This window comes from Lampetra fluviatilis, chromosome 4 (genome assembly GCF_964198595.1).
Source record: "Lampetra fluviatilis chromosome 4, kcLamFluv1.1, whole genome shotgun sequence".
Lineage (NCBI taxonomy): Eukaryota > Metazoa > Chordata > Hyperoartia > Petromyzontiformes > Petromyzontidae > Lampetra > Lampetra fluviatilis.
In genome coordinates this window covers 3,405,540-3,527,435 of record NC_136278.1, presented here as the reverse complement: position 1 = coordinate 3,527,435, position 121,896 = coordinate 3,405,540, and the positions used below count along the sequence as shown (strand labels likewise).

General features: G+C 48.4%; 1 protein-coding gene across 3 annotated transcripts; it reads right to left on the bottom strand.

Annotated features, from left to right (window-relative positions):
• Positions 1-2,075: 2,075 nt before the first annotated feature.
• On the bottom strand, positions 2,076-64,837 carry FGFR2 (fibroblast growth factor receptor 2). 3 transcript variants are annotated; one of them, XM_078855372.1, is made up of 17 exons: positions 64,455-64,837; positions 63,899-64,090; positions 53,715-53,901; positions 23,939-24,111; positions 21,025-21,148; positions 20,308-20,498; positions 16,712-16,856; positions 13,195-13,391; positions 12,769-12,914; positions 11,364-11,485; positions 9,443-9,553; positions 8,167-8,363; positions 6,483-6,605; positions 5,604-5,674; positions 3,889-4,026; positions 3,272-3,377; positions 2,076-2,440 (listed from the first exon to the last, which is right to left on the bottom strand). In XM_078855372.1, exons 3-17 carry the CDS (start codon positions 53,845-53,847, stop codon positions 2,210-2,212), a joined length of 2,208 nt encoding a protein of 735 aa, XP_078711498.1. In that variant the 5' UTR covers positions 53,848-53,901; positions 63,899-64,090; positions 64,455-64,837; the 3' UTR covers positions 2,076-2,209. The 3 variants fall into 3 exon arrangements, with proteins under 3 accessions (XP_078711498.1, XP_078711500.1, XP_078711501.1); XM_078855374.1 differs by having other exon boundaries at positions 63,899-63,997; XM_078855375.1 differs by having other exon boundaries at positions 23,939-24,108; positions 63,899-64,837.
• Positions 64,838-121,896: the final 57,059 nt, after the last annotated feature.

The following is a 121,896-nucleotide window of genomic DNA, read 5'->3' as shown; positions in this document are numbered from 1 at the left end:
TTCCTCTCATCCCCAATCCTCATTAATCTTAATCATAACCACCATCATCACGACTATCGTTATCAACAATAATTTTCCATCATCACTCATGATGTGCCAATCATCACTCATCATTAACCACCGTTGACCACTACTGTCGCTGTCATTACGTGTCTTTAGGGGAGACGGTGCAAACATGAGCTATGAGTGGGGCTGGAACGGTTATGGGTGGGGCTAGAACGGTTATGGGTGGGGCTAGAACGATTGTGGGTGGGGCTAGAACGATTGTGGGTGGGGCTACAGCGGTTATGGGTGGGGCTAGAACGGTTTTGGGCGAGGCCTCCACCCAAGGCTGCCAATCTATTGGCTGCCGTGCACCGGTTGTCGTGGGGCAAGGGGGGGGCACCAGTGCCTCCCAGGTTTGCTTACTTGGGACATCAATCGACACATCGAGTGAGATATTGGGAAGCCGCTGGGAGCTTTAAAATCTCGATTTAAAACTCACTTCGTTAGAACCGCTTTTTGTGTTTTCGTTTTGTTGTCCTTCCCTCGCACCTGGCCGACTGGCACGGTTGGCTACGTGCGGTGCGAAAGAAGTTCAACATACGTACATACTGATCATATATGACCCTCCCTGCGAAAAGATGATGAGTCGTGGGAGCAGAGGGCGCGACTGGAGATTTGTCTGAACACTGCAATCCCTATTGAGGAGCCGCCACTGTCTTAGGCACAATCTTATGACATTTAACTTGCTTTTGTTTTTACGACGCATGCGAAATGCTTGGAATGTACATACACAATAAGTATAAACATTAGTAAAAGAAAACAATACTGTTAGTGTCGATTCTTAATATTTTTTTTCAACGTTTATATAAAACCGTACAGCAAAGTGTAGCTTTCTCAGGTTTTGTCTATAAACAATGGCATATATTAAACTTTGTTTTCCTTCTTCAGAAAGTCCCCTGATGTTTTTCTTTTTTTTAATGAATAAAGGAGAGAATAAGTGTTACTGGCTAAACAACCGTTTTTCTATCGTTCATCTTTCTAAGCTGCCAGACCAGTCTGATGCATTACAGCACTGCGTACATTCTTATCTGTTGTTGTACTCCTGAAAACAAAAACAAAAAACAGAAATGGCTTTCAGGCCCTCTGTATTAAAATAATCTATATATATTTTTTATTAATATACATGCTAAAATGCACCTGTAATTACTGTTTAGTACAAAATTACTATTATTACAGTATTATCAATATTATTATTAATATTATAAAATATACATATAACTATTTATACATTTACATGAAAGGCGATTCCTATTTGTACCATGTAGACCGCATTAAAAAAAAAATCCGCTATCCCCAGCTTCAAAATGTGCTGTACCAACAGTTTTCAGTAGGTCACACACAAACATCTTTTTCGGACGGGAGAAAAATTTCCCGATGTGTGAGGAAAGACGGTCCCAAAGCAGGTGCCATTGTATACACGGTCCATCATCATTTCCTCCAAGGTCTCACGGGTATCGTTCTCTTGTCCTAGTGGGCACGGGCAGCCCACGCTCAAGTGTGAAGAGGTGACTTTTGACGCCCATCTGCAATGTCTTCATTCAAGTCCAAGACGCGACCGTTTCGAGCAGTAGGAGGCATCTTCAAATGGCGCCAATGTCTTCACAACATAACTTAAAAAGAAGTGGCACTCCCACAGTCCTCGTCCATGATTGCTTACCAAACAAACAATACACCAGCATATATCACCATCTGCAGTAGCAGCAAAATAATTCATAGGCTTAAAGAAAGGTACGTATTACGTATTAACGTTTAAGCTTCAAGGTAGCATTACTCAATTATACGAAAGTATGTTGGAAAGTTGTCAAACGCGCACAATTTAGAAGATCTAAATCCAAATTTACACGAGACGTAAGAAGCGTGGTTTAAGTCTATAAAATCCAGATGAAACGTTCAACCGAGGGTAAATCACCATCATCGGTTAGAAAGTACAGTTAAGCTTACAGCTGCTGGACACAATTCATCAGGACCGGATCAGAGTGGGTGAGACACAGGGCCTACACGGAGGCAACGTGGCACACGGTCCACAGGGCCCTCGTGAATCTACCAGCCCCAGTGGGGGCGTTTTGGGCCCATGTTGGTGCACGTGGGCACTCAGGGCAAACGAGGTCGCACGACCAAACCGGACCCAGGCAGCACCGCCAGCGCACCTCCCCGCCTGGCGGAGTTACGTCCGCTGGGGCGGCTGACGCGGCGGGTTTGGCTCGGCGAGCGGCAGCTCCTGAGTGAAGCCCTCCTCGGGCTGCGCCGGTTTCGGGGGCGGAAGCGAAGGGCCGATGAGCACGGGCGGAACGGACTCGTGGCCGAACACCGAGTCGTCCCCGGAGGAGCACGTGCTGTTGGAGTCCGCGAAGCTGGGGGAGTACTGCTCCAGTGGGGCGCACAGGTCCAGGTACTCCTGTCACGAGGTGGCAGCGGAGACAACGCGATGTTTTAGCGGCGTCCACCTGGGACACGTCTCTCGCGCCCATTGTTTGCCTGAACCCCAACTAACTCCTGGGATCCTCGTCCATGTATTTGTCACAATCGTGGCCTGACAATCACAACTCTCTGTTCTGCAGCCTCGCCAAATGCCTCATCTCCAAGCTGCGGATGATCGCGAAATGGCCGCTGCCTGACATCTCACCCGCCGCCCGTAAACGGGACCACGTCACTCCGATACTCCGATCGCTGCACCGGCACCTGATCCAACCAGTTTTAAGATCGCGGTGACCATCCACAAGGTTCTCCATGGAATCGCGCCTGTCAACCTGTCCACCTTACGTGTCAACGCTCCACTACCCAGCACGCACTTTCCAATCCAGCAAAACCAATACTTTTTATCAAAGCCCCCAGTCAACCATCGCGCATTGAGGTGCCCCTCGTTCTCCTCTGTTGCCCGTGGCCCCTGTTCAAGTGCAGACGCGACGCTTTCTTTCTTTTTTCTCTGCCTATGACTGACTGCCTCTAAAAAATAAAAGGGCCCACTGTTTCTGGACAGCACCTTGAGATGCGGTGAAATTTAGACACTGTCATCATCAGCCATGATCAATCCCCCGGTTGGAGTAAGGTAAGTGGATCGTGGTTGATAATGGTAGCTTCTACATTTCAATTGTGCTGTGGCTTACAAGGCACTGGAGCCTTGGCCTATCTCTTAATCCTTATTCAATGCTAACCACGGGCAGTGCTGTCACTGCAACAGCATTGTGTGACTGCATCCCACCGCACAGGATTGCATAATCCCAAGTACCTCCTGCGAGCTGAGTGTGAGGATCCTGTCCATGCTCGCCACCAGCTGCTTGAAGGTGGGCCTCTGCGATGGGGAGGCTGCCCAGCACATCTGCATGATCATATACCTGCAGCAGACACGCACGCACGCTGAAGCTTGTTTCATGGTGTACAATCGAGCTCCCTGTAGATGAACGGGCAAATATTCCCCCTGCACTGAGATTATAATCAGTTGTCACGGAGATTTCAACCAGACCCGAGGATTTGGTCACATGTTGCATGTTGTATTATTGCATTTTGTTGCATACAAAGACAAAGACCCCCCGTATAGCCTTAACAGACTGTAGGGGCAAGTGCTGTTAGCGAGCACCTATGGAGGCCGCAACTGTGGGGATGGGTGGCCAGCACCACGCCCGACCGCCTTTGTCTCCCCAGTGGCGATGTTTACACACCGCACCCGGTACTCATTTGAGGCTGAGTCGACCTAGGGGAGGCCCATGACCGGTTCAGATAACCGTCACTGGTGTTGGCCGTGAGCGGGAATCGAACTCGGGTTGCCGGGTTCATAGCGCAGCGCGCTAACTGCTACACTACCGCGCACTCCCACTCATTCGTCCGCCTGTGCAAGCGTCAACGTACAGCTCGTTGGGGCAGTTGCTGGGTTTGTCCATGCGGTGTCCTTCCTTGAGGAGCTTGAAGAGCTCTTCCACTGGGATGCCGGGGTACGGGGAGCCACCCAGAGTGAAGATCTCCCACAGAAGAACTCCAAACGACCATCTGCAAGCACCCACGTGAGAGCACCATCGATGTGCCACCCCCGCAACATGGCCAAACAGCCGCTCGTCCTGGGCCCTATCTCAACATCGACCTTGGCCAGGGTCAACGTCCATTCTAAACTCCACCATCAGTTGTGATCAGCTTGGTGTATATTTGAGGTGCCATCAAAATTTGCATGTTTATCACATTGCTGGTAAATTGTGTAGGTTCATTACTGTTCATTCTTATGCTCATGGTACGCACATCCAATTGTGTGTATAGGAATCTATTATTTTATATTGTCTTCCATATAATTGGTTCACTTGGCTTTACCTCTCTTGCCACTAGAGGCAGAAAACAACCCTTAGATTCTTGAATCAAATCATGACCTAAATTTGTGATAATTTATCAAATCGCAAAGGAGAGTTAATTGTTATAGACTTAGTACCATGCAGTCTAACATGAAGAATATCATATCAAGGTGCGTTGTTCACCCGTGGGCACCAGTTTTATATAAAACCATTCCAATCCTCGCATGATGAGCTAGAAAACATACAATTGAGTCCTGCAGTTTCAGCAGAGTGGGATTTGAGTGGCGATTAAATTACAATCTATCTTTATAAAAAAAAAAATCCAGAGCATTGTCATGCAATCCCTCTCCAAGGATACAGCTGCTGCTGTTGCAGGAGAATTCGAACCAGATCCTCCCTACACGCAGAGCTCACTCTCACATTTTCCCCCAAAGCCTACACTGCTCTGGCCCTCCGTTCCTGCACCACCGTCCTTTCCCCCAACAAACAGTCATCCACCCCCCGCATTCCATTGATTCTTTTTTTTTTCATGCGCTGGAAAGCATTTTGTTGCATTAAATTATTCGGTCAAATAATAAAATGAATAACGTTAGAGAAAGATCAGTTGCCGGCCGACTGGTTTTCTGCGGTGTTTTATACGATGGCCATGAATGAGATTAGTCGGCTAAGAAGTTGAGATCAGTCTACTCTTACTAAGTTAACCGGAGTGAATTTGATCCCTGAAGTAAAAATACATTATTTTATCTCTGACCTGTCCTTGACCCTGACAAAGTTCCCGCTATGGCTGCGGCTAATCATCACGTGCGACCTCCTGGTTCACCAGTGACCCGAAAATTATTCAGTGAAAACTTGGCCCTAACAAAAAGCTGTTTTATCATACAGACCAAAGAGTGGCACACTGAGTGTTGAACCCGGTCCAGAGTTTTTATTGTATACTTTTGAAAATGTGCACTCCCAAAAGGCCATGCGGCCTATGCGATGTGTAAAATTACACGTGGAAAGACAAATATGGGGGAGTAGGCATCGTGTCTGCTTCTTTATTTTGTTTCAAAATATTGTAAAAGTAATTGGTTAATTGCTTAATACAAAAAGGCTGGTTCTCGGTCTCCTTTAGCCGAGATGCATCGTCGGTGCAGGTGGCCTCCGTCAGGTCTGTAATTGTGGCTGTGAGTGCGCATCGACTGGCTCTGCGTTGGCGGGCCGCGTGAGCGTGCGTGTCAGGGGGGGCGGCCAGCCAGCCGGCCGGCTGGCGCTTGCGGTCGCGCGCACGCGCGTGCGGTAACTTACACGTCGCACTGGTGGGTGTACACCCTGTCAAACAGCGCTTCAGGCGCCATCCACTTGACGGGCAGTCGACCCTGCCAGCACCGGGAAACAGAAGGCATATTATTCCTCTGGAATCCGCACGTACGTTAATTCAAAAGACGTGGGAGGAGGGGTTGTCGAAAGAAAACCTACAAAAATACAACACCGGGGCGCTTTAAATTGAAATTCAACAGTTTTTGCTTGCAGTGTTGGGTATTCATTAATTCCGAAGGGGGGGTGGGGGGGTTTATTTGTTTAACTAAAAAAAGAAAGCTCCACATATTTGTAAGAAATGTCACACCGTTTGATCTCTCATTTGTAAGTGTATATAAAATGTGGTGATTTAATTAAATGTTTTGGTACTTTGAATTTTTAAATACACAGCACTCCAAAGACAAGATCCAGAGCCAACAGAGCGAGTGAGTGTAGCCAAAATTAATACCCTCAATTTGTTTGGTTTCATTAACCTTACACAATATTTGTCATGTACTTTGAAAAATCTTTTACTTTTTGCCCTCAGACCTCCATTCAATGGAGTGAATCTGCACATCATCTTTGATAAATTAGACATGTATTTTGGGAATACAAAAACAAAAACAAACTCACTATTTATCCAGTAAAGCCTCGCCGAATTTCAACACTCGTTTCCAGAAAGGTCCAGCATCAGGATTATTTGCCAATTCCATGAATACTCTGTCTTTGTCATACTGACGATAAGCAGAGTACCCAAAGAAAACCAATACGTAGCGTGGAATTAAAATATCGAAGCTCCCCCCACACACAGATGGATTCAATAACCCGTGGCTGTACAGCCATCGTCCGAATTCAAGTGACGTTTAACCGAGTGTTGGCTCCACTCACGTTGGTGGTCTTCTTGTAGTAGTCGATGTTGTGCACGTCGCGGGCCAGACCGAAGTCTGCGATCTTCATGACGTTGTCCTCGGTGACCAGGACGTTGCGTGCCGCCAAATCGCGGTGGATGCACTGGCGGACACGAGGAGACGGAGTTTTAGTCTCGGGGAGGCGCCCGGGCGCAAGAGAACCATGCGCTTGCGAGCAAGGCAACTGTGCACTTGCCAGCAAGGCAACGGTGTGCCCTCTCCTGCTCTCGCAAGTGTCATGCGACTGTACTCTGCAGGGCCGTATATGGAAGGGGGGTGGGTGGCGTAGGGCAGGTGGCACAATTTTTCCTGTGCTTTAGATCCAATGGTGCCTTAGAAAGAGCCAGGGGAAGAGGCCTCAGAGAGCAATTCATTTGACATTTTGGCCGGGCCCTTTCAAAAGGCAGAAAAGGAGTCGTTTTCTTTTTTCAGTTCCAAGGGAAGAATAATCCACAAACACTGAGCTACAAAACCATTTTTCCCTATTTAATGTGCATGCCCATGGGATGTAGAGAAATTCAGTGGCTTCTAAACACACATTCTGCTGTGGGACAACACAGGCAGACAGTGGAGTTCAGATAATTTCGGGAAGTGTGTCTCTAACCCCAGTCCACATGTTTTCTCGATTACCATCAGGTCTCCACAGTGTATAGCCGGTTAATTTGCATATGAATGGAAAAAGGTGCACCATATCAAATGTCTGAGTTTGAGGAAACACTGACTTCGGGCAATACCACGCGAAACATTGTTTTCCTTCTTGGCTATTTTTTTTTTACATTTCACAAAATTTTATCCAGATTGTGCTCGCGGCATTATGTCGCGAGACGAAGCATCAATTGAAATCTGCGGCAGAGCGGTTGCAATCCTTGGTGTAAGCGAAACGGCTCACAGAAGCGGAGATCACAGAGTTGTCTCTGCATCAAACAGTAGGGGCAGCGAATTTGCACCCCCGCTCTGCTGCCACTGAGTGAGTAATGTTCCTTGGCCATGCCAAATTTTACTAGGCAGTGTTTGTACGTGATGGGAGTCGTAATGTATTTTTTCCACGTGTTCGTTTGCTCTGTGCCTAGAGCAAAAGACACCCAGAATGCACCTAAACCTCCTTAGATTTCGGAAACTCGGCAGAGTTGAGCCTGGATAGTACTTGGATGGGCGACCGCCATGCACGTTACGTTGTCACGGGTATCTGCCGCGCTGTGCTACATTTGTGGGCATCGGAAGGGCGGCGCAAACAAAATACATTTGCTGTACTGTGCTTGAACACTCCAACGTCAACGTTCCTCACCGTCACCAACCCATACTGACCAGAGCTGAACTACAATAGACTCACCCCGATGCCCACATGGCACGGCCGAGGCCCTCATCCAGTGTTGATTATTATTATTTTTTACGAGGTATGGCCCACCGAGCTATGTAGCTCTTTATCAGAAGTGACCTGGCGCTCATGTGGAAAATTGAAAGCAGCCAAATACCCTAAACGCATGTTTCTAAATATAGAGCATCGTGCCACTGCGTCACACCCCCCCCCCCCTTAATCAAAAGGCACAGCAAGTCAACACGTGGGAAACGTGACTACAACGGACGATGTGGTGCACGGCGTCGAGAGGGGCAGAGCGAAGGCGGCGGCAGCGGGGGGAGGGGCAGTGCGGAGTGAGGGGGGGCACCTTCTTGGAGGCGAGGTACTCCATGCCGCGCGCCACCTGGTACGCGCACGACACGAGGTCCTTGAAGGTGAGCTGCTCGCTCGGATCGCTGGAGCCGATCGGGTCGAACGAGTAGCCGACGCCCGGGGGGCGCCGTGCCCGCAGGTACTCTCGCAGGTTGCCTTTGGAAGCGTACTCCACGATCACGTACAGGGGACCTAGCGGCACGCAGAAAACGAGCGGGGGTGGGGGGGAAAGTTCGTGTCACTCTCGGTCCCCTACTTGTTAAATGGTAAAAGGTGCAGCCCTGCAATTGCTCGCTCACATCACTACTGGCGGAAGGGCTCGCCACTTTCAAGCTGGCCGGACATCTTGAAAGAGGTGGCCACCCCATCACACGCGACCTGCCCATCGGCTGACTGTGGTGTATTTCGTTTATACCGCTGGAGTGCAGAGGGGCGGGAGGATTTTAGAAACCCGCACCGTTGCTTTAATTCTCTCGCCGCCAGGAGATCGAATAGATCAGCGGGGGGGGGGGGGGGGGGGCACTTTCGCCGATAAGACATCAGTGTGAGGGCCGCCACACATTTGAAGCCATTGGGTTTGACAGCATGATGGGGGCTGTTTTCACATTTGTGTATTTTCGGGGGCCGCATTAAAGGCTGCCAGTGGCCGCCAGTGGTTCACGCTGGCCTTGCAATGAAGAACACTGGAATAGATCAATCGATCTCGAGATTGCAAGTCCATTGCGTTAACCATTTCACCGCCGCAGCATCATTTACTAATTACTGGTATAAAAATAACCAGAAATAAACCGAGTTATTACAAGGTCAAGAGCCCGTGGGTATGAATTCCGCATGCTTATAGTGGGAGTGAGTCATAGCATAGAACAGCCACTGCTGACTCCCACAGGTACTCATTGTATTGATCCACAAATGGATGGTGGGGCTGACCCAATGTCCGAAGAGGATGTTACAATTGAGCTGTGTGCTCTTAACAAATGTGCTGCGTGGCCAGCTCTTAACTTTGAGCCCTTTATCCTTCATAAAAACTCGCTCTTTTATCGTTTACCATTTCCTGCTATCCATGTTCATTGATAGCAGACAACACGGGTCCTGGGATTAGTTTTCTTGCTATGCCAGCAGATAAGATATAATTAACAGAGGAGAGCTTTAGCCACATGTAACAAACCACTTCAACAAATGCATTGGCCTTGCTACGACCACAAAACTGACAGCAGCGCATTGCTGCTTTGAATTATTGTTGGCAAGTTGCCCGCGATGACGCCACCACGCACCATCCTGGGTGCAGGCTCCCAGAAGGTTGATGATGTTTTTGTGCTTTCCTATCATCTTCATCACCTCCATCTCGGACACCAGATCCGAGAGCTCCTTGTCCGTGGCATCGTCTGAAACGCAGCGCCCACATTCTCGTAAAAAACTTGCAGCCACACAGGGATCAACAACTTTTCTCATTTTAATGACGCCGTCACTACAGGCCGAAGCCTCACGGTAAATATGCCCAAGTGTGGCACAGAGAGAAATCTAGGCAAGGCCTCGTGGGTTCGGTATTCAACGATGCATAGCTTAATCGATTAAAGTCAACTGTTTTGCCAACAACACATGCACTATATAACGTGCATAAGAATACAGAGCTGTTGTTCAATTAAGATGAAATCACATCCAACAATTACTTACTATCATCTATAACTGTGCTTGACAACGAGCACAAAACTACCAACAATATATTAGGGATTGTTTTTAACTCCTTGTCGAAAAATATTTGTAATGACATTCTCTATGTATTACGTCTTTTTTGTTATTAAATTGCATAATTATACTGAGAATAATGCATTGCTCATTTTCGTGTTGAGGATTTCATTGCTAAACACAGACACGGAATGCTTAAGTATGCTTTTTCCTGTAAAATCAAATGTCCAATTCAGCTTGACTTACGGCCGCGCTTTCTTAAAAAGGCAAGCTGCACTGCGGTGCTAAATGTTTGGGGAAAATTTTACGTGCGGCAAAACAGCGGGCGAAGCCAACGAGATCGCTCCCCGTTCACCCTGACGGGATGGGAGTCGATTACTAAAAACAGAAACGTGACGGCAAATTGGACAACGAGTCCATAAACCGCCATCACCCGGCCTGAACCCCGCCGCTGCACCCAAAATAGTGGCACTCTCATCGCTCCAGAAGAAAACGTTTAATCAGAGGTCATTACACGATTGCTAATCGGGCTCTGTTGCCGAAGAGGCTTTAGGAAATTACAGCATTACACCGCCGCCCTATGGGTAGACAAAAGGGACAAATGCGATTTTCACTGGCGGGTCCACCGCCCCCGCAACCCCTCATTACCCATAATTACCCTCTCTCTCTGCCGGCCTCTCTTCTCCGCACACCCGGGGAAGGAAAAAAAACCCCCTAATTTTCAGCTCATTACCTCTTGCGCTGCTACCACCAACAATGCCGCTGCCCGGGGCTGTGTCCAGACGGAACAAACCCTAAATCCCCACCGTATGGTTTTTTTTTCCTGCCTTCTGTCCATCCCTCCGCGCCCTGCCGTTGCCCTGTGTTTTGCCAGCTCGAGGCTGTGCGCACAGTGTTTCTTCTTGCGAGTCTGCTTTCGTACCTCGATTGGGGCTGGGTTCACGCGGAACATTCTGCGAACCCGAGTCCGGATCCGAGGGTGCTGCTGCGACCCACGAGCAACTACCCCTTGCCACCCCCCCAAACGATACGTTCCGCGATCCCAAAAACCCCACGATATGTTTAAGAGTGACTCTCCTGCGATGCACTGGTCCACTCCGATACGCTACTTGTAAATTATACGCGATGCCGTCTAAAGGTTTACTTAATTTGTACCAAAAAAAAACCTACTGTGTGAACACACCACGCTTGCCAGCAGATCAGATCCGTTTCCAAAACGAGCTATGGATTAATGCTGGCTGGATTGTATGAACACAAGCGAGGTTTTGAATATCAACTACTTGCCAATAGCTACAATAAACACACCTGCACTTTAGAACATCCGTCCATCAGACTCGCCGCTGATCGATCGGGAAAGCCAACAGAGCATCTCGGCGCCAGCCCGATCGCACGCGAGGGCACAGCGACATTTACAGACTCGCTGCCCCGTACGCCCCAACCCACCCGCCCCAACCACACCGCATCACACACCCACTCCGCCACACCGCACTCACACCACAAGGCACCCACCCTTGAGCATCTTGACGGCCACAGTGGCCGTCTTGTTTGGCTTCTCCTTGTCAACTCCGAGCCCATCGGCCATCACCACCTGTCCGAAGCAACCTTCGCCCAGGGGCTTTCCCAGAGTCAGCCTGAGCACCGACGCAGCCGTGGTCAGGGCGTGGGATAGCAGGGAGAGCAGCAGAAGGTGGGCGGGTGGGTGGGCGGAATAGCAAGACGCGTATTAGTAACAACCTTCTGCACATTTAATACGTTCAGCAATTGATCTGTTTGCAATTCATGTGTGTGTGTGTAGTGGGGAGCGGTAGTTTAGTGGTTAGCGCGCTGCACTATGAACCTAGCGACCTGGGTTCGATTCGTGCTCACGGCCAATACCAGTGACGATTATCTGAACCGGTCATGGGCCTCCCCTAGGTCGACTCAGCCTCAAAATGAGCACCTGGTGCGGTGTGTAAAACATGCCACTGGGGAGACAAAGGAGGCCGGGCGTGGTGTTGGCCACCAACCCCCTCGTGTGCCGTGCTGGCCTTGAAAGGTGCTCGCTAACAGTACTTGCCCCAACAATCTATCCAGGCTATACGGGGGAGCATTGATTTTTTCATACAAAGGGGGCTTCAAATAAATGTTAACACTTATATGGGACTATCGTTTTTAATTGAAAAAGAACGGATATTAACACTGTATAACATGATAACAAAAGTATGTTAACAGCTTCAGAAAGTCAAAGAGTCTCCACTTGTTCGCCATCATTGTCAACGCGTGCCTGGAATCTTCTCCAGGTGGTCCCGAAAGCAGCACATTTTTGTGGAATTGTTGCAAATTCTCCAACGTGGTAACATTTTTTTGAAGCACCCTGTAAGTTAATTCTTCAATGCACTGCATTCTATACAAGTCGAATGACATAGGAGGGTTCAAGGACCACTTATACTGCCGCGCAGGTCTCCGCGTAGGTATTGTCTGTTGCTTGGCGTGACGTCCGACATTTTACTTCACGAGCTTCTCCAGGAACTGAATATTCAGGTCCTGAGCTCCAACAGTTTCTGAAGAAGCTCCCAGCATATGGCGCGAGTCGGAGCTGATGATTGCTACGTCTATATTCCAGCTGAGTATTTTGCTGAGAGTCTGTAAAAATTTGGACGTTGACGCCCGGCACACAATAGCCTACTCTTTCGAGCGACATCGACGGGATCATAAACATCCACTGCAAAGCAGACGGAGCGTATTTTTTATGCTTACGCAGTATTAACCGGGGCGGCCACTTCAATGCGAGCCGTGAACCTCTGCAACCGGCGGCGAATGCGCTACGGCTGAGCCGCGTCACCGACGTGCGCAGTAGCACGGCGCGCCGACCTCTGCTTCGCGGCTACACAACCTGCCCAGCGTTGTTGATGTTGCTGTGAAATGGCAAAAACACCTGTCGCGCGGAAACTCCCAGCGGGGGTCCTCGGGCAGCTCGTACTCGGAGACCCCGGGCAGCCCGCCGCCGTCGCTGGAGGAGCAGCGCGTGATGCGCACGAGCGGCGTGTGCGACGTGAGCGACGAGCTCGAGTCGATGGACACCTGCGGCGGAGCGCACACGACGGACACGCGGTCGCGCGAGGCCCGAGATGGCGTGCACGCGCGGAGCGGAACCTACGGGTCCCAGCCTGCCCCACCTCCCACTCCCCTCCCCCTGATTATAAAGCAGCATTGATATTTTTGGGGGAGAGGGCCGCCCTCTCCCTCCCAATCTCCGAGACCACCGGTCGCAGCCCCAGAAGTCTCCCTGCAACGACCCGGCCCTGTCGCCCGTGCACACCAGAAGGCCCCCGTGGTGACCCAAGTCTGGGCCTGTACACACCTGCTGCTTGAGTGGAACGCCCTTGGAGAGCTTGCAGAGTTTGGGCTCGGGGAGGCTCTTGGTGGCCGCGTGCCTCCAGCGGTAGAGCAGCATCACGGCGAGCATGAGGCACAGCAGCAGCGCGCCGGTGCAGTAGATGCCGATCTCCGTGTACATGGGGTCCAGCGAGCTGCTGTCCCTCAGCTCCTTCACCGTGGCTTGTGTAGGGAAGGGAGCGGATGGGAGATTCTTGTTTAATATATATATGATCGCATTTTAATGTGTAAGTATTCACAGCCGCTTGCAGCACAAATGTGTGTTTGGATGCCCAAGGTCACCACAACAAGGCCATCTGGTTATTCAGTTTCGTGCAGAGTTTCAGAGGCTTTCGTTGTATAGACAGCTTTGGAATCGGTGGCTGGGTCAGGAGAGACCGCGGGTCTATGTAGAGTTTGCAGTGGCAACATCACGATTCAATCGCAGACTCCAGCCATGCCATGGCTCAGGCAAGGTGGATGCTTGTGAGGCCACGGACACAGAAGGGTCAGTGCTGCTGTGTACGTCTGCACTCCACCAAGCCAAAGAGGCAGCTTTCCCAAAACACATCGGACAGTAGCTCTCCGATGTGTGTTTCTGGTTGTACCACGTGCCGTTCGGCATGATGGCCGACGCTTAGCTCCTCGTGCTAATAATAATTGGCATTTAAAAGGCTAACAAAATTGAGCGAAACGTCGGGCATCTTGCCGAAGAATAATCGGGGGGACAGCCCAGGAAGACGTCGCAGGGCGACGCGGAACGACCGCAAGTCGGCTTCCAAAGCGCTCGCGCGAGCCACAGCGCCGCCGCTCAGCACATGGACGAGACGCGGACGCGTTGACCATCGACGTCAATCGCATTTCGATTGACATGAAGCCAATGCTCTTTAACATCATTATTCTTATTATTTGTTTCATTACATAAACTCCAAGCGAGCTTATTACATTTTTAAGCAAGCAAGCGGTTGCACACCGCGAGTACGTTTAACTCGTGAAGCAATCGCAAGAGGATAAACGACACAGCGAGCACAGGAAGATGGCATCCGCTTACATGTGCGAGCAACAATTGTGCACCTTGTTGTCAATTGCAAATGTTTGTCCATGGCAGCAAAGAACAGATGAACTTCGCTGTTGTAAAAACCAAAGAAATGAGGTTGTGTGGGCTATGACGGTGCTTTATGTAGCATCAGCGGCAATCTAGGACTATTACTGACACGTGAGTTGTGGTTTGAGACTGCAATGTTGAGCTCCACTTTCAGCTTGTATTGTGTCATTTATATATTAAAAAAACATTTAACGATGCGTTGCTTCATTGACTAAAATGTATTTCGATGCTCCAGATAAATTCATCCAAGCACGTGCATCAGAACCGATTACTTTTGATCTCTCAGGTTGAATTTAATTGGTTCGTGCAAACCGTGCATTCACTCGCAACCTCTACTTAAATAAAGAGTTTGAATCGTGGCCCCGAATCAGAACCGCCAAGAATCGTGTCCATTCGGGAAGTCAGCAGTAGGGCTAAATCATTACCTGCCTACAAATTAAACAAACGTAAACAAAACGTATTCCTTTCAGCCAAACACAAATCTGTTAAACTCTTGCACCGTTAGTCACACTGCAGTCACGCTGTTTTTAAAAGCTTCTGAATCCAGGCGAGCACGACCCGGGGTCTCGTGTGCAACAATGCGCTAAATGTGCCCGGTAAACTGTGGCTTTAAAAGCTGCCTATTGGCCGTTTAAGCTCTTTGAAAATCAGTGGCCTAGGGGCGGCTTGCTGAGCGAGGAATTTGGAAACTGTTGAGGCTTCATTCCGGGCCAGTGCAGATGGAAATCCGTGCCGGCACGCTCCGTGCACACCCGACGCTATTTGTCCATTCATCGCTCCGGCTCCAGGCGCTAGCTTCCCGTCGTGCTGTCAATTTTAATCACAGAGCTCCTGCATAACTTCTGAAGTATCCCCGGCAGATCGCCTCTTATTTTGCGGCAGATTCCAGGTTTGGAGCAATGCGATTGGCCGATTGTGCTGTCGATTTGTCAAGGCTGGCACGAGAGAAACGGGTCAGAAACTGGAAGGCACAGAAGATGGAATAAGCAGTTGTTTCTTCCTCTCCCCCACTAAGTTAATTATTGCTGTGCTGGTAGAATCATGTGCACCACTAATATTTATCAAGTGTGGCGAATCAAATCTTGCCTTAAAGCTTTCGTAACTGCAGGAATTCATATTCTTTGGGTCTTTCGGTAAAGTCACGTAGATAGGTTGAAAGAAAATAAGAAAAAAGTAGTTTTTTAAAATAACAAAAAAGTATTTTTTTGTTATTTTCTTTGAAACTATCTACGTGACTCTACCGACAGACCCAAAGAATGTGGCAAATCACTTTCCCCGTGCTACCGAGCCGCTCGAGTGTTTGAATGTGGTTAAAATGCGTTAATTATTAATGAGCATCCTGCCAGCACGGCAGTTGGTTTAGTGAATCATTGCGGATCAAATGATGCCTTGTCAAAACAATTGTGATGGCTGAGATTGAAGCAGCAGGGCCTGAACAATCGCTTCTCACCGCATGTGTAGTGGCAAGAGATGTTCTCATAATCAAGTAGATAGCATTGCGGCGGTAATTTACCACTCGAAACAAACCAACAAAAATGTAAATGAACATAGTAGACGTTGAGCTTCGTGTCGTGTCATGTGTGTGAGTGCATGTGTTTTTTTTATGATACCCTTTATGTTATTATTTTGGAGTTTTCATTTGCCGTTTGAATTTGCAAACGCAAATATAAATCAGGGTCGTGACCGCCTATGCGTATTTTCGGAACCTTCACCGTTTGCGAACCTTTAACTGTTGATAACTTAACGAATGAAGTGAGCCGATCACAACAAAAGCAACATCACAACCGTGATGAACAGCAGCAGCAGCAGTGTTGGCAACGTTTCAAATTGGCAAACGACGTGGCAAAGTCGTGCGATTATAACGTAGTTGGGTGGCAGACTCAGACACCGAGGCAAGACACAGTCACGCAGAAGTAACACACGAGACGAAGCCAGGGTGGTTCTAAAGTCCATGCCTTGCTACGGACCAGTTCAACAAATTATCCCCTTTTAATGACAAATGTAATTGTTACGCGCCGCACGTATCTGATGATTTCCAAACGCGTCCCATGTGAATTAGCGAGGAGCTGATCAATTTCAACCGTTACACCACCACGTGAAACACACACGTACACACGGCACAAAGTTCTCCACTTCAATTTGAATCCGACGATTGCTAAATCGCGGGACGCAATTTAGCAATCGTCGGACGCGCGTGCGAGCGGACGTGCACATCCGCCGCAACGTTTTCGTTTAATAGAAGGCACATCGACAAAAGCTCGGAATGACGTAACCCATTGTGGTTCGCGAGGAAATGGACTTTGGGGAACCCTGGAGTCAACGCAAGGACCCCAAAAACACACACGCGGTGGGTGGGTGGGGGGGTCGAGGTGCACGAGGAGAATAGCTCGGAAAGTACCTGGCACGACATTTAGCCAAGCAGTATGATAGGCGAACCCGATAGAATTCCCAGCCAAGCAGGTGTACTCTCCAGAATCCTCGAAGGTGACATTCCACAAGTACAGCACCTCGATCTCTTTGTCTGTCGTGTTCACTCCGGCCGTCTACAATGTGGGGGGGGGGTGGGGTGACGGGGTGGGCAAGGGGGGGGGGGGCGGAGTCGGAGGCAAAAATTAAGAAACGAAATCAAGGAAGAACAGAGGGCGAGATTAATGACGGAGCTGCTGCCCGCCAGTCACGAGTGGACGACACCCACGGGCACGGCGCAGCAGGGCGGGCACGCCGAGACGCGGTTCCGCTTCGGGGAGGGGGACACTGCGCAGCGCCGTGGGGGGGGGGGGGGGCTTCGAGCGTCTAACGAAACCGCAGCGGCGATTGCATTCCGGAGATCCATCCGCGCGGTCCGTGCTCGTCGCGCTCATTACGCGTGTTTTTATTAGTTCAATTAATGTGCTCGTCGCTTGAGCGACAACATCAAATGAAACTGTAATGGAAGATTTGGCCACGATCGGCCGATGGACGCTTTGGCGCGGAATTTGACGCGTCGCGCTGCGCAGCCGGCGAGCTGGGTTCAATCCCTGGCCACGGTTACCCATGGTCAGTGGAGAGGGATATCTGAAGTGGTCCATTGCCAATGCACACTAATAAGTGCAGTGAAGTATGGTCAAACAACCCCCCATAACTGACACTTTTACAGTTATGGGGGTTGTTTGATTTCATCCAGCAGTGGCTTGACGTTTACGTTTATAATCTGCAAGTTTAGAATGTATCAATGAACGATGGGGCTGGCTCAGATATGCGCATTACAAAAATTTGGGGATGTTACTTTTGCAAAGGAACTATGGCGACTGGTCAATGTCCAACTCGTCTTAGCGCAGTGGGTCTCAGCGTCAACCCCGATTCGCTCAACCACTCCCAAGAGAGCAAAAAGGTCCGAAGCTTCAATCGGCTGCGGCGCTGTGCTCACAGCAGATTCACAGCCTGGCAACACACTCACCTGTGCGCCACGCGATCACGTGCGAGACGAGACCATGTGTGGAAATGTGCCGCTCGTGAACAAATGGCCGAGGGCGGAAAAGTGAATTAATTAAACAAGTAAAGGGACAGTGTAAATGCTCTGTCTGGGGATCATATTAACAGCCACTAACGTTGCCATATGGTCAAACCACGAGTGCCACACATTAACACACACACACACAAAAACAACGATTAACATTATAATTGGTCTTTTAAGTGACCATTAAGAGGCCCTGTTAGTGGCATGAAAGTGAGGATATATCCTGCAGATGGAAGATAATCCTTTGTTTGGTCTTGCCGGGCAAGAGGTCATGAGATCTCGTGGCAGTTGCTCAGAAGCACAAAGGGAACTGCAAACAGCCCCGCAGCCAGGATCCAGCGCCGCATACGAATACGAGCAGGGCAAGCGAGCGGTGGCCAAGAGCTCGCACACGCATCGGCTCCCTTTTGGCATTTTCTTTTGAAGGCTAATTATTAATTGATGAACGAACTGATTCTTCACTACAGACTGCTCATCACTCTTGCTCAATAGCTGTGAGATCGCCACAAAACCCCCCCCAAAAAAAACACTACCCGGTTGATTGCTTGGAAATGCACTAAACGATTTACACGAAGCTTAGCTTGCGCCGCCCCCCTCGGACATGTGTGTGCATATTTATGCACTCGTTGAAAAGAATCGATTAAATCAATGCCACTAATGCCGTTCCGGCTGATTCCGTGCATCTCATTCGAGCGGCCGCCTCGCACTCGCGGCATTGCATCCTGCGCAGCTGCTTGCTCATCGTCTCACTTCTCCATCTGCCTGCGTCCAAGCCTTCCTCCGCAAGTCACACAAGAGCCAAAGCATTTTTCCCACAAGCCACCTGCGCTTGCAGCAAGCCACCTGGCAACCTCCCGCAAGCCCCTGCGTGGCACAAGGCCCCTGCGTGGCACAAGGCCGAAAACAGGCCGGCTCATTTCGGCCTCGTTTCGAGCGGGCACAAAACAACAACGACGACAACAACGACGACGACGACAAAAAGCACAGAAGTCCCAGCGAGCATCCCTGCAGCAGCAAACACCAATTGAAGAAAGCCCTGCGGTCCCAAGGGATCAGCAGGGACAGCTGTTGGGCCAGCGGAGGGCAGAAGGGGCAGAAGGCCCAAGCCGTTACCTGGCGACAAGCCGAGGACCGTGAGCCTCGCCTACATAATTGGAGACCTTACGGGCGTACTGGCCACCGTCGCCCATCGACACATTGTGCAGGTGCAGCGCCTGCACGTTGGGGCTACTTAACCCCGAGCTCTGGTGGAAACGGGGAGAGACGAACGTGAGGGAGTCGGGGAGGGGGGGGCGGCGTCAGCGTGGGGCACGTGAGCGGGAACGCACGTCCACAGCCCTCGCCAAACCCTCTACTCCCCGTCGTCCGCGCTCAAGCCTCCCTCAAGATGTGTGTGTGTGTGTGTGTCGAACTTCGCTCACACCGCACGAAGCCAACCGCGCTAATCGGAGGTGCGGGGGAATGACAACAAGCTGAACACGAAAAGCAGTTCTAAAAAATAAATGGGTTATCAATCGAGATGATTTAAACGTGTATAGCTCCAGTGGCTTCCTAATATCGGAAGGAATAGCGTTACCCCAACACAAAGGGGCCTTGCACGGCAAAAACCGGACTACACTTATTGCTAAAAACACTCGGTATATTTATATTGATCCCTGACGTTTCAGGCAATGGGCCTTCTGCATAGCACATACGAAGAAGGGCCACAGGTCAAAATATTATTAATTTGATATATATTTTACTTTTAAGTCAGTGTTATTGATACATCTGTTTTTACATCTATTTTTCACCTGTTCGATGAATGTAATGTTTAATTAATAATTAACAATCTATTAATTAGTTTATTTTTAATTTATGATGGAACTGGCTGCTTATTTTAGGCTATGCCATTAATGGGGAAACGAGAGGTATTTTTACATTTCTGGATTTTTCTTTGTTTATCTGCGAAGATAGCTCAAAACTTTGGACGACTAAAAGGATATTTGTATTAACTCGGGACGACGAGGAATTTGCATCACTTCTGAACAAAATTACCGCCACTACTCCAAACAACGGCGCAGAAACGCCAACTCCGATTAAGCCATCTCACTGACGAGAAACCACGAACGTGTAAACATTGCGTCATGTTAGTTTTCCTAACGAGAAATGGAGAAAAAAAAACATACGAGTAGGCGCGCACACGCACGGCAGAGACACACGGGCAGATGTGCGGACAGACAACGAACCCTACATACTGCAACGAGGGTGTGGAAGCCCTCATCCAGCAGTGGATTGAAAAAGGGATGCGCGTGACACTTGAGACGTAGCACGTGAGCACATTGAGACAAATCTTGCTTTTGCGACAGAGACCTGTGATACGGAAATCTCATTCGGAGCAAACCAAAATCTCACACATCAACAAAGTAGCGAGGGATTAATCAAAATAAAGTCAGAGGATGTCACTTAACGCGACGACGTCACTCGACGATCGCACGACGACGAAGGAGGTGGCACTTCACCTTGAGGACCTGCACGTAGGGCGAGCCGTCGGGGCCGAACTTGCTGCCGTTCACCTCCACGTGCTTGAGCCACTGGATGTGGGGCTGCGCGTCGCTGTACACTTTGCAGTGGAACTCCACGTCGCTGCCCTTCACCGCCGTCTTGTTAGCCGGCAGTCCGGCCTGCAGGATGGGCCGGTGCGGCGAGCGCTCTGAGCGGGTAGTAAACAAACATTACAAATTAAAATAAAACACGGGCCTGGGCCAAGGGTCACGCAGACGCCGGAAACAAAACGACCGGAGGAAAAAACAAACTGACGGAAAGAGAATTCGTCTTGGCCTAAAACGAACAATTTTTATCCTACCAGGTAAGACCCACTGAGCCATGTAGCACTTTTTCAGAAACTAACCTGCCCACAAACGATAGCTCAACAACGTGGCTTATCAACTCGTGGAAATTTATAACAGCAAAATACTCGAAACGAATGCCGATTCTAAAAGCGGAGGGAAAAACATGGAGGATGCGGAGAATAATCCACACGACCGCGGGGAGAGAAAACACGCAAACTCCAAATATACAGCAGCAGCAGGTGTCAGGGTCGGGATCGAACCCACGACCTCCTGCATACCAGGCGAGGAGGGGTTTAACATCTATCCACCGTGGCACCCCACCTACCGCCGCCTTCAACGGCGGAAGGTGGGGTGCCGTGGTGGCCTGGCGTGGTGACGGGCTCTCACCCACGACGTCCAGCTGGTAGGTGTGGTTGATGGAGCCGTAGCGGTTCTCCACCATGCACGTGTAGTTGCCGCGATCCGAGGGCACGACGCTCTCCATGATGAGGCTCCAGTGCTGCTGCCTCAGCTGCGATGATGAAACACACGGCAACAGCAAGGGCGGCGCGTCAGTCGAGGTTTGTATACGCGGACGTGCGAACCTTCACTATTCTGGCAAATCGCCCGATGATGCTGGATGTAATTACCAGCGAAACGTCACGGTACTACTCAAATTATAAATATTGTGGATTTACTCTCCAACACACCGGTCGGCTGAAGTAGTAACTAACTGGCGCGTTGTTTACATGACAAATCCCTTTATAATTGGCTGTGTCGGGTGGTCGAGGGTTACGACACATTTATACGCGATCTAACCCAAACAACCTTTATTATGAATAATATTGGTCGCGAAAGCCTACGACGTGTTAAATTGTACGACCCACGTTTGTCAACCAAAGTTCACGACTTGTTACTATTTACCATCTCTACTGCTGGATGAAAGCCTCTCCACTCCACGTCGGTCATAGGGATTTGTTTCACCAAACTCCACCAAGATAATTCAGTGCGGCTTGGTGAATGGAGGCAATGGTGGTCAGGGCCAGTTCAGCTATCGCTCGCTACCCATGCATGTATGTCGAACTTCTTTTGCACTGTACGTAGAAACCGTGCTCATCGGAGGTGTAAGCCGTGGCTGTGAGGGTCGCTGGGTTCAGAGCGCGGCGCACCACCAACCCGCACCGTCGTCTCGCATAATACAAAAATATAATTTTTTTAAATCGCACGGCGAGGACCATCACTAGTATATTGAAACTATTCATTGACCGTCGAGTTCACAGCCGCCTTGTGTGATTGCGCACACGTGACCGAAAGTGCCTGGGGCAGTGGGAGATAAATTGGGTAAATTAAGCATGGGACAAAGGGAGCAATATAACAGACGGTTATTTAAAAAAAAACATTCGAGCCTTTCACTCAATTATATCTATCTTTTTTTTGTGTTTGGGCTTGAAACACAGGGGAAATCTTACACCTGAGCACCGCCGCACCCAAAGCAAGACTAACGATGGTGTAGCGTTACCTGCCCAACTTGCAGGTGCCTCCCCGCTTTCGCACAACAATGGGACGGCATTCGGGAGCCTCTTCACAACCTACTTAGCTATTCAAACGCATTTTTTATTTTACCAGGTGAGGCCCACTGAGCTTTGTAGCTCTTGTTCATAAGCGATCTGGCCACAAATGATAGCTCAACGAAGTGGCACATCACGTGGAAATGTATAGCAGCTAAATACTCTAAACGCATGATTCTAAAAATGGAGAGAAAAAGCCAGAGGACCCGGAAAAAATCCACGGGGGGAGAGAGAGACACGCAAACTCCAAATATACAGCAGGCGTCAGGGTCGGGATCGAACCCGCAATCTCCAGCATACCAGGCGAGGCAGTTAACATCTCGCCAACCGCAGAGGGTATCGAAGCGACGACGTTTCTCGCAGCGCCGCGGATCTCCGAGACGCCCGAGGCCGGCGGCGCGAGCAATGAGACGAACCGCGATTGATTTGGTCGCTCGCGACAGGCCATCCATCACAGGGCCTCGTGGTCACCTCGCGGGCGGGTCAATGTCGCCGCGGACGGCCGGCCCCATGTTTGTTTGCTCGTGTAATGGGACAGCCGCATTAATGCCGAGACGAGCAGATGTCGGCGGTTTGCCAGACGTTTGTCATCGCCGCCACACAGGGCGTGGTTCTGTCCTCGGCTGCCTCCCGTCATCGCCGGTTGTCTCGTGTCCTCCCGGTTACCTTGCTATGTCCGAAGCCAGACAGCCCGCGTGCGCGCGGAGACACAATGCCACTCGGTAACTGCTATCAGCCTGGCTCGCCTGACGGCAGCTGGCCCAGTAAAAAAAAAATAAAGCCGGCGTGCCACGTACTGAATGTTAATGTTTTGTTTAATTATGCGAGGGTGAAGGCGTATTTTGCTCACCATTGTGTGCCAACTAGTCATCGTTTTCAGCTCCGTTTTATTGGCCGAAAATAAGCGTGAGCACACTGAGACGAGACGGAGAATCCCCTATTCATCTTTAACGACTGCAGGGACAAGTTCGAGCCCCTATTAAAGAGAGCATGGGACAAGGGGGCAATTTGGCAGGTATCACTTCCATTTGCCACCCCGGTTCTGACAATGAACACACTATACAAAGCAAAAAAATGTAGGAATGAATGGATTGGATACTAATTTAGAATGAGCGTCATTGGCTAGGAATTGAACCAGAGAGCCTTTGGATTTGTAGCACCAACTACTACGCCACCACTCCCAAACACACAGAAAAGCAACATCGGATTTCATCAGCAAACAAGATGACATCACCCCACTCCTCCAGTCCCTCAGCTGGCTCCCGATTCAAAGCCAGATTCTTTTCAAGATCGCCCTTCAAGAAGCTCAGTGCACTTTCTGCTCGAGCACCCAACCCCCCAGGTCAACGTCTGCTTGGCGAGCGGTCAATCGTTCTTCTCTGCTGCTCACGTAAGCTGCAACTCCGGCCATCCATGCCATCGATGCCCTTCCCACGCTCAAGACCGTTCCCCGTTCAGAGGCTCAAGACTAAATTTCGATTTAAAGCTTTCGTGACTGCAGGGAATCATCTTCTTGGTTCTTTCGGTAAAGTCAAGACTCTTCCTCTTTTCTTCCTCCTTGTTCCGACGACAGACCGCCTCTCTCGATGTAAAACAAACACGCCCGGCGTTCCCGCAACGATGGTCTTGACGTGCGGCCGCATCCCTGATGCGGCGTAAATCCCCACCCTAAAAACCGAAAATTAGAATTTGGACCCCCCCCCCCCCAGCGAGCGCCGTGCCCCCACCTCGTTTCCCGTCGCGACGCCTCTCACCTTGATGCCGCCCATGCGGTGCTCGCTGCGGAATTCCCGGCCGTTCTTGAGCCAGCGGATGACAGGAGGGGGGTTCCCTGCGGCCGGGCAGCGGAACTTGACGGTGTTCGCGGCGGGCACGGCATGAAGACGCTTGTCCATTTTCTCAGGGTGGGTCCAGAAGGGAGGGCCTGCTAGTGGAGGAGAGGGTGAGGTGGGTGGGTGGGTGGGTGGCAGCCGTCAATGACAGAGTTCCACAGTCATCACGTGTCACACACATGCATGTTATACACGTACATCTACGGCCCATTGTTTTGTTAATCTACTGCTGGACTGCTGGATTGAGGGCCTCCCCATGCCATGTAGATGGTGGCAGGTATTGGATTATGCTGCTCAGGACGGGTTGGTGGTGTGGTGAAGGCGGGAAACATAGAAGTACAGCGCAACAATGGATTTTGCTACATTGCCCGAAGCTGCCCACCACATAACCCCGCATCATCCAATGACCCGTTATGCATGGTGGTCGGCCGTCAGAGCCATATCCAAGCTATGGGTGCGTTCCCGGTGATATTTGGTCGTGGGCACAACTCGTTATCATTTTGACGACTTAATTCTCCGAGCCAAACGAGGCTGGCAACGCGTGCCACTTAACCTCGCCCAGATGTACATTCTTATGATTTTTTTGAGGTTATGAATATCAGACCAGTTATAAGATATGCCTGGGAAATGTCTTATTTTATACATTTTTTTAAAGCCAAGCTGACTCAACGAGACATGATAACAGGATATACAGCTGGGTTTAGGTTGTACATTGTGCCCATTTATATCAGAGTCATAGCATGTGATTGTCCCATGCCATCAGTAAATGATGGCGCACATGCCTGTGTGCGTGTGTTTGTGTGCGTGTGTTTGTGTGTGTGTGTGCGTGCGTGCGTGTGTGTGGAGCGGGAGTGTAGTGGTTAGCGCACTGAGCTACGAACCCGGCGACCCGAGTTCGATTCCTGCTCATGGCCAACACCAGTGACGGTTATCTGAACCGGTCCTGAGCCTCCCCTAGGTCGACTCAGCCTCAATTGAGTATCTGGTGCGATGTGTAAATATCGCTACTGGGGAGACAAAGGCGGTCGGGCGTGGTGCTGGTCACCCACCCCCCTCGTGTGCCGTGCCAGCTTTCACAGGTGCTCGCTAACAGCACTTACCCCAACAGTCTATTTAAGGCTATACGGGAGGTCTTTGTGTGTGTGTGCGCGTGTACGCCCATAGCGGTGATAGGTGACTTTGTAACCCAGCCATGAATCATCCGCTGACAGAAAATCAAAGGAATGCAGACGCCTTCATTGTACCTCAACCAACGCGAGATATTCCACGGAGCAGGTCGTTCAGACTGCGATCCTCCAACACAGATAAAGTGCAGCACGAGTTCGTGCACGGCTCCAATCAATGCGACGTTCGAATTCTCCATGAGGACCTATGCTCATAAATTCCTAGGTTTAAATAATTTTCAAGAAATGAACATTATTTTCCCAGGAGAACCATCGCTGTGCTTCAAGATTCTATGTTTTTGGGGGGAAGTGGGGGGGGCCTGCGACAATGCGACGTTTGCTCCGTTGTGTTACGAAGGAGAAGTATGCGGCTTCACGTGCGAAGAAATTGGAGAAGCTGGAGAAAACCCACGGACATACGAGGAGGGTGACGCGCGCAACGTTCCACGCAGTTAAATTCAAGAATCCAAATGCTGTACTGCAATGTCCTGGCCCACATTGCAACCTGAGCCTACACACACACCACCTGGGAGCAGTATTGCCAGGCAGATCTCCCATCCAAGTGCTGAACAAGCTCAAGCCCGCTTAGCTTCTGAAAGTTATTGCTATGGGATGCATTAAATTTCGATTTAAAGCTTTCGTGATTGCAGGGATTCATCTTCTTGATTCTTTCGGTAAAGTCACCACGTAGAAGGGACGTAATAATATAAAAATAAAACATAATAAAATAATTCTCACTATTTTATTATTTTTTATTTTTATTATTTTATTACTTCCCTTCTACGTGGTGACTTTACCGAAAGAATCAAGAAGATCGGATGCATTGTACTAAATGACGCTTCGTCTACCCAGCAGTGTCACACCGAGTCTCGAGACCCTTCTACAGGAGGGTCCTGTCAGGTTTATGTTTTATTCTTTCAGTTTGGTGGGGGGGGGGGTTGACGTTGCCACGTTTAATCCCAACCGAGTCATTTGCAGGTCATTGTTTTCACCATTGGGATGTTTTTGGCCAACACCAGTTACGCGTCGGTGTGCTTTTTAAATCCTTTATATTAAGTTCGCGTACTTGCTTGCGTGCTTGCTTGCTTGCTTAGGACCGTGCAAATCTTTCGGTCGTTTTTTAACCCACTTCCCGTGATCCAATCGAGCTGACATTTTCCACACAGACTCGTTGTGCCAGACAATTATTGTTCGTGAAAAAAATTCCCAAAATTTTACACTTTTTAGGCAAAAAAAAATTATTTTACATATATTCAAATAGAACGCATTCATGGCTTTGGCTGAACGTCACAGTATAAGAGCCCAGAGCGTAACCCCTCCACAGGCCGTGGCGGAGTAGCGCAGTTGGTAGCGCCCTCGCTTCCCATGCCAAAGGTCGCGGGATCGATCCCCGCGTCCTCCACAGGCGAATATATATTTAAATCCTTTATATTAAGTTCGCTGCCACGCATATAAAGGATTTATAGTGAAAAACTTAGTTTTTACGGGTTATACTTATTTATTATCAACTACGGGAGGAAACTGGAGAACCCAGAGGAAATGCATGCAGAACGGAGGGAGAACATACAAACTCCACACAGAAAGTCGGGAATCGAACACAAGTTCGTCTTGCTTTGAGGAGCGGGTGTTAACAAACGTGCCACCCTGCCGCCTTTGCGGGCAGAACGATTTGATCGTAGGGGTTGAGTTCTTACAAGCAATTCTAGATTTGAAGCTTTCGTGACTGCAAGGAATCATCTTCTTAGGTTTTTTCGGTAAAGTCACGTAGAAAGTAAAATAAAATAAAAACAAAAATCACGACGTTTCAGAGGCAACACAAGTCTCCGTCATCAGCGCTTCCACGTCCATCGCAACACAAGTCTCCGTCATCAGCGCTTCCACGTCCATCGCCCACCCTTTTGGCCTCGCCCCCCCTCCCTCCCGATACGTTCCTTTCATTGGCTACCATAGTCTGATGAGCTCCCCCCTCCCTCTCCCTCCCCCCTCAACTCGCTTTTAAGGGATTACATCTTGAATCATTGCCTCACTTGATACAGCTAATCTGGCTGTGACGGTCCCACCTGATGACGGAGACTTGTGTTGCCTCCGAAACGTCGTGATTTTTGTTTTTATTTTATTTTACTTTCTACGTGACTTTACCGAAAAAAAACCTAAGAAGATTCTTACAAGCAATCGCTTTTCATTGCAAACAAAGATATCGCTCACTATTGCAGACGGCAGGATGCGTACAGATCCAGGAGAAAGAAAAAAAGCGAGAGTTTAATAAGGATACGTGTATGATTGCATAGTAGTGAAAATGCCTGGTACCATGATGATAAAATTTAATAAAAGATGATCGTTTTATGAGGTTCCATCATCTCTCGTTCTAAAGGAAAACGCATTATTTAAATTGGCTCGTTTTCCAAATACACGAATAGCTTCAAATGATCCGAATGCAATAGCGGGATGTCAAAATGTTGTTCCTTATTAGATGTCACGAGCCAAGTGGAAACTCACTCATTCCCTTTTGTATTTGAACACATTACGAAGAATGATCCTGGTCAACCCTTTAGATATGCGGAGGGAAATTAAGCAAACTCGGCAGACATTTATAATTATTACGATTTTTTAAAGTAATGCTAAACTATTCAAGTGCAAATCTTCTCCGTAAATTATTTCTTTTATAACCCTGACCACGAACAATTTCACGGGAGGGGGGGGGGGGAGAGGGGGGGGGGGCGATCGCACACTGCTATTTTCCTTCGCCAACGTTTGTCGGGACTTGCACTGCTCGGGGTCACGGAGGGTCTCTCCCGACCCGCCACTCTCTCCAGACGACACAGAATCTACAAAACGACAAGAGGCTGCCGGTGGGGGGGGGGGGGTTACTTATTCTCGGCGCGTGCACGGAGCCTCCTGCATCCCAACAAACACGGCACCACCATCACCAATGCCGCCGCCACCAAGCGAGAGGCCAGCACCGCTGCCGAGTGAGCAGCTTTGATCGACACCACCACACCAAGTGAGGGGCCACCACCATCATCACCACCGGACAATATTCCCCCATAATAAAGGTTTTTGGGTTAGATCGCGTTATTTATAAATGTGTCGTAACCCTCCACCACGCAACACGGCCAAACAGTAAAAAATTTGTCACGTTTACAAAGGACAAAAAATTATTTTTATTTTGTCCTTTCTAAACGTGACACATTTTGTACTGTTTGGCCGTTGTCGGGTGGTGGAGTGTTACGACACATTGAAAAATAACGCGATCTAACCCAAAAACCTTTATTATGAATAATATTGGTCGCGAAAGCCTACTACGTGTAACATCTTCCCCCATGTAGCCGAGACAGGGTGTGCTGTTAGCGAGCACCTATGAAGGTCGACACGGCACACGAGGGCGCAGTGAGGTCAGCACCAGTGCTTCTATTTACACGCCAAACCAGGTGCAGTACTCATTTGAGACTGCGTCAACACAGAGGAGGCTCAAGACCAGTTCAGATATCAATTACCACTGATCTTAGCTATGGCCAGAAATGCCACCCAGGTTGATGGCTTCATACTTCCTCTCCGACAAACCCACCGCCGTCACTGCCACTCTCACCACCAACACAACCACCAACCATGTGGCTAGACCACCAGCTCCTGAGGCATTGAGTCTCCACCACACCAGGCGACATGGGTAGCAGTCAGCAGAGCTGACGAGTGCCGTGGGCCCACGCAAATGCAGCTGCAAGCCACATCCACCAGAGGACGAGACCAGCAGAGTAATAACACCGGAGTCCCCACAAAGCCACAGAGTGATGCGTGGCCTGCGGTCCTGAATGTTCTCACAAAGTGTAGCGCACCCCTTGGCACAGCACACTGAACTCACATGCACGAGTTCACCGTTGTTCAATAGCCATGGTTTTTTTTTTATCTTCCTTTGCACAACTACTTGATGTTTCATAATAATTTAGAGCCTTTGACGAATCCACTGCTGGACGAAGGACCTCTCCATGCCATCCCAGTCGTGGAGATTGTGACCTTATTTCACCACGCTGGTCAGTGCAGGTTGGTGAAGGAGGAGAGGCCCAGGACTGGCTTACCGTTCATGTCAACCGTAACCGGGAATTGTAATCAGATCACCGGGTTGATAGCTCAGCGTCCCAACAACTGCCCATTCACACCCAAACCCCCACATTGCATTCAAACATTAGATCACATATTACGTTAGCTTAAATTCGTTGAGACGATTGAAGATCAGTTTTCAAATAATCTATACATATATAGAACGAATTGATAGCAGGAGCGCCCGTTTTAAAATGCGCGTGTATCGGAGCAACGGTAGCCGCTTTCGCGCTCTCTCAAGGCTCCTCTCGACACCTGCTGCGGCCGTCGGAGACGATGCCGACGGGATAGGCGGCGAGGCGCGCGCCGCTCGTTACGCAGGTGTACAACGCTTCCCCGTTTCTACTGAACCTGGGCGTGAACAACCCGGAGCAGCGGGGAGGGGGAGGAGGGGGCCCGGGGAGAGGGGGACGGAGTCCTGGACACCGAAACTCTGCAGTGAGCACCTGACGACCATCGCTCCGGGGGGAGCAAAACAAGAGGGGATATAAACCCCGACACGGCCCCCTGTGTTACTCTGTTTCCTGATTCGTTTGGTTACATTAGTCCCCTTCCTTCCACTCTCCCCCTCTTCTTCTTCTTTCGCTTCCCCGTTAATCTGCTGCTTTCCGATCGTTGCATCCTACCGTGGGTAGGGTAGTGAGAGCCCAAGTGCCTCCAGACACCAACCTCCCCCCCCCACCCCCCCCCTATTTGAGACCGCATGTTCATCATTTGTACGTCCCTCTGCGATGTCCGTGGGTTTCTTGAAAGAAACAAATGTTACTTTCTTTTAACGAAAAAAAACCAAGGGGGCAACGCGAAATCAATAGTCGGGCAGACTGTTGCCCTTCGCTACTCGGTGGCTATGGCTCTCGATGGAGCGAGGAGGCGGCGGTGTCAGAGGGCCATCGCAACAGAGCAGCACTGCCATATTCCATCAGGGTGAGGAGACGGGGGGGGCTGACTTCTGGAGGAAGTTTGCAGCCCAGCATGGAGCCGCAGCAGCAGCATCGTCGTCCAAATATCCACACAGTGCTTTTAAATAATTAATAAGAGGGACACGCACAAAAAAATCTAATAACACAAACGCAACGGAAGGAGTTTGAAAAATTCCTTTTTTAATTGTATTAATTAATGTGTGTCTGTTTGGGAGCCTGTGTTATGGTTTAAAATGCAGCTCCAAGCCACAGACATTACATCTCACAAGGCCCTCTTTATATAATATTTGCATACATATCAACCCCTTGTCACTGCCCACCTTATTACCGACCAATTCAGACCTTATTGGCCACCCCGTGCCCTTATAAATCTCAACGTTCATCCTACAAAGTCACATCACGAGGTAGAAACACAAACAAATCGAAAAAAGTCAATGTTTACCCGAATTGAAACGGCTTCATGCCGTATGGACCTCAAAACTCAATTTTCCTGTACAAGAATATGGGGTAAACCGTATGGAAAAATAAGAATAGGTTTTACCTTTTCTGGCAATAACGCAGTTGTGTTAAGATGCTAAAACACCAAACAGAAACCTTTTTCAAGGAATTTTTGACTCAAAGTACTGGCAAAAAGGTCCCAGTTTTTAAACCGTATGGGTTGACATGTATGTAATTGCTGTTTTGTATTTGCATGAAAAGGAATAGGAACCTGATGAATTGGCATGCGTTGTATTGTTATAAATCTGCAGCATAGTTAAACAGTTCTAACTTATATTCTGTACGACTAGTGCACAAGCATTCACATGAAGTCCACCTGCTTCATCCTCAATTTGTATCGTTCAAACGCACCCGTTGTTGACGTATATTCTGACGTGCCCCTTGCTTAACGGCATAACAACAAAATAGCTCGAACTGCCGGGGTTGGTGCATCGGAGCCAAAACAAGAGAGCAACATTTGCGCGCAAACAATCCATCGCGATCAAACACACAGCTCGCAAATTTGAACGGCGGCATTTTTTTCTTCCAAACCAACAAAAAACTACACCGGCGCGTGGCCGTTACTGTTCATTGGCGTGCGCTCTCACCGTCCGCCGCGTTTCGTTGAACACGAGTCGTCGATTTTCTGCGACGCGTCACTCACGTGAATATCGAGCACGGCGTGCGGCACGGGGTTCACACCGTACACATTTTAATCACGGTGACCATCACCACCGATAGTGGAATCACCCCCGGCGCAACGGCGACCCCAACTGGGTATCGAGCAGCAGAGGCAAAGATGTCCGACGTGTCTGGAATAAGGATTACTCGAGCAAACATTCCACGACAAGACTTAAGTCTGCGCCTACCATCCGACGAAGCATTCGCAGAGCACAGCTTTTAGAGTGAGGCCGCCTAAGCCGCGCATGCACTCCGGAGGCTCCCCGTGCATTACAAGCCACGGAACCCAGCCCGTGACGTTAGTAACCCGAGTCCACTCACGCGACGACGCATCAGGCAACACGTTCGTTCGCTCGCCCGCCCGTCCCACCGGTTCATCCGACACCCTGCGCCGGACATCGACGTGCTTCTTGAATTGGAATTCTGCCGGCACACCCCCCCCCCCCCCCGTTCATCCTCCCCGTCGCTTTGCGTTGCGTCGACGCTGTGATGCCCAGCGAGGCCTGAGACACACGAATGGGTACTGAAGCGAATGTGAGAATGGTCATGAGAACGTGCGGTGTGGCCTCTGACACGTTTTGAGAATACTGCGACAAAGGCGCAGCGTGAACGATAACACCGAGAGACGGGATATCATTCCGATTGTGCCTTAAATCCGCAATGACCAGCGTGGTGAAGTATGCTCAAACAACCAACGATGACCGAATCCGTGTGGGGGGGAAGACCTTCGTATCAGAAGTGAATTGACAAATAGGCTGAACAATTGTTCACGTTTTAGTATATAAACAATGCCCGTCTTCTTAGCCACCGCCGAAAGAAACACCTGAATCAAAAGCATGCGGACAATGCACAGAGTAATGTTTGAATCGCGGCTCTGTGTTATTTTCACCGGTACCCAACAAAGGCTGTTATTGTTGTGGCGAGACCGCGTGTGCATGTGCGAGCGCTCAGGGGCTGTGCATTCACCTAGGCAGGAAACGAGCAGCGAGCGCTCACGGCGATAGCCAAGTGGTGGAATCACGCTCAGAGGCTGCCAAGTCTCGCTCGCTCTCTCGCTCGCTCGCTCTCTCTGTGTGTGTGCGTGTGGTGTGCGAGCAACAGAAAGGTTATTTTGCGTCGCCGGGCTCGTAACAGCTTTGCCGAACGGCGGAATTTGCACCCGGGAATGGGGTGCTCTTGTACGGTGCAAACGCGGTGGAATGCAACCCGGCACACAAAAAAAAAGCGTTCGGAGACAGGAAGGAAAGGGGATAATTTAAACCAGAGACTCCTACGTTCGCTGTGCCCAGCGGATGCCGAAATTATAATAAAAAAGCAGAAAAGAAATATTATTTTGGAGGAGAGGGAAAGCTGGGGGGGAGGGGGGTGGGGAGTGAAAGGAAACCTGCTCAATTAAACCACAAAAGCTCCAGTTTGCTCTTGGATTTGAAAGTGAAACGTTATACGTCTATTAGTGCTGTGTGCTGTAAACAGACTGTTGTTTAATGTCCGTTCTCAGACGAACCATTGTCCCACGGGCGGCGAGAACCTCGTATCGCTGGGCACCGCTTAACTTGATAAACGCAGCGTTTTGCTTTTAGAATTCACCGATGTGGGATTGTTTCGTAGATTGCCCACCCTCCCTGCCCCGCAAGTCTTGATAAAGGAAAGAGGCTTATCGCGGGAAATGCAAGTGAATGGCCAATAAGATAACGACGGGCAAGTATGATGTCAGTGATTGCATCTCTTCATGGCCCGCCTACATAGCGCCGTAAACACAGCAGTCAAAACGGTTTACTTAGCAAAAATAATTACAGATGCGAAGGGTGAGCTGTACGTTAATTAAACGTAATTAGCTTTTTTATTTTTGTTGTTGTAAATTGAACTACTTTGGGAAAGGGGGGGGGGGGAACCCCCCATAAATGAAGCGAATGAAAAAGAGAACACTCGGTTCAATAAAGGAAGGATTTCCTCGGAAACATTCCTACCGAAAGGCCAGATCACCGCTCCTTTGCACGTTATGCCAGAAAAGAGGTAAAGCCCTGCCCAATGCTTGTTCGTGCCAATGCTGGTGAAGAAGCCTCCACTGGAGGTCCCCAACGCGGGGTATTGAACCCATGTCATGAAGGTGCAAAACATTGACGCTTCAGAAATGTCCCGGAGAATATGTTCCATGGTCACGTAGAAACGGTAATGGGAACCGTAACCTACCTATCACACCTTCAATGGCGACATTTGTTGCTGGCTGCTTGAGGTGTTTGGGACTTTTGGGGGTCTGTGCACAGCAACCGGTATTGAAATATATACCGTGTCTCTTACCGAACAGCGTTAAAGTGCATCTCACTCACACCAGGGTTTGAAAACGTTCGCTGTTTTTTTTGTTTCTGCCCGGAACAAGGGCAATGCCACGTAATTGATCGTTATAACATTTTTTTTATTGACAAAGCAGTGTTTATTAAGCGGGAAAGGCAGTTGAAGGGTTTATTTTCGATCAATGATTTCGTGGCAGCTCAACAACTGACATCACAATCTATATTTGAAGTTCTCTAACTAACACCACAATCTAGATTTGAAGTTCTCTAACTAACATCACACCGACCCAAGGCCGCTGCGGTGGTAGGTCCCCAAAAGAAGCACACATGTTCTGTGCTTCTACAGCTCACTACGGAAATGTGAGATGTGCCATTCGTTGGGAAATGCATCTTTCCTGAAAATATTCACACTGCACACCAAAAAACCCACACACGTGAACAACAAATGTCGATTCTTAAGTCAGCACTGCGTGTTGTGTTGCACTGACGCTCACGGTTTAGATGCAGGTCAATGCCCTAACTGAACTATTCAACCTCCACAGTTAAATTTTCTCTCCACCAAAAAAAAAAACAGTTTTTATAATTTTACCAGAAGCGACCAGGCCGCAAATGATAGCTCAACGAAATGTAATTACCGTGTGTTAATTCACAGCAACGCACGTTTTTAAATGTGGCGAGAAAACCCGGAGGACCCGGGTGAAAAATCCACACGGCCACGGAGAGAACACGCAAACTCCAAATAAAACAGGCGTCGGGGTCGGGATCAAACCCACGACTTCCTGCAAAGCAGGCAAGATAGTTAACACCTCTCAACCGTGGCACCCCAAATACACGCGACGGCGCTCATCGTCCATGCATGTATTTAGCACATTTCCATAACTGCTTTATATCAGCACAAAGGTTTCATGCATACCCATGATAGTTAATATGCAGAGGGATTTTGTTTTTTGCAAATGAGACTGAAATAATAATAATACGCTTTGCATGTTTTTGTTTGAAATGCAACGCATGCTCATAGCATTTAATGTATTAGTCAAATGCTACAGCCATAGTGTGTTTTACTCAAATGTGAAACTCACAACGGAATGGAACACAACTGGGATTCATATCACGTCTGAATTTGACCACATTTATGCGTGCTGATGCAAATAAGCAGTGAGCGTTTTTATCGTAAGAGTCAAACAGAGGGGAATAAATAAATAGCTTTAACAGGGACAGGGAGTCAACAGGATAGAAGGCCGGGGGAATAGGGAAGTTCCAAACAACGGTGGCCAGCGGAGGGAGAATATTTTGGACTTTTCTCAGTTTCTTCATTGCCTCCGCATGTCTCTTGTCGTACAACTCCGCACACATGCTGCACCCGTCCATCTAACCAGCTCTAACCGACACAAACACTACCTTTAATTATTCACGGGTGAACACAACTGAAACATTACATCCGTTACGTCCTCCCGCGATGCGGTAATGCCGCCAGCGTGCGCTCGCTCGCTCGCCATTCCGCACGCACATCGCGACGGTTACGTGAAGGAATTACGTAACGCGTCCTCCCCTAACATGTGGCGGGGAATATTTTTCGCAGAGCTCATGTTCCTGGAGGCCCTCGCCGCTACTGGGGGGGCGGGGGGGGCGGGGGGGGCGCTACGGGCGGACACGGACGCACGCGGCGAACCGGACACCGACAGCCACGCGAGGGCACAGAGCTTTTCCCCTGCAGAGGCATTGCAGCCACCTGCTGCTGTAGGGGGCATGCGCGAGGACTGTCGCTGACCTAGGTTCGGGTCCAGGGCTCAGGTCAGGGACTAAATACAATCACGCAGACCACAAATAATGCGTCGAACAGGGTGGTGGGGTGGGGGGGGAGGCATAGCTTATATGGAGTGCTCTTGCCAATAACATCTGGCAACCCAGCAACATTCGTATAACGAGCCTTACTCTTGCTGATGAGACCCACAATGTCGTACACCGGTCCAAAGTTTCCTTGCGTAAACAAATGCTGCTGGATAATATTGCTTGAGGATGCTCATAGGCTGATGGACCAAGAATGTATTTATTTGCGAATGCAATAAGCATGGACCATTCACCCATGGGGACATATTCCGCCCTGATCCATTCGATGCAGAGTTGTCCGAAAACATCAACCTCCTCCTTGACCGAGCGCCAAGGACCGCCTGTAAATATCTTACAGTTGTTTAGCTCAAAGAGCAGCTATGAAACTTCCTGCTCAAGTCACTGCTGGCAGAAGTGCCTCAAAATAGAGGGAGCTACAGAAAGTCCCTGTAGAGGGGATTACGACCCACACCCAGGGGCGGTTTCTTCATTAGGGCGATTGGGCGACACACCACCAATCTCAACCACAGAGCTATGCTAGCCGTTACTGTGCCTCTGGATATAGTCCAATCAGCGTCATGTCACGTTCTGTGGAGTACCGCCTCTTTTTGGGCGATTTCACTCTGGCTGAGAATCGCCCCGAGTGGCCCCATAGACTTACATTCAAAGATGTTTTTTTTCGAAGGGCGGGCGCTGCAATGCATTCTCTATGGCTTCCGGGATGGCTCGCACTAACGTGCTTACGTCATCATATGTAAGCATGTTTCATCCAACAATATAATTTGTCGCCACCTAGTGGAATCTTTAATAAAAGAAACTGAGTGGATTGTAATAATAGTGAGTATAGAAACAAACAAGATGTATTGTAAGAGTCACTTTATTTTTCATTAATATTAAAGAAGTGAAGTTGCCTTTACATGCTTAAGCTGTTAATTTATCCATTGCATGGGTGGACCTTATCCTTATCAATCATCCAGACATTTGCCCCCCCTGAGAGATTTTGCAGGAGCCGCCACTGCCCACACCGCTACACTGGCCAGATGTAATGTAAGAGCTGTGAGTGCCCACACTTTACTCCACCATACTTGACCTACCGATCGACAGAGAGAGGACGTGGGGATTTTAACAAACTCTGCCGCAAAGTTAAAACTGTGACGCGGAGACGTCAACCCAAACGGGCGGCCCTCTGGATTGAAATTCCGCTGTGGCTAACCCAGTGGCAGCTGAGTCGGGAAGGGCACGTCAGCGCTGGTACAGCAGCAACTTGTGTGTGTGTGTGTGTGCAGCACGAATCACGGACTCTACCATTCTGCACTTGGTGGTCTCAGAAAACCCATCGCGCGGAGGGTTCGTGTTTTAAAATCCTTTATATTAAGTTCACTTGCTTGCTTGCTTGCGCGCTTACGACCGTGCAAAACTTTCAGTCGTTTTTTAACCCACTTCCCGTGATCCAATCGAGCTGACATTTTGCACACAGACTCGTTGTGCGTGACAATTTATTTTGGTGAAAATTTTTTTCAAAAATGTTACACTTTTTAGGAGAAAATTAATTATATTTAATTACCAATTGCTTAATGGTGGCAGGCAATCATCTGACCCATAGGTGGCAGCCATCTCAAGCCAGAGGACGAGAGGACTCTAGCCGCCACGCATATAAAGGATTTATAGTGAAAAACTTTGTTTTTACGGGTAAATGTTTTTATTGCCTCCCTTTTACATCAACATTTAAACGTATGCACGCACACACGCAAACACACACAGAAAAAACCGTACGGGGGTGGTGGTGGTGGTGTCGGCGCTGGGGCGGGGGGTTGGGGGGAACAATTGTAACTCGCAGTAATTCGTAGGGAAGAAAAAGAAAAAGATGATGATGAGGCATCACATGGGACGCCGCCCACCCCATCGAAGCTGCTTGCCACTGAGGCCGCAGCTGCTGGAGCGAGGTCACTCGACGGTAACCGTCGGACACAGAATGTGGAGAGGCCAAGTAACGGAAGAGAGAGAGAGGGAGGGAGAGGAATATCTTTTTTTATAATTCCACGCTGTCAGATGTTTTTATTTAATTTTCAAATCACAATTGTTATTGCTTTCGAAACACCCCCCCACCCCCGCAACCATTTTCCAATAATACTGTAATAACGGTGAAGAAATGTAAATAGAAATGTAGTTACAATTCTATACTATATGTCCAGACGCCGCCGGTTCGATCTCCCGGCGAGGCACGCGAAACAAAATTGTTGCAGGTTTCCTTGAAGTCCCGGCAACCTCTGCAGGCATACACGGGTAAGAGCCCACCCAGCTCTGTTCGATCGGCAGGTCATGTGTGGCGGTGTGAGGTGTGCTTTACTTCCATCTCTTCCAAGGCCAGCGAGGAAGAGTAGGCCAAGTGACCGCTGTAAGGGGGGGGGGGGGGAGCGCTCTGTTGAGCGTTCTCGAGTCAGCGGTGGCAGAGGGGCCTCCACTCCAGGGGAAGCACTCCTCTGATAGCAGTGGTACGAGAGAGAAATTTCAGAGCTGCACCTTTACCTTGCACGAAGACAAAGATCCCCCGTGTAGCCTTAGCAGACTGTCGGGGCAAGTGCTGCTAGCGAGCACCTATGAAAGGCCGACACGGCAAACGAGGGGGTGGGTGGCCAACACCACGCCCGACCGCCTTTGTCTCCCTAGCGGCGATGTTTACACATCGCACCAGACACTCATTTGAGGCTGAGTCGTCCGGCACGCGCGCACAATTGTGCTGGGTTTTTTTCTCTCTCTCCAAACAAACAATTAGCACGTTGAAATACTGCCCATGTGTTCTAATGCTACCAAGGTCTCATTAAAGGCACTCGACTCACCAAATCCGCCGTCCCTCCCCCTCCGCCCCCCAGCAGTATTTTACGAGCGAACACAAAACTGCGACGCGGCGGCTTAGATGGCACGTCTCCATACACGACTAAAAATAGCTGCCAAAAGTGGCCTCTCTGCATGGGAGCATTTTTGCATGTTTTGCAAAAGGTGGTGGGGAGGGGGGCAGGCGGGGAATGGGGGACATTGGGTGGTGGTGGGAGGAGTTAGAAGTAAACGTTTGCGGTTTGTGAAGAGTTCACCAGAGATAAATTGTTTACGTGTTGTTTAACTGGACTTGCGGTGTCTCTCAAACTTTTTTTGGCCTGCGGACACCTCGGCCCGATGCAAACATTTCCGCGGACCACCCAGCCCCCCCCCCACCCCCCTGTAACAAACCGCATATCTCTAAATACCAGGAAATAAAAATTCTTTATAATCCCTGAATACAAATTACGCGGCTATAAAGTTGTTTTTTAGGCGAGGGGATGGGTGGGGGGGGCATTTAGATCTTAGGTTTGTGATAGTTTAATCAGGTTAGTTTACCAAACTTACATTTTTTTCATTATATATCAAAAGTAAAATGTTAATGAATACCCTAAACAAAAAGGTACAAACGTGGTCAGTATTGTCCGGATCAGCCTGCGTCTGCATGGCAGTCCCCCCGGACCACGAGGAAGGAGCCTCACCGACCACGCCGGAGGCACCGGGTGACCTCCACCCTGACAACCGCCGCCGTACACCGCAGTGACTCAACCACGATGCCACCTCGAAACCTTCGCGCCCTCAAGGTCACTTTTCCTGCTCGCAACGTTCCCACTCTTGCTTCGCTCGGTCAGCGCGGATGGACGCGGTAAACGAACGTTGATCCCGACGGAAAACCGATGGGACCGTGGCGAGCCCGAGCCCACGGTGTGTCAACGTTACGCGGTGGGGAACACGCGACCGTGACCTTACGTCTGGTGCCTCGCCAAACTGAGTGTACGTATGTCGACCTTCTTTCACACCGCATGGAGCCTACCTTGCGAACCGGAGGTGGCCAAGAAACTTTGTGAGCGACGGATGAGAGAGAGAGATTTAACACGTAGGCTTTCGTGACCAATATTATTCATAATCAACGTTAATGGGTTTAGATCGCGTTATTTATAAATGTGTCGTAACCCTCCACCACCCGACACGGCCAATCAGTAAAAAGTGTCACGTTGACAAAAGACAAATAGTTCACTGCTTTAGCCCACCGGTGTGTTGAAGCGTGAAACCACAACATTTACAATTTGAGTACGACGTTTCGCTGGTAATTGCATCCAGCATCATCGGGCAATTCACCAGAATGGTGAGGCTCTGCTGTGTCTCCCGTTCTTATATGATTGGCCGTGTCGGGTGGTGGAGGGTTACGACACATTTATAAATAACGCGATTTAAACCCAAAAACGTTGATTATGAGAGAGAGAGAGAGACGGAGAGAGAAAGAGACGAAAGACATGATGGACTGCGGAGTGGATGCGGAGAGAAAGGCTAAAGAAGCAGGGGAAGAAGAGAGCGGGAGAGATGGTAGCATTGAGACAACATCCAAGTGCTTGGGGGGCCACAGCTGGACAAGAAGCAGCTGGGGAGAGGAGGGAATGGAAGACACATTTGGGGATTCCGTTGCCCAGCGGTGGGAAATTACATGCTGAGAACATCAACAACAGCAACTTTATTGAAATCGCACTGCGCATTGCAAGCGATTATTGCGAAATTAATATAATAGCGTAACTCTATTGTGTTTTTCCACGTAGAAATAACGTTGACTTTAGTCCATCACCCGACTGGCACTCCATGACAATATTATCAAGCGGAATTTGTTTAACCAAGCATGACTGATGAAAACCTAGAAGGTCTAAACCGGTCCAGCGTTCACTGCTGCTTGATAACATTGGTCGGGAAAGTGAATTTGGGCTGATGGGCTAAACAATGTTTGTCTCTGCACGTGGAGACAATAGGAGGAGGTTCTGCCTGTAAGTGACGTCATCCTATTGTTTCCTCGGAGCCACCGACGCAGGAGTTCTGTCGTGAAATGGTCGTCAACAATTGTTGTGCGGCCCTGAAGGTTGCTATTGGGCTCAGCTGTAAGCAATTTGGTGACTGAGCAGCAGTAACAATTTATTCCTGCCCCCCCCCCCCCCCCGATAAAAAAAAATCGGCAGGAAAAGTTTGCCTTGTGGCGTCACTTTTCTAAAATTGGCCCCAAAAACGGACGCCTGAACAATGGCAGGTGTCCTGTGTTGAATCCAGCTTCTCGTTGTTTTTTTAAGAGCATTTAGCACGTTGCCATCCCCTTGTGATCCCAGGATGCCGCCAATCCATCTTTCTCCTGTGCATGAGCTCAACTCGTCGTTCCATCTCCACGGTGGACATATTCTTGGGCGTGTTCTCTCCTTTGGCTGCCACTGGGTTATCAGTCTCAACCTTCGAATGACATTTCCTGGCCGGGGGCCCACTTGGTTTTATTAACCGTCAATGCGATGTCTCCACGTGTTCCGGTTCCCATCTCTCAGTATCATTCCAAGCGTGCATCTCTCCGCGTTTCTTTGTGCACTTTTCACTGTCCACTACGCGTCCAATACTTGTCCATTCTGTTCTACACATAACCACACAACTGTGTATATACCTGGATGGTCTATAATTACGATTGTTTGATATGTAGGTTTTCCCGAACTTTGAATGGGAATCATTATTTTTGCTTGTTTTCTTTTCTATACAGCTAATCCAGTTTCAATTGTGCACGACAATTTTGGGGAATTGAACCACGAAAATCACTACCCCATTGCAATTGATCAAAAGCGTGCCCTTACATCGTGCACACTTACACCGCACAATTTGACCTCGCGAGCAAATTCACTACCCATAACTGTAACCGCCAGTCGCAAAACGGAATCAAACTTGAAATGCACATCACTGGCGTTCTCTTGAACGCGATCCTCAAAAGAAATGATCGCCCAACATCAAAGCACCGTTCTGTTTTGTAAAACAACAAAGCCACCTTTCAAAGCACGTGAGGTTTTTTGTGGGTTTTCTTTTTCCATGGCTTTTTTTTATTCTCCGTTTAAATTTTTTGTTGACGTCCCGCGACCCTAAATTCATCGCACGCAATACGACAATCACTGCATAACACAAGCCTGTTACTCATTACCGACCTACAATAGCTTTCTTTTTTTCACACACGCACATACACAAACGGGGACTTCTTTCGGAATGAAAGTCTGTGCAAAATAACGTCCCTCTGTGCTCAGCGAGGTCAAAGAACGGACGAACGAACCGACGAGCGGACAGGCAGACGGGAGATTGACAGCTTAAACGGTAGGCTTGTGCACCGTTCATTACGTAAAAACATATTTTTACACGCAAGCGCACGCCAGCGAGCAAGCTGAGCCAAGTGACCATAACACAAAAAAAACACTAAGTACGCTCTCACACAAAAAAAACCCACACATGTCCTGATAATCGGCTGAGCACGGGATGCTTTTCGGCAACTCATCGTGCCGCTTAGCGGGCTGAGCTCATTCATAATTTTGTTGGGTGCCTGCTGTACGCTCGCTGGCAAAAAGCACCGCATTCTGATGCCAGCATCATGGGAAATAGCGGCAGAGCGGGCAGGCAGGCAGGCAGGCGAACGAGTGGGGTGGGGTTGCAGGATGAGGACTGTTGGCTTGAGGTACAAGAGTTGAGGGAAGGAGGGAGGGAGGGGAGGAGGGGAAACGTAGACGGAATGGACAGAGTTTCTGGGTTTTCCGATCCACTTGCGCCCTCGTTCTAATAAGCGCCGCTTATTCTACAACACGACTGTTTGTGAAGTTGATCATACGGTTGGAAATGTACCGTATGTGTACAGTACTTGCGAAAAATGCAACCGACTTGCGAACGCAACTCAAATATACACTAAATTTCGATTTAAAGCTTTCGTGACTGCAGGGATTCATCTTCTTGGTTCTTTCGGTAAAGTCACGTAGAAGGGAAATAATAAAATAATAAAAATAAAACATAATAAAATAATTCTCACGACGTTTCGGCCACAACGCAAGCAGCCGTCCTCAGGTGAAGAACAGGTCTGTCGGGGAGACAGCGTCGTGAGAATTATTTTATTGTTTTATTTGTATTATTTTATTATTTCTCAAATATACACATCATGTATGCGGAATGTCCAAATAAATGTGCTGTTAGCGAGCACCTATCAAGGCCGCCACGGCACACGGTGGGGGTGCCCAACACCACGCCCGGCCGTCTTTGTCTCCCCAGTGCCGATGTTTACACACCACGGCACCAGGTACTCATTTGAGGCTGATTCGAGCTCGGGGAAGCCCAGGAACGGTCGAGATGATCGTCACTGATGTTGGTGGCCGTGAGCGGGAATTGAACTCGGGATGGCCAGATTCGGAGTGCAGCGTAGCGCTGACCGCTGCACCACCGCTCCCCGCTGGCACGGACAAGCACCACTCTCAACTCCTCCCTCCTTCTGTTGTTTTCCCCGGCCAAGTGGTGCTGCTATTGTTATCAGCCTCCGTCTAGCTGCGCAGATTACCATCTCATTTAGGGTATTATCAGAAGGCCTATTACTGTAGTTAGGGCTGTCTGCAACACAAAGGAAGTCAATTTCGCTTGCTTAAAAAAAAATGTTGTCCTTGATCCGAACGAAATGCTCCGGGCAATTACAGTACCAATTTCGGGTTTGCGTGTTTAATTGGCGCACCGGCTGGCGAATGTCTGGATTGTAAATATGAATTAGCGGGCGAGTCTCGCCAGCATAGATGAAGGATCGGCAGGCGACGAGCAGACGTCAGTCAGCGCGAGATCCGCACGCTCTCGAATTGGGCGAATTCTCGATGTTCTAGCGCACGGGTTTTAGTCGGTCCTATGCACGTCTCAACGACCTAAACCCGAGAAAGCAAAGCGTGGCCTCGTGTGCGTTCGTTGTGCTGCCGCCCATGGGACCGCGCGGCGAGTTTGGTGGCGTCGTGATGGGTGGATGGATGGATGGAAGGGCACGACATTACATTTCGTGTGCTCGTGGTTGAGGGTTGGGGGTTATCATCAGGACCGGGAGCTCAGCTGCCCACTCCCATGATGACGTTTGTAAAACGGGGGGGCTAAATATCGCGACTCCTTTTCACTGCCTTCAGGCTAAATTGTGTCGTGTCAAGACTGAGACCGGCGTTTATTATTATTATGATTATGCACACACACACAACTGTATATTTTAAGAGCTAAAAAGCCATAATGCGCAGCACATGGTTCAAGCAGGGGGCTCTCCATCATCCCAGACATTGCCTGCAAGCGGCGGCGATGCGTTTTGTAAAAAAAGCCGATCAATGCATTTGTGGGCAATTCTCGGTTAAGTGGACAGAGCTATTTGCTGCTCGCAGATCTATCCCCGGCCACTCTTGCATGCCTTGGGAACAACTTTGTATCAATATTCACTTATAGGTTGTATATGGACTCTTGAAATGCATGCGACGAGCAGCGTCTGTTTACGGGAAATGAATGACTGTTGCCACCATTAACAGAGTTAACGTGACAACCGTCGAAATGCTTTAAAAAAATTAACGATCTCAGTATTAATCGCATCTGAGTGTTTTGCGCAGGATATCGCGTGCGGGAAATGCAAGTTGGAGAATATTGTGTGCTGTTTACAAAGGAACATGCATATTAAGTGTCTACACCATGATCTCATTTACAATGAAAATGAGAATATGTCCTTGTCGATAGAATGTGTGCACAAAGCCAAAAAAGGAATAATAGTAAACTAAAAGATATCTGCATTTTAATGTCATTCATCTCAACAGGAATGCCCCACGTGAAGTACAAACACTCATTTTCCTGAGACGTGACCAATTCCTACATTGGCAAGTTTGACGAATTCCACCGTGTTTTGTGTGCGGAAGGACAAGTGGAATACCCAGATAAAACCCAAATACATCTGTGGAAAATAACATTCAAATGTCCACGCAAATGGTTCACTTGCCTATTTGCTGTACTGTTATTTCCTGGTCACCTCGCTGCCTCGGAAGTGAGGGCGTTGTGCAAATCTGTGTGTGATCCACGTTAATTATCTTTAAAATGGGCACGCAAAGCCAAAAATGTGCAGTAAGGAGCTGTCGATTAACAAAGGTATGTAATTTTCATTGTGTGAGCAGCAGCTTGATTTGCACGGAAAAAAAATATATATTTCAGCCATAGTTTTTATTTGAAGGCGTTCAAGTAAAATACGGTTTTAAGGAGCGCACATCAAAATAAATAAGTGCACATTACACACACACGATAAGTTAATTACGCATAAAAAAATATATTGCGCAGGAAATGTCTGTAGCTTGTGTACCATAAAAAACCCCTCATAAAGGCCTTCACGACTTCCTTTAGGATATAAATATAATGCGGAATAACGAACGAGTCCGATTAAAACACAAGCAATCAAAAGCACCGCGTGGGCAGGAGGCCTGTGGCATCAGGGTGGCGCGTCACTTCCGAGCGCGTCACGGTGTGGCTCAGCGAGATAAAAAATCTGGTCGGTCGCGTTACACAGATGGGACGTCCCATTAAATTAAACAAGACCAGACGCATTTGTCAGGTATTTACATCGGCCTGTCAGCACCCAACGTAGCTCAAGGTGGGGGTGGGGGGGCGGGGTAAAATATGGGAAGATATGCGCGGACCTGCACAGATGGTCGCCACATTTCCACACGAGGCCGGCACCGTTGCCTGTGATGCCACGCCACGGGGCCCCGCGCGTTGTGCGGTGGATGGCACCTGCCCTCGTGACATTTCCCCCCCCCCCCCACTCGCGTCTCCGGTGCTCCTTACAGAGGGCACACTTGTCTTGAGAAAATTCGCTCGAATGTTCAAGCGTTTGCCAGAAGGAGCTGCCGCTGGGTTTTTTTTCTAAGTCGCGTGCTTGTGCCGCATCTCGGCACACCGTAAAGATCCACGTTAATTCTAGATTTGAAGTGTTCGTGACTGCAAGGATTCACACTCTTTGGTTCTTTCGGTAAAGTCACGTAGGTAAAAAAATCTAATAAAATAAGTGAAAACAACTCAATTAAATCACGACGTTTCGGGCGCAACACAAGCGTCCGTCATCAGGTGGGGACAACCACAGCGAGAGAACTATGTATGCCGAAGGGATGGTTGTGACGAGGGATTATATACCTGGGGGGGGGCATACACCAGCGAGAGTTCGCTGGTGTATGCGGGCACTTGTGTTGCGCCCGAAACGTCGTGATTTAATTTAGTTGTTTTCCTTTATTTTATTAGATTTTTTACATACGTGAACCAAAATATGGATCCACGTTAAATTGCACGACCACGTTTAAACAAAAGAAAAAACAATCTATTTGGTCGACCATTACTTCATGCGGATTTGTGTTAGAATCGATCAGTTAGATCACGGCAGTGCGATTGTACTTGGTTTCATAATCTGCGGAAGATCTGAAGAGCCGCACTAAAAAAAGGACGGCTAATCATATGCAGTCCGACCACAGATGACATCATGCATGCAAAAAGCTCCTATTTAGAGTGGCTCAAAAGCAAAGTGTGCCCCCACTGCTTGCCGCATATTGTCGCGTTTAATCCGCCCATGTTAATTATGTTTGGCACTTACTAACGCAAAGAACATTGCGCTACATCTGTACAAACAATACTACAGCAACAAGCGCCGGTTATAACGGCACGCAAGTGTTATTTTAATTAATGGCAATTGTTAAATGGCTTTTTTTTTTCTTCAAACGAGTTAATGTTCCATCGGACCGTAGAAAACGTGCACTATCATGATTTAGCATGCCAACTAATGGGTGGACATGAAAAAAAAAGCAATCTGCACACCACGTATTGTTAGGCGCTGAATGGAAGCCGGCCCGACACTGAGCTTCCTCTGACGCTGTTGTTGACCGCACGCCAAAAAATGCAGCTATTCGTTTTATTCAAAAGCAGACTTCTGCAGCTGTTTAGAATGCCCATAAGAAGAAGAAAAATAATAACAACAAGTGTGTACACGGGGCCAGGCACAACACGACGATAATGTTTAGTGAAAACTAAAATGCTTGTGCTTTTGCCGACATCACGGGCCCTTATGTATGTTGTGCACGTGGGCCGTGTTTGTGGAATACATGCAAAAAAAAAGTGCCGTCATCATGATGTACAAGGCGTGCTGGCACTTGCTGCAGCGGTTTTCCTCCGTAACATTTGGTTTTATGAGCAATTTTATTCTGAATGTCAACAACCCGGGCAAAGTATTGACGGTTCCTCAACCGCACTTCTGGCACAAGCACGCAAGTTTACAAAATAAACCTGCACAATATAAACCGCAGTCTTTTGTCAATCCACTGCTGGATGATGGCCTCCCTACATCATCGCGGTCACGGTGTTGTTTGACGAATTCACTACGCTGGTTGGTACGAGTTGATGAATAGGGGTGTATTAGTCGCGGCTAGGAATCCTAATTGGCGGACTCATGGCGCTAACCGCTGCGCCACCACTCCATCTTAACTCCTTTGGGTGGGGGGTAAATTTTCCAATTGGAGTTGAGTCACCGATTTTTGTTTTAAATTAGAAAATTAAAAATTGAGACACGTCGACAGCTGTAGACAACAACGCTCCAAGCTCCGTGAGAGAGGAAGCCTGCATTTTGGCTTAGATTTGTTTCCACAAGGTTATCGCTTGTGTTGTTGCTGTTGTTGTTGCTGCTGCTCCCACGATGCCATACACCTTGAGATGGCGAGCACTCACTGTAAATCACCGAGGAGCTTTTTTTTCTTTCCGTAGCGTGAAAAACGAGATGCCGAGAGGGGAAAAAAAAACACGAAAGGAATTAAACATGTTGTTGCAAGGCGTTGACTAACGCTCTTCAATGTATGCCACATGCGCCGGCTGGAACCCAAATAAATGCGCCGTTAATTAAGGCAGAAAGAAAATTAACACCCCACCACCTCCCGCACACCAACCCCACGCCCACTGCGAAAAAGCATCAGCGTCGTCGTCATCGCTCGCGGTGGCTGCTGATCAGCTGCGGCTACGCACGGCAGCTGACAGCCAAGGGGGCCCTCGGTCGGCGGGGGGTTATTAAAAGGATTCGAGAACGAGGAGGAAGGAACCACGGGCAATCGGCCAATCAACTCCAGACATACACATCGCGGCTGTGCGGACTGGGAGTAAATGGTCGGTGGCCATGGTGGGGGCGAGGGGGTGAGAGTGGGGGGGGGTGAAAGTGGGGGGGGGGGGGTGAGAGTGGGGGGGTGAGAGTGGGGGTGAGAGTGGGGGGGTGAGAGTGGGGGTGAGAGTGGGGGTGGGTGAGTGGGGGGGGGGGGGTGAGAGTGGGGGTGAGAGTGGGGGGGGTAAGAGTGGGGGTGAGAGAGTGGGGGGGGGGTGAGAGTGGGGGGGGGTAAGAGTGGGGGTGAGAGAGTGGGGGGGGGTGAGAGTGGGGGGGGGTAAGAGTGGGGGTGAGAGAGTGGGGGGGGTGAGAGTGGGGGGTGAGAGTGGGGGGGTGGAGGAAAAGCAGAAGGAGCAGTGAAATCAGCACTCTCGTCTTATTCTTTAATTTGACTATGGGGATAGGCAACAGTACGAGGGGTGGAAGGAGAATGCGAGAAGGATTCCATTGCGGATTCGGAGAAGTAGTATTGACGTTATATTCATCAACGCTTCCTGCGCAAGAAGTTGTTGTTTTGTTTAACCCAAAGTGGATCAGTGTAGCAATGTGATCAGCGGAAATAGCGGAGGATAATACTACTCATCATTATTATTATTTCGTGTGCCAAATGCACTGTTGGACGAAGGACTCCTCGCACTGGGGTTGATCTTAGAAGTTGTGCTTGGTGATACTTCACACTCGCCAGGGCATACGAGTGAATGGAGAGCCCAGGACCGCTTCATGTATCACTTACTAATGATGTTACCCATGGCTGAGACTCCAACTTAGGTCGCCAAGTTCACAGCACAGTGCGTGAACCACTGCTCCTCCTTCCCAAGTATTTTATTAAACCTACTGCTCCGATTAGCAGGGTTGGCTCCCTTACGGTGCGGAAGGAGTTCAACATCAAAGATCCCCCGTATAGCCTGTAACAGACTGTAGGGGCAAGTGCTGTTAGCGAGCACCTATGAAGGCCAGAACGGCACACGAGGGGGTGGGTGGCCAGCACCACGCCCGACCGCCTTTGTCTCCCCAGTGGCGATGTTTACACACCGCGCACCAGGTACTCATTTGAGGCTGAGTCGACCTAGGGGAAGCCCAGGACCGGTTCAGATAATCGTCACTGGGTGTTGGCCGTGAGCGGGAATCGAACCCAGGTCGCCAGGTTCATAGCGCAGCGTAGCGCTAACCGCTACACTACCTCTCCCCACTAGTCCAACATACACACTGCTATACATGCATACATACGCGCGTGTGTGTGTGTGTGAGAGAGTGTACATTTTAACAACATATGCATCTGCCGGGGATGATTACGTATCCACCACACAGAGCTGCATTGTCATTAACTATTGTGGCAATATTGGGTGAAGTCACGGCGTCTTAGGAGCGCTCCATGAAGGATAGCAGCAGCAGCAGGGTTGCTGGTGCAGACCAAAGCTCGCCGAGGATTTCGACAGACAGCGTTCAAATATTCCATCATCCCCTGTCATGAATCCAGCGAGGCTTTCCGCGGTTTTCCTAAACAAGCCGGGGGTGGCGGGGGGGGGGGCTTAATGTAAATAGGTGTCCACAAGAGCCCATTCACAAAAACCTTGCCTCCGAGCGCACACAGTACCGGGCCTGGCTGCCATATGGGAGAAGCTAATGGGAGGCAAATGCGCGGAGGGGAATCACTGTTCACAACAGATTGGCCATAAATTCCATGAAGTGTTTTATACCCCCCCCCCGCCGCCCCACCCCGTTCATGACAGCAAGCACCGAACGTGTTAGGATAAAAAAAAATATGTATCATTATTATCCTGCCATTATCTATCCACTGCTGAATGAAGGCCTTCCCATGCAATTTATCGTCCGGCAACAGCTTCGTGATCCCACAAACCAACGTCGCTTCTGCATTTTAATTTATTCTCATCGTTCCATCTCCGTGGCGGACGTTCCCTTGGGCATCTTCTCTCCCCTTGGCTTCCATTCCATCACCAGTCTCACCCCACCGGCCATCATCCCACACTTGCGATTCATCCTGCGTAAGCTCACTTGTGTTTTTATAAAAAATAATTGGACATCTCCAACATGTGTTTACATTAGGTAACGTAATTTTTTTTGATGGCACAAAGATGACTTCGTAACAAAAAACATGCCTTTAATTGTTATTATTATACTTGTTTACCAAGGTAAGTGCCATTACTCGTTTTCAATTGGTTCATTTGCAGGTAATTTTTCTACATTGGGATGTTTGGCCAATAGCGGTTCGGCTTGACTTTTGTTGTAAAGCTTTGGGACGAAACCAGAAAACCCAGAGAGAACCTATGCAGAGCAGGGGGAAACGATCCAACTCCACCCAGAAAGACACCCACCGCAGGGTTCAAACCCTTCTTGTTGTGAGGCACGAGTGTTAGGGGTGCACGACCATGCCAACATAATTAAATACAAAGTAGAACACAATTTTAAACATATATCTCCATTACAAAAGGAATGCATTGGAAATACATGTGCCTACAATTGCCTCGATGTATATTATAACCGAGCTGTGACGGCGGTACTTTAAACGCACTGCACAATTGCAGCCTTGAACCTGAAGAGGTTCCAGGGTTTTAAAACCTAAAACGTGGCAGAGCAGCAAATATCTGCACTTCCAGTATCCGTGAGCAGCGAGCAGTGGCTGAGGTGTCCCATTGGATCATAGGTGTCACAGTTTAAGCAGGTCACATGCCAAAATTCCATCCCCTTTAGCGATCCTACCCTCTAACCCCTGACCTCTAATCGACAGCACCCCCCCCCCAACCACCTCCTCCTCCCTCCCCTCCCCCACTCACCCCTCGAGCCACTGCACCAAATCCACTCTCCAATGGAGCAACCCTGAGAAGAGACAGATGTCCGTACAGATACCGACCAAGCGGAAGTTTTGGACCAGCAGCCGTCCGCGAAAGTCGGCAGTTTGTGCTTATCCAACGCAACTTGCAATCCCGGGGTCGTTGCCGTTGTTGTTTGAAAATGGAAAAAAAAATTCGCACATATATTACACGCGCGCGTGTGAGCATAAACTACCGGTTCAAAGATGTGGGCATGAAATACGTATGTTGGCGATTCCATGGCAAATAAATTGCAAGCGAGCTGCAAGAGAATCAGATGCAGCGGTGAGATGGGTGGCATTGTGTATCGCGCTAACCAGCTACGTAAGAAAATTCACAAACTACAAAAGCCCAATTGATGCTCATGCTGCGAATATTGACATTATCAGCCTCCGTGTTACATTCTGTCACCCCGTGCATAAAGAACTGACCACGTATGTGCATGAACTTTCCACGTAAATACCTGTATGGGTACAAAACTGAACGAATTCACCGTATATACACATGTACAGTATGCCTCACGAACAAATAAATAAGCACGTATTTTTGCAGGGCATGATTAAAATAATCAGATTATTTTTTTCGAGTCTTATTAAATTAACTGCAGATATAAATCTGTCTGCTCTGCGGCAGATCGCTAATGCACATTACCAGCACGTCGGGTGCCAAGCTCTTTAATGCATGAAGGTTATTTGCCTCTCGCGGATTATTTTACAGCTGTGATTAATTAACATCCTGTGGGCCAGCAGGAAACGAGCATCGTCCCCGTATGCGCAGGCCCTCTACGCGGCCATTCACGCTCGCACGAGGTCCTCAGCGCTCGCTCGCTCGCACGCACTTTCGTAAGTCGCACCTGTGTTGAGATAGCAATAAAAAACATCCCACTTTCCTCGGCTAGACAGCCAACCCGGAGACGAAAAATAAAATCCTTAAACTCTTTGGGAAGCTCCAAAAATAGTTGTACGTATGTCAATTTAAGTTTTGTAAAGTCTGAAACGCGTAGGGTCGGAAAAATAAACAAGAGCGCAAGGAAGATTATTCTTTTTTTTTTGCCCCTAAAATCGAGACTTGTTGAGGTACAAAGCAGCAGCAGAAAGAGAGACCAACACACAAAATAAATAGTTCCCTGCCCGGTGCGATCAATCAGGACCTTGCCAGGAAGCCGTGTTTACTCTCGACCATTTCACACATGGGGCACAGACTTGGATGTGAATACCTGTATTAGTGCGCTTGCAGGCACGCACGCACGCTCGTGCACAAACGGCGAGCGGCTATGGCGCGCACGTCCGCACACACGTCCGCACACACGTCCACCCACGCACCATATTTCATGTGCGTAAGAGGCGGATGCGAAGGCCAGTTCAGGGGATCGCCAACAACACGGCCGCCTGCTGAACACCGTTTCATCGTGCTGGCCGTGTACGGTTATGCGACTGTGCTGCATAGCTCCGCGATGTGGTTTTTTAGGGTATGTACCGCGTGTCGTTCGGCATGTTCCAAATTCAGCGCCCGGAGAAGCTCCCGGCACGTGGAGCGAAACGTCGGACATCGTGCCGAACAACAGGCGGTACAAGCCAAGAAGAAAACGCATCGGAGAGAAACCATTTCATTCTGCCACCATTCACGCTGGACCGCCAATCATATTGTAAAGTTGCTTGCTGTTTTTGCCTCGCAGCCACTGTGCTTTTAAAACAAAAAAGGCTCACATCACTTGCCTGCACGAGATCTCAGCGGAAGCTGAAAATCGTTGCACTTGAAACTTCTGGGAACACCTCCAGCTTAACCCGTTCGCGTATCAAAATATCGGCCACCATGCCGCAAAATTCTAACTTCGTTTAAAAAAACGTACCGTCTCTCTCTCTCTCTCTATTTCTCTTTTCAAGTTGGTAAAGTTTCTTGCAAATGTGCTTCGCCGGTCTCCAAGGATACTCGAGCGATGTGCAGTCTATGGCTTAATCCGTCGGGTGATCTCCCCAACGGAAGCAGTGCTCACAATGCCACGCTCAGAGCTCCGAAGCCGATACGCTTTATACGGCGGCTTTACAGGCGGCTGCGGCCAAAGAGTAAGCGCAAGATGGGCCCATCCGCTTCTCAAGAGAGTGGCCACACACGCCAGAAAATTGAAGCGACAATGGGGGCAAAGAGGAGTGTGGAGGAGGGGGCGAAAAAAATGCAGCTTTTTGTTAAAACCCAACAGTGCCATGTGCAACTTTTTTGGAGGGAAATAAAACGTTCATTTGTCGACTGCGATTCAATGAATTGCAGTTTTACGAGAGTTTTGCATGTCCTGAGACACTTTAAAACTTGCGGGTGTTATTCTCACCCGGCACTTTTTAGCAAATATGACGATGTCAAAGTGGTACGTTATATATAAAAAAAAAAACTTCTTGGCGCCTTTTTAAAATCAAAGCTGCGGAGGTGACACGGCCCCCAGCGGGAGTGCGTTCGCTACTTCTCGCAGAGGTTTGCGGTTAGAATCCGGCAGGCTGCCCCTGGTTAATGCCGCGGGTGCGTTAGCCACGACACATATACACGTGCCGTTTCCTTCACAGCAGATGTTAAAATATCCTGCCACACAATTCGAAGTAGAGCATGCCACCGTCAGCCACGACTGCAAAAAAGTTGTCAAGATGCTCCAAAAGTAGAGGATTGAAACTCGGCGAGGCGTTCCTGGCTAAACAAGCGTAGTATTAACAATAACAAGAATAATATAAAAAGTAACCCAATAGATATTGTGCAGCAAGTCCCCGAGTCTGCAGTAAATTATCGCTATGTCGGAGTTGTCTTTGCGAAGTTTTACAACACAACAGGCGCTTTACATGTACAGTGCATAGGTAGGTACACGGAGTATTATTTGCTCGTCATAGCACCGAGCGTACGCAGTTGTGTTTTCACGCTTTCAGATGAACTGCACGGGCAACACGCTGTTCTGAACGGCTCTTTGCTCGGTGGCTTCTCAGCTGTACAAGAAGAGGGACAGAGTTTCTCACAGTATTCTGCCATGCAGTCTGTTAACTACCTCGCCTGGTATGCAGGAGGTCGTGGATTCGATCCCGACCCCGATGCCTACTGCGTATTTGGAGTTTACGTGCTCTCCCTGTGATCGCGTCGATTTTTTTCTCCGGGACCTCCGGTTTTTCCGTCCACATTTATAAAGATGCGTTTAGAGTATTCGGCTGCTTTAATTTTCCAGGTGATGAGCCACTTCGTTGAGATATCACTTGTGGGAAGGTCGCTTCTAAAGAAGACAAACATAGCTCAGTGGCACTTACATGGTAAAAATAAAAAACAAAAATGTTGGGCCTTTGAGCCTGTGCTTGGCATATGTGTTTTTAAAAAAAAGCACACGTCACGTGCTCCCCAATTCCACCCGTCCGTCCTTCTCACGCAACACTATCTCCGCGTCTCCCGCCCTTACCGTCCGGCCGGTCGGTGCTGGCGTCCGTGGGCCCCCTCTGCTCCACGGGGGACGGGCGCGCGGACACGACCAGGGCCAGCATCGCTCCCAGCAGCAGCGAACCCGGCCCCAACACAGACATCTTGGGCGGCATCGAGTCAGCGCATCCCACGGGAGCTCCCGGCACGGCCGCTGACGCCTCCACCGACTGCGCACAGGAGAGAGGGAAGCGATTAGAGCCACGGCTCACCACCGCCATCATCGGGACGCTGCCACAGCGGTGTAACGGTTATCGCACTGGACTTGCAAATCCAGAGGTTCGATCTCTCCTGCAGACAACCAATTAGCACGGCGGGTTACGTACGGTGCGAAAGAAGTTCAACCTACATACATACAAATCACCACCACCGCCCGCCATTGTTTACCCAGCATATGATGGGGTAAAGTGTGGGTACTTATTCCTCTTCACAAACGTCTGGTCGGCGAAGAAGGTCAATTTACCCCGTAGAACTCTCCCTCTCGTAGAGATGCTATACCCAGCAGTGGAGCGAGCACGTACTTGCAGGGCTGCACCTTTAACCTTCATCGCCGTGGTCTATGAGCCAAACCTCCCTTAACGCGAGCTTTGACCTCTGCAGATCTCGGAAGCTAAGCAGTTCTGAGCCTGTTTAAAGTTCTTGACTCATTGACTACTTGCGAATACCACAAAGTTGTAGGCGTGGGTTAGAAATGTAGTGTAGCCATAGAGTCTTGAACCTATCTTCATGGAGCTTTGAGTCTTATTCCCTTATATGGTCGTGGGTATCTTTTGCAATCCGGTTTCCTCACAAGAAGGGGACAAGAAGGGAACTCTTGAAATATAGTCTTGAGACTCAATGAGCCTTTCCCTGGAGATTAGATGAAGGGTATTATGATCATGATTGTGAGTTGCATCACCTTTGGACACCGCGGTTAATGTTTCTCGTTTGAGTTATGCGCTCAGGAACATCAGCCGTTTCCTGAAGGAAATGCCCAATTTGCGGAGGGATAGGCGTGAAAATTGTACTTTAGATGTTCTTGGGTCCTCTAAGCCCCCTTCATTACTTACAGACACGGCACAGTGCTTTGTTTTTACACATACCGGACTGCTCATAACAGTCAAATCCCAAGCGTCATTCTTATCCCATTCCCCCACCCACACACGAAAACCTACAGACTTTGCACAGACCCATACGGGCACTCACGCCCGGCCACCTTCGTCTCCCAAGTACTCGTGTTTACACACCGCACCGGGTACTCGTTTAAGGCCGAGTCGACCTAGGAGAGGCTCAGAACCGCTTCAGACGTCGCTCGCCACCGATGCCGCTACGGCCGTGTTCGTAGCCACGTGGCTGGACATTGATAGGTGCTCTCTAACAGCACTTGCCCCCACAGTCTGCTGAAGGCTACACGGGGGATCTCTATCTTGGTGACGGTAGGGACACGTTCAACAAGAGACACACACACACACAGATACCCTTATACAATTCAAATACTCTATTATTCATACTTTCATACCGCATATAGCCTTTAACAGACGTTTGGCGCAAGTGCTGTTAGCGAGCACCTATAAAGGCACACGAGGGGGTGGGCGGCCAGCAACCACGCCCGGTCGCCTTTGTCTCCCCAGTGGCGATGTTTACACACCGCACCAGCTACTCATTTGAGGCTGAGTGGACCGAGGGGCGACCCAACGCCGGTTCACTTTTGTTGGCCGTTAGTGGGAATCGAACTCGGGAGGACCGGGTTCGTCGCGCAGGGCGCTAATGGCGGCACTTACCGCTCCCCCACAGCACAGTAATCCAGACACCGTCTCACATCTACACACAGTACACACTACTCGTACAAACACTTCATGTCCACTCTCACACGTAAGACTGTTGGGGCAAGTGCTGTTAGCGAGTAGCACCTATGAAAGGCCGGCACGGCACACAAGGGGGTGGGTTGCCAGCATCACACCCGGCCGCCTTTGTCTCCCCAGTGGCGATGTTTACACATCGCACTCGGTACTTGTTTGAGGCTGAGTCGACCTAGGGGAGGCCCAGGGCCGGTTCTGATAATCCTCACTGGTGTTGGTAGCCGTGAGCGGGGATCGAACTCGGGACGCCAGGTTCGTAGCGCTAACCGCTACACCACCGCTCCCCTCTCACGCAGACACACTCGCGCGCACACACACAAACGCACCGACACAATCACACACACACAGAGCTCAGGTGAAAAGCGGAGGAGTGAAAAATGGACTGCGCGCATACAGTCTAGAAACACAGTACTCTCTATACACCACGCTGACATAGCGCGCAAGACGCCGTCAGTGTGCGCGTGGCAGCACTGGCTTGTCGGAGCTCACGCTCGGTGCGGCTAGAAGCATAACCCGTAAGACTCACCCTGCCCTACTTTACATCCTGCCTTCAAATCCCGTCCACAGAGTTATCTTACGGCCCCGTAGCACGTCAACAAGATGCCCTCTTCAGATACGAGTGCGTAAAATGACGACGCCGTATCGTCGATTTACCCATGGGTCATTTTCCGTCCCGTTTTTTTTGACAGCGTCCTTTGTGTTTGTGTTGTTTCTCGTTCTGTTCCCCATTGAGTTACATTATCAGCAAATGGAAATTTAGGCTGCCGCATCAATCGCAATAACAAAAGACTGGACGAACGAGACACAAACACCACCATGGGAAACAATGCAAATGCGACGGTTAAAATAAAACTACACGCTAGGACAAATTCTTTAATCAAATCGTGGATCGAGAATGAGTTTTACACCCCTAATGCCACCCGAACTCCGAGAGGCTCTGTGATTTGTTTTGATATCGGAGCCTTCTGAGACATCGACCGATTGCCGCATGAAGAACACGCTGGTCACACAGGGTTGGGTCGGGGAGAGGTTTGGTTATAGCCGTGGCTGTAGAAGTGATTCTTCTATTCAGGGAAAGAGGTGCAGCGTTGATTCGGTGGTTACGAAGAACACGCAAATTTGCTGTTTGTTTATTCAGATGAGCCTCGCGGAGTCTCTAGGCTATCTTTTCAGAAGGGTGTTGCTACAGTGGGGACGTTTGGCTCATTCCATTGATGAGTATTTTGGCTTCGTGTGGAACGAAAAGCAAATCATCCGGAGAAAATCCAATCACGCGTACCAGGGGATGATTCACTCCAAAGCTCCACACAAATAGATTCAATAATCCATTGCCGGGCAGCCGCCCTCCTGTCCCTTGTCAGGTAGGTGTGAGGGCTAAGGGGCTGGAGTAGCGACAGGGTGATTAATGGCTGTTTGATGGGGGTAGAGATGGGGACAGGGGTTTTGTTCAAGGGTAGGGTTAAACAATCATCGTCAGCCATCATTAATCCACCGCTGGTTGAAGGACTCCCCAAGCCGATGCCACATGTTCGAAATACACCTATTAACTTCTAAGGTGTGCCTTTAATACAATTCTCGTCACGAGTCAATTTTGCACGTGGGTGTTCTGATAGCATCAGATGATTTCAAATAATGAATCGTCGGTTAATGCACAAAGGTATGTTGTTAAGAACAAAAATCAATGACAACAAATGCCTCCAGAATAATTTTTGCAAACTTTACGCGTAATTCTCTACGTTCGAAAAACCAGGAAAGCAGTAGAGCAGCAGCAGCTGAGTGGCCGTGTCATCCCCAGACGCAGCTAACATCAGCGTCGAATAATAGCTAAACCGATTGCCGAGCACCCCTCAACATCAACCGACCCGCACTGACGGGAAAAGTGAAGCATAGTCAAACAATCCCCATGAGCAGCTGCGCGAGTGGTGTTCTCAATCGACCAGTGGAATGACAAAGTGATCGTCAATTAGATAAAGTATTGTTATAATTACTGACAACACATACAAATAAATCACACCCTACGTTTCAACATGTTTTTTTTGTTACACGTGCTCTTCCCTCATCTGTTTCCCATTGCTATTTTTGCCATGGGGCGGTGCGATTAAAATATTGTAGCTTATTTTTTTTCCATGCACGATGTACGTGGCCTTGACCGCAAGTCCCCAGACATTATCGTCATGCAGAGAGAGAGCGCGCGGAGAAGAGCGAAAATGTGGAAGAGCGCCAAGAGATAGGTGCTCTCTAAACAAGGGCACACGAGTTGACGCGCCAGGCTCTGCCCAACGAGGGCCTGCTCACTTCCAAATAGGACTCTGCTGCGCCTTGTTGACATTCGACATGTGGTGTCGATTCGACATCATGTAACTCACTGCAGTAGTGGGCCACGATGGCCAACTGTCGTGCTGATGTCTAATAAAGGCAAAGCTTGCTATGCCTGTTGTCTATAATGAAGCGGGGGTAGAGGGTGCTATTGTCTCGACTGCTGTCGAATTACAAAAAGAATGTCAGATTTTCCTCTCCTTTTGAGCTTGGTGACTATCACAGGCATTGTGCGTTTTCTCTTTGAAACACCTTGGGATCGATATGCCATTATTATTCCAATTGTTTCCAGTCTGCGCACATGTTTTTTTACAGGCTGGTGGGTTTTCTCATTAGCTGCAGATAGTGCGTGAATTTCATTATTTAACTCGTAAAAAACAACTAAGTTCATGTTTTTGATCTTACACAGGAAAGTATCAGACGAAATTGACTACAGAATGCATTATAATTAACATACAAACTATTAATGTCGCGTAAATCATGATGTATGTATATATGTATGTTGAGCTTCTTTTGCACCGTACGTGGCCAACCGTGCTAATCGGAGGATGGATAATTAATCATCGAATTTGACCAAGCACCTGGAGCCACAGCGGACTCATCTTGGTAAGCGTCAATGTCTGTGCCAGTCGTCGCCTCTTTGAAAGACAGCCAGTTCTGGGATCGTTCACAGAGCAGCGCACGCCCGTTTGGAAGGCGATCAGTGAGGGTCCTCACATTCGACTGCGTGGGGTCTCTCTGCGTGTGTGTGCACGCCTGGCTACGTACGGTGTGAAAGAAGTACAACACACGTACACGTACAGCTCTCTGGCATAGGTCTTTCTACGGTTTGTCCTGTACAGATGGGCTCTCGGTCGTACTGTGAGTTTCTATTTAAAGCTTTCGTGACTGCAGGGATTCGTCTTCTTGGTTCTTTCGGTAAAGTCACGTAGAAGGGAAGTAATACAATTATAAAATAATTAAACATAATAAAATAATTCTCAAGACGTTTCGGCCACAACGCAAGCAACCGTCCTCAGGTGAAGACCAGGTCTCCCCGACAGACCTGGTTGTGGCCGAAACGTCGTGAGAATTATTTTATAATGTTTTTTTTTATTTTATTACTTCCCTTCTACATGACTTTACCGAAATAACCAAGAAGACGTACTGTGAGTGTTGAGGCGTCACGACTGTGAATTCGTGTGCTCCAGGTCTCCTCGCTACCGTGGCCGACACAGATTGCCAGGTTGTTTTTTGGAGGGCGAGCGAGGGGGGTCGAGGTGGTAGTGAAATTGTATTCACCCCTCCACACTCGCCGCTTTGTGCTCGATCCAACACCCTCCGATCTCACTTGAGCAGGAAATAAAACTGCGACAAGCCACGCTCCAGAGGTCACATACTCCTGGCAAGCACCGACACCCCCCGCCCCCCGGCCCTCATTATAGCATGACGCTTGTATTCCCTAACACTACCGTCTAAAACGTATCACCGTTAAGCAATCGTGTATTTTTCGTTTAATGCTTTCGTGTCATTTAACAACAACAAAAAACACCGATGCCCTTGCGGCGAGACCTCAATACGCCGCGCAATCACGTCCGATTGCGGTGGAAGAACATTTTTCGTCAAAATCTTTGACCATCGCTAATCCTAATTGCTCGCCGCTAAGCTTAATTGGCTGAAAAACCCCACATTCGTTGGAAGTTGCGCGTGGTTTTTTTTCCAGCTTGCAATCGCCAAAGGGCCCCGTAGCGTTCTCACTCCGCCCATATCTGCACGAGCTGTCTCGGGCCAGCCGGTGTCAGTCAGCGCAAGCGCTCACATCGAGACCTCAAACGCGCACCAGAGACTTGACCCTTGTTGTCTTTGATGTCATCAGCCTGTTTTAACTTCCCACCGCTGGGCCTCCTCCATATCCCTCCATTCCTTCGCTGTCTCCAGCACCCTCGTCCAATCGTGCCCTCTAAAAATATTTTGATTTAATCTAACCGCCTTCTGCCGCTCTCTTCCCCTCTCTGCCACGTCTGCCTGATCTCGGGCTCCGCTCTGCAGTACATTTAGTCAATTTCTCGTCGGTTGCACGTATGTATGTTGAACTTCTTTCGCACCGTACGTAGCCATCCGTGATAATCGGAGGTGCGGGGGCAGGACAACAGACTAAACACAGAAAGCTGTTCTAAAACAAAATAGTTTTCAATCTAGATTTTAAAGTGCAAAGCTCCGGTGGCTTCCTAATGTCGGAAGGAAGATCGTTCCAGGCGGCAGCATAGGCGCATCTGAAAGCGCGCGATGCGGTGACGTCTTTGGTCGATGGTGAGCCAAAAAGCCACTGCGAGAATGACCGGAGTTTACGCTGAGGTTCACCAATGATGCTTTAACGGCATCATTGGTAAACCTAGGCACCGCCAGACCAAGTTTGCCCAGCCACCCCCTTTCTGGTGACCTCGCAGAAGTTGGTCTCACCAAACCTGCCGTGGCTGTGATCCCCTAAACCCATGCGCTGAGCAAGGCTCGGGAATCACATCTCTCGACACAGGAGACTGTCTATCAAATTTGGATCCACGTACTTTGGTGTCCGCTCAGATGAATTGCCGAATCCCGGTAGCTTGGTCTTTCGTTGCCACCGCTAAAGACACAAACAAAGTCTGCCCTTAAGTGCTTCGTTAATATTAGAATTGCCAAGGCATCGTTGCCTTGAAAAACGACAGGACTTTAAGTGACCCATCATTTAAATTCACTTTGAGCCAAACCCTAACCGGGCAGAACAGCTCAAATTTTCGTGGGCTTCAAACCCCCGAAAAGCCATCTTGTATTATGCCTCTGTACAATCTCCACCGCGTTCCTTTTCCCTTTAAGTCGCACTCACATGAAGAAGAAACGTGAAATCACGATTTTTTTTGTTTTACTTTCAACCCGTTTCGGAGGTTGAAAAAAAGTACGTAATCACTCCCCCACACCGCTCAGCATTTCAAAGTGCTGGCGCTGTACTGTCGGAGAGACAACCACCCATGAATACCACCGCAAAGCCGCGCTTTGTGATCGGCGCTGCCACAAAGGCGAAGCGCGGTCCTTCTCATGCGCCCCTCTTTGGGATGCAAAGCCGCCTTCTGGAAAGACAATGGCAACTCTGCCTTGGCCACGCTGGGCCACGACAATGAGATTCGAGGGAAGCGAAGGGTCACGGGTGGGAGTGGTGCAGACTCTCCGTCTCTGTCATGCTCCGTCTCTGTCTCCGCTCGCGTCTTGACTCGCTTTCCTCGTGCGTGCGAGCCTGCGTGTCTGTCTCCCCGTGTGTGTGTGTGTCTCTCTATACTTGTGTGTGTGTGTGTGTCGCTCTCTCCTCGTCTCCGCGTCTCTCTCTCTCGTGTGCATCTCTCTTTGTGTGCCTGTCTCTCCCCATGTCTTTGTAGACGTCTCTCTTTCCCCTCGCGTGTGTGTGTCTGTCTCCCCGAATGTCTGCACGCGCCTATCTCTCTCTCTCTATCTCTCTCCTTGCGTGTCTCTCTCTCTCTCTCTTCCATCGTGTCCGTGGCTCTATCTTGTGTGTGTGTCTCCTCCTTTGTCTGTCTCTCTGTCTCTCTATTCTTATGTGCATGTGCGTGCGTTCATGTGCGCGTCTCTCTCTCTCTCTCTCGTATGCCACTTTTTCTTTGTGTGTGTGTGTGTCCTTCTCGTTTTCCCATGTCCGTCTCTCTCGCTCTACCCGATCCACTGCTGCACCGGTGTCTCCTCGCCTGCTCACCATATTCCACATCCACAATCTCTCCCACCCCCCTGCCCCCACCACTGTCCTCCATATCTGGCTGTAACAATAAAGGTTAATAGGGGCACGGGGTATGCTGGAACCTGACCGACCATCTGTCCAGCGTGGGCAAGTGACAGCCTTTCACCCGGCTCGGCTGATAGATGGTCGTCTCCTGCCAGATCTCAGCTACCCACCCCACCCCACCCCCCATCCATTCATTTCACGTGCCGCCCATGTGCATGCGTGCACGAGAGGGGCCACAATTTCAGTCGGCGGCCAAGCCTCGTACGTGGGGACTCCCAGGTGACCGTGTCTCCGCGTAGGGCCAACGTGACCTACCTCGTGGATGCGTGCAAAGCTCGGCTCTTTGAAGGAAATTAACTCCCCCCTCCCCCTCCTCTAAATTAGCCTCATCCAAGCGAGCCCAAAAACAATTGTGCTCCTCCTATACACAAGCGCTGTTCCCAAAACAAATTGATCCAGTTACAATTCAAACGGAGGAGAGGCAAGACTGACGTCGATGTGTTTTTGGCTGAATTGCTGCCACACGCCAAACACACGTGCAAGTATAGTACCCTGATATTTTGAAGTTTTTATTCTCATGCTTTTATATATTTGGATCTGAAATTTATATAAAAGTCCTCATCCTCGTGGATCACCAAAGGTTCAGGTATATAATCTCTATATATGCTTTAAAAGCCTGGCTTAGCGTTTTATTTTTTTTTATATATATATTCACGTTAAAAAAGTCATTCGGATTATTTTTTTACGTATTGTTAGGTCTCAATTTACGTTTACATTTATGTGGAATCATGTTTGAGAAAAACCATTTACATAGTACGTACAGATGAGAGCCATAGAGAGAAAACACTGCAGTTCGGCATCACAGAATTTCTTAAATTTGAAGTCAAAGAGAATCTACTTTTCTGGCTTTGTGCACACATTTCGCCTCTGCCTAATCGTCCGAGAATCTCGCATAACACATTCTCGCACAAGCCAGCAGAAAACATGATTCATGCACGCACGTAGCTATGCGTCTCACAGACAAAGGCAGAGAAAGAATCCGTGGAGCGTCCAAAATAGTTTAACTGTGGGTGCCCCCTTCTTCCTGGCTCGTTCTCTTCAGGTGCATCATCCCCTTGGGTTTTCTTGACATCGATTAAATATTCCTGTGCCAGCTTACGTCATGCCAGCGAGGCTCTATTAAATGATTTATTCACCGCTATATATTGTGAGCGACGAAGTAATGTTCTCGTCTGCGTTGCGAGATCCCGGGGCGTTGCTTTGACACGAACACTTTACTTAACCCAAATGGGCCATTTCTCAGCTCAAAATTTGACACCCATCATTTCCTGCCACCTAATAAGCACTTACAGGGTTATCCCGGCCATACGTCGACATACCTGAGCTCGCGATGCATTAGCGTAACCTCCGTCCATTACACCGACGGTTTTGCGACGCGAAACGGAGAGCGAGGGAGCGAGAGAGAGAGTGAAAGAGTGAAAGATGAGTCAAGACGAGACCGAGAAAACAAAACGTGCCCAGCTCTGACGGGACAACAGCAGCAGCCCCGGCGTAGCCACACCGCCTCATTACCTCCACACAAACAGCCCCGCTCACTCGTGCAGAAATCCCACCCTTCCCAAAACCAATTAAAACCGACGCCCAATTTTCATTTTTTTGGCTGGCCAGTCAGCAGCCACACGGGTTCCGTCCTCATTGCAACCTTGTGCCTGTGCAGTTGACGTCAACGTTGAACCACAAAAAAAAAACAATGACTGCAGCATTTTTTGGGAAGGTGGGGGGGGAACTCAATTTGTAGTTATACGTTTGAAAGCTTTTACAAAAATAAAAACAGTAATCCATTTAGGAATGGTGCCCTCTTTTTTCTGACAAAGAACAACAGCCACGGTTGGGCAGATTGCAGACAAATTCGCAAGATGTGTCTGTAAAAAGTGTAAACTTCTCTGGTAGAAGAAGATGCATTTTATTGAATACAATACACACAAAAAAAACGTCGTAAATAAACGATTTAAAATCTTTCTCTCATTTCCCACCAAAAGAAAATTCCAACATACTTGTAAAAGTCAGCGATGGGGTCACCCAGCTCATAAATTTCCATCAAACTATTTTTGTTTTTCGGACGTCAACGGAACGTACGTTTGTAACTGCAATCACGCGATGTTATGGCATGTTTAAAAGTCTAAATTTACGCCGTCGCGCACAGCTCAAGGGGAAGAAGAAGAGGAAAAAAACACTGGAGGAAAAAACTCGCTCCAGTCGTGTTGTTACCTGGAAGTTTCTTGACTGCTCGCAGAAGAACCCAGAGGAAGGCAACTTTGCAGCCGCAGCGGAAGAGAAAGCCCAGGTGACCCCCGGCTCAAATAATCCCTGCGTTGGAGGAGATGGCGAGCCGGAGATTAGAGGTCTTGAATTGTCCAGTCCTTAACCCCGAGGGCAGGTTTCTCCAATCAGGACTTCTCTCTTCGAAGCCACACAAAAGGTCAGTTAATCGCAGGGTGTTTGCTGGCTCGGGCTAGGAATTTGCAGCAGCCTTTTCAGCCACGAGGAGAGGTGGGTGGGGGAAGCTAGCGGGTGGCCAGCAGGGCTTAACCTCTGAGGTCGGTGCGCCCCTGGCTTCAAGGGTTCTTCCCGTGCTCTACAATGGACACACGCGTACGTGCGTGCGCGCGTGAGCAAGTGAGTGTTTGCCTATGTGTGTGTGTATACGATGCACCGATAAGTACCCGACAACCAAAGTTGTCCCGTGTCCTCTGCGACGGTTCGTTACCAGAATTGCTCAACTTCCACGCAAGATCCTCGATGATGAGATGCGTTTTCTGCTCACTTTTCAACGGTGGAATGACGGAGGAGCTGCCGAACTTTTTCGCCCTTTCGAAATGTCACCGGTTTTCCTTTTTTCGCTGCAAGCCCCGCAACAAACTGTTCCCGCTGTCGAAGTCGAAATCGAGCAAAAAAAAAAATTGCGTCCAGCAGATTCTGATCCGGCTTGACGCTCGTCAACTTCTCCAGCGATCCCGCTTCATTCACGGCTGGCACAAAAACAAAAGAGCGTGCGGCAAGACGAACTCCCGTCCACCAACCACCACCACCACCACCTCCTCCTCCACCCGCCGGGCAGAGAGAGCGATCGAGCGAGCGAGAGCCGCTGTGGACGAAGACCGCGATACGTGCGCTCGCTACGTGCGCGCACGTCGCCTGCGCGGCAGTCTGCAGGGACCCATCACTTGGCGTGCCTAAAATCCCCCCCATGCTTGCACCCGCCTCCATCCCCGCCCCCGCAATCGGCACGATTCCCTCTGGTTGGCTGCTGCCTCGGACTCGAATCACGGCCCACTGTCGACATCACCTCGAGTCGGACCAATTGCGGCCCGCGCGGATTCAATGAGGGAGGCCCTTCCCCAGTTGTGTGTGTGTTTTTTTTGTGTTGTGGTAATGAATGACTGATGACTTCTGGCTGTGGGCGATGCAGTGGGGCGTTTTGTTACAACAAGACGTAATTAAAAGCAGCACCCCATACTTAGACAAACCGCGCATCTCCCTGTCCCCGTGCCTGCCCTCCGACCACTGTGCGCTTTTATATTTTTTGTTAAACCGTGATCCGACTGCATTTCATTATCGTGCTTGCCCCCCCCCCTCCCTCCCGCATTTGTTTTGCTTTATAGTGGTAATGTTTAACATATTATATTTGATGTGCGTGGCAATACTGTGACGTCGTATGTTATATTGTGTGTACATAAAGCTGGTCGGAGTACCGTAAAAGGAAGAGGGTTTTTTTTCATCACGAAACGCTGTGATCCATTTATAGACACCCCACTGATTTTGTTTTATTACCCTGTTAATGCTAATGACCTCAGTTTGCGCATCACTGAACGTTGTAAGCAGGTCGCACCAGCCACGCTGGACACCGTGTACCAGAAGGGGGTTTCAGAGAGCGTAATTTGTGGATTTACGATTGGTGGCAGAGACATCGATCCTTTGCGATAAGACTACAAAATGCCCTTCTCCCTCTTATTTTAGTGGGGTGCTCATAAATGGCTCGCCCCCCCCCCTCCCGTATTTTCACGCGCACATGCCAGGCCTGCACACGCGCAAAAAAAATGTGCCCACCCATGTGACGGGACGCGCAGCGCGGAGCCCCATCGGCTGGGCTACCGAGCGCGACGTCGTGGATGAATCATCGCCGGATAATCAATCGTGAGCGGGCACCTCTTGACAAGCGTCCGCTCGGAGTCATTTCCTCTGACCAATCTACGATCGGCTTTACCTGCAGCCAACGTGGTGGGGGGTGGGTGGGGGTGTGTGTGTGTAGGGGGAACACTCAGCGAGGCCTACGCGCTGCGTGTGTTGTAGATGCAAGTGCGCACGGTGCAGCCGAAACATGTTGTCGAATTAAGGTCACGGTTCGACTCCAGCGGTCGCCCTGGTTTATTGGCATTATTATTGCAGGAGCAATAGCTAGCACAGTTATAAGCACCGTCAGCTTCACGGGGGCTAGGGGGGGGGGGGGCGTTAAAGACCCCCATTACGTCATCGGCAAGAGTAGGCGAAGTAATTGTGTGCAGGCGTCAGGGTTTTCGATGTTGTCGCAAATTCAAATATGACCCGCAAATTACTCATTTTGGATGATACGTGTCAAATCATCGCCTTCAACTTGCAGGCAGAGACTGGTGTCCGGGGGTCACTCTCGCAAACGAGACGAATGAACAACGTATTCTGGGTTTTTAAAAAATCCTTTATATTAAGTTCACTTGCTTGCACGCTTACGACCGTGCAAATCTTTCGGTCGTGTTTTAACCCACTTCCCGTGATCCAATCGTGCTGACATTTTGCACACAGACTCGTTGTGCGTGACAATTTATTTTCGTGAATTTTTTTCTCCAAAATTTTACACTTTTTAGGAAAAAATAAATTATATTTAATTACCAATTGCTTAATGGTGGCAGGCAATCATCTGACCCATAGGTGGCAGCCATCTCAAGCCAGAGGACGAGAGGACTCTAGCCGCCACGCATATAAAGGATTTATAGTGAAAAACTTTGTTTTTACGGGTTAATTTTTTACGAAATAATCTTGAAACTTGACTGGTGCCGCTCCCTGTCTCTCCGTGTCTCCTTGCTCGCTCGACGAGTAACCGACTGGACATGTGTGAAAAAGAGCTTCATAGCTCATCGGATTCCTCCAGAGTGTAAGAAAAAAACTACTCTGATTCTGAACCACTGGGGCTTGCCTACCAGCCGGCGTTGCGGTGCTCACTGGCAAAATCAATCGCGCCATCCGTCCCTCGCTCGGAGAGATGCGATCCCCAGTCGGCAATTCCTCGGTTGATGTGTGAGCAATGAACGCCGGAGTGCTCATTACTCTGCGCACTTTCAAACACGCGAACAGTTATCCTTTGTCCCACGGTGACATTATATCACCCCCGCCGCATCAACGTCATTAAAGTTTAATTTAAATTGTCCAATAATAACTGTCGGCGCTCGGAGTGTGTGTGTGTTTTTTTTGGCGCAGCTAATATAATGCCCGCGGTCTCATATGCAGACGTCTGCGAACCTATCCGCGTCTATCCTCCTTTGTCATAAACGTTGAGGCTGCCTCTTCACCCCCCCCCCCCGCGTTGCAATACCATCAGCGATTGGCGGAGGCTGTCGCTTCGCTTCGAGGTTTAATCTTCCCCCAAACTAAAGACGTCCACGATGAATGCCGAAGTTCCTTTCGGAATATCTCGCTCTGCGCGGCTTTTTCACGCGCTCCGCTCGGTCTCTAAATCGCCGATCGGTTTTTTTTTTCTCACACGGATTTTTTTGTTAATCCTCCCTTGTGCGCGCTGAATGGGGGAAATGGTGGGCGCTTCGGAGAGAGAGAGAGAGAGTGAGAGAGAGAGAAGGGGGAGAAGCGAGGGGCAAGGGGTGAGGTGGAGAGGCTGAAAGAGAAAGGTGGAGGGGGGGGGAGGCGAATAAGAGAGAGAGAGACAAGGGCGGGCTGGGCGGCAGAGACGGACGGAGTGTGTGGGGGGGTGGGAGTAGAGGGGAAAGGGAGACGCGGGTACATGAATGATTTAGGAAGTTGGGAACCAGGAGAGGGAGAAAGAGAGAGCGGAAAAAATGAACGATTCTAAAGAGACGAATTGGGGAAAGGTACAAAAGCGGGCACGGGAGAAAGGGCGATCGAGGAGAGAGTGTTTGGGCCTCCGATGTCACTTAGTCCACTTAGTGTGAGCATTTGCGGACAATAAGTATTTTACAGCTTAATGAGGGGCATTACTCAGCCACACTGGTGTGTGACCATTGTACCGACTGCAGGGGAGGAGAGTGCCCCCCGGTTATGGCTCAAACCCTGAACAAATAAAACACAAAAATCCAATACCGCTGCACGGCGCACGCCAAGCATCACAGCCACGACACACGGTACTTGAACCCTCGCCGCGCGCGTGCGTGCGTGCGTTTTTTTTTTGTGTTGCAGCGACTGTTTGGATCGCACGAATTATTATAGGAACACGAGCGTTGTGTAAAGTTCACCGAACCGTTTCTTTTTGCAGTTTGGAACATTTGTGCGATACAATGACACGTTCGCATACTCCGTGCACGGTGCAAAGAGATAGCGCTGCTGGCGATAATAATGTAAGGTGAACGCTACCTGTGCTTCGACCCATTTCAAATTGCCATTATTTTTAGCTGCTGCAGATAGAACGCATTATTCACGAAACTTTGCCGAGAAATTCGACATCTGCGGTATTTTAATTGCCTCGCTATTTTGAAGGGAGAAAAAAAATTCAACGTTGTACTTCCAGAGTACGTTATTCCCACTTAAACTGAAGAGGGCTCTTTTTTTTTTCTTTCTTCCAGTGGGGCTCGCCTGCATTATGGTGAAGACGTTATAAGCCGTGCAAGGCTCCGGGGTGGTTCAAATCATCGTGACTATCACCAGGCCCGTGAGAGTAGCGCACTCACACGCCTCGTAATGTTTACATTAAACTTCGTATACTGTAATTAATCTGCGGTTGCACATGAACGCGTTTAATTAGCTGCACTCGGACCTCAACAAATAAATCAGCTGCTGCTGTTGTGTTTTTTTTTCCTATGCTGGACGTGTACCATAATGCAGTGTCATTAATAACTTCATGGCCTTTTTTTGGCCTATCTGCCGCTGGATGAAGGCGTCGTCACGCACCCGTGGTGTCAGTTGTGCCAGGTCTGTTTGACCATTCTTCATGCCACTGATCAGTGCGTGTTGGTTGAAACGGCGAGGAGGGGGGGTGGGTGCGTGCGTGGTTGACGTGAGCCAAGATTAAGACGTCACTCGCCACTGATGTTCGCCGCTGCCGTGAATCAATCTTTAGGGCACCGTGTTCGCAACGCAGCGCGCTAACCACTGCGCCACCGCTCTGAGCAAGTCCGTTTAATTTTCAGCACTGTCATAGCAACAACACAAAATGAATGTGCAGTCTTATGTGACGAGACTGCAAAGCGTAATAATGAATCCAACTTGTTGTAGGAAGCATTACTCACTTCGTGTAAACAAAAGCCAGGAGTGGACGGCTGACATTGACCATTGGCTCACGGAAAGAGATGTGGAGAATAAAGAACCTCCAGGAGCTCTGAGTGGAGAGACAGAGAGGGAGGGGAGCGAGAGAGAGTGCAGCAGACGACGAGTAGATGGGGCAGCAGGGAGTCGGCTTGATTTAGTGACAGCTTTATGGGGCTGCTGTAATAAAGGCAAGTCTCTCGTTAATGGCGAAATTTATTGCGGGTCCAACTTTCCACGAGTCCCCCCACCCCCTGTGGACCGAGAGCACAGCGAAATGATTAACCGAGTCACAGTAGCTTCCCTGTTTTATTTATTCTTTAATATGTATTCCACTTACTTGTGTTTATTTCTACCTTAATTTAGTCACGACGCCAAGCTTCCATCCGACCCCCTCCCCAATATAAAATTTGGCTCAGCTCGCAACGGCAGTGGCGGGTCGAGCCAATGGCGCCTCGGTAAACTAGTGAGTGGGGTGTTGTGTTACGAACCACACCGCCGTCTCCTCCGTCCCAATCGGGCGCTGGTGGCCCAATTTGCCCACTGCCGCTCGCGAGCTTGACTCGCACGTGGCGGGCTGGTGGGGGAGACGTGAACTGTCACTCGAGAGGAACCGACGAGCGGACCGACCTGGCCAAAATCCTTAAAACGTTGGCGCCGCTGAGACCACGGGGCCGCGCTATTTTATTCACCCCCCGCGTACGTTGACTGCGTAACCACGCGAACGAAACCGGCTCCGTCCGTGGAGCCGCCCGTCTACGATCGCTGCGCGCCAGGATGCCCACAGCGGTGCGGCGCAGTGCGTGCGAAGGAGCGACACAACGAAGAAGAAAGGCAACTTGGCAGCCAACACCGCCGTTATAGCACGCGGACGGTACGTTGGAAAGGCGAGTGAAACGAGAAAAAAAATATCATAATGGCTGTCAATGTTTCGGCTGACAGCCCTTCAGCAGGGCTTCTCAAGAGCACGCATTGAGCTTCCGACCTTTATTTTCCACACCGCGTCTACCATGAGATTTAAAAAAAAAGAAATCACGTGGTTTCCACAACCGTGCTATAATTATAATTAATCACAAAACACCAAAGAGAAAAAAATATATAAAAAAAAACGTTTCCAATATTAATCTTGGCACACACTTCCCTTAACGACTACTGTACGTCGTTTTTTGTTCCCTTAACCGTATGAAGAGTGCACGATTTGTGAAGGTGGAAGCCGTACGTTACAACAACAACAAAAAATCCTCCACAAATCTTCAGCTCTGCTTGACGCCGAGTTCACTCCGCACAGAGACACCTTCGGTGGTGGTGACCCACACTGCCACTGGCGACAAGCTGCTCGTCAAACGCAAATTGCTCGCCTGAGTACATCGCTCGGACTGTTAACACAGTTAATTTGGCAGCGCTCATCATAAAACACATCACCAGCTCATAACACATCTCTGCGCTGGGTCAATGACCTTTGAATAGAACATCGCGCTGTTCCTGCTGGCTGTTTCGTGCCATTATCTCGATGCAAATGTGAAGTCGCTGTACGGTTGTCGCGGTTGTGCCGTCCGGCTCTCCGTTGTGCTTTCGCGTGTTGTTCAGCGCCATGTCCGACGTTTCCCACGCGCTGGGAGCTCCTGCTTCGGGAGCTGAAGCTCCCAGGGAGACACCACCGGACGTCATGCCAAAAAAGAAACGAATCACGTCTGCATTAACCACATATGCCTGTGGTGAACATGCAAACAAAAAACATGCTCTGCCTTTGAAACTGATTGGTCCACACCAGAGACGGCTTTCTTTCGAGCCTCGTCTCAAACGGTGTTAGACCAGAGGACGCCAAAAGGCGAACAGCACAAAGACAACGCCACTATTAGGATATTGAGAGCTCAGGTTGAGCAGCTACATCATGGGACCGGTTAACACATTTAAAAGCTGTTTTATTGCCAGAAAGGGTAGAACTTATTCTTATATTTTGATATTGGCAAGGGAGGTCCCATGATGAAGAGCTACAGCGCTGCACGAGAACGAACGGAGAGCTGTTACGTCGCCTTAAAGCTGGCGATGATGATGATGCTGAAGCAATGACTGAGCGAATCGCACGCGATCCAATTAATTTCAGTGCCCACAGACATCGCCCAAGTGTGAAGGGTTCTAAAAGGTGGGAGATTGACTTCCTGAATTGACTGCCGCCCGCTTGGGCGCCAGGGCATTGTGTGTGTGCGCGTGTGGGGCGGCGGGGGGGGGAGGGAGGTCTGTTAGCGATGATTAGCACGGGGTCCCACAACAAACCCCAGCAGGCACAGCCTCCCTCCGCGATGAAGGCTCATTATAATCACTCGCAAGAGAAGTCGTTGCACCCCCTCCCCCACCCCCCACAGCAATGCGTGGTCCCCGAAATCGTGAAACGATCTCCCCGTGTTGGGAAAACACGGCCTCTTTATTACCTGCTTCGGCGCCGTAATTGGCACACGCACAGAAAATAATAATAAAATTGGCCGAAATGCATGTGTGAAATATTTCACGTTTGGACACATCGGTAGACTGTGGGGGGTCGGGAGGGGGGATTCATTCGACAGTGCTGTCTGTCGAATTACACGACTGGGAAAAGATTAAATTAGTGGATATGAAACACACGGGAAGAATATGAATCATAGCGCTCGTCCACGCAACCAATCTCTATGTACATGCCCTGGATATATATTAAGACGAGGGAGAAAACATCTTGTTTTTTCAAACCAAAATTATCTATATAAGCCGAGAAACTAAATGGTATCGTTTTTCTTCAGCAGACACTCCTTGTGTCGCGTGCTGCTGTGATTTATTCATTGATTTCACAGACATGTTATGATTATAACTGTCATTAGATATCCGTCGACAAACTATAAAGCATGCTAACGTGTGTAATGTAGCGCTCAGAGACACCGTCTTGTTCAGTTATAAGTATATTTATTGTGAATAAAGTCCGCGGACGCCACTGATAATTTAACGAGTAACCGCGAGTTGCCTATATACAGCTGGGTAACTTCTGTGACTCTACGCGGCGCTTTCCACGTAGCTGGCTGGCTACACAGCAGCGGACGCGTAGTCGTCACGGAGACAATATGTAACTCGAGCCTTCCAAGACGACAAGATGATGAAGATGACCCGCTCCAAGATGACGATGGCGGCGATGACAGCTCATTGGTTCCCCCCACAGGAGCAGCAGCAGCAGCAGCCCAAAACCCTGTTCCACGCCGACTTTTATCCACCCCTCGACCCGGACAAGGCCCCTTTCCCCCGAACACTCTCTCACCTCATCTGGGCCTGTCTGTCCCTAGATCAATGATTACACTGGTCAACACACTTTTCTGGCATAAGGTATTCCAACGGTTTGAAGGTAATTTTGGGGTGCTGATTCCAGATCTGTCTATCACATCAGGTTTTTGAGATATCAAATATTGCATTTTCAATAAAAACTGCAGAAAAATATTTTAAAAATGTGGATATCTACATAAAATGATATTATAAACACACTTTCCTAAAAATACAGCACCATATTTTAACACTAAAGCAGTCACTGACTCGCAACAACTTGCAATCATAAGTGACAGAGTTAATTTCGGGTAAAATAAATGAAAATGGGGTATGCCGATAGCATACAAATGATGTGATAGAGCAAATCTGAGATCAGATTTGGAATCAGCACCCTGAAATTAGTCTAAAACAGCTGCAAAAGTCCAGGCCAGAAAAAATGTTTTTTTTTGTTGACCAGTGTTATTTACGACCAATTATGCCCTGTGCTTATCATTAACGCGACCCTGTCAGTGCCCGTCACTTCAATTAGTAACCACGGCCACGAGGAGCTGCACTGTCCTTACATCGCACGTACTGTCCCTACAGATGTATCATATTTGCAGCTAGTAGGCATTTTTTAAGCACACATTCAAATTTGTCTGTGCTCATGATTCTATAGCAATTATCAGCCATGACCTACGCACTGCTGTATGAAGGCCTCCTCAAGCTGTCGCCATCTATCACGGTGTTGGGATGCAACACTCCATCTAGCTCCTGCACGCGAGCTGATTTCATTGCTCCATCTCTGCGATAGATGTCCTCCAGGGTATACTCCTTCCTTTGGCTACACATATAAATTGGTCGCGTCGATTATTGAGAACAAAATATCAGAATATTTACAGGCCAGCCAACGATATGAGCAAGTTGGGTCCAGCATAGGTTTCTCTAACCATTGACCGTATACATAATGGTGGATATCCAACCATTATCTGCTCTATTGATCATATAAACAACTTTTTTTTAAATAAAAATAACCAGAACTTTAATTGTATTCGAAACCCACTAATGGTATCAGTGCGCCGGCATATTATGAATTTCAGGACGGAAATAATTACCAAAGCTAGACATTTTGTTAAGTTCAACTGCCTAAAGTAAACATTTGACATGCCACTGCAGGGTTAGGCCCTCTAAACCTGGTCCCTGCAGGTCACTGCCATGGGTGAGAGGGCATCTGACGATGGCGGTGCAACACGGCAGGACAAGTAGGGGCCCTCTCTCTCGTTTCGTTGCCGATATTATGCCACGTCTGGCATGGCCACTCGCTAAATAACGGAGCCGTTTGTGAGATTTCCACAAGTGTACTCAGTGGTGGCAGTTGTGGAAATTTTCGTGTGGTTGTAAATGCTCACATGGAAGCACACAAGGACATATACAACCTCACATTTTTATTAAAATCCAATATTAAAACAACAATTTTTTATGGGACAAAATGAAAAGCGCCAGTTGCTTCCCTTGGCATTTGTCCACTAAGCGTCTCGATTTCTCCAACATGCGTATTACTTCATAAACAAATAATGGAGCGAAACGATTTGACCGATTTAACTTTTTTTTAATATCCCATCGGCAACATCGCCGTTTGCTAACATCTCACGGCTCTAGCGACGGGCGTCTTTAGAAACACGAAGTGCCAGAGTGAGTCCAAGCAACCTTTGGGAGTCGCTCTAACCAACAACCAAAATGAAAACGCAATGTCTGTGATGTGCAGTTATTCAAGGTTCCATGTTTGAGTAAAGTCCACGATACATTTTCCAAATGTTGCAAATGGAGTTTGGTAAATGATTATTACTGCCATTGGAATGGAAATGCGATGGAGACCACACATTTCCCATAGCAGGTAAGGCCCACTGAGCCATATCGCTCTTTTTTAGAAGCGACCTGACGACAAAGGGATCGCCCAACGAAGTGGCCCGTTCATGTCGACATTTTCTCGCAGCCAAATACTCTAAAGCGGAGAAGAATCCACGCGACCACGAGGGAGAGACACGCAAACTCCAAATATACAGGCTTCAGGGTCGGGATCAACCCCACGACTTCCTGCATACGAGGCGAGGTAGTTCACATCTCGCCACCGCGGCGCCAAATTGGCAGCGGCATCTGGTATCGGTGACAAAGAAAGCACAGAGCAGACTCCACCGAGCACCATAATTGCGCTCATCATATACTGTAGAAAAATATTATTATGGAGAGGTATATTTTATTCTGGAGGAAGATAGTAAGCAACAATCTGCCCGTGATTGGCCCTTCCATATCCATTGCGTTCTTTGAGAAGCAAGGTATTTTTGGGGCAATTTTTTGAGTCGTAGCACGCATTTATTGACCATATTTTTTCCCTCAGACGTACAATCAACCGTAACCTAAATCATTGGTCGACTATTTTTTTTGGGGGGGGGGCTGGGGTGACCCTAAAACCACTTGGCCTCATTTAGTAATTTTTTCTCAATGCTATATCAGCAAGTTTAAAATATACAGCTGTTGAAAGTGCAAAAATAACCGTAAAGGGAAGTTACTGCTTTCCGTGATATTTATTGCAATATGAGGTACATTTTTAAATGCCACACTTGACGTCTCTAAAATATTGTTCAACTGCAAACACAAAACGCCCGCTTACGCGACGCCCCCAATAACGACTATTTTGATTCACAACAAAACACTGGAAGAAAATAAAAGCCGGTTGAGTTTATTAGAGTGGAGCTGGCGGTGGGTGGGTTTTTGGGGGGGGTGCGAAAAGTCCGCACAGTGCAAGAGTTGAACATTCCATTCAAAACTTTAAAACTGTACGAAAAAATATAGTGTTTTTTTTTATTTACCGCGCACAATGCTTAGACGGCCTCTTCAAGGCGCGCACAGAAACGCTTCAATGTTGCGCGAACCGCGCGCTAAGAGACGGAGTGGAAATTGCTCGACCCCCCCCTCCTGTCATCCCCTCCCCCCGCTACCTCCTCCTCCTCCCCCCCCCCTCCGCCTCCCCCACATTTAATGAGCGGCGTCGTGAACATGACGCACAAAAGTGCTGAACGCTGCATCTGTCGTCCGACGCTCACGGTTCCGTCCTGCAAGGCAGACGCCGGTGTCTCGCCGCCAGGTTGACTTTTGTCCTAATGTGGTTGCGCCACCGTGAAAATTGAAATCTTCCGAAAATTGAAGGTTGAAATCCAGCCTTGTTTTCTTCATTTTTTTTCTGTCTGTCAAACTGGGTGGGTGGAGGGGGTGAAATTGCATCGTCCGCACAGGCACCTGACCGCGGCCCGCATCACGTGGGTAACGATACGTGGAAATGCGACGCAAATTAAAAAAAACACACACAACGGTCTCTCGTGATGTAAACATCGAGTTCATATTTGCGTCCCGAATTAGAGGAAAATTTACGGTGCGATTAAACGCGCGCAAGTGAGTCGCTAGTGTCGATTGCTGCAGGCAAATTGCGATGTCACGCCCCGATCTCCCTCCGTCAACCTCCATCCCAGTCGACAATAGCATTACGCATCTCATAACTTGCCATAAGGGTGGCAGAGCCTCCACTAGACGGAGCCCTATAGAGCCCCTCTAGAAGAGGGTAATTTTGTCTACGTTCCAAGCTGGTCCGCCATCGAATAAGAGGTGGGTGTACCCACACACTTTGGCCCACCACACCGGACCAGCCGATCTACTTAACTTTGGCGAATTCATCTCTTTAGAACTGCCTTGTGTTCAGTTTGTTGTCATTCCCACGCACCTCCGATTAGCACGATCGGCTGCGTACGGTGCGAAAGAAGTTCAACATACATGGGAGAACAAAACTGGGGGAGTTTAAAATACTTACAGCATCGTTTCACCTACCGTGCCAGAACATTAAATCGAACCGGCGACCTCTGTAATTTCCAGTCCAGTGTGCTAACCGCTATACAGCAGCAGCAGCTCAATCTCCTAACTCACCGTAGCTAATACAATGTAACCCTTTCCCGTTCCGAGACGACTGCAAGTGGCAGGGTAAACGCTCAATCTGGGAACGCGCAAGCGGTTCAGCGTTAAATGTATTAGCAGGGGCATAGCGCCGTCGTTTTTAAGGGTTTTGTGCTCACCGCAGAGAACTGTAGCGACGCGCCCACCCTCCCGCATGGCTTTGCGGGAGCCTCGGTACCAATACAGTTATTTAAGTTTTCTTACGATTCTATTGCACCTCTCCCCACATCTGCGGTTGCACAAACCCTACAACGTGTCTCTCGACATCCAGGGCACCGTGCTGCCAAACACGTTTGGCATTGACGCTGGAAAGGAGCGGGGTGGTTGTGCATATTCGCGTGTGCGCTCGGACACGCGCTCGTATGTGCACCAAGCGTGATAGATTATTATTTTAATCAAAGGTCAGGTTGCGTAATGGAGTAAGGCATTACACCTTAAACTCCTATGTTTGCGTTGGCTAATTAGCGCTCCGTATCCGATAGCTTCGGTCAAATTACTCGACTCTCAGTCGCGCAGCGTTTCAGGTGCATCCTCCGCGCGCTCCGTTTCAGCTCTGACCTTGAAGACACTGCTACTCCGCTCTTGCACATAACGTGGCATTTGCTGTACATGGGGAAATTAGTGCGCATGCGCAGCCTTCAGATATCAGTGTATCATGCTAAGAGGACGACACTTTTTTTGGCGTCTAAGCGACCGTGCAAATGGGATTTTTCCTCCACGATTTAGTTGCGAAATGTGACCCCCCCCCCCAAAAAAAAAACCACTCAAATGTACAATCGCCATCGCCTCTACCCTCGCTGTCACTTTCGCAGGATATTCCAAATCGAGACCGAGCAGACCCCGCGTCTCGTTAATGAGGACCAACCATCTCGTCTGCGTCCACGAATGACAATTTGAAAGCAACAAGCCAAATTTCGATTTAAAGCTTTCGTGACTGCAGGGATTCATCTTCTTGGTTCTTTCGGTAAAGTCATGTGGAATGGAAATAATAAAATAATACAAATAAAACATAATAAAATAATTCTCACGACGTTTCGGGCACAACGTAAGCAGCCGTCCTCAGGTGAAGAAACGCCCGCACCTGTACCGCCACGCACGCCGATCGCTGCGCGCTTGTGCTGTCCTTGCTGACACGAGCGGCGCTCGTGCTGACACGAGCGGCGCTCGTGTCAGAGAAACTGACCGAACCTCTCAGTCTGTGTGAAATCGGGCGAGAATTTACAACAAGAACAACACAATTGGGCGATACTCGACAAAATAAGCAATGGGAGAGAGAAAAATAAATAAGGATTCAATATTATTCATAAATATAAAATGAAGAGGAACGATTTTTTTTTTCAACCGATGGAATTCAGACAAATATGTTACAGTATTTGTTTGAATTGGCCGCTTCACATTTTAATTTTATTTTCGTAACCTACATACATAAAGTAATGTACGTGTTTTTTTTTTCTTTTTTAAAGACAGATTGTCTATAAGAGTGTGCTCTATATTTACCCTGAAAGGCCTCGCTTGGGCTCAAGATTCTTTCTTTGGGAGGTTCCTGCAGTGGCTATTGCTTGTCCAAGTCCACGCTAATGAGCGTTTGGCTTGCGGGTAGAAACCCGAGTGCCCGGAGAACACCCACATCGGCGAGGAGGGTAACACTGATTTAAGCATCTACTGCTGCCCTGCGATCCTCTGGCCACCTCACAGTCCGAACCTACGACGCCTTGGGTATTGGCAGGCAGTATTCCATGCAAGCACTGGCCATGCTCAAGGAAGCTCAGTTTCTGAGAGCCAAACGAGACCGGGTGCAATCTTGATTTGAAGCTTTCGTGACTGCAGGAATCCATACTCCGAAAGAACCAAAGAGTATAGAGACCGGGGGCGTTCAGGGTGATTTCGCCAAAGGCAAACGAATATCTCACAGTGAAGGGCACCGATGATTTCATGCAAAATAAACAAACAGCTCAACACAATTTTCAAAAGCCACTGCCAACGCAGCATCACCACATTCTAATTTGTTAAATGCCAAATAAGCTGGACAAGCAGAGTGTTTAGCAGAAGACTCTGACTTTGCCACGTTATCCGCACACGTATTATTATTTTTGTTTTTGCATCAGCACATTTCGCGCATTACTGTTGAAGCTGCAATTTGGCAACAGAAACAAAAGAAAGTTAAATTTGCAACGGCGACCACATTTTTAATAGCAGTGGGCAATAATAAACCAGAGCTGCGAAATTTCGGTTACTCAACTCTCAGCGCAGTGTTCTCTCCCTGCTGCGCAAGATGACCTTGAAATGCAAAAACAGTAACTCGGTTCGAAGGTTAAGACGCCACTTTTGGCAGGGAGTAATCCTTGCGACAAGCGTCGTCACAACCTTCTGCGACAATAAGTACCCTTGCTGCAAAGAGGTGCAAAATCATAACAGGAAATCCCAGAATGCTTTGCACGTCCAGCTCACATCACAAATCCTGCATTCCTGCACAGTGCCCATGCTGGGTGTGCTGAAAGTCAAGAATAAATGAGTGGCAGCCAAGGGGAGAATATATGCCCAACAGTCGTCCGCCGCGGAGATGGAGCGATGAAATCCGCTGGCATGCAAGTGCTCGGTGGATTATCACATCGCAGGGAGATGGCGACGGCTTGAGGAAGCCTTCATCTAGCAGCGGTTTAATCAAGGCTTATGGTGATTAGGTCTAGGATAACTACCAGCTCCAGAGAGCGTAACACGTGGTGTTTTGTTTTAGGCATCAGCAGTAAAGCGGAGCCATCACGTGCATGCTGTTGCCATTGCTGCCATGAGTTAAGTGATGTTTTATTTCCAACATTTGCTCTCGCTTCATGCTTACTGGGACTCGTCAATCGTGTGTTGTCCTTCCCCCGCAACTCCGCTTAGCACAGTTGGCTACGTACGGTGCGAAAGAAGTTCAACGTACATATAATAACGCTAATGAACGTGAAACTTAACTTGTCCTGCTATTGCCCAAAATGGAGTGGTCCAATTTGTCCTCTTTTCTGAGTAGGTGTCTTATCACGGGTTGCGTGCGTTATCAATGCAGGAACGGCGATGTCATCTTCACATGCAAAACATGCATTGTTGTCTAAAGCACCTCGTTTGAGTCTACAGTACTGCATTGTCATTTAGAATGTCTCTTCTCGGCATCTCAGTGGCTAATGGGTTATCCCGCCAGCTGCGAAAAGTACGTGATTGAAGTTTTTTTTTTATGCGTAGAAATGCACAAAACAACGCCCACGTTAATTTCACCGGCTGAAGCGTCGGAAACTCCTCAACTGATCCCATGATGTTTTCCCAACTCTGCCAATCGGCGCCGTGCCACGAGAGAGATACTCCGCTCGGAACTCTCGCACGCAAAGAAGTGCAACTCCCCGTGATAGAACATGGTCCGCGGAAGGAGACATCGCAGAACTGCTTCTGAAATATTTTCAAGTGACCCTTTGTCCCGAAGCAGGGGGCAGTGCTTTCTCAGCCGCCCTGCTACAAATAATGTCCATGGCATCGCAGTCAAACCGATAGTTTTAATTTCCATTTGTGATATTGAGTGCACAATGAAATTGAATGCTTTGGGGGGTTTTTTTGGTACAGCCAGCCTGAGACCATTAACTCGCTACACTTACGAACATTGGTGAATCACGGGTGGCCTGCCCAGATTTCAAAACCCACGATCGCTCAGCAGCTCAACGCTCTGATGATCTCTGAGCCACCCGGCCTCCTTCCACACTGGAGACTTTTAATTGTCGGGCCAGCCTGGCTGTCGCCGGCAGTGACGAGCTACGGACGGGTGTCGAACGCCTCGTGGCAAACGACAACCCAGATTCCCAAGAGCAGTCGGGGGTTCGGCCGGGCTCAGCTTTGCCGGACAAACCAGATTAGTCCTCCGCCCCCCACTAATTACTCAGCCGTGTAGTGGCGGAGCATGTAAAGCGCATGCGCAAGCACACACTCGCTTGTAGCCAACGCGGACAGACAGGCACTCTCCACGATGCGGCGGGGTACACGGGCAGGCGACAAGGCGCACTTGCTGCCACTTGTCAGGAAAGTCTGGACGACAGTCTCGAGGGCCGTAAACAAACGGGATCGCCGTACGCTCCGCGGCGTGCGGCCCGATAGCTTCCTTTAACCATGTTTTCTACTATTTGGACAGTGCCACTCGTCCTGTTGACGATAGGGAACGATGGCAGACGGCAGCTTTTGGAGCCGTAACGCATTGCTCGACTTATTGGGGTACCTCGTGCGAACATCACAACTCTTTTGTGTTTCACCAGATAAGGCCCACTGAGCCGTATAGCTGTTTCAGAAGCGACCTGGCCACAAATGATAGCTCAACAAAGTGGCTTGTCGTCACGTGGAAATGTACAGGATTCAAATAACTCTAAAAAGCGTGTTTCTAGGTGTGGAGGGAAAACCCGGAGGACCCCCGAGAAAAATCCACGCGACCACGGGAAGAGAGACACGTAAACTCCTAATATACAGCAGGCGTCAGGGTCAGGATCGAACCCATGACCTCCTGTGTACCAGGCGAGATCTGTGGAACATGGTGCCTTTGCTATGATGGAGCAGAAGTTATGGAGCGGTGTGCCTGAGCGTATCCCTGCATTGACGAGCGTATATGAATCCAAGAGCAGACACCTGGAGACAAAGTGTTTTCAAATTAGCTCATGAATAATTTGGTTATGTGCAATGTACGAGGAATCAGATAAGATACTGAATATGTATTTCATTATATTGAAGTTTTTTGTACGATTTTTTGTACATTCATTGGTTGTCGCTGTTGTTTTGTTTGAAGATAGTGGGCATTTGCTTCACGTGGTTAAGATGTCTTGGGTGAATTTTGAATTGCAATGACACGTGGAGGCCGTTTTCAAATAATACGTTATGATGGCGGCTACGACGGAGACAACTTGCAAATGCACTCACACGAGACACGCCGACTCAAATCAGGATTCTTTCACCACCCATGGTGAGAGAATGAGTGGCGCCAGGATACTTTCCGATGACATTTTTTAATAAAAATAAAACCATTCCCCCCCCCACCCCCATCAGCTCTCGCCAGCAGCGCCTTTCACACGCGCACACCCCACCACCACATGTGCAGGAATACAAGTCCCAGATCAGAGAATCCAAACATCCGTTATCTTCAACCAGGCAAGGCTGTTTACACAAGCCCTCGAAGAAAAAAAACACATGCACCCCCCCCCTCCTCCTTGCCCTCCCACTGCCCACTGCAGCCGCTTAATCCCAACCCTAGAAAGACAAACGTCTTCTGACCACCGACGCAGATGGGCCCAGCACCAGGCAGGACGCCGGGACATGAGACGGTGAGGGGCGCGCGGCTTAAGGAGAGGGCTTAGGTCGAATTGAAATTTCTGATATTTGACCTCAGCCGATGCTATCTCAATATCGCGCTGCCCGAAGCCATTGACGCTGCCCTGCACCTCGACACGCCGCGCTGGGGTTTCTTTATTTATTTCATTTTGGGAGGAGAAGGTTGCGATTGTTGAAGAGAGAGGCTAGAGGGGGGCAACAAATATTTTCTTGTCATAACTGCATTGGATAAAATTGGACCAAAATTGGCGCGCGTGCTTTGTATATTATGCCATACAGTATGTGAAAAGGTCATTTCTTCCATTTGAATTTTTTCTTTTTTATGCATCTTCTGGACCATGCCCCTAATTGAGAATTACCATAATCGCCCCATTATAAGACATGCTTTTTCCGCTATACTTTTAAACAAAAGTTCAGGGTGAATCTTATAACCGTTGGGTGTGTGTTTATGAACAAACGTGTACTGTATAAGTGTATTGACATCGGGCCCACGTTTGCGGTGTCTCTTACTTTTCCAGAGCGACTTACCATCCGTAGAATAAATTCACGGAAATAATGTAGTTTGCCATCTTTGTTATGGCTATATAAATGTTATGCTAAAGGTTCGGATTGCAAACGAACTCAATAAAGGACTCTCTCTTACACACACACACGTTTACAAAAGTGAATACGCTATTCGTAGGAACGTCCAGGATATTTTAGAAAATTGGGCACAAAGTGGACTGCACTGCCAACGGATCGCACAGCGTTCTTGCAACAGAAGTCAATTCCAATTTAAAGCTTTCGTGACTGCAGGGATTCATCGTCTTGGTTCTTTCGGTAAAGTCACGTAGAAGGAAAATAATAAAATAATAAAAATAAAACATAATAAAATAATTCTCACGACTTTTCGGCCACAACGCAAGCAGCCGTATTCAGGTGGATTCAGACTCTGTCTACTTGACAGATCTGTCCTCCACCTGAAGACGGCTGCTTGCGTTGTGGCCGAAACGTCGTGAAAATTATTTTATTATGTTTTATTTTTATTATTTTATTATTTTACTTCTACGTGACCGAAAGAACCAAGACGAGAAGTCAATTCTTGAAGACCCCCAGGTCACCCTCTGCTTGGGGTCCACTGATTGACTTCACAATGGACCCGTGGAACAAAAGGGTTAATAATTCAAGAAACTAGTCTTCATTTGGGAGATTCCTCGAATATCACTGGAAGTCACTCCATCCTACTGCAGACAATGACCGCTGCCCTCTGCCCCATTCTTTCTTCCTGAGCACCAGGAGTGAAAGCCTCCAACGCAGGCACTGCCCACTCCTTCACTGCCTGTGCCTTCCATCACAAACATCAGCTGGGTAACTCATCTGCATTTGATATATATATCCTCGTATGTTTATATACTAGTGCAATAGTGGTAGCTTATATCTGCTTCATGTTTCTGTAACTTTTTCCCCCCCAAAAGTATGTTCTTGAACAAACGATTCAGCTACACACAGAGGGCATGTATGGGAAAAGGCACCAGTATAGAACACAATGCCAAGTACAATGATTCCCACCAACATTTGACGTTGCTGTGTGTTTCGATTAAATGTCTCCGTAACTTATTTTTTTATTGTACTACGCTGAAGGGAATTCATAATGTTAACATTGATTTATGCTTGTTGCAATATTTTTCATTTCTCATGTGATGCAGTTGCATTACGGCTGCATTCTATTGGCTTCGTCAATTTGTTTAGCTTTTGTCATTTAGTTTACCCGGGTGACGCTTGCAAATGAGACTATCCTTACAGCTTGAGATCCGGTTTGAACAAAATAAACTCACCACGCAAATGTTAACCTGCGCCGATGCAGAATCTGCTTGTAAGGTAAATGTGAATGTGCTCCGCCACAGAAACGCATATGCGACATCATCATAATTGTCGTCATCGGCAGCATAGTCATCATCGTGATCATCGTACGTAGCTGCATCATCATCAGCCTCACCTTCGTCATCAACACTTGCAGGAAAAATACACAACACGCGTGGAAAAATATTGAAGACTTCATGATATCATGAGGTGGAGCAGTGGTTAGAGTATTTGGCCGCTATAAATGTCCACGTGATGATAAGCCACTTCCCTGAGCTATCATTTGTGGCCAAGTCGCGTCTGTAAGAGAGTCGTATAGCTCAGTGGGCCTTACCTGGTAAAACAAAAAAAGTTCTGTTTAGTTCGCGCACACGTGTTGACCCGAGTTTGATTCGGGGACGTGATTAACGTCAGTGGCAAGTGTTGTCTGAATTTGTACTGAACGACCCTCTTTCCCAACCCATGCTGAGCATGGTGGTGAAGTATGGTCAAACAACACCCATGACCAACACGGTGTGGGGAAGGTTGCCTTCATCCAACAGTCGATTGACAGAGCACTGCGAGTTATCTTTGAGATAACAATCATATTGTGTGTCTAATATTTGTTTGCCTAAATTGGAAATGTGCCAGTTCAAGAAGATTACATGTGACTGTATACACTACATAAAGATTTACTTATCAGTTGCATTGATTAATGTCAATGTCAATATCCACATCTCTGGTCTTCAAGGATTATGATCCAATTCGTAAACATGTATTACGCATTTGAACATACCTTTCAGTGAAAAAATTGAAATAATTAAAACAACACGGTAATTTAATGCAGAGCATAAAACCAATAATCTCGTGATGCAATAAATACATCTTAGCCGCTGCACTTGGGCTTGACTTGATGCTTGAATCCTGCTGTGGATGTCCTCTTGGGTGTATTTCCCTCCTTTGTCTGCCACTCCATCCGATGTCTCGACCACCAGCCATCATCCCAACAAGTGAACTGTCCTGCCGAATCTCCACTCAGAGATGGTGACGGCTTGGGAACGCCTTCATCCCACGGTGGATAGATCAAGGTTGATGATGATGATAGCTAAATAGCTCACTGCAGAATCGTATTCCATAAATATCAGGGTAAATACGTTTCAATATTGTATATCACTCCAAACTTCAGCCACATCCAATCTGACTGTATTGGATGCACCCAACAATACATACCTCCACAAAATGTAAACCACCAAAATGACAACCCACTCCCCCCCCTCCCCGCCAAAAAAAGATCTACACCCTTGTTGCTGCAATGTCCTTTCGAACAAGAACGATGCAAGTGCCCAAAATCTCGACTCCCACACCGCAATTTCCGACCGACGACAACGACGACGACTCCCTTTGCAAGCGGGGCCGTCCGTGCTTTGCTCTCCTTTTTATCCGCCCCCCCCCGCGTATTTGACGAGCGACATCGGGGAAACAAGGCGGCTCTGTGTTGTCTCAACAAGGAGCCCCCCGACCCCCTTGCAAGCAAGGTAAAGGGCTCTTCAGCTCTCAAGCTGCGCCCTGCCGCCGCCACACAAACGCGCACGCAGCGCCATCCGTCAGGGGCACGAGAACTTTTTTTTTGAGCGGCAGCTGTGGCACCTCGCCGGCTCCCCGTGGGGGGAGGAGTAGGAGGAGGGAGGAGCGGTCGGTGGAGGCTTGGAAGGGTGGGTTCCTCTCGCTGTTTTCAACTCGCGCTCCTCCCCCCAGCAGGAACAAAAAAAATGTACCCCCACAGAGCGCTCTTGTTGAGAGTTCACGGGGTTTGGAGTGCAACACACAAAGCGAAAGGGGGCTTCGGGGAGCCAAGAGACAACGATGTCACTCAACGCCAAAGCGCGCGTCGAGTCGGGGTTTTGAGAAGGGATCATTTAAAGATTGAGAGACGAGGTGGAGACGGTGCCGGGGTTTCGTTGTTGTTAAGAAGCGCACAGAACGTCGTGAGAATTGTATTTTATTAGGTTTAATTTTTTTATTATTTATTTTATTTTATTATTTCGCTTCTACGTGACTTTACCGAAAGAACCAAGAAGACGCACAGAATGTGTCGGTGAGGAGCGAGTGTGCGTACCGCCACTCGCTCACGTCTCTCTCCCCCCCCCCCCATGCCCCCCCAACCTCACGCTCCGTCTCTGCATCGTGAGTACGAACACGCGCCGTGCAGACGAGCGCGAGGCTGACTCACTGTGTTCACAAGCGGCGCTGCTGCTGCTGCTGTTGATGTACCGCCGTAACCACCACCACCACCAACCACCATGCCTCTGGTCACCATCCAGACTCTCCGTGCCACTTCAAACAAACGCGGGGCAAAAATTACCCTCGCCCAGAATTTTATAACGAAAAAGAAAAAAATGCTCAAATATATATATAATAGTCAATCGTGCGAAGCGGGGGGGGGGTGCGTCATTATCTGAAATGCTCCCCAAGGCTGGTCAACCACAGCAAGCTATAACAAAAAAATTGGGAGCCTTTAAAGGTTTACAGCTCACAGGAGAGACCATGAACACTGCTCTTTTGTTTTACCTGGAAAACTGACTCGTTTCTGTGCACATGTAACATGCAATTAATTACGCACGCTTTTGGCATACAATAAAACATATGCTATGTGCCATTGCCATGACCGGCTACCTTTAATATAGCGTTCAATTGTGAACAAAATAAACACTCCTGATGCCATCCCATGCAGCTGGAATGCATTTCACACTCGCACACGTACCCTCATTCTCGTCACTCGTTCTCTCCTTTGGTTGGTTATCACCTCCTCTAATGCCCCCTCTCATGTCGAGTTCCCGGGCTGTTATTCTTTCATTAGTATTGTCAACAAACGTTTTTTTGTGGATTGTTATCCCATCCAGAGATGCGCCCTGCCCCAAACTCTCGCTTTTGCTCAACAGCGGTGCAATCAATGAACTCCCCAGAATGTGTTTCAAACGCAGTGAAATACACCGTTGCCCCATGCAAGTGGCATTGCGTGGGGATTTGCAACTGGGAACATACAAAAAGTGTCAACGCAAAGTCGTTTGCAAAGCCTACCGAATACAGCCAATGTATTATTCATCCTGGTATAATAATTACGGCTGCGATTGAATAAAAGCATGTTTTCCTGAACTTTGCTTATATTCCAAGAGGGCCCCATCCCATTTACTAGAACTCAACTTTTTCCTTCCAGTCGTTTAGCGCTCTTATATATATTGAATTTCTCCATGTTCATATTGCGGCGACACAGGGGGTTTGAACTCGGTGACCTGCGTTCGATTCCAGGCCACAGCAAGCAACAGTGGCAAGCGAGGTCTGAAAAAGTTCTGGACTTTGCCTCCTTCCTTAGCAACCCACAATGACCAGTGGGGAAGTATGGTCAAGCAGCCCCCATTACTGATATGACATTGGGAATGTCTTCATCCACCAGTGAATTGATAAAGGGTTGTAGATTTTAAAAAAAACATTAACACTAAACAAAATGCGAAATCTATATGCAGTGTACACGCATACACATTGTTAATGTCAAGTCAAAGTATACCCTTAATCAAGTGAGCATTGGTCATGGAAATTCCACATCCATAGTGCGTTAAGTCACAGACACCATGGAGGAAGTATTCTCTTTTACTCATTCCTTCACAGCCTTAGGGGGCAGCCAACACGCCGCCAGACCCACAGCTTGAAGATGGTGAAGATCACGATGACGGCACCACGAGTTCCATTCCAGATCGCAGCGGCCCCAACTGTGAGTCGGAGCTCGCCTTTTATCCTGCCCAGCGTGGCCCAGCCCCCTCACCCCTCTGGATCCCCCAGATGGCCCCGTGCCTTGCCCACAGGTGCAACTGGTAGAACGGGCTGTTAGCCCCAATGCAATTGTCTACCAATCTCCCAGCGGCATGCGCTCCAGTGACTCATTCCACGTCACTACACATGGATCAATATTCCCATGGGGCAACCCCCAATGGCTTTCTGATCAAGCAAAGCAGCCTTCTTATGTGGCGCTGATGGGCGCCGATGGCTTGAATTGACCCCTTTCTAGGATTTGAGCCCATGCTCTGTTATAGGTAGCTTCCCTGGTCCCATATATAACGCCATGGGCTTTATGGTCACTTAGGGGCCGTCCATAAATGACATCACGCGTTTTGGACGATTTTTGACCCCCCCCCCCCCTCGTCACACGGCGTCACAAATAGTCAGACCCCCCCCTCAAATATGACGTCACAAAGCTCTGCTCCCCCCCCCCCCAAAACCATATTTCCATTTTGAAAATAAAACATGCTTCAAATCGCTTTAAACTATTGTCATTGTAGTGCGTATTTAATGTGGCGCTTCACTCTGATGTTGTAGGAGAAAATATTTATTAAAAAGTCTATTTAATTAAGTAGAACGTGTTGTCTATATTTATTTAAAGTTGCGCATTTTTATGTGACGTCACATTTCTCAACCCCCCTCCCCCCCCCCCCAGGTGCGTGACGTCATTTATGGACGGCCCCTTATGAAACCCCGGTTATGCTTACCAATTGAAACTCAAAGTCTCATTTGGTCCTCACCTAACAAAACAAAGGTAGCCGCGAGCTATGATGCTGCATTGCCCAGCTGAGCTGCATCCTGGCCTTGCATGCACACCACGACTGCTCATAACACGCGACTCAATCTCACGGTTGTGCTTGGCACAACGGACCTTGGAAATTCACCTCCAGAAATAACACATTAATCTGACTCCGCGGCAAAGGGTAAACTCGTGCATTTATTTATTATCTGCCCACCTTTGTTGTGCTGTGGATTTAAGCACTGTGCATAGACGATCATAAAACATTGCTCCATGTTGTGCGGGAAATATTTCCACTTGGTATATTGCTGGGGTACAGGTTTGAAAATCCTTGGCTACAAGTGTGCATTCGACCATGGCCTTTAATGGAGTATTTCAGTTTCCCAAGTGACCATCTTCCAACATCTGGGGATTTAAAAAAAAAGTATTCTATGCTTGGACTAAGATGTCAACATTCCATGTATAATTTATACGTCAACCGTCAACAGCATGAAACTAAGACCCAGTCTATTTTGAAAGGGCACAAATAACAGTGACACAATGTTTAAATCTCCTCGACTATATATTATATATTCTCAAACTAACTTACAGGACCGTGTACATATACAGGCAGACCTCGCCAAACGCGGCAGTTACGTTCCTGGAAAATGCCGTGTTGTGTTAAACCACGTTTGATAATAAATTGGTCTTATTGAGAAAATGAGGTTGTGTTCCTGTTTAACTATTTCGGAATTATTTTTGCCCTTGTTATTGTACTAAAGGATTCTACGTTTCTCTCCGTTTCATGTGTGTGTGCGTACACTCTTTATACTGGTAGGAACCACCTGGTTCCACGAGCCCATAGGGGATTATTGTGTCTGTCCGTCCGTCGTGCTTCCAAAAATGGGAGGGGTGGGGCTGGGTGAAGAGGGGAGGGTGGGGAGGGGCTGAGTGGAGAGGGTGGGGCTGGGTTGGGGGTGGGAGGGGTGGGGCTGGGTGGGGAGGGGCTGGTCACCCCGTTGAGTCCTTATAAAACTCAACGTTTAACCAACTCACGCCGGCTTGTGCCCGCCCTCGCAGTCGGCCATATTTGCGGAATACACCACGCCGCCGTTGACCCTGGCCATTGACCGAGCAACCCGACGTTCCTACCATCACCTCGACACAACTCCTCCCCCACCCCCGTCTCAATTTTTGTCCCCGCACCGCGCCACTAAACGCACAACGCTCGCCCCTGACACTGAATTGCCAGCCCGACCCTCACACTGCCACTCGAAAGTTCACGATTGGGTTCGACTTAAATTTCGATTCTTCACCTGAGGACGGCTCCTTGCGTTGTGGCCGAAACATCATGAGAATTATTTTATTATGTTTTATTTTTATTATTTTATTACTTCTCTTCTACGTAAACTTTACCGAAAGAACCAAGAAGATGGGTTCGACTTCTGATCGGTGCGGTTTGGCGGAGCGTTGCAAAGCATTGCGGAGACGATCTGACGGTGCGATAATTGACAGTACGGCAAGCCACGGTGTCGATGATGAAGTTATTATCGTGGTTCGAATTGCAACGTTCTGCCTGCCGGGTATCGATGACTCAACAGTGGTGGAATATTTGCCCCAAACTAGGACAGCACCTCTCCGTGGGTGAGCACGCCAGGTCAATGGTGCATGGGTCGACTAATTGAGGCAACTGCCCCTGAGCTCGTAGCCGCTGATTCTTGAACGAGGGCCGCTATCACAGATAAACCTCGCAAGCCCCATCAGTCAAGCCCTCCTGCTTTCTTCTCCAGCCGAATTTTTTTAACCCACGAGGGAGATGCTTGGATCTCTCCCCCCATCCCCAAAGCAGCAGCAGCAGCAGCGCTCCTCAAAATATAAGCAACCGAATGCCGTGTAAATATTTTGGGGAGGGCTATTTTATTTTTGTTGCGGGTACAAAACTGGGGTCTCTATTTTTCAAAGCCGCTCGTATTGTAAATTATCTCCGACTTAACAATCTGAGTGAGTTACACAATGCGGATTTCAGCCGCGGTTTAAAGTTACCACTATTTACAGCTGCGCTCTGACCTGTAAAATGTCCATGGAGAAGCTTTATACTGTGGACTTATTGCAAAATGTATTTACGGTTCATAAATTCACCCGACAGCCTCATTTTTAACCCCGAACTTACGTCGATGGTAAATTTACAACGGCAACACCCAGCGTCCTGATCCACCGCATTCATTATAATGAATGCGGTGACTGTGCCGTTAGACCGCAGGGGACTAAATCAAAGACTTTTAATGTACTTCGGGAATAACGCAAATCCATAATGATCTCGAATTGCTTGTTATCAAAATGGAATGCTCCTGACAATTTGATTTGTTGCCCTCTTGACTGATCGACGAGTTTATAATCTCGAAAACGCCGGCGACCCCCGACTGCCGAGTGAATGCAGGGGGCAGCGTCGCGCTGAGATGCTCAACTCAGCTGCTAAGTGTTAACACTGATGGCTCACACGCAGAACCCGTCGTCTTTCATGAGATGCATCAAAAACTAAAAGTAAGAGGAAATGTTCCGATTGCGTATTCAACGGCACGCCCACACGTAGTCACGCAAGCACGTGTACGTGTGTACACACAGAAACAGACAAAGATCACCGGTATAGCCTTAACATACTGTTGGGACAAGTGCTGTTAGAAAGCATCTACAAAGAGGCTGGCACGGTACACGAGGGAGTGGGTGGTCAGCACCACGCGTGGCCGCCTTTTTCTCCCCAGTGGCGATGTTTACACACTGCGCACAGGTAATCAGTTGAGGCTGAGTCGATCTTGGGGATGCCCTGGACCAGTTTGAATAATCTTCACTGGGTGATAGCCGTATACAGAGGCGGGCTTGTGCACACATACACATGCACGCACGTTTGCACAGGCTCATGGGAAGAAGATTGAGCACAGTGTCAAATAAAGTCGTATTCTCTTTTGCGGAGCAATTCATCTCCATATTGGGTACGTATTAGGTTCCAGTTATGTACACATATGTGCAGCTTTGATGATATAAGTTATTCATGATGAAAAGAAAAACCTCTGCAACTCCAAAAAAAAATGTGGGATTTGTATATTTTTTTACTTTCTAATCATAGGTTGCAACAATCATGAGATACAAAGCGCTCCAAGACGCCGCACCATCAGAAGCAATCATGATTATGCTTTAACAGTGATATAAATCATTCTTCGATATCATGTCAACGGCTGGATTTCAGATTGTCAAGTCTTAAAGTACCTGGCACATGAATACAGCTTTTCGCGATGGAATTTAAATATTAACTTAAATCAATGGAGCGCAAACACATTTATATACATTTTTTTCCCAAATAGATCAAACAAATAGCATGAGATTATTTTTCTTAACGTCGTTATGAATTTATACAAACAATGACATATTCAGAACCATTTCACAATCAAAACCCACGGTGAAGCAATAAGCAGTTGCGGTCATCGCCGACCTTAATTCAAATGGCCTTTGGTGGGGACAATGGTGGGAATCCTCAGCGGTACAGAGAGCAGCCTCACCAAATTTAAATTGCGAAAACTCAAGTCCCGTTAATTTACAATCCACTGGGATCTCTGAATTTACCGAACCCTGATCATGGGCGTTGAAGGGCGAGGATGGGCGGGGGTTTGGGGGATGGGGGGGGGTGGCCCCTGACCATGAAGCCTCTCAGAGTCACCGACGGGCAGTGATTTAGGGCACGGAGAGGGTGAGAACGCTGTGCCACCACCGACCCTTCCCACCCCTGGCCACGAACCGGTGGCACAAAGCCCATTCACACCGCGGCGGCGGCGGCGGTGGCGGCGGGTCAAATCTCACACCAACAGACGGATCCCCATCACCCGCCCCAGTCCCGTCTCTCCGTCTCATTGTTAAGGCTCGCATCATCATTAGCATGAGGTTGCGAGAGCGCGCGCGAGGAGGTGGGTGGAGTTCTAACGCTGAGGACCACGTGGTCCTCCGAGCCTTGGTGGTCTGCAAGCTGAGCCCCCGATGGCTGAGCGGCGTTGGGGGTAGGGTGGGGGAATAATAATGTACCGTTCACGAAGCATGCAACGTGAAAGCATACTCCAACTGTGGTGAGGCAACGCTTGGCAGTGGAGCTGGATCGCGTCAACTGAAATGAGAGCAAAATGTGTGCATCAAAAGCCGTAGAAAGTCTCTCTGCAAAATGGAAAACTCTTCTGCGCATTCCAACAAGGTTACGAAAGTCCAAAAACATTAATTGAGGGCACGCATGAAATGTGATACTCAAAAACGACCCAAACATCATAAACGGTGTTAAAAATCTGCAGTCACTCGCTTGAAAGGTCAGAGGTGAAAATTACCAACAGCATTCTTACAATTTCACTGCTAACCCTGCCAACGTTTGACCAATATTAAGAGAAATGAAACGCTCAAAAAATTAATCTTTCAGGATTCGTTGGAAAAAGAGAAAAACAACATCAAAACAAATCTACGAACGTAATATTTAATCATGACGTGCACTTTGAACAGTTTCCACGCCTTTAAAAGTAGACACGTAGAATTAACTCGAAAGTTGTCGAGATCATATCATTTCTTTCCAAAGGCATTTACACGCATAGGGCATGTCAAACGAGCTAATGGCAAGGTCGCTTTATTTTAGCTCTATTCCATTGGGGCCAGAAATACACATTTCAGAAATATTGTAACAAAGATTACAACTAACCAGTGGCATTCAAATTCCATTTTCAAGTGCTCCATAATGGAAATTAGATATTCCACTCCACGCATATTTGCTGTCATTTGCCCCATTTACATTTAAGGTTCTTGACTTGCATTGACCAGAACTAGATTGAGATTTTATTTTTAAAAAGGGAGTGTTTTTTTTTATTGCGGGGTCAGATGCGTATTCTTATCAATTACAATTTGCCACACTCCTGTGACTCCAAAGTAATCCCTTAGGTGCCGTCCATAAATGACGTCACGCACACCTAGGGGGGGTGGGGGGTCAGACATTTGTGACGATGTGTGACGAGGGGGGGGGGGGTAAGAAATGTGATGTCACATCAAAATGCACAACTTTAAATAAATATAGACAACACGTTCTACTTAATTAAATAGACTTTTTAAGAAATGTTTATCCTACAACATCAGAGTGTAGCGCCACATTAAATACGCACTACAATGACAATAGTTTAAAGCGATTTGAAGCATGTTTAAAAACAAATTGGGGGGGGGCAGAGCTTTGTGACGTCATATTTGAGGGGGTGTCTGACTTTTTGTGACGCCGTGTGACTAGGGGGGGGGGGGTCAAAAATAGTACAAAATCGCGTGACGTCATTTATGGACGGCCCCTTACATGTTTTTCAGGTGCATGGATGAAAAACGCAGGTGTGCGGGAACCATGTACACCGAAATGCAAGTGCATAAATAATAGTCACAAACACTTGAAAATCTTCAGGCTAATAAAAAAAGCAATTAATTACCATGACCGCATGCAGGCCTCGCTTGTCTTGCGGGTCAGCATGCGGCTTGGGCACGAAGCCGCTCTTTGTGGTAGACACAGCAGCTCGTGTGCCAGTTGTTCAGAGCCAACTGCGGGGTCTACTCCGCGGGCGGGCGGGCGGGCGGGCAGAGAGAGAGCGAGAAAGTCAAAAGCGGGGGAGCGAACTCGGTTCAAGTGATCCCATGTTTGCACAACGTGGCCGCGTGACAATGGTTGTTGACGTCGCCTTTGCTGTCTCTTTATTTTGAACTCCGTCCGGGCAAACTGCCTTCGACGGCAAATCACATTCTGCCCGCGTGGTTGCGTCGAAAGTTGAAGATTTTCGATGCTACCGCCCACGTCTATCGACTGCACGGGCTTGCTGTGGATAATCGCGCGTGGGAGTCGCTTTTCCGCTCCTCGCAAGGATTTACCGCATCGGACATGCAGGCGATGTACAGAGCACGACCACTTTTTTTCTCAGTGTCCTTACCAAGTTTTTTGTTGAACATCATTATTATTATTGTATTTGAGAATTTATTTAGATTCTAAAGCATGTCCTCGGTACTGGAATGCGAATATTTGTTTTGTGGGAACCAACGTTTAAATGGAAACGTGAGTAAAAAAAACATCGTACTTTCTTTTTCTTTTAGGTCAGCAATGCCAAGCTCGAGAAAAAACAAATTGTGAGACTGGGCACAATAATTGTGAAAATATTGTGCAAGGACTTCAGTGACTTTCAGAGTCTTCGGCGAAAAGCCGACAACAAACACCAAAACTTGAACTTGGATCAAGCGCACCACATTTTGATTGTTCGTGGCACTGAGTCATTCAAATAACACTGATGGGAACCAAATGGACAATCTGTGAAGTTGCCGTTAGTAGTCGCCGCTTAAACCGGGCCACAACATTCAAGAATCAACATCTGCACGCAATCGCCCAGCGACAAAACACCGCGATACGGAAGCGTCCGAGTGCTACGTCGCACTGCGGCGCAAGGCAATGGACGACAACCGAAGAGCCAAACGAGTCGATGAACTCGATCCCCGGGAGACGAAAAGAAAAGAAGAGGAACGGACCACGGAAGAATTGTAATTGGGCTCCATGTGGGAGGGGGTTGGTGGTGATGGTGGTGGACTTTACAAAGCATTGGCCAGGAAGTACCGAGAAGGAGCAGCAGCAACGGTGGACTGCCCTGAGTGCTGGCACGGAACGAGGTGGACACAAGTCGTGAGCGCGCCTGCCGACGGAGGAGATCCTTTACTTTCGCGAGCCCCAGAGCTCGCTGCATTTGTAGTCGCTCTGCTGTTGTTGTTTGGCAAAGCCCAGTGCAACCTTTGTGCTTAATTTAAATCGGCATTATTGAATCAGGAAGAGAAAAAAAAACAATCTTTTTGAATGTATGTGCACATGCAATGTGTGCCCAATGTTCGTGTCACAGAGGCATTTTTTGTTGTCGCTGTTGTAATTGCTTCAGTTTGCACAGTAGGCATTCACGTGTAATATAAGCCCAGTTATTAATCTCATAACGCATCTCTGTGTGAGTTTGTGGACAAAAATGCCGCCATCTAGGGCTCTGGGCTGTTTACGCCACTGGGACACGAAGCCACCCCACCGCACATGGCTTTGAAAATAATAAAATGACACTTCAGACTCTGCAAAGTTAATTAAATGGGCCTCAGACATTAAATAATCAATTCACAATTATATAATTAAGACTCATTAAGCCACTATTGCACTCTTATTGCGAATACAGTAAAAAGAAATAAAGTGTTGTCCAATGAAACGTGAGCACAACCCGTAACAGCTTTAACATGTTGCATCACATAACAGTAAAGGTCACTGCGAATGGCGACAATTTCAACGAGAAACATTAAAGCGTTGCTCTCAGTATTACGTTTAAGCATTAAAACGTCCCATAACTCGGCGAGGCTTTTCCACCTGCCCGCGTTCGAGCCGATGCCATTTTGACACGAACGGTTCTGTGAATATGCGCCTGCGTTGGGGTTGACAGGGATTGCTTTGTGCCGAGATCCGGTACCGACATTGCGTTGAACTTTATTCCGGCTTACTTGCACGTCCTTCATAGGCCTCGGCTGACCGAGAGACGCGTCTACCATCAGTGGCGAGTGATATCTGAATGGTTGCCCCACCTCGCCACTTCACCGACTCACACTGACCAAGGCAAACGACCCCCCATGAGAGTCACAGCGTGGGGATGCTTTCACCCAGCAGCGGATAACACAAAGGACGGTTAAATGCTTTCACATGACTCCTGCAGCCACTAGTAGTTGCTACCATTCAGCGCAATGTAAAAAAAACATCCCAATCGATCTTGAACCAAATCGTGATCCTGAATGGGGACAATTAATCGAATCGTCAGATGGGCGAATCGTTTAACCCCTAAATAAGCACCGTTCAGAACAAGCATGCCTACCTGCCTGCTCGTCCCTTGGCTATTGCAGAGGCATGTATGCAAAGTATCTATCATCCCCTGGAGCTATCGCAGCGTACGTGTCGATGCCACGAGCGTGTGAATTTTCTGTGCGCAATCGGAGTGGACCCCAGCTCACGCATCTGATAATTTACGCACGTCAAACAAACCCATTGTGTTGTTTATTGTTGCTGCCACGGTCTTCACCAGGCCCCTTTGCGGGGGTCGTGCCACAGGGTACAGGCGGGGTGACCTTGATGGCATCGCGAGTTCATCCGGATCAATGCCCAGTGTCCACTGGGCCTGGCTTTCCCAGGCTCGTCCCCACACTGTGCTCAGCGAAAGACATTAATCACGACCGCTGTCCAGCCCAACCTTCGGATCGAGATTCAAGCCGGTGCCCCTTCCAAAGAAGAAAAAGAAAACCGCCCCATCGGGACGACATGCTGAAGCAATATTCTCCCTCTTGTTTAAAAATAACAAAAATATATATTTACCCCCGCTCCACAATTGATGATCGTTAAATGAAAACCAGCAGAGTCCGAGAGGCGGCGATTCATTCGCCGCGTTCGTGTGAAGAGGTGCAAGAGAGGAAATAGATCGCTCAGTTTACACGATGGCCTTCAACACCTTCGATTCAGTTGGGCCGCCGTAAAAGGGCAGGCGGTGGATGGGGGGGGAGAGATAAGTGGCCGTCTTAATTGTTTTTTTTGCTCATTTAACGTCCCACGTATCGAGTGACCGGCACGCTTGCGGAAGCGATGTTAACGGGCGTACAAGCGCGGTTTGTGTTCGACGGCGCTTCGTTAAAAAGCGCCGTGGCGAGCGTACGAGACCGCCGGTCGCGCTAAAACAAGGCCACGGAATGAAAGGCAGGCAGTGTGTATTCAAGAGGCTCCGACCCGGCCACCAAACAAAGTTAGGGGAATAATGGGCAGCCTTTTAGCAATCGGTGTACCGATCTATTTTAAATGCGCCCTCCTAAAAATACTCCCCCGGTGTGATTGAATCGGTTGTGGGACCGCGCTCTATTTTCACGGTGTTGATAAGCTATTAGGGGGTGCCGTGGACTAACACTGGCGTAGTTGTGCTTGATAAGCTCTCCTGGCACTCGCTGACACGTCACAAGGAAACATGTATGTTTGGGGAACGCGCCTTTTCTTAAATGCTCCACAAATTGCTTCCAGCTCTTCCCCTTCTGATGTCCCGTGCTCACCCATGGTGCGAGGCTAAACATGTAAATATGGAGAAAGCAATGAAACACATGCTCCGTTATGGAAGGCTAATGTGAAACACACACACACACGGGTACATTTGTACACACAGCAGCAGCAGCAGACACAAGGCTATCTTAAGGCAACCTCAATGCACCCGATTGTGTTTTCAAAGGTCTACCAGGGCGTGTCCAGTCCGTGTGTGAAACCACCGCTGAATGTGAGGGCCGTTCCACTCTGCGTGGGTCTTCGAGGTCAATGACCGATAACATTGCCACGTTGCTACTTTTGATTTGGTGAGAACGGGCAACGTAGTTAGTCGGTGGCGGGGTTGGGGGCATGAAAAGTAACACGACAACAATGGATGTTGCTACACTGCCCTCGGCTGCCCATCACTCACTGCCCCGCACCAATGCCACGGAGGATGTGAATGTTTAGACGGACGAAGCCCATGATACAATATTAACAATAACAAGTGTGTGTGTGTATAGACGTAGTGACCTTGCTCAAACTACTCTCGAATTATAAATATCAACAATAATTATGAATTATACCTCCATGGAGAACCTGTCCAGTATAACGACGAGTGACACATCACAAAAGGCTTCACCCACTGCCACTGGACAATACTTCCCCACAATCACAATGCACGATAACGAGCCATGTGCACGAGACGACCACTCTCCTATCCACGTGTGCATCAGCACGTGCAGCTGTGCACAGGTGAGTCGACACACTCACACACAAACCAGGTCGCCGTCACACGCACACACAACGTGTACGAAACAGGAGCTTAGTTTCATCTGGGTTGACAACGTGCAACGTGTTTCCACACCCGGCACTCCACATCCAGTGGACATCTCGCTACGGCTGTGGCTACCAGTTCGTTGCATGGCCACTCCCGTCTGTCAGCGATGTGGAAGATGTCCGTTCGTTCGTTCGTTCGTTTCTCAGTCCGCTTGTCCTGGTGAGGTTTGTGGTGGCAGCGTGTTGAGTAGTGGCGGTCCAGACCTCCCTTTCCCTGGCGACAGACTCTAACACTAGACTATTGTACACTACACGACTATACACTACACTACTATACACTACACTATACACTACTATATACTACTATACACTACACTACTATACACTACACTATACACTACACCACTATACACTACACTATACACTACTTTATGCACTACACTATAAACTACACTACTATACACTACACAATACACTACACTACTATACACTACACTATACACTACTTTATGCACTACACTATAAACTACACTACTATACACTACACTATACACTATACACTACACTATACACTACTTTATGCACTACACTATAAACTACACTACTATACACTACACTATACACTACACTACTATACACTACACTATACACTACTTTATGCACTACACTATAAACTACACTACTATACACTACACTATACACTACACTACTATACACTACACTACTATACACTATACACTACTATACACTACACTATACACTACACTACTATACACTACACTACTATACACTATACACTACCCAGGCGTTCCCAGGCCATCCGAGCGACATCGTCCCGCCAGCAGCAGCGTGTCGTGGTCCGGCCCAGGACACGCCGGCGAGGCAATGGAAAATCTTCATCGGGGGGGAAATTAACCCCCAAGTAGCAGGGATGGTCTCGCACAACACCGGCGCCAGCTCGGCCAGTTTGCGTGCGGGTTTCAAAGCCAGAGGGGAGCCGCACCAAAGAAATTGCCGCTAAATTTCGATTTAAAGCAATTGTGACTGCAGGGATTCATCCTCCCGGCTCTTTCGGTAAAGTCACGTAGAAGGGAAGTAATAAAATAATAAAAATAAAACACAATAAAATAATTCTCACAGCGTTTCGGCCACAACGCAAGCAGCCGTCATCAGACGCTGTCTCCCCGACAGACCTGGTCTTCACCTGAGGACGGCTGCTTGCGTTGTGGCCGAAACGTCGTGATAATTATTTTATTATGTTTTATTTTTATTATTTTATTACTTCCCTTCTACGTGACTTTACCGAAAGAGCCGGGAAGATGAAATTGCCGCTGTTCGGTTGACGCGGGGCGATGTGGTCCGCAGAGAGGCAGTGCCCGCGAACAATTCTTGTTTGTTTGACCGAAAAATAAAAGCACGAAGAGTAACGCTCTCATCAGTTGGCCGTGCCACAAAACATGTATGCTGAGAAAACAAGATCGGACAAAATCGGGCGTATTCCAGTGATCGGACCGCAGTAGGCATGTTACCAATTATCACCCAATAACTAAATAATAATGATACGTAATAAGCGAACATGAGAGATTGACAGCATGGTTCGCCAGTGCTCCGACACAAACAGCGCTCGGCAGAACTGTCCCTTGTGATCGTTATCCGTTTACACTATGAGATCTCTTTTACCAGTGGCAAAATATAGTCGTAGGTTTTTACCCTTTTAAACTGGTACAAAACTGACACCTTTATTCAAGGCATCATGTTTGCAATAACCACAACACAAGTAGTCAAAAAAGCAAACAAAAAGAAGCAACTCTGATAATGTTTGAGTTGTACGCCTTCTGGTGTCATCTGGTCCAACACCAATGGGGACTAGGCTCTAAAGAAAGCCGTCTCGGGTGTGGACCAATCAACTTCAAGGACAGTGCATATTATTATCATTATCAGAGTTGCTTCTTTTTGTTTGCTTTTTTGACTACTTGTGTTGTGGTTATTGCAAACATGATGCCTTGAATAAAGGTGTCAGTTTTGTACCAGTTTAAAAGGGTAAAAACCTACGACTATCGTTATCCGTGCTGTGCGAACACACGCGTGTGTGCGCGTGTAATCCACGAGTAAGCGCTTACAAACTTACAAATCCTGCGCGACATTTGTATCACTTTGGCATTCTTGGGATTTTCAGGATCCACGGCTTTGAACGCAGAATGCCGCGGGCTCCAAAAAAGAAAAAAAAAAGTCAAACGAGGTTACTCCCACGAGTCGGATTGGCAGGCCGGGACACACGCAGCATTTCGGGACGCAGAAGCATGAGCGCGACCGTACAAACATTTACTCGGTTTTTTTTTTTGGGGTGGGGGGGGGGCAAATATTTTTTTTTCCCAACTATTTTTTCTTCCAGACAACAGTAGACCCGAGTGCAATCTGTGTGGCAAGGTGGGACACTTGATGGCTTGTTTTCATTTGCGTCTTCCGCCTGTTTATATGAACGCGAAACACACACACGCGCGCGCGCACACACACGCACGCGCGTGATTTACGCGGCATCCGATGAGCTAGAATACACCGCGTGCCCTGCTTCGCGTCACGGATCAACACGCGCACGCACGCGCGCCTGTGTGTGCGTGCGTGTGTGTGCGCGCGTGTGTGTGTGTGTGAGCGTGTGTGTGTGTGCGTGTGTGTGTGTGCGCGCCTGTGTGTGTGCGCGCGTGTGTGTGCATGTGTGCGCGTGTGTGTGTGTGCTGCGTGTGTGTGAGAGTATGTGTTGCGTGCGTGTGTGTGCGTGTGTGTGTACTGCGTGTGTGCGCGTGTGTGTGCTGCGTGTGTGTGCGTGTGTGTGTGCTGCGTGTGTGTGTGTGCGCTGCGTGTGTGTGAGAGTATGTGTTGCGTGCGTGTGTGTGCGTGTGTGTGTACTGCGTGTGTGCGCGTGTGTGTGCTGCGTGTGTGTGCGTGTGTGTGTGCTGCGTGTGTGTGTGTGCGCTGCGTGTGTGTGAGAGTATGTGTTGCGTGCGTGTGTGTGCGTGTGTGTGTACTGCGTGTGTGCGCGTGTGTGTGCTGCGTATGTGTGCGTGTGTGTGTGCTGCGTGTGTGTGTGTGCTGCGTGTGTGTGCGCGTGTGTGTGCTGCGTGTGTGCGCGTGTGTGTGCTGCGTGTGTGTGCGTGTGTGTGCTGCGTGTGTGCTGCGCGTGTGTGTGCTACGTATGAGTGTGTGTGTGCGTGTGTGTGCTGCGTGTGAGTGTGTGTGTGCGTGTGTGTGCTGTGTGTGTGTGCTGCGTGTGTGTGTGTGTGCGCGTGTGTGTGCGGTGCTCCGTGGCCATTGCGGGACATTTGAATGCGCCACGCACACTTTTTTGAGATGTGTGTACGCTTTTTTTTGCCAAGTTGAGTGGTGCTCGCGAAATGTTGTGAAGAAGGGGGGGGGGAATTGCTGAATGGAGAGTAATTCACAATGGGGTTTTTTTGTGTTAGATCGCGTCAATATACAATGTGTCTTTGAACCCGCCACCACCCCGACACAGCAGATTAGTAAGGTTTGTCACGTAAACAAAACATTCCAATTCGTTACTAGTGCACACCGGTGTGTTGGAGAGTAAAACCCACGACATTTACAATGCGAGTACGACGTTTCGCCAGTATTTGCAACTTGCATCATCAGGCGGACAGCCAGAGTTGAGAGTCATTGACACAAACATCCAACAGTTCGCCTGATTTATATCTATAAAAAAAAAGTTGCCGATGACTAAATCAACCCCGGATTGCGCACGATCTCATTAACCCTCAGAAGCTGACGAGCGACGAGTCTCGACGATGCTTGGATGGGCGAGCGCCGTATCCAGAGCGGGCGTTAGTGAGGGTGGTGGGGCTGGACGTGCAACCACGTGAACTGTTGTACCGCACTCTCACGCTCCGGCATCTACGCTCCCCGCCTTCACCAACCGGCACTTGACCAGGGTGGTTAAATATGGTCACATCATCTTCTTGGTTCTTTCTGTCTACTTGACAGACCTGTTCTCCACCTGAAGACGGCTGCTTGGGTTGTGGCCGAAACGTCGTGAGAATAATTTTATTATGTTTTATTTTTATTATTTTATTATTTTCCTTCTACGTGACTTTACCGAAAGAACCAATAAGATGAATCCCTGCAGTCACGAAAGCTTTAAATCGAAATGGTCAGATCACTCCGATTACCCGCACGGCGCGGGTAGGGGAGGGGGGGTGCGCGGAGGGGAGGCCCTCATCCAGCAGTGGATTGCACAAAGGGCTGCACATGTCCGTGCAATACTTCATGTTGCGAGGCAGCACTAGCGATAAACTTGGAGTAACGGTGAGGGATTTTTTATTTTATTTTTGCTTAATTTGTGCTTAAGCACTACCGGTTAAGTGGGACCCTAAATATATTTTTCATCTGAATGTTTTTTTTTCCACAAGAAGGGTCTTCTGATTTTACATCTTTAAGTGGATGGGGCCCACAAGCCCAGCATAATTAGAATTACATGGGAGTGGGCTAACTTAGTTTAATTTACCCTTCATTGCAATGCTCCTGGGTGATCCTTATCAGCTTAGGTGAAGCCAACGCTTGGATTTAATAAGCCAATCCATTATACGCAATCCCCTTGCACCGACTCTATTCGTACAGATAACAATAACACCAAACACATTACAAATTGAGCAAGCGAAAAAAACGCACTCATTCTCATTAGCTTGAGATTGCGTCCTCACAAATTGAACCGTCTTATTCAAAACCACTCTCCCCTCGTTCCTCCCCCTCCACCTGCCTATTTACCAACATCATTCGCATTCATAATAGAGGGGGTTTTTTGGGTTAGATCGCGTAAATATATAAATGTGTCGTTTAACCCGCCACCACCCGACACAGCCACCTAGTAAGAGTCGTCACGTAAACAGAACGTGGCCAATTCGTCACTAGTTGGCTGTGTCAGGTGGTGGCGAGTATAACGACACATCTAACCAAAAAAACTCTTTTATGGATGATATCGGTCGCGAAAGCCTACGTGTTAAACTGATCATTCGCATTGTTAAGAAAAGCTAAATGGGGCTTTGGCAGGACGCGTTACAAGAATAGTGCCGTAGTGGCTGCCAAGGGATGGAATGCGTTCCGACAGAACGTCCACCGAGGAGATGGAGCGACGGAATCAGCTCGCGTGTTTCATGCCTGATGGACTGTTGCATTGCACGATTTGCGAGAGACAGTGACTGCATGGGAAGGCCTTCATCCACCAGTGGATTGATCATTGCCGGTGATGATCGTGGCCGGTGAAACATAAATATGCCACTGTTTGTGTTTGGTTTACAGTTCCATGTACATGTATTGTGATTACAATCAAAGGCGATTTACTTCGCAGAATTTGATGAGCACAACTTAATTCAGCAAAGTGTACTTAAAACTTTTGTGACAGCAGGAATTCATATTCTTGGTTATTTCGGCAAAGTCACGTAGATAGAAAATCTAAATAAAATAAAAATAATATAAAAAATGTCATTTAAAATAATAAATTTATTAATTTTATTTTATTTTTCACTTTCTATCTACGTGACTTTACCGAAAAAACCAAGAATATAAAAAGTCTACTTTGCTGACAACAGTGTAGCCGCAGCAGCCTCGATAAAATCAGCTCCCTCAACACGTGCTTTGGGATTATGAGCCACTTCAAAGCAAGCTCTACAGTGGCAGAAATCCCCAGAGTTGACAGCGCACACTTCAAAGCGATAATTTATTAATTATCTGCAATGTTAACGTGAAGACAATAAAACATACAGAAAACATCATCGATCTGCTGCTGGATAAAGATCTCCCCACGCTATGTCACTCATGGGGGGGGTGGGCGGTCGTTTGACCATACTTCACCCCGCTAGTCAGTTCGGGTTGGTTCTGTTCTTGCGTATGGCAGCAATAAATTCAGGAACTGGCTCCCAGTGTCGAGGCCTGATAGCTACGGCAGGGCTTCAGGAGAGCGTTCGTGTCGTCTTTTGCTCTTCCTTCGCGAGAAATGATCCACAGTTTGGGATGCATGGCCACAGTCGCCCAACGCCACTTGCCTTGAATCGGTCCTGGGCCTCCCCTAGATCGACTCAGCCTCAAATGAGTACCTGGTGAGATGTGTATACGTCACCACGAGGGAGACAAAGGCGGTCGGGCGTGGTGCTGGCCACCCCCCCCACCTCCCCCTCCTCGTGTGCTGTGCCCGCCTTCATAAGTGCTCGCTAGCAGCACTTGCCCCAACGGTCCGTTACAGGCGATACGCGGGGGATCTTTTGTCTTTGTGTGTCTGTGGAACTTCTTTGGCACCGTACGTAGCCACCCGTGCTAACCGGCGATCCTGGACGGTGGGCGTGGCCCGTGACTGGTTCAGACATCGTTCGACACCGATGTTAACCCGGGGTCGGGATTCGAACTGGGGTCAGCGGGTTCGTAGTGCAGCGCGCAAGCCAATAACGTCACCGCTCCACCATGTTCTCCAACATAGCGGCTTCAAGATGTGGAATGCGTGAAATGTGATTTTAGACATCGGCCGAAAAACAAACACACACCAAAAAAAACTGAGAATGGCATAGGTCATCGAGTTGCTGGAGTTGGAGAGTTTTGTCCGCGCTGGAACCACAACTCACTTTCACTATTTGATGTTTGAATGTTTCACTGCCATGCATTAAAAACAAACAATATTACATTATATATCCAGTGATGCAATGCGGTTCGATGTGAACTGTGCGTTCTATGTACAATGTAAACGTGATCACTGTTATTCCTTTGATCCGACAAAAAACATTTACGTAATGAATTATTTAAGAATGTTAATGAACTGTAATCCTAATTTATTTAACGGTTATTGTAATTAATGCACCACTTTTAGAATAATGCGATGCTTTATTTCAGCCAGTAGAGAGTCATACTCTTGTGCAAAATTCTGCAACGTGATTGTTTGACATCTCGAAGGAAGGCGGAGTACCTGGGGTAACATTCGAAACTCTGCACAGATAGATTCAACATTCTCACTGCTGCCCTGTCATTTCACAGCCTGAAACGCCTCTCATTCAAGCACTAACCAGGCACATCGCTGCTTCGCTGCTGGGGTCTGAGATCGGACGCACACGGAATGATTTTGATGTGGGCATGCCGAGCAGAAGGATGAATACATCTTAACATGTTTGATGTGAAGTCATTGTCAGCAATACATACAAACCATCCATCCCGCAGCCCTTTGTAGAAGACAAGCGTTCACAATGAACTGCACGCTTCTCAATAAAAAGCCAATGAATTTGAAATTCTGCAGCTGCTACGTCTTCGCCAGGAGTGCGACCACGAGTGTATTCCGTCATGTCTTGTCTGCGCGGTAATTTTTGGATCAGAAGGAAGTTCCGAGCACGGAGTTGAAAGGTCACGTCGCGAAAAGCAATTTCACACATCAGTCACACTCCGGCCGAACCTTGCTTCCCTCCCCTCCTGGGGAAGTTATGCGCACACTGTTTTGCAAATATTTTTCTCTCCCAAAAATGTTATCCAATATGTATGCAATCCCATCAGAACAATGGTTGATATGGTTTCATTGTAAGCTGAGTGATAGGGTTTCACTATACGCTCTTCATTTCACACCAATAAAGGCCAAATGGTGAGACGTGAAGGTTAATTTGTATTTTTTTATTGTGCTAAAAACCCATGAATATTTTAAAGTGTTATAAATATCGCACTGCACATCGAAATAAGTCGTGGCATAAATTACACAAGAGGCACTTTGATATGAATCTAAGATTATGAGCTGTGACCAGAGGCAATGTTGTTATTGAGAGCCTCCGACAGACCCACAGACAGACAGAGACAAGTGCAGACACTCGGCAATTAACGCACAGGTAGAGATACAGAGCGCGCGCGATAGATGAGAGAGAGAGAGATGGAGTGAGCGGGGCAGGAAAAGGAGTGGAAGAGGGATGGCCAGACCCCAGGGTAGTGGCGTGGCAGCCACGATGAATGAAGGATTGGAGAGGGTGTTCACAGGTTCACAGGGAGGGAGGGAGGAGTTCGTGGTGGGGGGGGGGGCTGGTATGTGCCGAAGGCACCAACATTTGGCCGAAGCAACAAAGTTTGGCAGAGCTGAGCCAGGCTAAAAAATTAAATAAATTAAACCGGTGGCTCCATGCAGTCTACCTCAGCCTCCGCTAACCCCGCCACCCCTCCCTGCAGTCCCTGAAACTCGACAAACACCTCCAGCCAGCGAAGATCTGCCAATTGGAGAGGGGTAGAGTTGGTGTTTTGGCTTGCTTCACTTACCATCTCGATCATCTGCCAATCACACCATTATTAAAAACTCTGCCAAAGGTCAACGATTATTATTCCAATCGCTGCGCAATGCTTATCCTGGCTATTTAGAAATTGTTTATTTATTCATTGTTTGGCTCACACCGGGAAAATGTTTTTTGACGTTTTTGCCAACTAACTTAAAAAAAAGTGTGTGTGTACGCGTTTGTTAAGCACGGGGTCGTTTATTTTTCTTGTAAAATTTGGGGAGCACGATCGTCATCGCGTCCAAAAGAACAATTAGACACCGGGAGCACACGCCAACCATCGGAACACGTCCCACAGGAGGACCACCGGGGAAATAGGGCGCCACGGTGACTAGGAGACGTTAACTACCTCGCCTGCAGCAGGGTTCGTGAGTTCGATCACCGACCCCTGACGCCTGCTATATATTTGGAGTTTGCGTGTCTCTCTCTCTCTTCCCGTGGTCGCGTGGATTTTTCACCGGGTTCCATTTAGAAACATGCATCTGGAGTGTTTAGCTGCTATAGATTTTCACGTGATAAGCCAACTCGTTGAGCTATCATTTGTGATCGCCAGGTTGCTTCTAAAAAAAGAGCTACATAGCTCAGTGGGGCCTTACCTGGTAAAATGAAATAAAAACAAAATATTTCATATAGTCAAGTTTAGAATGGTGAAATAAACTCGTATTCGGGAGTGAGATCTATCGTTTGCATTGTGCGAGTGTGAGGACTGGCAATGGCTTGGGGGAGGCTTTTTATTCTGCAGTGGATAGAGCATGGCTGATTATGATAATGCTGAACATATGCTGCACATTCGAGAGGACACGTGGATGTGTGAACTACGGTCCTACAGAGCGCACATGCTGTAAAGGCGCAGCCTATATCAATTGCCGCATTAAGTTAAGCAACACTTAGCGTAATTTGCTGCACATTTGACGGGAGGCTACTGTGAATGTCGCAATGGGGCACAAAGCTAGCCGTAGATTTACACGAGGCCTCGCTTGCCAGCGTGTGCCAGGGACAGTGGGATCGGGACGGGGGGGGCAGTAACGCTCTTTTATCTCACCCCGAGTTGTGAAATTGAGTCTTCATTTTCGAAGAAAAATTAGGAGGGTGTTGGAGCAAAGGGCAGTTCATGTCAGCGAAAGCGGTGGAATGAGGCCTAAGAAAACCGAGCAGAGAGTTCGGGCCCCCAAACAGCTCATCGGGGCCTCGGATCAATGAAAATAACTAGCGGTGCATGAAACATCAGCTCAAATTCAAATGTATTAAGCTAAGTAACATAAACAGTTATCCACCACTGGCTGGGAACGTGGCGGCATTGTGAGCACGTGACCACCGCATATCCAACACATCCTAATTCTCAGAGAGGTTTTCATGAGCTTCAAAATTGTTTGTATTGCTAATAAGATGAGATGCTGTTGCATTTCGACTCCACATAAATCAACATTGTGGTGTGTAGCAAAGTATAAGCTCGACTGCGAAATACTGCGGTCTGTGTTTTCGCAGCTCTGGTTATTAATCATGATCACATGCTGATTATTACTCATCGCGACAGATGTGAGACAAAGATGAAGCTTAGCCTTCGCATTGATTCAGCTCTGCTCTGAATCATATGTCTCAATGAAAATGCCAAATTAAGACGGCCCTTGTAGTTTAGGGTTATTGAAGAATTTGATCTCGTAATGCAAAACAGGCTTGCTCCAGATTCACTTTACACGTCACCTGACCCCATAACAATCGCAATCTTTGTCGCAGAAACGTCTCCTCAGCGATTAGAACGTGGACCTTTTCGCCATATTTATAACAAAGGGACATTCGGCAGACCATTTACGCCCGCCGGAATTATCTGACGATAAATCACCATTCAAAAGGGGAGCATTTAATTAAACGACACGCAAATTGATCGCTCCGTGAACAAGTGCACCGGGCAGAATGGCCAGTGCTGTGTTGTCAGTCGCAAACGTCCGTCGGTTGCCCCCCCCCCCCACTTCTCCCCACCATGCCGAGTGCAGACTACCCGCTCCGATAACGGTTCCTCCGTGGGGCGAAAGATAATCATCAGATGCCAGATAACGTGGCCCTGCCTCTTGTCTGTGTGTCCCGACATTCGCCATCCACCTTTTCCGCGCGTCCGCCGGCTGGCTGCGACACTCGCTGTCGACGCGTTCGTATTAACCCTCTCCCGTCCCGAGACGACTGCCAGTTTCAGGGTGTGGGTGCCCCGTTCACTGCTGAATCTGGGAACACGCAAAGCGGTTCAGCGTTACTTCTATTTATAAAAAGCGTAGTCGCCTTGTGGGAGCCTCGGTACTGATAAAAACAATTCTGATTCCGTTCTGATGACGAACACGTACGTCATCAGAACGGAATCAGAAGAAAAAATGATGACGTACGTGTACATCATCAGAACGGAATCGGAATTGTACGTCATCGGAACGGGAAAGGGTTAATAGAGCCGGGAAGCCGTTGACCGTTCCACCAATGTCACTGCCCCCCACCCCCTCCCCCCGGGGCTTTCAACATCCAACCTGGTCTGTTCCACACACGAGACAATGGGCAGGTGATGCCATGGCAGGCCAAGGTGCTCGGCTTTGTCGTATTCTCCTCCGATTAGCACGGCTGGCTACGTACGGTGCGAAAGAAGTTCAACATAGTGCATACGTTATAAGATGCTCCAGAATAGTAGAAGACGCACCCCTAAACTTGTGCCAATAAAGTTACACAAAATCCGGTGCTACATGCCAACGAGAAAAATTGCACCTCGTAACCCATAAGAGTCTTCAAAATGCTATCGCAAAGAGAAGTACTGAAAATACAGGAATACAGAAATTGCACGTGGGCAAGACACACGCGTGATAATGGTCCAAGATACTAAAATAACTGATGGTATCAAACAATTACAAATGAAAACAATCAACTGGTCCATACACAACAAGCATTCGATTCCATTGCAAAACAGCAATACTGTGCTTGTGTTAAATCTGTCATAAGTCCGGCATATAAATAAAACCCCACAGACATACATATTTTATGGAACATTTGAAAGGTCGCCCAACTTACGCGTCTATCTGTTTATACATTTGCCCATCGGATGCGTTCACCCCACGCCGGTCAACGCGATGTCCGAGAAGCGAGTGGCTCGATTCAGTTCCCGAAGAAGCTCCAGTGGGGCTGAGCCGTTGGCTCGCCGGATGTCACCGATGACGCTTCTGAGAATGTCGATTAAGCTCCCGGCGCGTGGACCGAAACGTTGGACATCGTGCCCAAACAACCCCGCAAAATGCATCTGAGAACAACTGTACGGCGCAACCGCAAAAAAAAACCTACGCTCTAGGGTTGCCTATTTATTTATTTCTAATCGAAACAAACATGTCCCTGATAATTGTTTTTTCACCCTTCCATCTGGCAACAAAACTGACACCTTTTTTACAAGGAGTCATGTTTGCATAGACCACAATACCTGCAGTCATAATGCAAACAAAACACATAACTCTGATAATGTGCACTGTCAATTATCATATTTTTTACTGGCAAATGAGGTTCCAATGGTGTAAATGCTTACCCCAAGCTCTCATACTCTGATGGTGCATTGTCTTTCAGTTGTGCGCCTTTTGGCGTCATCTGGTCCAACCCATGTGAGACTAGGCTCTAAGGAAAGCTGTCTCGGGTGTGAACCAATCAACTTCAAGGACAGTGCACATTATCAGAGTTATGTTTTTTGTTTGCATTATGACTGCAGGTATTGTGGTCTATGCAAACGTGACTCCTTGTAAAAAAAGGTGTCAGTTTTGTTGCCAGATGGAAGGTTAAAAAACCAATTATCATATTTTTTACTGGCAAATGAGGTTCCAATGGTGTAAACATTTCCCTGTTTCTCTTAAAGCACAAACTCAACAAGAAATGTCGACGCAGCATGCAAGGGGGATTGTGCCGTGAAGCAGCCACAAGCGACGTCGCGCTGCTAGCCGGCTTTGCAGATTGGTCGCCGAGAGAGTTGTACCCGACCAATTAACAGAAATGTTCAGCACAAATAGTCGCTCCGATGTAGCTTTAAATTAAAGGGAATTTCTGCAACTCCTTCAAAGGCACGCCGCCTAACGTAGCTCAGAATGAGGCTTCTCTTCAGCACAAAGGTTTGTGCTTGAGCTTGAACGGAATAGAATAAAATGCATATATGATTTGAATGCTTCAATAATAGATCCTTCACGAGACCATGTTTCCAGTCACAAAGTATGAAATGTAAGAATAGGTGTTGCCCTTTCTGGCACTAAAACAGTGTGCCGCAAGCACGGTATGTGGTTCACGCAGACTTGATGCCTTGAATAAAAGGTTTCTGAATTGGCGTTTGAACATCTGAACACCTCCTGTGTAATTGCCAGAAAGGGTAAAACCTATTTCTTTTTTTTTCCCACAAGAGATCCCCCATTTCAAACTGTGGCAAGCACAACACCAACTGCAAGGCGGCAGCCCCCGCAATAAATGTTTGACATATCCGTAAGCACAAACCTCTCATATACATTCACAGCCCTCACTTTCTCCGCCTCTAAGACATGCGTACCAAGACGTCGCTTAGGACTTGTTTTAGTCGCACACATTCAAAGACATTTCGGTGCTTCGGCGGCGTAATTCACGAACCGCTCCTTTGAAATGAAACAGAATAAATAGAAACGCTCATCGGAAGACGATGGCAAGTCAATCAGATAGCGTGGCACGCATCGGCGATCTCCCACCGAGATAGCATCTTACATTTGCTGTCGCGAGACACACTTTTGTTTTCTTTTGCGAGGGCCCTTTTTTGTTGCAATTTCCCCAACTTCCTCCTGACGGTTTCCCGTGGAGCGCGCGACACGGCCGCGGATTCGTTGCGCCCAAAGAGATACAAACATTAAAATTAGATTAAAAAAATACTAAATAATAGCGCTCGTCGTCCACACGGTTACGCCTGCAATCAGCCATCGCCGTTGGGGAGATCAGTTCACATCTTGCAGGGACCTTCCTCCAGCAGTGGATAGATAATGTCTGATGTTGATGATGAATCTACATTGAAAAATCATTTCTTTAGAACTGCTTTTTGTGTTTCGTGTTGTTGCTGTCCTTCCCCCGCACCTCCAATTAGAACGGTTGGATACGTACGGTGCGAAAGAAGTTAAATATACATACGGTAGATATTGCTGTTGCCTCATAACATAGAACACATTTTTTTTTTATCAGTCTCGTTATTTCTTCGTTTGTTCATTTGCTTATTTATCATTTCCCCCAACGATATTCCAACTGCGCAAGTGGGACTCACGCTGTGCGACAGGGAACGTTTCCATTTGGAAATCCTGTGCCGTTAGCAGCATCAGAGACTCTCCCTGCAAGATGACGCCACAGAACGACTCCACGAGTCGCTTCAACAAATGTGCCTCTTTATATCCACAGCAGGAGCAAGACTACCCCCCCCCCCCCACACACACACCCATATGTATAAAAAGCCCTTTACAAAAAAACGTTCATCAAACGTTACTTCAAACCAACACTTTTCATTTGCAGCGGTTGGAATCGACCAAATTACACGGAATTCCCCCACCAAATTTAATACATTTCTCATGAAGCTCAAACAGCGTCCATCTCAGTGGCACGAGGAGGGGGGGGCGTCGATCGAGAGCAGCCCAGCGCGTCGTCTCCTGCCCCCCCCCCCGCCCAAATGAGTACCTGGTGCGGTGTGTAAACATCGCCACTGGGGAGACAAAGGCGGTGCTGGCCACCTACCCCCTAGTGTACCGTTCCGGCCTTCATAGGTGCTCGCTAACAACACTTGCCCCGACAGTCTGTTGAGGCTACACGGGCGATCTCTTTTTTTCTTTGGAGAGAGAGATTAAAACAAATCACGCAGCGGTTCGCATTTGTTGCGGCATCCGAGTCCTTCACTCGATCCGTGCGTTGCTCGACACAAAAGCCACGCGCGCCGTTCGTCGAGTGGAGACGTCGCGTTACCAATGAAAGGCGGCGCCACCCGAGTTCCACCACGGCGAACGATGTCCCCATCGGTCCTGGCAACCTCCCCTCCCTCCCTCTCTCCCTCCCTCCCTCCCCTCCCTATCTCCCTCCCCTCCCTCTCTCCCTCCCTCCTTCCCCTCCCTCTTTCCCGAGCTTCACCAACCCACGCTGGCTTTGATGACAGAAAAGGAAGCCTTCTTTGTCCAAAAGTGGATTTACTTTGTTGTTGTTATTATTATTGCTCCACACGATTGACTTTAAATGCTACCATAAACTCGTGCATCAGGGCCACATTAAAAGCCACACCAAAAATATTGGCATTTTCGTAATACATGTTTTTCCAATTCTACGTAGTATTATTGAATTATATTAATGAGGTATAAACCAATATATTGTATTCCTTCAATCATACTGAATAAGTAATGCGAACGTGTCTGCTTCCATGTGGCCGAGTGCATGAGAATAGCCAATATTACAGGGGCTATCGGGACCACCCACTGACCTTTACGGCGTAACCTTTGTGGCTACAAATGTATCTCCTTTAATAGAGTACGTCACCTAGAACATACCAAAAGGTTCGGGGGGGGCGGGGCGGGTGTGATGTCGTGCTGAGCAAATGCAAGAACCAAGGGGTTTCTACTTGGGGCAGAATAGATGCATCGATTCATTAAAAAGAATATTTTTGGAGCTCTCAATACATATGCATGACATCATGTGTGCAAGACTCAGTGGTTTCTTATTCGTACCATGATGATTGGTCACGATCTATCCATTGCTGGATGAACACCTCTGCAAGACATTGTCAAGGGGTGCCGCGGTGGCGAGATGATAACTCCCTCGCCTGTTATGCAGGAGGTCGTGGGTTCTGAATCCAACCCCGATGCCTGTATATTTGGAGTTTGCAAGGCTCTCCCCGTGGTCGCGTGGATTTTTTTCCGGGTCGTCCGGTTTTTCCCTCCATATGTATAAACATGCGCTCAGAGTATTTGACTGCTAACAATTTCCACGTGATAAGCCACTTTGTTGAGCTATCATTTGTGGCCAGGTCGCTTCTAAAAAAGAGCTACATATCTCAGTGGGCCTTTACTGGTAAAATAAAATAGATCAAATATCTCGTGGTCCTGAGATACAACTTTCCATCTAGCTCCTGCACACCACCTAATTGTATTTCTCTATCCTCCTTGGTAAATACCTCCATGCTGGATACCATGGAAGGATGTATTCTCTACTTTCGGATGCCAATTCATCGTTTATTTCAATGACATGTCCTGCCCGAGCAAAAAGCATGTACTAATAGTCACTATTATGCCTCTGACTTGCGTATATTTTTTATAATCGACGTGTTATCAATTATGCCTCAATAACGTTTTTTAAAGTGTATATTTCCTACTATGACATATACAAAAGATCAGAAACATAAACATTAATGAAAAAATAAGTAGAAAAAAATACTTTAAAAAAGTGTGCGTAACGAAGGGCGGAATGGTGCGTGCCCGGTAGTCGACCAATTGGTATTTCTAGCATACCATGGGTTCTTGCCGAGGACAACAACCACGACCTCAACAATGCACATCGCCACCGACGTGTCACCATCCGAGAAATCTCACCCCGATCCAGACGAACGCCGCCGCTGCCGTGCGAACAGAGCGGAGCAGGGTGGACGTCCAGAGCAAACGTCTCGTTCCAGATCCAAACACATCGCACCTCCTTGGCCTGGACGTTCCTCGAGGATGACGGCGATGCGCACCACTTCTTCGCGAGTTGGGAAATTGAAAGTCAAGCCCCAATGCGACTGTGGCCACGCAAACTTTAAAACAACGGACCGTCTAGAAAATACCACTGTAGTTTGCGCTCCTTCAACGGAAGAAGTGCAAAATTGCACAAACGTTCTCCTGAAGCAGTCTCATTGGCACGCAGCTCCTGCACACTTTTACATTCGCAAGAAGAATATAAGAATGAGTTCACGTGACCCCTGCAGCCGCTAGTGGCCGCTACATTCGCCACAATGTAGAAAACGAGATCCTTGATTTAAATCGCGACTGAATTGTGAACGCTGAGGAGGGAGTGGTGGTGGGTGGGGGGTGAATGTACATCATATCACCCCGAATTTATTTTGCAACAGTAATATCAATAGATGCTGAGGTGGTAACAATGTTTTTTTTATTTACCCAGGAAATCCACACCGAGTCTCAAGTCCTCTTCTGGAAGGGTTATGAATTTTTGAACGTTTGGCCGGCTCGTTTAATGAGCGTTTGGCTTGGCGCTATCCGATGCCCAATCTCAATTCGAACAGACTCCCCTGCAGCAGGGCATCAAGGCTTTTGTTCATTCCAAAGCCACCGCTGTTTGTAGCCCGTGTGCCCATGTGTGTGCTGCAGTGCCGACACCTCATCGACCGGTGCCAACGTCGGGTTCCAATAAATCAGAGACCGTTGAGCCGATCTCCCCCCACCCCACCCCCCACCACACCCCCCCCCAACCCCCACCCTCCGGCCCTCCTCTGACCACAACTCCACCGCCCTTTCCAAACGCGATTTGCTGCGGCGGCTTCACAGCAGCGTAGTTCATCTTGGTTCTTTCGGTAAAGTCACGTAGAATGGAAATAATAAAAGAATAAAAATAAAACATATTAAAATAATTCTCACGACGTTTTCTCTTATTTTTATTATTTTATTATTTCCATTCTACGTGACTTTACCGAAAGAACCAAGAAGATGAATCCCTGCAGTCACAAAAGCTTTAAATCGAAATTTAGCAGCGTAGTTACGGGCTAACTGAACACAGAGGTGGAGGTGGGTGGGGGGGGAGTCAGCATATTCCGCGTGTGCACTGATCCCTCGTTATTCGCGAGGGATGCGTTCCGGAGACGCTCATGAAGTGCAAACTTCGCGGATAATGACATTGACTCGACGAAAATCTATCTTTTTTAATGAATCATCCTAAATACATACTTAAAGAAGATATGAAATAGGTGAAAATTATGATAATAACACGGGAAAATGCTTATACATTCTAGATTTGAAGCTTTCGTGACTGTAAGGATTCATATTCTTTGGGTTTTGTCGGTAAAGTCACGTAGGTAAAAAATAAAAATTACTAAAAGTAAAATAAAAATAAAATAAAAATCATGACGTTTCGGTAAAGTCACCTACGTGACTTTACCTTAAAAACCTAAGAATATGCTTATACATCTTCTCGAAGTTATATCTCGGCGTGCAACATCTGCATATGCCTCTAATGTTTCGAAAAGTTATCTCTCTACCTCTCTCATCTCTTTCTGTCTAATCACTTTCTCGCATCGCATTATCTTTCACCACATTCTCTCTCATCACTTTCTCTCTCTCTCGATGCAATCGTGTCGACTTCCAGATGCTATTCGCAGATAGCCTAACTAGCGGGATCGCAAGCTCCTGAATAACGAGGGTAAACCTGTAGACACAGCCCCTCATCATTGTCAACTTCCGTGGCATTACAACTTCATTCTCACTCACTGTTCTTCCGTCTTCTCCGCAGTGGCGAGGGGTGACATCTGCAACCGTATTCGTAGATGTCGAGGATCTTAAAGCATTCAGTTGCCTCTGTGGAGGCTTGGCGGATGTCAGTGACATTGCTCCGTGAATCGGCGGTGCGGGGCAGTGCTGGATCGCGTGATCCACGGTCTGGCTTTGGCGACCGTGGCAGTCGCATTGCCGACTCTTCTTCATGATTCTTTGGCGTGAAGGAGGTGACCGCATCTGCCGTGCCCTTCCCCTCCTCAAGTCCAGGCTTAAGGCCTTCCTCTTTCCCCTGGCTACGATTGATTAGCGCTGTCTATGCGAATGAATATGCCCACCTGTTTCTGTACGGTGACGTGGATTCCATACAAACCAAAACTGGCAATTGTATGACTTGGTTAGCCCACGTTTAATGCCATCTGCTCACGATAACTTTGGAAGCTAAGCAGGTTTTTGAGGCCGGTCATGACTTCGATGGGTGACCATCAGAACTTGCCAGCAGCTGTAGGAGTATTAGTGGCGAGGTAGGCAGAAGATGGCGATGATGAATATTAACCTCCTGGTACTCCGATAAGCCAAACCACCCATTAATAGAATTGGCCAAACGTTCCAACGCAGGACCCTCATATGAAGAAGAAAAAAACAGTCACAAGACTCAGTGAGGCTTTCCTCGGTAAACAATAGCCGTAACAATTACTATGACGCGCATAGCACAAACGGTGACCCCTTCGCCGTAACTTGTGGAAACATCACTCTTCTGCCACCACTGGAAATCGAGCCCACCCGGGATGCTTCACTACAACACTGGGGCTCGCGTCGTCCGCATCCCTCGCACACAATCCCGGAGTAGCACTCCCACTGCCTCCCACTCCGTCCAAGCCTTCCCCCTACGGCCCCTGTGCCCTGGCCAGGGTGTCCTGCCCCGAATGTTCGGTGCAAACCAAACCACATGAACACGCTGGCAGGGGCGCCACCGCTCCCCCCCCCCCTCCTAACCCCCCCCCCTAAAAAAAACCCCACCCGAAACCACTACCCTGGCGCCGCGCACACACAAGGCCACTCATTGTACGTTGGCTACTTTCAAAGCTGTTTACATAAAAGCCGGGGCCATTAATTACGTTACAACATTGGAACATTTGTGACGCAAAGCGCTTTTTTTGTGTTGGCACGTGCGCTAATCGCTCCGCACCTTAGATTTGATTCTATTTCGCTTCATCGAGGTGTGATTAGCACGCACGCGAGCAAACGATCGTTGCTCAACACGCACGGCGTTCGCGAACTGCCGCGAGCGGTCGCTCCACCCGCACTTGCACAATGCCGGGCCACATTCTCTCTCTCTCTCTCTTTCATCTGCTTCTCCTCCCTTAAACTGTTTGTAGATATTTCCCAATTTTTTTTTTGATTATCCTGATCGTGCCATCGACGTCACGTCACGGGATAAAATGCCCATTCGGATCACTCGCACGGCAGTAGCGACCCTTCCTCGTGTTAGAGAACGGCCCGCGGAAGCGGATTTCACAGAGCTACCTCTGAGGTCCCCTTACGAGATGCCCTCTGGTCCGCAAAGTAGAGGGAAGCGCTTTAGCCAACCCGCTCTGCGTTCGATATAGCAAGGTTCGTCGCATGACGGTCAGAAGACTATTTAATTATCGGAGTTGGAATTTGAGCCACGTTGTGATTGTATATATATTTTAAAAAATATTTGACCAGGTAAGGCCCACTGAGCTATAAGACTGTTTTTCAGTAGCGACTTGGCCACAAATGAAAGTTCAAATAAGTGGCGTATCATGTGTAAATGTATAGCAGACGAATAATCTAAGCGCATGTTTTATAAATGTGAAGGGGAAAACCGGAGGACCCGGAGAAGAAACATCACACAACCACGGGGAGAGAGAGAGAGACGCAAACTCCAAATATGCAGGCGTCTGGGTCGGGATCGAACCCACTTCCTCCTGCATACCAGGCGAGGTAGTTAACATCTCGCCCCCGCAGCGCTGGAGAGAACATTCGTCTTCGTACCGGAGTCTCACAACGTCCTCCAGATCTTCCGTAGCTCGCTACATGGAGAGAGAGAGAAAAAAAATCCTCCTTAAAAACGAACTCCCACCGCATCTGTTTTTTTAAACAATTGATTTTCTCCCCGGCATATGTATCCGCTTGACGTTATTTATTTGATGTCCTTCAGTTTCATCCTCAAGCGGAATCCGTCCGCAAGTGCTGCCACGTTCTCTGCTGCCGGAGTGCCTTGAGCTCGGAGTCCGTGCGTGGATATTTCTGGCGAGTCCTTCTGAGTCTGCTGCCCGTGTCATAAACAGGTTTAGACTACGGCGACCACCTCCCACCCACGCCTACCAGTAAATACATGTACAGCCCTTTGTCCATCTACTTGCTGGTTGAAGGTTGCCCTGCTGCGTGACCATTCTTCACCACGCTGGTCAATGCGTGTTGATGATGGGGGCGGGCAAGGGGGGGGGGTATTGCCGGTTAAACCTACTCGCCCCTGATGTTAGCCACGATGGGCAATCAAACTCAGGTCACTGGGTTCACAGAGGAGCGCGAAAATCACTATGCCCACAGCTCCCACCCATCAACAGACACCTCCAAGTATGTCCCACATAGATTCAGTGATTAAAATCGGTTGTTTTCATCGATGCACGCAGTGGCTTGTGTCAAGACCGTACTTTTTCTAATTCGTATGTTTTGTGCATAATGGGTTCACGTGATGCCCGTAGCCACTAGTGGCCGCTACGTTCACCGTGATGTTATATTAAAGGAGGATTCATCTTCTTGGTTCTTTCGGTAAAGTCACGTAGAAGGGAAGTAATAAAATAATAAAAATAAAACATAATAAAATTATTCTCACGACGTTTCGGCCACAAGGCAAGCAGCCGTCCTCAGGTGAAAACCAGGTCCGTCGAGGCGACGTTTTAGATTTATCAGCACAGAGCCTTTAAACAAACCCCTTTGCACTCAAAATTCTAGGGAGAAAATACGGACAGCGTGTTCAAGTAACAATTGTGCAGCACTGATGCAGAGTTTACCATGGGAACACTTTAACGTGGGAATTTAATGAAGACACAAAAAGTTAGAACATATGGTTTAACAATCAAACTTGTAAGGCCTTCAACAAACATTGCCCTCACAAGAAAAAAAACGTTGTTTGCTGTGAATAATCTAAGTTTGTCCTTGTGTTGGAATCTTAAACAACCAAGTAATGTAAATGTATTCCAGTGGCATTATTCCAGAGGCGTGAAAGGCACAGCAAGGCCAATTTTCTCAAATTAGACATCACGGGAAAGTCGTTGCCAAATCGAGCCGTTGCTCCTGCAGAGTGAACTACTGGCTCATTGAATCTGCAAATTGCAATGCAACTCAAGGAGGAGACCGGCGCTGTTTTCAGATTCAAGAGAACAACACATGAATGGGTATCTCGTGAAACGTTGGTCAAATTGTCGGAAATACTCCGACCCCCGCCCCCTTCCCTCCCTCCTCACCACCGCCGCACACGCGCTGATAATAAAATAAATACAAATGAAAGGGTCCCAAGAATTCTGATCAATCGCTGAAACGTTTCGCTATTGCCACAAAAGAATGTCTTTTACAGCCATTGACTTGTTGGGCATTTGGACAAACTCGTTATTAAGACGGGTCGGGCGAATAACACCAACATATTTTTTTCGCGACACCGTGACCGTTTCGGAAGGGGCCGACGTCTTAATGTCTACAGGTTTCAAAGAGGGCGCAAGAGTCCACGAGAAATTGCGTTTTCCTCTATTTTCTCGTTAGCCACTCTCTCTTCAAGCGCTCAAAGTCGCGGCGGCGTAATTACCGCGTCCTTTCAAGCGCAGGCACAAGCAGGTTATTTCTGTCCAAACGTTTTGGACAGAGTTTCCAAAAAAAAAAAATCCCGAGTTCAATGTGCTCAGGGCAGCCAAACCAAAAACCACGAGGCCTTTGTCAGTAAAAAAAAAAATGTACCGAGAGAAGCGGCCGGTGGAGCAGGGAGGGCAATCCCCAGTGATCCTGAGCGAGTCGGTCCGCACCTTTTTTGGCTCCGCGTGGCAAGGTGACGGAAAAACCCGCTCGCGATGCTCACAACGCCGCCGTTCTTCGTCTCCCGCGGCGCGCGGGAGAGCGCATTGAGGTCGCCAACTACACGCGTCGATTCGTCTGCGTTGCGAACGCGGCTTGCCTGGGGCTTCAGAGGGCTACGGAGCGAAGACGTCCACCACTCGGGTCCTCGGGTGCGACGCGGGTCAGAGATCATTTGGCTGTTTGCGTGTCGAGCTTCTTAAGCGCCGCACGTGGCCAACGGTGTCTAATTAGAGTTGATGGGGATGCAATGGGGGCCGATGGGGATAAACGCCCCCGTCGCCCACCCTTGAGAACGTACAAATTGCTATTTTATTGATATTCACCGTCGAAAGTATATTACAGGTGTGTTATTATTATTATATTATTGATGTAGGGCCCCATTTTTAAAAGCATAGAAGCTTTGGGACAGCCCCCCCCCCCTCCGTGCTCCCCTCCCTCCCTCCCCCACCCCCTCGGGAGGTTTCTTGATCTGCTGATAGATTTGCGGAACATCCGATAGCAGCTGCCACGCTCAATAGTCCCTCGTGAGTGGCCAGAGGCTGGGGGGAAGCGTTCGTGACCGTCGATGAATTTGCGGATAATAACAATAAATACAAATAAATAAACATATATAAGAAATAATACGAAGGTGGATAGGGGGAGGATGGGGGGGGAGGCACGCGCCGGGCACGTCCGCAAAGCAGCGTGCGAAGTGGGGGTCCCCGTCGACACGTAAACACCCCCCCCCCCGCCCCCCCCACCCAACAGCCGCCAACAAAGCTCCGAGCGGCCGCAGCCGGGGAGCAATTTGTAAGCGATATCTCGCGCCGCGCTCACACACACAAAGTGTGGGGATGGGGGGGGGGCACGTGGACAATGTGCCATTTTCGCAGTGGGATAGTGATGGAAATGTATCGGGACGGAAACATTGGGGCTCTAAGCGGTATTTTCTTGCCCACCTCCCCATCTCTCGCCTATTTAAACGTCCCTGCCCCCCCCCCTCCGCAACTATCTCAGGACATTGCAGAATCTGCCACGTTGTAATTATTATTAATTACAGACGCGTGCTTAATTTACGCTAAACGTCTGCGATGGTGTTTGAAGACGAAAGCGCAGCCACGGCAGCGCCTGTGTGCAAATCGCAGCCGCTTGAATTGTCTGGACCGAACGTTCGGCTCAATTAAAGTCTGGGATGTGGAGTTTTCCACTTGTATCTCTCACTCACACCGATGGAGTCCTGCCGTTTAAAACAAAAACACTCGGGCCAAATGGTATTTCCCTTTGGCGCAATCATTTCGATTCACTTTAATGTGCACTTTATCAAACAGCCTTTCATGTAGCGTGCCACCACCCCCCCCCCCACACCTACTCTCCTCCCCCTTCCCTAATGTGTGTCCGGCAGCCACATTCCGGTTGCAGAGCTTTAAAGATAAGACGAGTGAAACTCTTGCCCCCTAGAGCAGGTCTCAGCCCAGCGACGGGTCTCTGCGTCAATATAAGTGCCAGGCAGAGGGCCAGGTCACCGGCAATCATTCTGACGAATCTGGTTATTGGTGGCTTCGAGGTGTGGTGCTTCCACACCAGGACCACGACTCGCGCGGCTTAGCCACGGGGGTGACATAAACGTGCAGACTCTTCGTCGAACGAATATAAATGTGCGTGCTTATGTTTTTCTCTCTTTACATATTAAGCAAATGCGCATTATTGAAAGGTGAAGGCGGAAGCCCTGCAATTGCTTCATCACGCCGCGTCTGCTGGAAGGCCCTCCACTTGAAGAGTATTTTATACGACTCTTCCGCATCGCACATTCGTCTTGGAAGGGGTCAGAGTATCCCACAATTCTACCTCCGACCAAACACGATCTGCATAAGACTCCCCCCGACCTCGGCTGTGAGCCAACTTGGAGCTGAAATCGTAAGCCCATCGGCTGTGCGGGTCGCTCATGTCAGCGGTTAAAGCAGACATTTTATCACGGGGTACGACTCGAGGTGCAGGGAGTCGACAGAGATGAGATGTGCCGTCTATACACGTCCAAAGAGTCCGCATTTGTGTTTCGATTGAGCGCATTATTAAATGATCGACACAATGCAGCGTGCAACATCGTC

Coding starts and splice junctions, on each gene's coding strand:
- FGFR2 (XM_078855372.1), bottom strand. CDS start 53,847: ATGCCGCCCAAGATGTCTGTGTTGGGGCCGGGTTCGCTGCTGCTGGGA. Junction 24,112..53,714: donor CAGCACCGACCGGCCGGACG/GTAAGGGCGGGA, acceptor CTCCTCCACTAG/CAGGCCCTCCCTTCTGGACC. Junction 16,857..20,307: donor CCTACGTGCAGGTCCTCAAG/GTGAAGTGCCAC, acceptor CCCACATTGTAG/ACGGCCGGAGTGAACACGAC.